Genomic DNA, 139,684 nt, shown 5'->3' with positions numbered 1-139,684 from the left:
TACAAATTTTACCATATAAAAGCACACTTTACTTAATTAATGTCTTAATAAATATCAATGATTTTTACTTAAATATTTTATTTTTATTTATTTTTAACACAAACCAATAATAAATAAAGTTTAATAAATACAACTAGATAATATTTAATAGATGCTCTAATAACAATTCAAAATGCAACTCAACAAATGGCATATTTGATATTATGGTAGCGAAGGTAATTCAAAATGCTTTTTACTTAGAAATACATCAAATAAAGTTTTTTTATTTTTAAAAAATTATTTTTGAAATCAACACATCAAAACAATTTGAAAACATATATAAAAAAATTATTTCAAGCAAAACAAATTAAATGTTCTTGGGAACGTGGTTTGTAAAACAAAACAACAAATGTTTTGAATTTTGTACACTTATTCAATTGTCAAAACTGATTTATATACAAAAACAGAGTCACTAAGTATGGAAAGTTTGTAAAGAAGAATAAATACAAAAACCGATCCTTGATTCTAGCTTGCAGTAATTTGCATATTAGTTGTTATGAAACCTTCTATTACATGAGTTGGCTTGCAGTCATCTTGGCATATCCGTTACGTGAGTTGGCTTGTAGTAATCTTGGCATATCAACTGGCATAAGTTGAAATCTTCCATTACCATGAAATGGCAGTTTATTCTTCCTCGATACATCCCTACAAGAATAGGCTACTATCAGTGAGACCGATCTTGTTTTTTAGAGAGTCTATGCGATGCCTAGAAAGAGGTTTGGTGAGAAAATCTACAAGTTGGTCGTTTGTATGGACATGTCGAACATTGAGCGCATTTTTTTGAACCAGGTCCTGAACAAAATGCAAGTCAATTTGTATGTGCTTCATTCTTGAATGCTGGATAGGATTGAAATTGAAATTGGTTGCACCAAGATTGTCACATGAGAGCATTGGAGGCTTATGAAGACATAACTTCATTTCAGTAAAGAGTGATAGTATCCATATAGATTCTGAAGCAACTGTTGCAAACACATAGTATTCAGCTTTTGTAGATGATCGTGCAATGGCACGTTACTTTTTGGAACTCCATGAGATGAGATTCAAACCAAGTATAATTAGATAAGCTGAGGTAGAGCTTCGGTTATCCAGATTTTCAGCCCAATCCACATCTGAATAGCATGTAAAAGGAGGGCTAATATTTTTCTGGATTTAGATGCCATTAAAAATTATGCTCTTCAGGTAACGCAACAACCGTTTTGTGGTAATCTAGTGATTTGTAAAGAGCAGTGCATGAATTGTGATAGCTTGTTGATTGCGAAGCAAATGTCAGGCCAAGTGAGTGAAAGATATTCAGTGGGATCAACAGCTGATGATCCATCATTTAACTTCAAAGAGATAAAAGTTGACAGTGGATTGGTGTCATCCTTGGCTCCATCCATGAAAGTTTTGGCCAAAAGATCTCTAATGTATTTATGTTAGGCGAGGAATAACCCATTTATTATAGGAATCACCTCAATTCTAAGAAAGAAATGTAAGGGTCCCAAGTCTTTGAGAGAGAATTTCTTCCCAATTTTTGTATGATGCTTGCAACAAAATGAGAGAGATTGTAGTGATAATTAAGTCATCAACATATGCAAGAAAATAAGCAGTAGTTGATGCAACAACATACATAAATAATGAAGAATCATACTTAGTGTTTAAAAAATCAAATTTCAGTAGATCTTGTTTGATGGCAGAGTATCAAGCACGTGGTGCTTATTTAAAGCTATAAATTGCTTTTCTAAGGCAACAAACATAATTCGGTATTGATTGATCTAAAAAACGGGGGGTTATGTCATGTGTACTTTTGTAAGATGACCATGAAGAAAAGCATTATTAACGTCTAATTGTTGGAAAGGCCAACCATGCATCACAACAACAGATAAAATTGTTCAAATGGTCACCAATTTGACTACAGGACTAAAAGTATGAGTGTAGTTTAATCCAGGTTGTTGATTAAAACCTTTTGCCACTAATCTAGCTTTAAATTTGTCAATTGATCCATCAGTAAGTCATTTTACCCAAAACACCCACTTGCAACCAATAATATTACGACCCTTGGAAGGTGGTACCAGATGCCATGTATCATGGTGCATAAGGGCTCTAAGCTTAAATGACATTGCATCGTGCCGCTTGGGATCAGTTAGAGTTTGAGTCACCGAAGTAGGTTCAAAAGATGGAAGGTAGGGGGTGTTGGTGACCATGAACAAACTTTCAGGCTTTTAAATGTTGTTCATAAATCTAATGACCATTTAGTGTGGGCGAGATTTAGTAATGGTGGGTACCACAGATGCATGACTAATATTTAAATTTTAAGAGGAAGTTTCAGGTAGATTTAAAGAAAGTGAAAAATGACATATCTGTAAGGGGACCAGCATTGGAAGTGAATCTACCAAAGGTAATGAAGGAGCAGCAATACCCATTACAGAATCGGTTAGCACTGGCATTTATGCAGGATGTAGTATTGGCAAAGATATGGCAATATGTTGGGAATCACCTAGAGCACTTGTGGCAATTTAGGGCTTTTTGGAAGGATGAGAGTGAGTTTGAGCCATGGGAAAGATATTCTCATCAAAGAGCATGTGTTTGAAGTGATAGATTTTTTTGTTGAGAGGCTCAAAACACAAATAAGCATTTTGGGTTAAAGAGTAACCCACAAAGACACAAGACACGACTTTAGGCTAAAGTTTATGTGTATTGTAAGGTTTGGACAAAGGATAGTAAAGACACCCGAACTATTTAAGCTTCATGTAGTTGGGGGTCTGATTAAAAACCATCTCAAAAAGTGTTTTTTTATTTAGAGTTGAGGTGGACATTTGGTTGATCAAGTATATTGCAGTTTGAAACATATATGGCTAATAAGAAAGAGGCATATGTGCATCAGTAAGAAGAGTGAGACCTGTTTCAACAAGATGACAATGTCGTCTTCAAAATATGCCATTTTATTGTGGGGTGTGGGGAGCAATAGTGTAGTGACTAATGGCATGAATAGATAAATAATTTTTTAGAGCGATGTATTCACCTCCATTGTCAAAATATAGAATTTTGATTTTAATGTTGAATCTATTTTCCACAAGATTTCAGAATGGAGGAAATATAGTTTGAACACTTGATTTATGGGACATAAGGTAAAGCCATATATATTTGGTATAGTGGTCAATAAAAAAAAGTAATATTTTGAACCATCAATACCAGTTTCATGAAAAGGACCCCAAACATCGATATAAATATATTCGAGGGGGGCTATACTATTGAAGCCATGAGATTGAAACATTTGCCAGTGGGCTTTATTGTGGGAACATGAGACACAAAGGGATGAACTTTCTTTCCTTTTTATTTGAATAGGCAAAGAAAAAATACGGATAAATGCTGAGCAATTTTGGAAGAAGGATGACCATGATGTTTGTGCCATCCATCTATTGTCATACATTCATGAACATAAGCAATTGCGGGTTTGGAAGTTATAGCCAATGTCTCTGGCAAAGGGTACACGCCATCCTCATATGCACCTTTAAGTAGTGTCGCCCCTATGATCCGATTCTTCATAAAAAAAATAAGATGGATGAAATTTAAGATAGATATTATTATTATTTTTGGTAAAGTGATGAACATAAATTAATTTTTTTTTTTATGGTAGGAACACATATTGTATCTCGCAAATGAAAAATACGATTGGGAGAGGTAAACGATAAGGACCCAATATGAGATACTTGCAAACCTAATCCATCACCAATCACCACTTCATATGTACCATCATATTCAAAATGAATAGAGAGATTCAAAAGATTAGTTGTCATGTTATGGGAGCTTGCCGAGTCCACTAACCATTTCTGATCCTTGCTTTTAGAAGATGCAACACAGTTTGTAGAGAAATCAGTTGGAGCATGCTTCAGACAAGTTTTAGCTGTGTGGCCTAACTAATCACACAACTGACACTTGAGTTTAAATTTGCAAAAACCTAAGCTATTAGTGTTCTGTTTGTTATTGTTGCGAATTTTGGAATAAAAACGATGGTCATTCATTTCAGAGGAGATATGTTTGCGCTAAATAAAGTTTGTTGTTGTGACCAACAGTTGCATAGCTTGTTGTTCCAAGCAGTGGTGATAACTTTTGTGGCTAATTAACAAATCATGGAGCTCCTCAAACCGTATAGGATGTTCTCGAGCTTGTATAGGTGCATAATTTCCCAAAACTCTAGACCCAATCCGTTTAGAATGTAAAGGGTCATATCGTCATCTGAGACAGGATGATCAATCTTGGCAAGTTCATTGGCTATAAGTTTGATCACTTGGAGAAAATCAGTGACAGTCTGATTGCCATGATTATTGAGGGTGAGATCTTCCTTTAACTGCATTGCACAAGTGCATGATTTTCCTACATACAAACAGGTTAATTTGTTCCAAGCTTCATGAGAGGTTTTACATGAAGCAAACAAAGGTGTTATGGTGGTGGACATTAAGGCTAGCAATACATGGAGGGTCAATTTGTCTTGCCGAATCCAGTGAGAATTCGCAGCTTTGAAAGTGGCAGAATTTTCAGCATTAATGGCAGGACATTGAAGGTCACTAGTAACAAAATTTATGAGATCATAGCCAATAAGCAAGGCATTGTGCTCTTCATTGTGGAAAAGTAGAAGCCGTAAGCTTTTCATTGATGGCAGTAACGGAATTAATGGTGATGATTTGATTAGAGGATGCAAAAGAAGATATGATGAAGGATTAAGAAAGGTATTTGTTAGAGATTGGCTTAGCTTTGATATCATAAAACAGAACAACAAATGTTTTGAATATTTTACACTTATTCAATTTTCAAAACTGATTTATATACAAAAATAGAGTCACTAAGTATGGAAAGTTTGTAAAGAAGAATAAATACATAAACCAATCCTTGATTCTAGCTTGTAGTAATTTGCATATCAGTTGTTCTGAAACCTTCTGTTACATGTATTGGTTTGTAGTAATCTTGGCATATCCGTTACGTGAGTTAGCTTGCAGTAATCTTAGCATATCAGTTATCATAAGTTGAAATCTTCATTTACCATGAGATGACAATTTATTATTTTTTGATAGTTTGTACCAAGGTTGTCAATTCCGTTCCATTCCGCCCAGAATGGCTGAAACATTCCATGCCAATTCACAAAACGGAACAAATTTCATTTCATTTTAAATCTCGGTTCGTTCCAGATTTTTTGGCTAAATTCCACTCGAAACATTCCGGTTTCATTCCATATGTTCCGTTCCGCTCTTGAGAAGCCATTGAATCAAATTGAATCGTGCTCAATTTCATTAATTAAACCACCCGATTATAAAAAAAACTCTTTTTCATTACTATTTTCAATAGCAATGATATTAATAATAATATTAAAAATTATTATTACTATTTTCATTAACAATGATATTAATTTTTTAAAATTAGATTTATCACTAATATATATGGTTTATATTCATGTTTTTTTTTTTTCATATTTATACTTTGTAGGAATTTGAGCAAAACAAGGGATGTTTTAAATTCCATTAACTACTTGATAACATTGACCTAACTTTATATTTTAAAATATTTTTGTTAAAACATTTTACTTTCATAATATTTTGTTTAAGTTGAATTACTTTAAGTTAAAGATCTATTTAATCTTGACTATTTAGAAATATTTTAAATTTTAAATTATATTTGTTTGGCATTGTGTTTGTATTGCATAATTTATAATTAATTTATCTTGAATTTGAATTATGTTTGTTGAATATATATATATATATATGAACAGTACAATCTTGAAACGGCACGCCGAAACACTCCGAAACTGAAATATTCCATTCTAATTGAAAAAACGAAACACCTATTAAAACGGAATTGACAACCTTGGTTTGTACAACGTTCCCAAACACTCCTAAAATCTTCTAAACCTCTCTCCATAAGGGTCATATGCTACTTGAAAAAACACCAAACTCTACCACTCATTGTATTACGAATCTAAATTAAATATGAAAACTCATTATATATAGAAAAACTTAAAAAGTTTCCACTAATTGAAATTTGATACACAATATTCAACATTCTCTATTTGAACCATATTTCACCATGCAACATAACATCCTCAATTTTGGATTTCTTTAATATTCAAAGTCTTTTGATTTAATTTTTTTAGATAATATCTAGTTTTAGAAAGATTTATTGATGGACAATTAATTATGTGTAATTACTGTTTTAGAGAGATTGTAATTATGGTCCAAGAGTAATTATAGGATGTGAATATATTAATGCTTTGACTATTCAAAGAGAAGAGGATAAGAGCCTTCATTGAGAGACATGGAGACCATTTTAACATGATATCTAAGTTAAAATTCTAAATTTTATGCTTAACTCTTTGGGTTAGTATTTTTTTTTCTAGATTAAGTTGTGGGATATTTTTCTTAGGGTTCTCTCTTGAGATTTTTTTTTTCTTGGTTTGTGGTTATAGGTAATTTCTAGATGTAAAAAGATTCTTTTGACACCAAGCTTTATTTTTTCACTAGTTCAATTCTTCTTCTTTTTTTAATTTATCATGAAAGAAAAAAAAAAAATTGTTTTAATAGAAAGAATTACCCAGTTTCAAGTTTCAATTCAAGATGTTTATGAAGGGAAAAGAATTATAGGTCACTTAGATGAGTCATCTAAAGCTCTATCCCTAGCCTATTGATTCTTAGAAGAATAAGGATGTTCATATTTTCTCCTGGTTATTGGGTTCTATTGAACAACATATAGTGAATCATCTTTGATCATTGATTACTGTTATGGAAACGTGGGCTTATCTTTAAGGAATTTATTCTCAAAATAATGTTGCCTGAAAGTATCAATTGGAGTTAGAAATTGAAAAATATCACTAAGGTAATATTTCTATTAAACAACTTTATTCTAGTTTCTAATTCAGAATGAAACATCATTCTAATATAATATTAGGCATTTAGTTTAGAAGTCGTGATGTCTAAAATAGTTAATGTGGCATGTGTTGCTTAAGGAAAATGAAGATTCAAGTCACATACTCAGTAAATCAAATGTAGGGAGTTTGGATATATTGCAAAACACTATATAGCAAGAAATTTTTACAAAAAAAAGAAAGGCACATCATTAAATATTATCAAGTGTGACTTCAAAATTGACAAACTCTAAACCCTTATAATATTGTCCAGTCCAGTTTCACGATTGCTTGTTTGATTCCTTCTTTAGATCGGTAATCTATTTGCAGTTATTCTTTTACTCTTACACCCAAAATGGTTAACAATTTTTTTTTTTTTTGCCTTCTTTTTCTTTGGCACACAAGGTAAGAGGATTTTTCTTACTTTTTCTTGGATGGTTGACTCTACAATATCCAATCATATGACTATTAATACAAATACTTTACATAGTATTTATATTCTGATAACGAATGACAACTCTCTTTATATTATTGAGATTGGAGATTTGGGATATTTCTTCAATTATATTTTTTATGCCTCCAAATTTATCTACCAAATTAAAATTTATTAGCTAATTGTTATATAATAATTATAAAATTCAATTTAATTATGATGGTTGTCGTGTGCAACATTAAGTGTCGTGGAAAATTATAGTAAATGGTCTAAAGTTAGATATTTATTTCCTCTTCATTTTTTTTACTCTTGGGTCCATTCCTTCTAGTTGTAGTGCAATTGTTAATAATAATAGTGTATAGCATGAGAAATTAGGACATGTCAATTCTATTATTTTAACTTATCTTATGAAACATGGTTATTTAAGCAATACAAATTTGCTTTCAAATTCTATTGTGTCTTTTGATTTTAGTTTATGTAACCTTGGTAAAAACAACTCCTAAACCTTTCCTTCACATAATAATTAGGCTTCTACTATCAATGTATAGGGTGTCAGGCCTATTTTCTCACATGTTTAATACAAGTATTTTATGACATTTATTTATGTTTATATTTGTTTAGTTTAGACATATTTTTTATCTTTCTAAAGCTTATGTGTTTTCTGTCTTTCAAAATTTTATTGTCTTTGTTGAAAATCATTTTTTTTTACTTGTATTGAAACTTTAAGATCTGATTCAATGAGGAATATATGTTTAATTTCTTTCAACCAGTTTTCTCCTCCAACATTCCTGGCTATATGCTCTTTAACAAAATAAGGTTGTCAAGCATAAGAATTATCACTTTTTATATGTTATTTATACCTTGTTAATTAAGTCTTCTATTCCATCAAGATTTTAGGTAGAAGCATTGTCCATGAATGTTTATTTGATTAACCATCTACCATTATAATTTCTCAATTTTAATTCTCCATGTTCTCTTTCATTTTTTTTATCCTAAATATAACTTTTTTCATATATTTTGTTGTGTTTGTTCTATTCACTTACCATCCACTGAACAACACAAGATTGCTACTCAATTTGTTTTGTGTGCTTTTATAGGATATAGTAATGTCTATAAAGGGTTTGTGTGTTATGCTTTTGGCTGCTAATGAACTTTGTGCTTCTTGAAATACAATCTTATTTGAAAATCAATATTCATTTCAGTCTTTTACTTCTAATGATTCCTCTTCAATTTTACTTTTAAATTTTGATGATGTGTTAAATTATGAACATTTTAATTTAGGAATTACATTTTAATAACGTCATCTACCAATCTTATAGCATGAACTAGTCCCAACATCAAATCCTATCAAAGCTTAACCTCGTCGGTCATCCTGGATTTCACATTCTTCAAATAGGTATGAGTTCTTTCATACAACTCTTCAAGCTACTCTTAATATTACTATTCTACCTAAATCGTACTCTAAACTTCTACTCAAGCATGTTGAAAACAAGCAATACAAGAAAAACTTAAGGCGCTTTGGGATAATTACATGTAGGATATTATTCCTTATCATGATTGCATCAAAATGTTTGGCTATAAATAGGTTTATACCATAAAGTTATAGGTTGATGGTTCTATTACAAGGTATAAAGCCCCGTTTAATGGCTCATAAGAATCGACAAGAGTATGAACTTGATTATGAGAATATGTTTGTATCTATTACTACAAAGCCATTGTTAGCATTTTTTATGGTTATTATTGCCTTAAAAAGATGATCAATTTGACATATAATGTGAAGAATGCATTTCTATATGAAGACCTCAAAGGAGAAATATATATGACTCATTCACCTAGTAATTTCACTCACTCCTCTATTGAGGTTTATCATTTAAAACAACCTTTATATGCATAGAAAAAGGTATCATTTGCCTAGTTTGAGAAGTTTTGTTCTACAACTCTTGATTTTAATTTTATTCAGAATTAGTTTAATTCATCTCTCTTTCTCTAAACGATTATTACTAAAATAAACATATTTAATCCTTTAAAAATATCTAACATGTTATTTTCCATCGACCAACTTTGTTAGTTTATTTTTCAATCTCAACATGGTTATGTTCATTTATGGCTTATCTATATTTTTTTTTCTCAATCTCAACAAGTTTATTCCCATTTATAGCCCATCAATATAATTTTATAATCTCAACATTTTATGCCCATTTATGGTCTATCAATATGATTTTTCAATCTCAACATTTATATGCCCATTTATGGCCTATCAATATTATTTTTCAATCTCAATATTTTTATGTCCATTTATGGTTCATTTATATACTTTTTATTTTCAATCTCAACATGTTTATGTCCATTTATGACCCATCAATATTATTTTTTAATCTCAATATTTTTATTCTCATTTACTCCATTCATTTATTTAATACAAGCACATTTTTGGCTCCATGATACTATTAACCATCACATCAAAATAAGTGTTTGTTTAATTTTTTCAAGATCCATAGGCCCACTTATGTGATTGACTAACTACTTTTCTAATTCATAGCCCCATCTCATGCTTTTAGCTCATTTCATTTTAAATTTATGTCCAAACAACTAGCTTCATTTAATTTTTATAGTTCTTGTCTAAATGACCGATTTATTTAGATTTTATATCCCTTTTTTCCAAACAATTGGCTTTCTTTCATATTATATATTATAAGATCCGTTGTTATAGCCACTTTAACTTCACATGCTAATTTTCTCTATTGCAATAAATTACAATTTACATTCATTTTTTTCATCGTTATGGTCAATTATAGTTCACATATGGATTTTTCTCCATTGCAGCCAATTACAATTTGTATATGGATTTTTTGTTGTTATGGTCAATTACAATTCATATACTAAATTTTTTGTTGTTGTGACTGATTACAATTCATATACTAATTTTTTTTCATTGCAATTGATTACAATTCACATACTAATTTACCATCATTACAGTTGATTACAATTAACATACAAATTTTCTGCCTTATAGGCATAATTTTCATGAGGAAAAATATATACACAATACATACTACTTTTATTGAATTCTAACATTACAAAAGCAATTTAAATAATTAAAAGACAAGAGAATCGACCCTTACTTTGAACTCCTGTTGTACAAGCTTTTGAGAAGTTAGGTCTTATTCTAGACACTTCTCCTACAACTCCCAAACTATAAAAATTGACGTCCAAACTACTAATTAACATTTAACCATAGAAATCCTTATACATCCCAATATTCCAATTAATATTCATATATGTTTCAAACCTCAGTTAATCTTACAATCCATAAGTCAATATCCATACCTTTACATTAAATTCTCACTTAGAACTTTTACATTTTCAAATTCCATGAGAATTATATATTATTGTGTTGTGGTGAATGTTAAATTGACTGTGAAATGTTGATTAAGTTGTTGATGAATATTAAACCGATTATGAAATATTGATTGAGTTGTTGATGAATGTTAAATCGATTATGAAATGTTGAGTTGTTGATGATTGAGTTGTTGATGAATATTAGATTGAGTATGAGATGGTGATTAAGTTGTTGACGAATGTTAAATCGACTATAAAATGTTGATTGAGTTGTTGACAAATATTAAACCGATTATAAAATGTTGATTGAGTTATTAATTAGTTTAACTAATGGCATTTGATATGGATGACCTAGTTGTGATTGATCATTAGCTTCGGCTAATGACATTCGAGATGGATAATCGGGTTGTGATTGATGATTAGTTTTGACTAATGACATCCAAGATCTATGATGATTGGTGATTAGCTTCGGCTAATGGCATCCAAGATAGATGACCGGGTTATGATTAATGATTAGCTTTGGCTAATGGCATCCGAGATGGATGACCAAGATGAATGATCGGGTTGTGATTGATAATTAGCTTCGACTAATGGCATCCGAGATGGATGACTGAGTTGATATTGATAATTAGCTTTGGATGACCGGGTTATGATTGATGATTAGCTTTGACTAATGACATCCAAAATGGATAACAGGGTTATGATTAATAATTAGCTTCGGCTAATGGCATCCGAGATGGATGGCTAATCTAATTATGACGATTGGCTTCAGTTAATGGTATCCGTAAAATGACGGGTTTTATTTCATGATTAATTTTGGTAAATGGCATATGAGATGGATGATCAAATTTAAATGCTACAATTAGCTACAACTAAAAGTATCCAAGGTAGATGATCGGGTTAAGGTGAAGTAATTAACCCTATCATTGTTAAACTTCGGCCTAACAACTCTTATAAAGAGCTTGAGGTGTGTAAGTGAGAAAAGTTTACTTAACAATGCATATAAAAAATAAAAGAAGGAATATACCCATTCTAAGTTAATAACGAAAAGCAACGATAACATACTTCTAGTTGTTTATTGTTATGTTAGATTATTTACAATTCTTGTATCTATGTTGTTTTTGTAATAGGGACATCACATAATCAAGGTGCGTAGGAAAGCTTGTTCCACAATTCATATATTTTGAAAGGTGTTATGCAATAGTATATCTTAGGTGTTATGTTGAATTTTATCATTCGACACTTTTATAAGGACATGTAATGAAAATTGTAATGGAACATGGATGTGAATGTGCAAACATGTAGATATGATGTTATGAATATATTTATGTGGTATTCTCTTTTATGAGGATGTTGTGTTGTGAAATCACATGAGGATCATATGAAAAGAAAGTACTAGTTGTGTAAAATTGTCGTTCGGCACTTGTGTTGATAACGAGACTAGAACAAAAATACAAACTCATGAGAATGCCAATATGATGTTATGTAAATGTATGAAAATAAAGATATAATATTATAAGCATGTGTATTGAATATCTGTCTTATGGGAACGTTGTTTTATGAAAATTATATCCGTACGATGTCGTGATAAGGAAGGGAACCTAATTATGAATTCATAAAATGTAATTGTGAAAAGTATCAAGAATAAAAAAAAAAATTCATCGATTTTGGCTTTGAAAAAGCCGAGTTGGTACACCTATATTCTCCTAACACATATATATAACATGCATTTTATATATTTAAACCAAAACCTATCCCAAACATAATTTTTCATACTTCTAGATTTAATACACATACAAATTCACCCAATTTACTAATTTATGCCATTTTCCAAAATCACCCAATTTGCAACAAACTATTTTTTTTTCCCAAACTTGAATCAAGAACCCTAGAATTAAGATATTGAGATTTTCTCATCTCTAACACCAAAACCACTAAAACAAGGAAATAAGGTATGAAAAACATCTTACCAGTTGAATTTACACCCTAGTTATTGATTTCTTTGCAAGCTTTTCCTCTTAATCTTCTTTCTCTTTCTCAAATGTTCGTTTCACTCTCTACAAATTAACTTTCTCTCTTGTTTTTTCTAACCTAATTCTATTTTTTTATATAAGTTTCTCCTTAAAAATCCTTATTTCCTACCTTTATAAACCACTTCTCTATTTATAGTCAAAAACAAAAACAAGCAGAAAGAAGAAAATGTTGGTTTCTCTCTCCTTTTCTTCTCTTCAACTGTTCCATCAATTGTTATAAAGAAAAAGAGAAGGAATTTTTTTTTAACGGATTACAAAAATACCACTCTTAGTCTTTTAACAATAATAGTTTCAGTCAAATTTCCAATCACGGAATTTCTTGTACACAATATTATTCTCATTTTATTTGTAACTATTTATACTCTTGTAAACTAAATTTTTCCCATTGATTATTATCAAACTTCTCCCAAAATAATTTTCACCATTTTTGGTTAAAGATTATACGACTAAATGTAAGATTTATACTAATGGTCAATATTATTCGTGCATAGATTTATGCATTTATTTATTTAGAGTTCCATTATGTTTTTTCTAAGGATTCTCTCTCAATTCATGAATTTTTTTTAATAATATTTTATTTGGTTGGAATTTATTCAACCTATGATGACATCCACTATACTATTTTACTAGTTTCAGATCAAGGTTTACATGTTACTTCTTATAATTTTACTTGGCCACCGTACTTTTGCCAACTTCTATATTATTTAATTTCATTGACATTTTTAAACTAACTCATTGGGGGACCCTTCTCTAATCATAGCATATTTATTATTATTTCTCTATAAAAAATTCTATTGTTTAATACAAAATTTTACTAATTTCAGATTGAGGGTTTACATGTTTCTGCCAAGCTTCATCGATGAGGGAGAAGGGGTGACTGGATGACTGGCTTGACTATGGGCCTACTAGTTGTGGCTATCGTAATGTGGTGTGGTTTGGTGAAGGGAGGTTATCATTTCTTTCCCTTCGATTTAGGTAGAAAAAAATTTTACATCATAAACTCTCTTATTTCTGTTTTTTTAATGTTTTTTTTTTTTTGCTTTTTTTCTATTTATTTTTTTTTTTGTTTGCTTAGGTTTTTTTCTCAAAATTTTGTGTGTGATTTTTTAGAGTTACTCATTTATTTAAAACATACCACCTGACAAAGTGAGGGGGGATGGGTGGCTAAGGCTTCTTTTTGTTTTGGCCGAGAGGGATTTTTTGTTCTACTAGCTCATTAAAAACCAAGAAAAAAAAAAGAAGTCAAGGCTAACTTAAGAAATACACTTCTGATGTATATTCAGAAAATGTTGCATGAAAAACAAATTTGCAAGGAAATGAAAATAACAAATTAAAGATAGACTACCTCATGACAAATCACAAATTAATGACTCTTTGTGCAAGGAAATACAGGCTCATATGAAATAATAGAAAAGAAAGACACATAAATTAGTAAAATTATAGGACAATAACAAGTCTTTTCTGTTAGAATAAAACTCTTAGTCTATAGGGTTGTCCTAGTTTCTAGGAATGTTGTTACCTGATCTTGTGAGATTCCTCACAATGCTGCACTTTATTTGTTTTCCGTTATCATTGTAAGGCTATTTAATGAGCCACACTTATGTTTCAATAATTAAGCAACCTTGACAATTTTGTGCAGACTTTAAGCAAGCTGCTGTTCTTGTTCATTAAGTGTAACAAAGTGGTATCAGAGCCTGGTTGAGAGAATTTTGAGTGTGAGAGTTTAGGAACAACAGTATCCTAAATAGCTAAGAGAGAAAAACCATGGGTAAGAGAAACACCGTGAGAAACACTGTGAGGAAATTGCAAGAAAAACACTAAGAGACACAGAGTGACTAAGAGATGGCTGCTGAAGGGCAAAATTTGTTGAGCATTCCTAGGTTCGATGGAGACTATGATCACTGGAGCCTGTTGATGGAGAATCTTCTGAGATCAAAAGAATACTGGAGCTGCATTGAAACTGGTTTTACAGAACCTGATAAAGGAGAGACACTAACTGCTGCACAAAAGAGACACCTTGAGGATTGTAAACTCAAAGATCTAAAGGTTAAAAACTACCTTTTCCAGTCAATCGACAAGTCAATCTTGAAGACTATCCTTCAGAAAGACACTTCCAAGTAACTGTGGGAATCGATGAAAACAAAATATCAAAGGAATACGAGAGTCAAGCGTGCTCAACTCCAGGCACTACGTAGAGATTTTGAGGTGCTAGAAATGAAGATTGGTGAATCAGTCACAGATTATTTCTCCAGAGTCATGGTAGTGGCCAATGATATGCGAAATTATGGAGAAGATATGCAGGATGTGAAGATCATAGAAAAGATTTTACGCACTCTCACAGACAAATTCAATTACATTGTTTGTTCCATAGAAGAATCCAAAGACATTTCTCCATGTTTTACTTCATTCATCTCCACTAAAGACATTAACAACAATTCTTCATCTGCTTCAACATAATTAGCCTCCCAAGTTGGACATTTATATTTGTAGTGTCCAAGCTTGTGACATCTATAACACTCTATTATAGCTTTGTTGATAAATCCACGCCCTCTCCCGTATCCTCTTCCTCTATAGGTATTCCTGCCACGTCCTCCTCTGCCTTATCCCTCATTAATTGTAACTTTCAAGGCTTGATCTTCACTGTTAGTTCTTCAAAATTTCTGTTCATGCACAATCAATGAGCTTTGTAGCTCATCCACAGAAAGGAGATCAATGTTATGAAGAAGAAAATGAGATTAACATAGCTTTAATGCAAGGTGCAGATCCTATAAACTATGAAGAAGCAGTAACAAGCTCAAGGTGGAGAAAAGCAATGGATTCAAAAATCAATTCAATTGAGAAAAACTAGACCTGGACACTTACAGATCTACCAGCTAGTTGCAAGAAAATTAGGGTTAAATGGCTTTACAAAACTAAGTTGAATGAGCTAGAGAGGTAGATAAATATAAAGCATGATTGGTCACCAAGGGGTACTCTTAACAATATGGAGTGGATTACACTGAAGTGTTTGCCCCAGTAGCAAGGATGGACACTGTATGAATGATTGTGGCCCTAGCAGCTCAAAGAAACTGGACAATCTATCAATTGGATGTAAGTCTGTATTTTTACATGGTAAACTCAGTGAGGACGTGTTTGTTGAACAACCAAAGGGGTACGAGAAGAAGGGCAGTGAAGGAAAGGTTTATCAACTACACAAAGCTCTATATGGACTTAAACAAGCCTCACGAGCATGGTTTAGTCGCATCGCAACATATTTCAAAAATGAAGGCTTTGAAACATGCCCAAGTGAGCGTACGTTGTTTATTAAAAGGGGTGCAGAAGGCAAGGTGATAATTGTGAGTATTTACGTTGATGATTTGATATATACAGGAAATGATGAAGACATGATGAATGGTTTTAAAACCTCAATGATGAGTGTTTTTAATATGACGGATCTGGGAAAGATGACATTCTTTCTTGGAATAGAAGTCATACAAAGAATAGATGGCAATTTTATTTGTCAAAAGAAGTATGCTATAGATGTGCTGAAGCGTTTTGGTTTGGTAGAAAGTAATCCAGTTAACAGCTTGATTGTACCAGGTGTCAAACTGAACAAGTATGATCAAGGAGTACAAGTTGATGAATCTTATTATAGGTAAATTGTAGGAAGCTTAATGTATCTCACAACAACTCGACCAGATATGATGTTCAATGTAAGTTTGATCAATCGATTTATTTCTAGGCCCACCGAGTTGCACCTATAAGCTGCCAAAAGAATACTAAGGTATTTGCAAGGCATAACCAACTTTGGTATTCTATACAAAAGGGAAGGGATGGATGAGTTGCGTGCATTTACAGATAGTGACTATGCAGGTGATTTAGAGGATCGAAAAAGCACCTCTAGATATGTTTTTTTAATGAGTTCGGGAGCAGTCTCTTGGTTATCGAAAAAATAGCCTATAGTTACACTATCTACTACAGAGGCAGAATTTGTGGTTGTTGTAGGCTGTGCAAGTCAGGTTGTTTGGATGAGAAGGGTCTTGGAAAATTTAGGGCTTGTTCAAAAAGAATGCACCACCATTTGGTGTGACAACAGTTCTACAATCAAATTATCCAAGAATTCAGTAATGCATGGGAGAAGCAAACATATTGATGTCAAGTTTCATTTCCTAAGAGATCTAGTAAATGATGGTATTATTCAGTTGATGCATTGTAGAACTCAAGAGCAGATAGCAGATTTGATGACGAAGGCTTTGAAGGTGGAGACATTTCAGAAACTTAGAGAAGAACTGGGAGTGTGTGAAATTGAATGAATAAACTAATTGCTATTGCATTTAGTTTAAGAGAGGGATTGATGAAGATGGTTGCTTAAATTAGGATGTTTACCAAGTCTTTTCTGTTAGAATAAAACTCCTAGTCTATAGTGTTGTCCTAGTTTCTAGGAATGTTGTTACCTTATCTTATGAGATTCCTCACAATGCTGCACTTTATTTGTTTTTCGTTATCATTGTAAGGCTATTTAATTAGCCACACTTATGTTTCAATAATTAAGCAACCTTGACCATTTTGTGCAAACTTTAAGCAAGCTGATGTTCTTGTTCATTAAGTGTAACACAGAAACCCTATTAGAGAAGAAAATTTACCTAGTTTTGTTCCAACAAGAACTATTGGGATACCAGGTGCATAATGCTTCAACTCTGGAATCCATTGGAAATGAAGCCAAGTATGAAATCATCAGCATGTTTTTTTTTTTAATCACTAGGAATAGTTTATCTATGATCGGGGAAAAAAAAAAAACAGCATCTTGTGCCATCTAATTTCCAACCTTCTTAGAAACATTTTCGTAATTGACCTTGCTAATGAGAGAGAATGCCAGTATGAAAACATTTTGTGTCTTTTTTTTTTTTTTTGTCTCTTTTAGGGTGTTTGTGTCTGTCTCTTTTTCCTAGGCATTAATTTGTATTGCTCCAGTGCCATCAAAACTATAAAAATCAAAATTAATATATATATATATATATATAATATATATAATATATATATATATATATATATATATTATGTTCTTTTCTTCTTTAATTGAAATATCTAATTGAAAAAGTTTGTGGTTAAAGATTAATTATTTTTTTTTTCTTGTTCCATTTTTATTATAAGAAACTACATGAAATAAACAAAAGTGCCTAAAACTCATAAAGAACATAAATTGGCTAAAGTGCATTGAAAAGATATGTTTCTTGAAAATTATTCTAATTTTGAAAATACATTGAAGAAAAAGAGTGAAAAATAGGTTATGACAGAGTTTTCATTCATTATCTATATAATACATACAAAATAAAATCTAACTGGTATGTTTTTTAGGGTCGTTTATCTCCAAAGTTATAAAATTTTTCTTTATTTTCAAATATTCCATAATGGTATTGTGTTTTTTTAGGGTCGTTTATCTCCGAATAAAATATTTTTTCTTCAACTTTTCTTTTATTTGACATACAATATATGTAGTTTCATAATTTTTAAGAAATACACATGTTTAAAAATTTTTATTTTAGATTCTAAATCATAGTTGTTAAACATGTCTAACAAGTTAGTTTGGCAACCCATCGAACTGAAGTGTGCCTCAAGTCGGGTTTCATTTCAAATTGGTTTGAAAATTGACTCAATTAAATATATTCAAGCTTGAGTGAGATCTAATCAATATATTCAAGTCAACTCTAAGATTTTTTTAAAAAAAATATTTCTCCAAAATGATGTCATTTTAGTTTTTTTTACTAGTTAGATGACCCCGCTACACTACGGGCTCATTTTTTATTTTAATAAAAAATATATCATAAAACTCTAAAACCCGAAAGTATTGGGTTTGGTTGCAAAGTTGGACCCAAAAACATTGAGTCTGACTGCAACATCAAACTCAACAATAATATTTATAATATTAATCATAATATTTAACTTATCTACCACTTTTTTTATATTTTTTAATCTTTCAAAAAATATTATGGTTTTTCTTGGATAGTAATACTAATTTTTTTAAAATATAATAATAATAATAATAATTTTACACTCCAAATCAAATTTATGGTTGTTTTTCAATATTGATAATAATGTTTAAATTGTTTTAATTATTTTAATAATAATAATATTTATAACATAAATAATAATATTTTTTTATTTTAATACTTTTAATTATAATAAAAATACTATATTTATAATATAAATAATTATATATAGAAACCTAAGACCCAAGAACCTTGAATCCTAATGCAGGACCTATTAGCCCTAGGTCCTGACGCCGAACCCAAGAGAATTGGGTCCTGACATAGGATCCATTAGTCTTGGGTCCTAACACAACTCAAGGGAATTGGGTGCTAACACATACCCAAGAACATTGGATCCTGGAACAGGATCAATTAGCCTTAGGCCTTAATGCAAGACCTAATAGATTAGGTCTTGACGAAGGACCAATAGTCCTGGGTTAGGCGTGATGCAAGACCCAAGAGATTTGGGTTTGCGCTCTAACTATACCCAAGCTCCTTGGATGAAGTGCCCATTTCCAATCCCAAGTTTCTTGGGTCTGGAAATACCTGACCCAAGTTAATAACAATAACAATAACAATTGATTTTACCCTTCAAATCAATTTTATGTTTTCTTTATAGTAATAATATTTTTAACAAATTTAATAATATTAATGAATATAATAATATTTAAATTTTAATAATAATATTAAACTCGTCTAACCTAAATTCTTGTAATATTTATAACATAAATAATACTATTTTTAATATTAATATTGTTAATTATTATTAAAATAATAATATTTATAACACAAATAATACTATTTTTAATATTAATACTAATAAAATTTAAAATATTTATAATACAAATAATAATATCTTTAGATCTGACTGCACAGCCAGATTTAATGATATCACAGCTAGACCCAAGGATATTGGGTCCAGTTGCCTAGCCAGACCCAAGATCAGTTTGTTTGGTTGGGCAATCAAACCCAACCCTATTTTGAAGTATTTTGGGTCTGGATGAGCCAGACACAACATTATTGGGTTCTGCTGAGCAATAGGATCCAATTCTGCTGGCTCATTTGGGAAGTGTTTTGGGCTTGACTTAGTAGCCAAATCCAATAGCTTTTGACAGAGGATGCAATGCTTCCAATCACAATTCTTGACAAAAAAACACAGCAGAGGAATGGCCTCCAGGGCTCTACAGTATTTATAACACAAATAATACTACTTTTAATATTAATACTATTAATTATAGTAAAAATAATATTTTTTATAACACAAATAATAATATTTTTATATTAATAATTTTAATTATAGTAAAAATAATAATATTTATAACAAAAATAACACTATTTTTATATTAATAATTTTAATTATAATTAAAAAAATATTATTTATAATACAAATAATAATATTTTCAATATTAATAATAATAAATTTAAAATATTTATAATAAAAATAATAATATCTTTAGGTATGGCTACACAGCTCCAGACCCAAGATTGGTGGATCTGGTTGGGAAGCCAAACCCAACCTCTTTTTGAAGTGTTTTATGTCTGCTCAGCAGAGCCAGATAATTAGTACTTAAAATTACATTTTTATCAAAGGTTTATATTATCATTTTGCATTTGAAGTATCAATAACTCCTTAACTAAAGCATATTTTATAATGACATATCTAATAATATAAGATACCTTTAATTTATGGTAAATTTTCATCTTAAATGCATATCTATCACATAAATGAAAGGATTGATTGATGAGTTAAGTACTGAAATTGAAAGGACAAAGAGAAGGCCAAACTTAGAAAAGAGATGCCGGTTTAGTCCAAACTGGAACACTGTTCGGTAATTGGGTCATATCAGCTGTAGATTTTGAATTTAGGTCTGCTTTATATGGATGGAAAGATAAGACATAGGCCTAAAACTTTCATGTGGAGTCCAAGATTTAAAAAGACTGTTTTTAAGTCCAAATTATAACAACAATAGAGAAATCTGAATCTGTCTTGTAGCCTAAATATTATTCAGTGTTCAGCCTTTCATATCTCGAGTTTTAGAAGTTCAAATACACCTCAATTATTTTTTTTCTAAAAAATGAGACCTTGCAATTTCCTAGAACTTTCATGAGTACAGTTTGGTTTAAAAGCATTGTGTTACTAAAATAAGATAATTAATATGATCATGTTAAAAATTTATAATGAACTAATAAGGATAAATCATCCAACTGGAACCTCTTTTGTGTGTGGTTTCCAGTTGATTAATAAAAAGAATTCATACTATACTTATTTCTAATACTATTAGTGGATCCTCTAACCTGATAATTTCTTTTATCTTTGATTAATCCTCACATTAATCTTACATCTCAAAGTCCTCTTTAACTTATTATTAATATTATTATTTGTAATTTATATAGTTAACCTCCATATGGTTCAACCCCGGTCTTGTCGAGTTATTTATTACTTTGACACTCTTGCACTTGGGATAAGATATCAATCTTTTGGTCGTGTCACCAAACCCAATATTATTGGGTTCTGCTGCGTAGTAGGACCCAACACTGTTAGCTCTTTTTAGAAATGTTTTGGGTTTGACTTGGCACCCAAACCCAGACCCAATAACGTTAGGTTCAGCTGCCAAGTTAGACCCAATAGCTTTTGGTAAAAAAAAAAAAAAAAAAAAAACAACGCCCCTAACCGTAATTCTTGATAAAAAAAAAAAAAACATAGCAGAGGATCGCCCCCCCATGGTTCTACAATGCTGTCCACAGTGAAAACAATATATGAATATAATGTTGTCTACAGTGCAAAGTATCTGTGTCCACTCCCATGTGTTTTGAAAGAACCCAGCAAAAGGTAAACCCAAACAGTGCAATCTACAGTAAAAGCACTTATGGTCCACAATGATTCAAAACATTGCAATCCATAGTAAAAATACTCACAATCCACAGTAACTCACTCTACAGTAAAATATTGATGCCTTTTAGTTATTGTTAATACTTTTGTTTAAAATAATGATGTTTTATATAAAAATATAAAATGACATCGTTTTATATTGACTTGACAAATCTACAATGTGAGTTAGTATGACAACTACGTTGTAAACACTAGATAAGCTTCCAAAACAACATGAAACTTCATTGAAGACCTTGATTCACAATTTCATATCTCAACAAAATACATAAGAATCAAGGTCTTCAAAGATTGGTTTATATTAGTTTGCATGCTCACGTTACGCTACAAGGATACCTAATTTTTTTAAAATATAAAAGAAATTGTTAGGTCTTAAAAAATTCTATGGCATTGTCCTTAAACATGAAAAATCGTTTTGAATTGTCTCTTAGGATTATTTTTTCTATTTGTGTATCTTTTCTTCTTATCTTTTTTTTTTTTTTTTTTGTAAACACAATGTTTTTAACTGAAATTATTGTTTTTGTTTTTCTAAAAAAATATTTTTGATTGTTAAGAACCGAGGTCTTCAAATGCATAAGAATCGAGGTCTTCAAAGATTGGTTTATATTAGTTTGCATTACGCTAAAAGGATACCTAATTTTTTTTAAAATGTAAAACAAAAGGTCATTCTATGGCATTGTCCTTAAACCTGAAAATACAATCGTTTTGAATTGTTTTCTACTTAGAATTATTTTTTCTATTAATATATCTTTTCTTCTTTTTTTCAGTCAACATAATGTTTTTAACTGAAATCATTGTTTTTGTTTTTTTAAAATATTTTATGATTGTTAAAATAAGTTAATAAAAAAATATCAAAAATAATATATCATGTTTGATTGGAAAGCTAGAAAAATTATAAATGTAATAAAATCATGTTTAAAATTTAATAATAAAAAACTGATTTAAATTGAATTTTTATGAACAATTTATTATTAGTATTATTATTTTTAAATCAGATAAATAATAATTAAAAATTTATTAAAATTCGAATAAAAATTTATAATAATATTGAGAATTATATCAGAATTGAGTATGAAATGAATTTAATAAAAAAAAAATTAGAAAAAAAGAAAAAGACAGCACCCGGTCCCCTAATAAACTTGCAAAACATGTCATGAAACTATTTTTAAGACACCAAAATCACATTACCATATTTGACCTTTTCGTGCCCACTAGGAAGCTTGAAACTCGCAAGCAAGCCTCCAGACAAAACGAACCAACAATATTCCATGTAAAAATAAGGTAATGTCCAGGGTGGTAAAGGAAAATTTGGCAAGAAGGCTGTAAGAAACTGCGAGAAGATAGGTGATTTGTATTTTACCAAGGGCGATGATAATAGCTCCACTAAAATCTGACTTGTCTTTTGGGGACATGAAGTAGAGATCACAGCAGCATGGCAACATTAAGGAATTTTATACTGGTAGATATGAATATGGAGAGGGCATTTTGATTTCATATGCAATTAAAAGTCAGAATCTGGTGTCTTGCTTGGTATGTTAAGCACATGAATCATCAAGACAATGAAAAGCAATTAGCTAAGAGCCAAACCGGTCAATCCCCAATATTTATTAGTAGCAGCCATGCATTATGATAACATCTCCCAATATATCTTCGCCTGTACCTACAGCAAAAGCATTTAAAGAATGCTGATCTTACCACTTTCAACTTGAGCTTTATAAAATGCTCCACCTCTCCACCATATCTGAGGAGTTCATGCTCTCATCATCTCTGATAAGATCAAATCCATCACTCTACCGTAATTCTAAGCAATTGGGGTCATAGAAAACAAACATACCTTCACACGAACGAAGAGTGCATATGGCTTTCAACCCAAATACATCACCACAATAGAAGTAAATGTCAGTAATATAACCTTCCTTCTTCAAAAAAGTCTTACGAGATAAGCAATATAAGTAATATATTGATTTTCTTCTCCGTCAAGGAGCTCCGAGCTCCATGTCGTAGCATTGTCCACCGTAACGATCAAGACTACTATGGAAGTCCAAAAAGCAATACTCATAAACTACATTTAACTTTAGACATTTAACCTTCTGCATTCCAGAACACAGTCAAGAGCTCTTCAGCATTCAGCTAGGTAAATAATGACCGCCAACATGAATTGTTATACCCACTCAAATTGTCCAGCTATGAATGATACAAGACAAGGTGACACAAATTCAATATGCAAAATCTGGGATAGGTGCCAGTGAGAAATTTTCAACTAAATTTGAGATTTAGTTGCATGAAAGCAAAGTTAAATCAACTTAAATACAATCATCGTATACCAAATGGGTTGGATCTGCAAACTGTATGGGGGGAGGCTATGACCAGCACCTATATATGATATATGATAAAAGTTCATAATGTCATTGCCTCTCATCAAATCCACAAGTTGCCAATTTCATTGTCTTTACCGGCACCAAACTCTATACCTGTGAAAACACAAAGAAAAAGAACACAAAATTAACATAAAGAGCATGGTGTTTTGTTGAAGATGAAATGGATAATCATGTGTCTAAATTTACCTTGATGTAATTCCTGCTCTTGGAGGTGAAAATTATAATATAACACAAACGCATTTGCTTTGCCTTGGTTGGTTTGCCGCTTTCTTCTCTGCTCCGCCAAAAAGGGATACAAATTTTAATAAGACACTAGCAGCAGAATTGATTATTCAAATAAACTACAAGCAACAGGACAAGGCCAAAGTGATTAGGTAATCAGCTGTATAGTTGGCAAAGGTATACTTTCCATTAATATGGTATTGAAATGGCCAATAATTGAGTTGAATAGACATAAACTATTGCGTTATAATTTAGAAGGTGCCTGGAACCTCAATTAATAGACATGTCTGCTGTCCCTGGCCGGTGAGTAATAAGGTATTCACAAGAATAGCCATTATCTAACATGGTAGACCAGAAAAGGGGAAAGAATGGGACCGGGTATCATTCTCAAAACCACCAACAAGGCTTTTTCACCGAAAAAAAGAAGCATATGGGAATCTAGAAAATTTCTACAAAAGAACAAAACATGCCAAGTTGCGAAGTGCTCAAACAAAACAAAAAAAATTATTTCCAAGAGGCTCCAAGAAACAGCCGGTGGGAAAAAAAAAAGAAGGTATTTAGAAGTTATGGCCGTCATTGTCAGATGATCGAAGAATAGTCGTACCTTTCTCTACAGAAGATGGATGAACAACAACATGCATGGTTGTAACCCCGCCAGGGATATCACACAGTGGGCCTTGGCATTCCCCTACAGTTCTGTTGTTTTCCAGTATTTTTCCTGCACTAATTAACTTGACATCCTTCAATGTCCTTGGACCATTCTCCTTTTCTGGTCAAATATTAACAGGTTTAAACACCTCGAATTATATTTCTTGGAAAGTACTTAAAACCATAGAAAGCATCCAAGTTCAGAAGGGAGAACTCGTGTTTATACTGGAGAATAAACAGCAAAAAAAAAAACTTAAAGATGTTGTTGATCTAGCATGATGACATGACAAATCTGATGCTATGCTATCAAGTTTGACAGTGGTTCTTAATAACTAGCATCTGAAAATTAAAATGCAATTGCTTTACAGAGCCGTATTCCTACTGGATTGCCAATGAACAAAAACAACCATGCTCACAACCCAAACTAGAGTCTCAGTAAATTTCTAAATTACTTGACTGAAGAAAGAAGAAGAGTATTAAAATCCAAATTACCAACAACGATGAAGAAACGACTGAACATGAAAATTAAATAATTTGTTACTTCAGTTTTGATTTGAGGCAAACAGTGTTGATATCAGTTCAGATTTCAGAATTTTTGTTACAAATTTTCATGAATATTCATAAGAACAAAAACGCATGCAGTTTATGTATCTGATAATTGTAACTGAAGAAATCAAGGATTTCTTCAAATAATGGATTGGGTATGCATATTGATTCAAAGCAGAAGGAAACAAGCATGGTTCTACTTCATCTTGTCAAAGTTGTTGCTTCTGAATAAATTGCACAGAATTTTAAATAGAAGCCCAAAATCAATACATGCCTGTTCTAGAACACAATTTGTGCCAGATTTCATAATGAAACAGTCAAGAGAAAAGATCATAATTTGAGATTTGAGGGGGAAAAAAAACCTTTGAAAGTTTATCTAACCTTTAGGCCAGTGGGCAAGAATATTTTCCTTCAAGGTTGCAACACTTGTAGCAGCAGGAAAGGTTTTGGGACCAATATCCGATCCATCCGTCAATCGAAACTTGATCTCTAACTGATCTTGCACCCCAGCCATCTTCAAAGATTCAGTCTTTCAAAATCAAGTCACCCACCTCTACTTGAACCTCTTATCTCGATTGATTTCTATCTCAAATCAAGCCCACTAAATTTCTTGATTTGGATCCTCACAGAGACAAATATTTCACCAAGATCGTGAATTGGATACTCTGCCAAATAAAAACGAAATCAAAATAAGAAGAAAGGAAAAAGAAACAGAGAGCACATGAATATGTTATGCAGAACAGGTGAGTAATGCAAAAAAGAAACACTGTTAAGGAAATAGTTTTGAACTGGGATTTCCAGCAATCAAATATAGCCATTAGCCAGGTGAATCTATCCAAAATTATAAGCAAAGCTAACCACGCTATCTTGCAACAAAATGATGCAGGAGGCCACAAACAAATCTTCTACAAATCACAACCACCTAAAAAACTTCAAGTATTTCTTCCTCAAACAAATCCTCAGAATCAAAGGAAACACTCAAAGAATATGGATAACTTGCATGGACACAACAACATAAATAAAATAATAAAAAAAAAACCCACCAAGAGGATGCTCCCCCCCATAAACACTAAAGTCAACCCAAATCCTCAACTGGGTCATCGAAAAAGCAAAACAAACATTCAACCAAAGGGAAAATCCTTGATGGGTTGGCTTACTTTTCTCTAAGGCTGATCTGGGCCAGTCTCTTTTTAGCTAAAGAAAATCCAAACACGAATAAAAAAAGAGAAAAAGAAGAAGAAGAAAAAAACTGATGAGAGTGTATCAATAGTGAATATGGATCAAATAAATCCCCTGAAAGGAGGCTGTTTCGAAGTTTTCAAAGTCTTCTAAGTCTATGGTCAGTGCTTCCATCCTTGCCTTCTCCTATGACTAAGGGAATTGGACAGGTTTCTCTCTTTTTTATACTTGAGAAGACTTTTAGCCCTTCTGTTTCCCAGGTTTACAAGGTCACACGATGTGCTTTTTTTTTCTTTTTTTCTTTTTTAAAGAAGAAAGGAATAGAAATAAAAAAACCATATATTCCTCTATTATGATTGTGTGTCACACTTATACACAGATTTATGTTTGTCTACGCACCATCATCATAGCCATTCAATCATGATCAAGATTCACTAATCACTCTGCATATTTTTCAAACTAAAAAATAAAAAACTAAAAGGTAACAATATTTTTTACCTTTGTATTTATTTTGACCTCTTCTGTCAGTCAGTATGAAAGAAATAAACAAAAAGGAGGCGTGACTGGTAAATTAACAGCACCAGACTTCATTCATTCTTCTTTGCACGTGCACAATTTTTTAAAGAAAAATGAAAAAAAACTGCAGCTTCTGGAGGACGTTGTCAAATTTGATACAGAGCACTCAAACTAAAATAATTATTGTCTGCTAAAGCTTGCATGGGCAGGCAGGCAGGTTAGTGGCAGACTTATGACTTGTCTTAAGGAGATGTGGAGATAGATGTATCTGTTTATAAATGTTATGCACCGCCTAAGGCATGTAGCCAGAAAATTGGGGGGGATGTCGATGCCAAGCAGATACATTCACGGTATTATTACAATGGTCAAAAATGAAGGCAGCCAATGCGTGGAAGGGTCTGCGAGGACCCTGTCAAGGAGGCAGGCAGCCATGGAAACATCAAATACAATTCCATTTCTTCTTTCGATGATGACAGCTGATGAGACCCATTTTATATTTGTGTGAATTCATCTTCTTTTTCTATTGATAGGCATCTGTGATGTCAACGAACCTTTCAGATTCTTCCCTTTAAAACTTGGGAAGAATCAACTAATAGCTTAATGATTCAAACAAATGATCGAAAAGCAAAATCCCAAGAGTCGTTCAAGATAATTGGGACGCGTTAGGCATAAGGAAGGTCAGAACTACCAAATTCGGTATTCGGATGCTTAAAGAAAGTTCATCGTACAAGTAAATGGATTCCTTGTCATCATGGAACCCCACGAACAAGAAGAACCTGGCAAAGATATTGTATATAAAATTTCTGTCTCTATGTGACCATATCTTTCTCAAGGGTATTGTCACTGCCATAACTACTTTCTTCTCGACGAGGAAAGGAGACAGAAACTGCATGCAAAACATGGACTGCCTCATAAATTATTCATTCTGCACAAGAATATAATCCACAATTGATCATGGACCTGTCCACATGATTTGGCAGGTTGGATGGTACTCTAGTTCCTTTTTTTGTAAATTGTTAGTTAAGAGTATGATGACAACTGGGATTAGGTTTTGTGGAACCAAACCTCAGCACCTTGGTTTGTCCCAACAAAACAAAAAACATATTAGCATAATGGTTAACATAATACGTCACAAACAGTGAAAGGATGCTAAGAGCAAGACTTTGAAACTGGACATGGTCACCAAAGCACACAGAATTCTAGAGAGAGAGAGAAAAAAAGAAAAAAGAAAAAAAAAAGAATTTTCTGCGCATTTTTAATGTTTCTCATGAATCGTACATAACAAATACTGATATATAACCTAAAAGGTTCCCCAATTCAATAGGTCCTGTAACAAAGCAATCTCCATTACCTACTACTAAGTTTCACCTTGATGATATCGAATTAACGAGTAAAAAAAAGGGGGCGGTGCTAGCAAAAATAACAAGCGGAGGAGGGAAAAAACGAAGGGAAGAAACATTTCTAGACCAATACTGGAGCCCTCACTAGAGGCCTGTCCTAGCCTTCCTCATCCCTGTACCAAGCAGTATGATGCATTGGCATATGCACTTTCTAACATGTGTATCTTGCTTTATTCTAATATATGTGCCGGGAAATCAGGCTAGATAGACTCTCTGCAGGAAGCCCACTGATAGTATCCATTTTTCAACCAAGAAAAAAAATGATGGGTTGCTATGTTAAAGATTGAAAGAAAGAATCCCATGCCCGTGCTGGTGATGCAGCCATTTTCTGCAAAGGTACGAGGCATGACAGTGAATTCAGACCTGAAACTCTGCTCCCTTCTGTATGATTTTCTACTTGCCTTCTCAAGTAGACCTTGAGAAAATTCTCAATCATGAAAAAACTTACATGGCACCTGGAATCACTTGTTTTTTCCATTCCAATAATAGCTCTAGCCCCTATGGTTAATCAAACTGAATCCAGGATGTGGCAGTTCCTTATAAAATCATTAGAGTAATTCACATACTTGGTCCAAAATGGTCGTAGATGCTCAAAGCCAATTTCCAGCCAAGGTTTAGACTGACCATTGTAGTGAATAACTGCAGCCTTCTTTACACTCTCGATATTTGTATTCTTCTGATATCCCAGTCCAAGCATATGCCAGAATGGATCAATTGGATGAACATGACCTTTAAATGCAATCAATGCTGGTGGTAGGGTTCCGAGTTTCCACATCGTCAGGTTTGACTTTAGGTTCTGCACAAAATAACCCAGAATCTGAGAAAAATGGTGGCAAGGTATCTCTTTTTTGCCAACACAAGTCATTATAAGCAAAAGCAACCTCACCAACATCTGGTGCATACAAGAATAACCTAAACAAAATATCAGTATTTGCTGTGTTCGATACTGATCAAAATTTAGATCCATGGTGAAGTTGAATGTTTGATTAATATTCTGGCAACCAACAAATATGAAACTATCAACTAGAACATACAGGAAAAGTTTGAGGGAGAAACAACCAAAAGTGATGTGCTTGCAAATATTTAAGAGTGTATAGAACCAACAATATCACTTCTTGTGTACCCAATCCTTGAAAGCACACCCAAACAGAAGCCCGCGACCAAGCAAAAATGGTACTTCATAGATGGAAAAAGATGATGATGAAGGATGTTTACTAACACAGTGCTACTCGTGTAGGATTTTTTTTATTATTTTTCAAAGAGTAATGCTGGAGCTAGCAATGCTTGTTTACTAGTGCATTGATTCTTTGGATAGGAATTTTTTTTCTTTTTTCTTTTTTTTTGAGAATCAAGGTTATGTTTTAGCATGTTCAAAGAGTCACTTACCACATAAGACAGCAAATACAGCAATATGAACGTGTTAGTGAAAATTTTAGAGGCATTGTCACTATCCTGTTATTTTATTAGACCAAGAAAAGGTGGAGGCCAGAAGAAGGAACAACAAAATTATTAGGATAAGCAAGAAACTAAATAGTGTAGGGCTACCTCTTTCATCCAGGAATGGTAGGTTTCTCTTATATTCGTGTTCCTCCATGCATGGAGATCAAATATATTCATTCCATAAGCCCATGCACATTCATCAGGGTCCAAATTCTTTGCTACGAGGGGATGTGAAAAATTGAAGTAGTTCTTGAGATGCTTGGACATTACCCACTCATCTTCACCTTTACAAGTTTCTACAGCTCCATTGACCTTTCCCTGAAGGTCAATTTCCCAAAGTGGAGACAAATCATGTTGAATTACAACATCATCATCTAAAAACACCACCTTGTCGAGGTTTGGAAAGAGCTGTTCAACATAACAAATCAGCAAGAAGATTTTGGGCCAACAGATGAAGAAAACAAAAATGCAAAAACTTTGGCCAACCTCAAAGGTTGGACCAAGGATACACTAGTTCTTAGGAGGGAAAAATTAATGCTAAAGTTAGCAACAAAAGTGATGAAGAAATTTTTGTTACCATTCTACATGCATTGGACCATCAAACTGCTATTTCTTTTTTCTGAAAAAATTGTCTAACTTCCTGTAATACATCATTTGTTATTCATATCCATCTTGCTTGTTCAATTTGTAAGTATCATACTTAATTCATATTTCAATACATTAAAAATTTTGGAAACTTCAGTAATTCACAGGGCTCTCCCAATACAAATCAATGAATGTTGTCAACAATCCCAGAAACTTGTAAATCTACCAAAGTTAGATTCTGACTTTGTTTGGCTGGTGAAGAACTATAATTTCCAGTGAGATCAGGTGAGTTTCTACCTCTGAGAAGATGAATTAATCCATCAACAACAATGCCTCGTGAATTAGAGTTGTTTTCACTTGCTTTTTTTTTATCCTTTAACATCTTCAGTTCCCTAGTTCTTTTATAATAAACCATACACATCATAATTCATTAGTCTCCTAGTAAGACAACAGAAAATATAAACTTCATATGAGATTACCTCGGGTATGTATATCCGAAGATGGTTAAGTAATGATATATACTTCGGACTTCTAGCCTGCAATTTAGAAGCAAATCTCCGTGGTGTTGTATCACTAAGATTTGTCCCTGCAATATGATTCCCATGGTAATAATCCCTGATACCATTATGATTCTCCACAGCTTCAAGCACTGGAACATTCTCTCTTGTTAACCAGTCAAATTGGTGAACACCCTTCACTTCAACAGTAGCTGGGGAGGCTGGGTTTAGCGCAAACCATGAATGCATACCCGCATAAGTTTTCTTGTCAGTGATGATGTGAAAAACTATCCTGTCAGGCTTTAGAGATGACTGGACAGTAGAAGTGACAACAACTGAGGCAGCCAAAATGTTATCAGTTGAGAGGACAAAGTGGTGGTACGAGTTGTCAGAGAGCAAAGGAAGGAACTCTGGAGAAGGCAACTGTGTACGTGCATGAGCATTAGAAGAATATTCATCAGTCAGACGTAGAGAGAGACAGTGGATGCTTTTGGGGATGGAACTTGCAGCAAAGTGTTTGTTCATCAGCTCTGCAAATTTAGATTCCCTAATTTCTCTTTCCAATTTTTCCATCTGTGAAAGATAATAAAAGAATGACATCAGTTAAAAATGTTTTCTTAACATCCCATCAGATTTTTGTTTCTTATTTTCTCTTGGAGGAGCATGGGTAACTGCACTCTCTGACATGAATTTATGCATATATGTGGACATATGATAATAAGAAAAGAGAATAAATGCAAATGAAGTTGATGGATCGATCATGACATAACAAAAGAAAGTAAATACAAATTTTACATCCACTTCAATGAGACAAAGTATCATGAACACGTTGCAGTTAAAAGATATAACCTTAAACATACAACAGTAGTAGTCCCATGACTGCAGCATTCCAGCTCTATCATAGTTGAATACAATAATTCAATTTATTTTTGAATAATGAAAGAGTCATATCAATAGCATGTTTTCCCAAGAAATAACTTAATTTAATACACACACACATACAAGAATAGCAGAGAAAGAACATGAGGTAAGGAGTTTCCTCCAGGAAAGGGGCCATGGCCATAAAAGGAGGCTGCAAACTAATTATTAGAGCACATCATTAAGAAACAATTGATGGCATCTCCACAGTCAGCAAATTGTACGACACCACGATTCATGACATTAGCCAATTTACTACCAAACTATGTGAAAACTGCCCTGTCTTTTGTCTCTGAAAGACCAAAACTAATTATAGCATCCCAACCATTCTAGAATTATTTCAATAGTACGACCTAGAGAATACAAATGTAAAGAGGTCCTGCGGACACATCCTGTGACAACCTGACCAGGATGTCAGGCAAGCAATAAATCAAAACTCAATAAGATGCTCACCAAAGAGAAAGTCAGTTATAAAATAAGCAACAAGTATAGTTGATATAAAAGAAGTGTCAGACATGGCATGAAAGGTCTCCAAATTATGGCCACCTCATTTATCACAATGTCAAAGAAAATAGTCAATTAGATAAGCAAATAGGTTCAGTTTGAAGCTCGAATTAGTGATCTATATAAATGAAGAGATCATATGGTACAGCATAAACATATAACAACTTGAAGTCCATCATCCAATGTAATTTTTTAGGTTTAGAATAGTCTTCAATGATTGGGAGATTGGGTCAGATAATTTATTTGAGCATAGATTGAATTGGCATTTTAGTTCTCACAAAGTATTGATGAATGAAAATGACAAATCATTTTCTAGCACACAATAATTGAATAGCAATAGTTCTAATTCTCTTAAATCTTCTCTTTAGTTGTCTAGAAAATTTTAGCATGCAATAATTTAATAGCAATAGTTAATAGATCCATGCAGAGAACACTTCTGGCAAATCATTACTTGATAGAGGACACAAGGACAAAATTGCAAGTATCATCTATTACCCATCCCCCTCGCTTTAGAATCCCTTTTCTTTCTTTCTTTTCTTTCTTTCTTTCTTTCGCTGGTGAACCAAAAATAGAAATAATTACTATTAGAGGCATCACCCAAATATCATATATTTCTCCACTTCAAAAATTTCCAAATGTTTAGATGACCATTTAACAGAGAACAAGAACCAAGAAAGTTAAAATCTAATTCCTGTCTAACAGCCCTCATTCAGGGATATAACTAGTTTAGAACAAGTTTAAAGGAGCAGAAACAAGTCCAGAACCATGAAACTAAAAGATATTTGTTAACCCTGCTCTCCTCCAAGAAGTTAAAAATAAGGAAATGAACCAAATCCGAAAGTAATTATGTCTATGTTTGAATAACTTGACACATACCATAGCCCTCAACATGAATGCAAATGTCCTTGCATCATACTGATTGTTCTTCATTTCAGAAACAAGGTGATTAAAAGAAGCCGGGAGCTTTACACCATCTGGGATTTCCTCATTTTTTACTTGATTGAGTATCTTGTAAAAGTCTTTAACAAGCCTCTGTTGCATCATCACCACCAGCATAAGTATTCAATTTGTAATAACCAATAACAAAATTATCCAAAAGTAGGAGAGCAGGTAATATACTTAATCTTAAACTGTGAAGGATGAAGGAAAAAGCTTACTTACCCCTGAATCATCTACTCTTCCAAGAAGCCTTGGTCCTAACCGCCTACCTAAACAATCTGTTGAACAAAAGCAAAGTAAGAACAAGAATCAAGTATCCACCACAAACACAGAAACATCATGATGGAAGGAAATCCTAGATCCAGATCCCAGGACATAATAGAGTGTGGACACGCTACAAGCAAATCCAAACTGCTCTGTAACATTTAAATAATTTGAATTAGAAACACTGGTGAACAAAATTCACAGTATAAGGGGGATTAAAAAGAAAATGAAATAGCCAGAAGAACAAAATAAATAAATAAATAAATTGTGATTTTTTGTTTTTTGAACCACCACAAATTGTGATTAAGAAGTCTTTATCTGTTTAAAGTATCAGCGAAATGCCGTTAATCCAGGTTCGCATCTACCATGTAATCAAATTCTATTTTATATGATATTGGCATGCATGGACTAAAATTCATTCTTCATCCAGATTGTAATCTGCAATAATAATCAAAATTCACATGTGCAAAAAGTCCATCAAATCTTCATTTACCTCATATTTATCATAAATAGTAATCAAAATATAATCTCCCAGAATTCATAAATTAATGAATTTGAAACCCATCCCCTATCAATTTACAAGTGCAAAGCCTAAGTGGTTAAAACAAATGTGCAAACATGGGTGAAAAATGAATGAAAATGGAAGAATCCAGGAATTAACCATGCTTGATCAAGAAGTCCAAAGCTAGGTTAATCGAATGATATAAATTCAGCTTAAGAAGTTACTATGGCAACAAATATAACATGCTACTGAATCAGAACAAGATCCATCATCCTCAATCTCAATCAAAAATGCAAAAATCATAATCAAATGAATACAATTATACATATGAATGTGCCTTATGTATGGTATGAACATTTGATGATTGATAATTTCAATTTCTTTACATCTTTTTCCGGCAATACCATTTACTTTCTGCTCATGTAAATGATTAAACAAATTGAAAGTACGCGGTATTAGGATTGTAGAAAAAAGATGTAAACAAATTGAAATTATCAATCATCAAAATGCTCATACCAGACATGAGGCACATTCATGTATATATACGCACCGGATGACACAAATGCATTACATGTGAAAAACAACCTTACCCCAGATCAAATCAGGATCCAAACACACCATAACAACCACAACCAAATGCATACATACAGAAAATGAGAAAATCATGAAATTAGAAAGCAATCCCAACCCAAATCGAATAATGATCCATCCACCTCGTCAAGCAACAATCACAATCAAAATAACCACAAAACTAAATATTTAAACACGTCAGAAAATCTTGAAAAGGAATTAAAAATAAATAAAATAAATAACCAACCAAACTCACCAAATGAGGAGCACTTATTGACTCCTTCAAGCGTAACCACAGCAGTAAGAATGAATACAAAAGGTAACAAGAAAGCAAGAATGAGTATAGTATGAAAAAGGGTTCGATAAGAGATATGGCGAGCTGCGACTTTGATCTTCATTGAGTCAATAAATCCATTGTTGCCGCTCGAAGATATAGTGATGCTTCTCATGCTAGGAGAGATGTGAAGCTGCATATTCCTTTCCTATGCAGCCCCACCACTACAAACCTAGCTGCGGCAACCACAAAAGCAACGAATTCTACCTCCTTCCCTCCCAGTAATACCCCACCCACCATCAGATCCACAGCTATCTTTAATAATTTCCTCTTCACCGATAAGATTTCCTTTCTGGGTTTTCCTGTTATGATATTTGCCTCTTTGTCCTTCCCTTGTTTGTGGTCTTCTCGAAGACCGCATTGGAGATTTAACAACAACGCTAATGATAAAATGGGCTTCTATATCTAAACATACAAGCAAGAAAGATTCAAGAATTCAATAGTTAATCGATATATCTTTAATGGTTTTCTTTTTATTATTATTAATTTCTCCCTCTGGCATGGATCAAGAAAGAGACGGAGAAATGAAACAAAAAGAAAGAGAAAGGAGAGAGAAAAATGGGGTTGTTCTGTGCCTGTGTTTTTGTCCTTTTTTCCTTTTTCTCTTTTGTTGATTGGCTGGAAGGTGAGATTTATTTATTTATTTATTTATTTATTGTGAAAAATAATAAATAAGTTTAAGAAAGTAATTAAGGTTATTTAAGAGTCAAAACCGTGTGTTTATTGTGATGGGTTTAGAGAGAGAGTTTGACCTTCGAGAGCTAAATTTAGATGTCTGTCTCCCTATGTTTATGGCCACCACTTGGATTTGATTGATTTCCTTGCATGGGTTTTCAAATTTTAGTTCATATCTCATCAGCCAAAATAATAATAATAATAATACTCAATTTCCCATATCACTTTATTTATTAATAAAAAAAAATTGTTGCCCACCTACGGTCCTTCTCTTTTAATATATTAATATAAAAAATAAAATATTATTTTAATATATTTTTAAATAAAAAATACTTTAAAAATATATTTTACATATAAATCTCGAGTAGAAGTTAGAAAAGAAATTGAAGAAAACCATAAAGTTAATTTAAAAATTAATAAAAATAATGTTGAATGATAAAATAAAAAAAAATACAAGAAAAGGAACATCAACCAGAATTAATTTTTCTAACCCATGACATTGAAAGCATTATACATGAAAAAACCGCAAAACACAATCTTTAACAAATTAAATGTTAAAAAATGAAATTGAAAAGAAAAATTTATATAAAAGGACCCAAAAGAAAAACATCAATTAAAATAATTAGAATAAAAATTGAAATAAAAAATAAATTAAAGGCGTAAAAAGATTTTGATTGAAGGGTGAAATCAAAAAAGAAAAAAACTTTAACAAAAAAGCAAAAAAAATCAAAAGAATTATGTTCATATTAACAAAAAAAAATACATCATAAAAATGGATTGAATGATGAGATTGAAAATCAATAAAAGTTGCACAAAAGGGTTAAGACAAATTAGAAATCAAAAGAATGAGGATCAAAGAGTAAAAAACAACATATGACAAATTGGGATTGAAAGATAAAATTCAAAAAACTATATCAAAACTTTACAAAAAGGTCACAAGCAAAAATTAGAAACTAAAAGAGCAAGGACCAAATCCGAAGGCAAAACAAATTGAGGGGTAGCTCTGAAAATATAAGGGGTTGTGCACAAAAACCGAGAAGGAGAGAAAGAAAAAAAAAAATGAAAGGGCTCACTGTGCTAAACTGAAGGTTTATTCAAGACACACGTTGGCCAAACACAGAGGAGCCATTAAGAGGATTTGAACGCCGCCTTGGAAGCCAATGCTTGGCCTCTAGGAGACGCCACATGTTCTGCCCGAAAACTATGACAATCTTTCACATGCTAACGCGTGCAGTGCACTCGTCAATCATTTTTAAAAATATTTATTAAACATTAAAGTACAAACTTGCCCCTAACCCCACTTAACAATAACAAAAGGGTTAAAATGACAAAAATGACCCTTGATGCTTCTTTATACCTCAAAGGCATTCCAGTAACTTATTGTGCTTTTGAAGTTAAAAAATACAAAAATGCCCCTATATGTAAAGGTTATTTCTTTATTCTAAGGGTATTTTTGCATTTTTATTGTTTAAAGAAAAATAAAAAGACCAAAATGCCCTCCACCAACAATGCCAAATTTTTATATCAAAGGGCAAAATTATAATTTCACAATCCACAATGCATCTGAGTCTAGTGCTACACCAAATAACATTGTTCTTACTCCTTTTCCTTTTAGTTTATACTAGATAGGTGGCTCGCGTTATACTGTGGGCCTATCTATTTTTATCATCCAACTTGAGCAAACATCAAACCAAAGTAAACTGAATAAAATCATAAAGCAAAATTCTCCAACCAATTTAATATTGAAGCGAGAAATTAAAAAATAATTAAAAAGTAACGAAAATAAAAGGCTAAAGTCAAAGCTGGTGAACCTATTGAATCCATAACCCGAGAATCTGAGACATGATATCAAGATAACTCTATAGAGAGAAAATGTAAAATTTCCAATGAATCTAATGATGATGGAAATTTAAAACAAAAATTATCAAAGCCAATTTGGTTCAAAACATGGGGCACAAATCATAAGGCTGGATCATGAGATAAATGGCAAGCCTAAAAAATAACAGTGTAAAATTCCAAACCAACCAAAATAATTAGGGATAAACTTGAAAAAACACATTAAAAAAAAAGAAAAAATATATAGATTTGAAAAGAATGAGAACCAAATTGGACATGAAAAGAAAATAAAAATAAATTATAAGCGATGAAATTGAAAAACAATTTCAATTAATAAAAGGATAAGAAAAACTAAAAATAATAATCAAAAGAATGAGAACTAAATTTGATATAAAAATAAAATGTTAATAAATAAAATTGAAAAAAAAATTTCAATAAAAGATTCAAGACTAAATACATTGTAATTAAAAGAATAAAGACCAAATCTGATATAAATATTAAATGTCAAATGATAAAATTGAAAAACAAATAACTCAATATATGATTCAAGATTAAATACATTGTAATTAAAAGAATAAAGACCTAATTTGACTCAACAAACAAATAAATAGACTTTGTTTTTTTTTGTAATGGCCAGCATGTGTTTTCTAAGAGATGAAAGGATAAAAAGGGAGGATCAAATCAACCATTGGTATTTTGACACCATAGGCCTCACCGCTATAATGGAGGCGATGAGGCACATCGAACGTCATCTCGAACAAGGGTGTTCGAAGTTGTTTTGACGCCATATGCGCCACCCGAACGACGTGAGCAGCACCAACTTTTTAATTTAAATAATATTGTATATATATTAAAAGACTCAATTACCTTTGACCCTATATGAGAATAACAAGAAAACCATAACAAAATAACTAAAGTGCCCTTGCATCCAAAGCTAATAAATATTATTTTTAGGAGCATTTAAGTAATTTTACTTTAAAAAAACTGAAAAACCTGAAAAGCCATTGACCTAAGAAAAAAATTTTTTTTCTTTTAAGGGTAATTTAGTAATTACACTATGTATAAAAATGTAAAAATACCAACTAACCCTCTCTTTTTCTATAATGACTAATGGATCCGATGAAAAAAATCTTTCTAGCCCTAAGTCCAAGCTAAGTAAGTTTGCCTCCAAGTGTAAAATAATAATTTCATTGTGCAAATCCATAATGAATGTGAGTGTGTGCATAGTGAGTCCTTGAGCTTGTTTAGATTTTCATATTATATTATGCAGTAAAATAATGGTTGGCCAATATTTTATACAAAGTTGGGGACCACATGTTAGACCGATCAAAGTTTTAGCAAATGATTGTATAAGTCCTATATTATAACACCATGTTGTGTTTCCCTTTTATCTATCCCTATTTTCATTGGGACAAAAGGTTAAAGATGTCTATAGGCATAGATATACATGTAACAAGAAATGTTCATAAGCTCTTGCTAAATTAGATTTCTAGTTTTGTTATTCTCCTTGTGGAGGTTTATGGTACTTTAGGGATATTAATTACTAACAATACTCTAAGAGATTGCTAAATTATTGTGAAGGATTGCACTGTGGAGCCTCTCACATTTCACCATGGATTCACTTTTAAAATTTTTCTATTTTTTCATTTTGATTCTCAAATATTTTATTTAGGCGATTGCATTCTTTATGAGCCAAATTAAAGGAAAATTGATTCAAATTTGTTGACCAAGTATAATATTGCAAGAAGGAGGAACATCGTGAAAAAAACGGTGAAAATAAGGGGCTATTTTGAAATTTGGTTAAAAGGTTCACTTTGGTCCTTATACTTTTTAAATTATAAGCTTTCAATCCCTTTTTTTAATTCTATTTTGGTTCAAAACTTTATTTTCCTTAGTTTTTAGTCCTTAGTTTGAGAGAGGAGAGAGAAAGTGGTTGAATTTCAGGGGTAAACAGAGAAAGTCTCGGTTGATACCGATTTTGACCATGAAAATGATTATTTTGGTGTCAATGAGTTTTATTTGATGAAGTGGGCATATCTTATATGTTTTTTGCCCTTACCTTTGATTGAGATAGCGATCTGAGCTTGAAAAGTTTTAAGTTTTGACTTGTTTAAGGCCATATACGAGTTTATCAAGGAGTTTTGGATGTTTATTGTCAAAAATAGGTTTAAAATGAATTTTAGATCAAAAAACAATTAGCTCTGATTTTCTAGCCACTATGATGATTGAAATCTAGGGAGAAGCTGATGATGGGACGCTTGCTTGTTTTTTTTTTTTTAAAAAAATAGGGGTTGGCGACAGGTCAAGCGGTTTTCTTCATCTTTAATAAACAAAAATAAACTTAGCCAAGTGCTCGAGCTTGAGCTTAAAGGCCCAGGCAAGTTGTTCCAACTAGGTTATGGCTACACGTTTGGGCCATTGCTTTTTTCCTTTTTGTTTTTAGCCTTTTATTTATTTATTTTTGAAATTTTAACTTTTAATGATTGTTTTAACAAATTTTTATGATGTTTTTTAATAGAATATGATTTATTTTTTATTTATTTTATAGGTAATATTTTATCACTTTTTTTTTATGTTAGGAGGCATTCTTTTTTTGTAGCCCTACTTAAATTTCTTTCCCTTTAATTTTATTCAATTGCTTTTTTATATGTTTTTTCTATTATCATTTTATTAAATAAAATATTTGTTCCAAGAAACAATTTTATTAAATACAATCAATTCTATTACTCATATTTCGAGATCATATGTATACAACCACATCTATCTCTCACATTTTCAATTTAATCTTTAGTTAAAATTACAATTTTTTTTTCAAATATGTGCAATATTGCATAATGTTTTTTATTTATTTTATTTAATCATTTTCTTGTGTGTGTTTGTTTCTACTATTGTTTGATTAAATAAAAGAACTTATTCTAAGAAATAAGTTATTAAACATAACTGAGTACATAACCACGAGTAGCTAGCCGACCACCTCATATAAGGAGCGGCCACTGCAAAGTTCTCTATTTCCTCTATAAGTTTCTTCTTTTTCTCCCCCAACAACTGACGTCAGCCACCATCCTCTTCACCAACACCACCATTACCCTCCGCATGTCAGACCAGTGATGCTAGTTGCACTGCCCCCTACGCCAGGTAAATTTCTTCTTCTCCCCCTTACAAATTCGTTCACTATGCATGCAAAACAAGAATTCATTTTGTATGTAGGGAATGAATTATAATTAACGTGGTCGCTGGGCTAGGCCAGCAACTATATGGGTTGGACCCGTTTCAGCCTAGCCCATCCTAGATGGTTGGGTCGGGTCCAGCCCACAACAAAGAAGAAGAAAAAGGGTTTGTTAGGCCGCTTTTGGCCCCACCCAATTGGGTCGGGCTAGACCCGTTTTGGCGTAGCCTAATTTATATTTATTAATATAATATTATATAAAAAATTTCTAAAAAATTATGATTTTCTCACATGTTTTTTCAATAATTTTGCATAATATTGGGCTGTATATTTACACTATAAGATATAAATCCAAGATTAAAATACCTAGTTTTCTCTTAAACGTTTCTAAACATTTTCAAAAATTAAAAAACAAATCTCAAAATTTTTTAAATTAATTGCCTTTTTATATATATAAATAATTGTTTTAGACAATCTATATAAAAGTAATGAACCCCAGGGTCGGCTTGGTCTCTTAAAATTCTCAGGACAGTTTAGATAGTCTTGGTTGTCCTAAGCATTTCCGGAGACCAAAGATTTTGAAAGAACATTTGAGATATCGAAGAAGAAAAAGAATAAAAAAGAATAAAAAATGGAGGTCAGGGAAGCCATATGACTTGTGGACCAATGGCTTGGCTACCATCTTTCTAGGAATTTAATCAGTTTGTGTATTAGGGTTGCAGACAACACAGGTGTTGTCTCCAAGTGAAGATGATGGTCAGGGAAGCATTAGGGAAATCTCCAAGTGACCCATCAAGAGAAAAACAAAGGTGGTAAGATAACAAGTCTTCTTCAATTATAAAAAGAAATTGTTTGGTTTCTATTTACGATTTCACATCATCTGCAAAGCTAGAGAGATCTTCAAAAGCTTCTAATTAACCTATGTTATTTTTTTAAAAAAAGAAAGAAATCATTCCTGTAATTTGAAGCCACCGAACAAAGGCTATAAACAAATTAAATTAATGCATGAAAAAATAGTTCAAAATTAGGTTGGAGATGTTAACAACACAAGTGTACCAAAAGCTAGTTAAATATTATTGCAACTTCCACATGGGGGGTGGGGGTGGGTGAATGCCATTGCAAATTATTATTGTTATTATTATTATTACATAAAACATTAAGAAATGTGAGTCTCTTTTATTGTAAAAGTACACTGTTTACACATTCACAAAATATTATAGACATGAGTTCATTTTTTAATAATTTATTTTTACTCAAAGTTTTATTTATATATATTGAACTCCCATTGATTTATGAGAATATGAGTATTATGTATATGAATTAGTTGAAATAGATAACAATATAAATCAAATGAATGGATGTGCATGCAAGTTTTAAAGTTTAATTAGTTTAGGGATTGACTTTGAAAATATATCATGCTGACTTAGGCACCGTTTGGCAGTGAGGTTGTACCTGCGTTTTGCTCAAATTTGAAATTTTTTTTTTTGCTAAAATTGAATTCGGTTTGTACTTTTTGGATCGTTTTGATGTGCTGATATCAAAAATAATTTTTAAAAAATAAAAAAAATCATTGGCATGTATTTTGGCACGAAAAGCTATTTGAAAAGCAACCGCTACCACACTACCAAACACGCTCTTAATAGTATTGTACAAATGTAAGTTTTTGAGCTTTCAGCATTATATTCATTAATTATGCATCATTTCAATGATATGTATCTCTAGAACTTGATTCATATCTTGTTGAGATTACATTGACATTACATGTGTGCATGAAGATGATAAAGGCACTATAAATTTTAACCACTTTAGCCAAAAAGCCAACGCAAAGCATATTATTGTTAGTGAGCCTTTTTAAGCTTGTTTATCTTTTATTTGCTTTACCTATGTTATAAGCCTTAACTTTTTATATGTGAAATCCTTTTCTCCTGGCCAATGATTAGTAAAGCATATACTTGTTGATATTTCAAGAGATTATGGTTAGAAATTATATGAAAAAAGTGATACTTGATGGAAAGAATAGGCAAAGTTGCTAATGGTAGACCATTCATTCTAAAAAATGAAAAGTTGTTCCATTATGTTCTCAAATTTTTATGTTAATGGAACTTGAAATCAAAAGAAGTTAAGTATTGGTGCTTAAAAATGATAAATTTGTGTGCTTGATGATATATCTTGTTTTGAAATTTATTTTTATATAATACTCTACTTTCTTTGGTTTTAACCTTTTCTTTTCCTTTCTTTTACCTTACCTTAAACTTAGATCCATTACAACTAAAATGTAAGACATTTTTAATTCATGTATTGCTTGTAATATTTTAGTTATGGAGATGAGATTGAAAACCAAGCTTATGGTAAAACATGCTCATTGATTGAATTTGAGAGATTTAAACACATTCACCTTAAACATGAGTGTTGGGAGTGTATATCAATGAGAGGAACTATCACTTTGGCATGACATAGATTTCATTTAAATCTCAATGAGTAATTGATTTTTGAAGTTCACATGTAAATAAATTTATGAAAATTTATATTTTTATCCTTTTTAATTATATTCTTGTTTATAATGCATGCACTATTGGACATTGATGGAAGATTAAGAGATTGGTCATAGTTATTTATTTATTTATTTTTTTACTTTGGACTTTCTTAAGTTTGATTTTATCTCCCCTTTCTCGAAGATGAGCAAGAGCTAAGTGTATGGATATTTGATGCAACCATATTATTAGTTAGTTAGTTTTATCCATATTTACCTAGTATTTTTTCTATGTTTTATTTATAAAATACCTTGATATTCTTTGTTTTATGTTTTGAAGGTACTTTTAGATGTAAGATTCGAAAAGGAGTAATTTGAAGATAAAATTCAGATCATGTTCCAACTTGTGTCGAATATTTACTAATTTGACCTTCGATCAATGTTTTACGCAAAACTTGAGCTGTAGAGATCGAAATAAAGTGATTCCAGTGGAATTAGAAAGCTAACATCCATATATTTCTATACATATATGACAAGAAGAAAGAAAGAGCATGTAAATCACAACCTTCAAAGACATGTCTCACATTCTGCTAATTTTTACCTTCAGTCATTCCAAATTGAATATCTTAAGTTATAAAAGTCTATTTGATGCAAACTCAATTTTGTTGGATTCTTGACTTAAGTACCTCTCGACCAACCAAATTTCAATAGAAAAAAAAGCTCATATAAGAGAGATATGATTTTTCTAATAAAACAACCTATAAATTCTGTTAGCTGATAGGTTTTATGAAGAAATAAGTTCAACTTGCTTCCCAAGCATCTAAATTGACATGATAATTATTTCTTTGTAGGGAAAGATCTTTTTTTTTTTTTTTGGAAAATTAACCTCACTAAGTCCAAATTCAAAGCTTGAAGATTTTATACAAGATTTGTTTTTCCTTTTTTTTTTTATATGAAAGTAGTTATTGTACTACTTAAATATAGATTGTCTACCTTAGAAAGGACTTCTATTTTTTTTTTTTTTAAGGATACAAATGGATTAGTAGGAGTGTGGTGAAGATGGATTTTTTATTAGATAAAAAGAAAAGAGAAAAAATGGACGGCATCCAGAAAGAAGAAAAAAAACTCTCACCTTTTTCATACACCCGAGATTATGTTTTCATCTTTTCTCTTTAGTTTTTCAATGATCATGCAAGACTAAGTTATTTTTCTTGGTTGAAAGGATACATAAACCTTCGGATTTTAAAAACTATAAGATCTATTTTATCTTTTATTTTTCAGTTTATATAATGAGTATGAATATTTTTTCTATGTTTAATTTCTATGATTGTTTAGTTTGATTGTTAGAGCAGACTCTAAATTATTAGTTTAACCAATCTATTGCTAAGTTTATTATCAAAATCAGAGTTGTGATATTTAACTTGTGAAATGACTAAGTTTAATAATTATGGTGAATTTATATTGTTAATCTTAGGAAAAATATTCAATTAAATCAAACATAGACTGCAGACAATTATGTTATTTAGATTTATCAACCTATCTAGTTCTTAAGGTTGCCATTGAATTAAATTATTAGTATAGACATTGTGGTTGTTTAATGGTTAGGGTTAGTTATATTACGGATCGGTCAACTAAGTAATATTAAGGAAAGATAAATATTCAAAAATATAAATTGACATATCGTTTTGATTATCAATTTTGATTTTTTTTTTCTGGATGTTTACTTAAGACCAATGTTTTTCTCTTAATATGTTTCAGTTAATTTAATTTAATTTAATTATTTTATTTCATTTATCATAGTGCTTAGATAACTTCAAAACCCCCAACTTTGAATCATTTAGTATAAAGACCTGAACTAAATTTTCTGGTGTGATTAACTCTTTATTTGCTCTATATTATAATTTTTTTTTTGTCTAGTGATATATAAAAAATTAAAAATATATATATAAAAATTAAACTGATACAATACTATCCTGATAATTTTATTTATTTTAAATGTAAATATAAAGATATATTTTATGATGATTTTAATTAAAAATATATTTTTAAAATTTTTTAAAAACCACGAAAACAGCAAATATTACAATTTCAAACTTGTTTTCTAAAACTAAAACCTTATATGAAGGTCAAAAGGTGGTTCTATTTTTTCAAGGTCCAAAAGTATTTCACTCCCAAACGGGAAAAAAAGTTAAGGCGCAACTTCAAACAGCAGTTTTGCCCCTTTCAGGATTTCACTGTACCATCGAAAATGCGACGGCTTCCTTCCCTAATACATACTTTTCTTCCAATAAGTTAAATTCTAAGAGATCATTTTTCCTCAAATACTGTATTACACAGAAACTCACCCAATGAGAGAGATATCTGCATGTCACCTTCTTAAATTTGTTAGGAGGTCTTTGAGATATCCTTCTCCTTATTTGCCTTCCAATATCAGAGACCAATCCACTTGCAAGAAATTAATAGTTCTAATTACTGTATATATACATACTCACTCACTCACCTCCACTTATTATTTTACTGTCTATTAAATCTATTTTTTTGTGTCCCAAAAACCTTAAATTCCCTTTCTCCCTTCACGAGACTTTAAAAAGATGAAAAGATATAGCTAGAAGAGATAAATCCTACATGCTTTTGATGGGCTAGGAATTTTATATTCTTTTATATATATATATATATATATATATATATATATATATATATATCTGTCTTCTTCTTTAAAATACATCTAACTAATAAAATACCACTAATTATATATTTTCTAAATACTATAAAGTAAGACTATAAAAAAATCAGGTCAGGTCAGGTTAAAGAGCTAGTACTTGTCAAATGCACCGTGTTTCTGACTCTTTCATTTTATTTTGTTGTATATGCAATCAATTCATTGATGGAAATGTTGAAAACAAGATGAAACAATCAACCCTCATAAATGAAAGAGAATACCAAGCCATACATATTTTTCTTGCAGGAAGTTCACAACCAGCAAAACCATTCCCTTAGAAAGCAGCCATCATCACCGTGATTAGTCTACATCCATCTTAAATGAATAATAATATCACATCAACATCTGCTGCAATTCCATGAAGTTAAATCCATACCAACTCAACTTGGAAGATTATTTGATAAGGTGCATTGATAACTCAATGCAAAATCATCGATTGGGTGGTAGGATGAGAGTACACGAACAAAATCCATCAACATTGCCATTGTCACACCAATCATCTTGTCATGGGGTCAGGGATGCCATGAACCACATCAAGAAAGCTATCTCCATAGCTCGTGCCAATAAAATGTACTATGGTACAATTGATGGGTCATCCTACTTAATTTTCATGTAATTCTACTAGCCCTACAAGGCTAGTCCCAAAGACTAAACACTCAAGGACACTGATCTCTCTTCCACTTGAGCTCGCCACATTCTTCAAAATCAGGGTGGCAATCGATTCTTCCATGAAACGAAGCTGCACCAATTGGTTCGACATACAATTTCCCCTTATCTGCTAAAATTTAAGGTCAATAGATGCACTGAACTGGAAAATCATTGGTTTAATCACGTCTCTTTAATATATGGTTTCTAAGCAATCAGCACATTCAATTATACTCTTCAATTCTTGTGCTGACTGTAGCTTTGGATGAAAATTTGTCTCTGCAGATTAGCATTAGCAAGCTAACTAGTTTATCCATTTGATATAGATAGCATGTTACCAATTCACAGTTCCAACCCCAATCATACTGCGGGCGGGTGCTTTTCGTAATCCGATGTCATCCATCCTTTGTCTCACATTTTCCGCATCTTCCCACCTTCCCAGTGCAGCATAAAGTTTGGCCAGCAGAACATAATTTCCTGTGTTATCTGGCTCGAGCTCAAAAAGCCATTTTGCTGCAACCTCTCCCAATTCAACATTTTCATGCATCACACAAGCACCAAGCAATGCACCCCATACAGCATGGCCTGGCATAAATGGCATTGTCTTTATCAGATCATAAGCTTCATCCATTCGACCAGCACGACCAAGCAAATCAACCATGCATGTGTAATGATCATCATTGGGGATTGTTTGGTGATCCTTGAGCATGAATTTGAACAAATCCAAGCCATCATCCACCAAGCCAGCATGGCTGCAAGATTGCAATATTGAAGTAAAAGTAACGTCATTTGGCTTCACCCCAGACTGAACCATTTGTTTGAAAAGTAAAACAGCAGTCTCACCATGTCCATGCATTCCATAACCAGCTATAATTATACTCCACACACAAATGTCCTGGACATCTACAGGGATAGTATTAAAAATCTTGTGAGCAGATTCTAAACTTCCACACTTGGAATATATATCAACCAGAGATGTGGCAACTTGAATATTTGAAACAAACCCAGACCTCATTAGATAACTGTTTATATTGTTTACAGGCTGCAGATCAGCAAGAATGCCATATGCAGGAAGGAGACTATTGCATGTTGCAGCATTTATTTCCACTCCTTCCATTAGCATTTTCTTGAAAAGTCCTATTGCTTCGGTTGCAAGTTTATTATGAGCAAAACCAGAGAGCATTGCATTCCATGGAACTGTTTTCTTTCTTGAAGTTCTAGTAAAGACTGAGAAACTTAGGCCAAGACAATTGCATTTTGCATACATGTCAATCAATGAAGTCTCTACAGCAACTTCTGAATAAAGCCTTTGCTTCATCACCCAACCATGCAAGCAACGACCATCCTTCAAATTATTCAAACTAGCACAAGCCAAAAGAATCAAGGCTATAGTCACTGAATTGGGTCGTAACCCTTCAATCTGCATAATCTTAAAAAGTGATAATGCACTTTTCGCATCACCATTCAAAATGTACCCATTAATCATTGAAGTCCAACTCACTACATCCCTTTCAACCATGTTATCAAAAACCAACCTCGCCTCATCCATACTACCACACTTAGCATACATATCCACCAATGCATTGCTCACTATCTTTTTACCTAAAACCTTCTCTTCCACTAATCCATGAACCCTTCTCCCCACTTCCAATTCCTTCAAATACCCACAAGCCGGCAACACAGAAACCACACTAGCACCATCAATCTCAACCCCAGAATCCACCATTTGGTTAAAAACCACCAAAGCAGTATTTGCAAACCCATTCTTGAAATACCCATTTATCATAGTATTCCAAGAAACCACACTCTTCTCTTTCATTGCATCAAAAACCTTTCTTGCCTCCTCCACTTCCCCACAATTCATATACATTGCCAATAAAGAATTCAGCACAAACAAGTGTGAACCAAACTTTGACACTAGCGTCAGCCCATGAAGCACTCTACCATATTCAACCAATAACAATTCACTACAGGCTTTAATAACAAACGGGTATGTATAATTATCCGGGCAGCAATCTTTTGATCCAAGCATTTCAAGAAACACCTTCATCGCTTCAAAATAATCCCCCTTAGCTATATACATTTTAATCATGAAATTATATAAGAGCGTGCCTCGTTGAGGCAATACATCGAACAGTTTGCGTGCATTATGTACGTACCCACAATGCGCATAGGTAGCGACAAGGACTGACCGGATATCGATGGAAAGAAGGCCAGAGGTAATGAGGTGGGCATGGAGTTGTATTGTTCTGGTGAGGGATTGAGAGGCTCCATAGTGTTTTAAGAGAGACTGGTATCGGGTCGTTTTAGGGGCGAGCAAGAGCTTGGTTGTTTTGGATATAGTACTCTTTGTTGGGCCATTCATGAATTTCTATGGCTACTTTAGCAAGAGCGTGGTTGTTTTGACAGGATATTAAGCAAACGTAGCAGGTAACCTGCCGATTATGGGTTGAGGTTAGGATGGCAATGGATCGGGTTCGGGTGATTTTTTCATGCATCTGTATTTAATTTGCTAAATATATAACAGGGGTGTCAAAAAAACTAATTTATTTGTAATATTTATATTATTTGATCCAATTTAATCTATCAAATAAAGATAATATAAATATTATAAATAATGATGAGTAAAAAACCATAAAATATAAATATCACGAGTTCGGTAATGGGTAAGGAAATAATCTAGACCAACTAGGAGAGGGCCATGCCCCCTGAAAAAATTCAAAAGTTCACGATAGTCCTTTAAAGTTAGTTGTGTTTCATATAGACCCTTGTAATTTCTTAATCTTCCCTTTCCTTGAAGTCATATTATTTCTACATTGCCCCCTAACTTTTTTTGTCACCCTCCGTCAGTAATGGCGGGTCTAGATTAATTTGTATACCCAATAACAACAAATTGTTCTATTCTTTTAATACAACTGATTCTTTTAGAAAATATTCATTGATTTAGTTGATAATTACGCTTAAATTGTTTTGGGCTAATTTATAAGCTCAAATCTCAGTTTCAATGAAATTCAACTCATGAAAATTAATAATATAAGCCCAACTAATGAATATTTATAATATTCATAAAATAAGCCCAGCACAACAATGTTTACAAATACCCTAGCATATAACTTTTACACATTGGATAGAAGGTATTTTTTATTCTTTGAGTACCCAATCTGACTTAGATTTCTTACATTAAAAAAAAATAATGATTTTTATAGCACCTTCTAAAATTACATTTTTAATAACTTAATGCGAAGAATCTTATATACTTAATAATTTTATTTTTTAAATTCATTTAAGATATTGATACTTAGATTTGGTTTTAAAAAATACATAATTATATCTTAAACATCACTAGTGATATGTATTAATCGGTAAGTTTTTAGTAATTAGCACAGTTATACATACATAAATCATTTAAGATTTCTCTTTCTCTTAGAAGTAATATATACTATTTTTTCTGCATGCATGATAATGTAGGACAATTTTAAAATAAGTTTTTATTTAGTTTAATTTTTTAATAATCAATGAATCAATGTAAAAAGATGAAAAATACGCACTTGAGGTCTTGGTCTAGTGGTGGAAGGGGTTTGTTCCCTTCTTCTGCACCAGGGTTCAAACCTCACTGTGCACGCCTGTCACCCCCGCGGTGTCTTACATGTTCATTGGGTTTACAGGATGTTCAGTGGGTCGTGGGATTAGTCGTGGTGCGCGCAAACTAGCCCGAACACCCACGTAAATAAAAAAAAAAAAAAGGATGAAAAATACTCCTATTTTATAACCTTCTAACTTTCCTACCAAGAAAACTAAATATATTGCTACAATGAATTTGCCACCCCATTATACTTTCATTTTAATATATATTTTTCTATATCTTTCATTCTCTGTGTTATAAATTATTCATATCCTATAATTTACTAACTTAAATCTCTTCTAACAGGAGACTTGTTTTATAGAAGTTCATGAACTACCCCAACCTAACTTGATAAAACTTTCTCCAAAGCCTATTGTAGTAGTCGTGGAGAGGTCCTAATTAAAAATTTTCAATTTTTTTTTTTAACTATTCTTGAAATTTTATTTTCTTGAACTAATGTTCAAGGGTGTTTTAATCATTTCATTATAGCTTTTTTGTAATTATCAAATAGACTCAGGAGAAATTTGATATTTTAATATACATAAAATTATTTTAATGGAAAACATGGATGACAAGTGGGTGGTAAGAGCTTATGCCTTTTACTGGGAGGGGAGCATGTTGGTGGTGTGACTATAGTGAATTTTTTTTTTCTTTTTTTTTTCTCTCTCTTCTCCTTAGTAAAATACAAAAGTTTCATTTCATTTGTTTTTTTGTATACAATGTGATTTTTATTCTTTTAATTGCTACTTATTTTATTTTATCTTTTGTAGATTTTTTTTTTTCAAATCTATCCTAATCATTTGATATCATTTAATTTTATATTAAATTTGGTCTTCATTCTTTTAATTGTATTTTTTTTATCCTTTTTCTAATTGAATTTTATTTTCAATTTCATCCATTTCTTTTTTATCCTTTTCCTAATTGAATTTTGTTTTCAAATTCATCCATTGATATTTGATTTTAATTAATTTTTATGTCAAATTTGGTTCCCGTTCTTTTTATTATTATTTGTTTTGTTTTTATCATTTTTTCATTGTCTTTTTCCCCTCAATTTCATCCCTTATTATTTTATGAATAAGAATTTTACTTTATTATTTTTTAGAATTTGCCTTCTATGAGGTTAATCATGCGCTCATGATAAGGGTCTCGAGTTTTGAATAGTAATTGAATTTTGTTTTCAAATTCATCCTTTAAGATTTGATTTTGATTTATTTTTATGTCAAATTTGGTTCCCTTTCTTTTTATTACTATTTGTTTTGTTTTTATCATTCTCTTATTGTCTTTTCCCCCAATTTCATCCCTAATTATTTTGGGATTAAGAATTGTACTTTATTATTTTTTATGGTTTGTATCCTATGGGGTTATTCCTGAATTCATGGCCAGGGTCTCAAGTTTTGAATATTAACACAAGTGATTTTGATCTTGTTTTTTAGGTTCTTTATTCAATTTTTTTTTCAATTTTATCCTTTAATGTTTGATTTGTTGGGAATTAATCTTCATGTTTTTTTGGTTTCTTATTTTCCCTTCTATGGAGGAGTTATCTTAATCTTATATCCATATCAAGGTTAACCAGGCAATCCATATTAAGTTGGATTTATTTTTTTCCGTTACAAATGATTTTTTTTTTAATTTCACTCTTTAATATTGAATTATTTGATAAGTAAGCTTCATTGGTTTATTTAATTTGATTTCGATAGAATTACCCCAATATCACAACTAAATTGTAGATTTGACATATTAACCCTAATGGAATCAAATTAGTTTTTTTTAATCTTTTTTTTTTGTTAGTTTTTTTTTAACAAATTTTTTATTGTCTTTATATTATTAAAATTATATAAATTTATTAAAGTCAATTAGATCACTGACTTGAATCTCAAGTTTTTTTACTTTTTTTAGAAATGCTTTCATCACCTTATCATCTTTTTTATAATGAAAAAAAAAATAGAACCATGCTGTGTAACCTAAATAACGAAACTACTAAAACTTGATGATGGAGAAGCCATACATGGTTGTTAAAAAAAAAAAAAAAAAAAACATTAAGGCATTAAAAACGTCAAACAAATGTTTTTCCCAGAACGAGAATGAGGCACGGTCGTGTCTTTTACAATGCTTTGTAATCAAAAGAGGAATATCTTGATCATAGAAGAGGAATAGAGGTGACCATGGCATTAGCAACAGAGTCTCATTCTCTTTTCTGGCGTCCTTAGTATTGCATTATTCGATATGTCACACTAAAATGTGCAGAGAGTGCTTCTGCGCGCGTGGCTGGAACATCTCCTGCTGAAGAAACTTCTAGCATGAAGAGAGGTATTTTGACAGAGTAATTCAGATGAAGGGTTAAAATGCACAGGAACACATTTTCTACCAGCAGCAAATGCACTTTTGAAGAAATGAGTGGTGAATCGGTAAAATATATAGAGTTAAAACAATCTCAGTTGTGGGATTTATTATTCACTCAACATCTAAAATTTCTGGGAGAAAGTAGCAGATTACACACAAATCCCACCACAAACTATGTGACAATTTTCACAGCCTTTCTCTTCTTCATCAAATCAGCTCTCGATTCCATCTTTACAGGCACTGGAGCAGAGAAAACTAAACTCCCATTTTGATTCCAGGCAATACCCATACTACTTCTAGGATTCTCAATCAAATTTCCATAACCACCATAATCATTCTTGGCATTCAAGATCCTAGCGTTGTTACTCTTCCCTAAGACCCTCACATTCCTAGCAGAATTACATGAACGTTCATGCCTTTTAACTGCAAACCCATCAATGAACTCCAAAAACCTTACCAAATCTTTAGTAACTGACCTTCTTCCATCTCTGATCATAGGATCACCACCCAACAACAACCCCCACAAATTTGACAAAGACCCATTAATGATATACCTGAATGGAGTCAAGTTTGAGCAGCAAGTCCATGGCTTTACGAGAAACAACCTCAAAATCAAAAAGGGATTTAGAAGAAATAGAATACTTCAGCGAGTTAAAACTGGATTTGATAAAAGCAAGCTCCTTGAGCTGGCTTAGGGTTGATCGGTGAACAAGAAAGGCACGAAAATGGGTTCGAATAACACGTGCAGCTGTGTCTCTGAGAGTACGTGAAGGATAGTAATGACTAATATTATTCCTAGAAGTAGAAATATGGTGAAGGGAGGACTCGAGAGTGTTGATTCGTTGAAGAAGAGGAGAGAGAAAAAAATGGGTTTGATGGGGGTCATCTTCTTCTTGAAAATATAGCTTTTGAGGGAGAAAGTTTGTTCTTTGGTGATTTTTTTTTTGGGGGTTGTTTCTCTTGTCAAGACAAGGAGAGAAGAGACGGGGTTGGTGGTGTTGCTGCTGCTGTTGGAGGAGAGAAACAGGGATTGAAGATGCGGATCAATTGATACTTGTGGTGCTGGTGATGGTGGTGGGTGGAGAGGTTGGGTGGAGAGGTTGCTCTAACAGCAGTGAGTGGCGGCGGCGGGGATGGATACTTGGTTTTGGCAGTGGTGAACGCGGTAGGGAGAGGCCATTTTGTGTTGCGAGGGGGGGATTTATAAGAGAAGGGCACAGGAGAAATCAACTGTTGACATAGCTGTTAAATTCAAATAATGAGTATAAATAAAACAAACCATGATGCCGTGCGTTTTATTTCCATGTTTTTTTAATTTGTCTTTAGTGCCACGTATGATTTAGGAAGAATGTGGTGGAAGTAAAAAACTCACTGTTATATTGTTTTCTATTGTAAAAATTGAGTAATTAGTACAACTCCAGATATTTTAAAAACTCACTGTAATTACTAATTAAAGCATCTCCAACCGGAGAGGTAAATAAAAAGGCAAAGTTAAAACGTGTCTTTTTAACTTTTGTTTCTTTAATTTATCATTCCAATGTAGCTGGCAACAGAAAAGCTAAAATAATGTTTAATTTGAGAAGAGCTATTTCTACAGGTTTTTGTAGAAATAATAATAAAAAAATTAATGTTGCCAATAGCTATTTTTATAGCCGTTGATCAATAATATTTTTTTTTCTTTAAAAACAAGGAAAGAAACTTGTTTTTGTTTTAAATCTTGTATTATACCTCACTCTTCTCTCATATTTAGAAAAATAAGAATTAATTATTCTCTGGTTAATTAATAACATCGGTTGTGTTAATTAGCTGAAATTAAAAGATATGTTTATTTAAAAAACTTTATATTTTTTCTCTTCAATATCTCTTGATTTTGTAGATCTTTTGTTGTTAATTTGATATTTATGATGATTTTTATTTCTTTGTAATTTTATGTTTTTGATATGGATTAAGGAAAACAATTTTTTATTTATGTTGTTATCTTTGACAAAATTAAGAGGAAGTAATAATGGTAGCTGATATTGATAAAAACATAGAGTGATATATTTAAAATTTATTTTTGATTGTCTGTTTTAATTTGAGGTTAATTATATTTTGTCTTGTTGAAAATGCAATTAAACCAGTATATCAATCCTTTCTTAGTTCCAAAAAATAGTCAAATTATAATATTAGAACAAGTAGAATGCAATGCTTGTTATTAATTCACATGTATGTAAACTATAAAATTGCTAGACATTGAATGTGCGCTTCTTTTACACTCTCCTATAAGGTTTTAACTTGAGGTTTTTTTTTTTTTTTTTTTAATGTAGATGGATTTAAATTTTTCAAGCTCTTTCACCAACTTTCTTATGAGTGAGTCAGAAGATATTCTTTCTCAACCAATTGATTCTAATCAATTAATTGATGACTTAACATACTCGAATTTAAATGTCCATACAACAAAAAAATCACAAGGAAGTAAAAACTTCTCACCAGAGAAAGATTGTTTACTTGTCTCTGTATGGCTAAATACAAGCAAAGATTCAATTACAAGAGTTGAACAACAAACAAAACAGTTTTGGGCTCAAGTGCATGCTTACTTTGTAGAGAAGGGAGGAAACTTGAATAATCATTCTCAAATAAGCATCTCAAATATATGACAAGAAATAAATAAAGAAGTCGGTAAATTTGTTGGATTTGTTACTCAAATTGAAAATCATCAGCAAAGTGGAATGACCAAAGAATCAAGGGTAATTTTAATATTCATTTTCATGTTAAATTGTTTAACATATATTTTAACATTATTTAATTTCTCTAATTTTTTACTTACCAGATTAATGATGCTCAACAAATGTATGCTTCTTGCATTGGCAAACGATTTTAACTAGAACATTGTTGGGTTATCCTAAGAAAAGAATCCAAATGACAATTTGAGCGTGCAAGTCAACATCAAAGGTCAAACAAGAAACAAAAAAGTCATGTCAATGCAAGTTCGACTTCATCAGCTCCATCTACCCCTGATTCTGTTAGTTTAGGAGAAGACAGTGAACCGTTGATTTATCAAAATAGACCAATTGGTAAGAAGGTTGTAAAGGAACGACTTAAACGTAAACAAGGAAAAGATAAAGTTGGGGAGACAACTATAACAAATCTCTTATAACAATTTAGGGATACTTTAGTTGAAATTGAGGATCAAAAAGAAACAAGACAGAAAAAATTATGTTTAGAGCAACAAAGCTATGATGATTCAACAAAGTCAAGAGAAACAAGAATTGGACAGGATTGAGAAAGAAGAACAAATTATGAAAATAAATATTTCTAGTTTGGATCCAATTTCTGCAGCGTATTTTCAAAATAGAAAGTTAGAAATTATACAAAGGAGGGGTTTTAATTATTAATTAACTAGATTTATTTATTATTTAATGTAATGTATTTTAATTAACTAGATTTATTTATTGTTTAATGTAATGTATTTTTAATTAAATATTTAGAAATTTATTGGTTATTTTAAATATATTGTTATAAAAGTGGTATCAATTCATAATACTTTTTTGAAGTTCTTCTAACACTTAACAACAATAAGTAGGATTAATTAATTTAAAAGATAACAACCATAATGAAAAAAAAAAAACATAAAAAACTTGAAAATTATGATGACATAAGAAGTTCAAAGCTAATGATTTTACTCGTTACCATATTTTTCCCATAAATGTTCAACCAAATCTTCTTGTAGTTGAGAGCTAGTTGCTCTATTCCTGATTCGATTTATGAGTTTGAAGAAAATCATGTAATTCTGGTATTTCACCATGTGACACTGATATGAAGGAATTGACTTCACGTTCATGGTCAAATCCAAGGTTCATTACTCCTTCATCCTCAATAATCATATTATGCATTATTATGCAAGCTTTCATAATATTTGCAAGTGTTTCTTCATCCCAATATCGAACAGGTCCATATACAATTGCAAAACGAGATTGGAGCACTCCAAATGCCTGCTATACATCCTTTCTTGCAAACTCTTGTTTACTTGAAAAATATTTTCTCTTTGCTCCTAATAGCCTTGGGATTGTCTTAACAAAAGTTGACCGATTAGAATAAATCTCATCTGCTAAATAGTATCCCATTGTATATTCATGCCCATTAATTGTGTAACGGCTCGACCCAACTTGCCATATATTGTCCGCTTTGGGCCTTATCGCCCTCACGGTTTTGTTCCTAGTGACGCAAGCTCATTTCTGAGCCTGACGCCCTAAAACGCGTATAATAAGTTGGCAACCAGCACCACTTATAAGACCAGCAACACACCCCTCACCCGTCGATGTGGGATCTTACAATCCACCCTCCTTAAGGAGCCCGACGACCCCGTCGGCACAACCGGACAACCAGTGAGGTCGGCTCTGATACCAAATGTAACGGCCCGGCCCAACTTGCCATATATTGTCCGCTTTGGGCCTTACCGCCCTCATGGTTTTGTTCCTGGTGACGCGAGCCCATTTCTGAGCCTGACCAGCACCACTTATAAGGCCAGCAACACACCCCTCACCCACCGATGTGGGATCTTATAAATTGTATAATTGACAGGAGCAGTGTAACAACCCGGCTTTACAAGCCCAAAACACAGTAATTTTTTTTTTTTTTTTTTATATATGCATTCAATCCACATGGTGCCGGCAATCAATGGATCTAAATCCTCACATCATTAAAATACAATCCATACAATCAACATTTCGTTTCAAAGTGAAACTTACACAAACACGTAATATTAAGGTTGCTTGATTTGAAGTTCATATTAAAAATATATACATAGACATGAGTTTGCAGTCTTAACCTACTAATAGTCATCACAATTTTAAACAAAAAGGATCTAATAAAAGTTATACATTCAGTACATTGATCCCTACAAAATACATTGTGATTTAAAATACATCTACATAATTCCTTGCAAAAGTAGGTTCCCGTGTATCAGGTTTCCTAGGCATCTCGTTGGTGTGAAGTCCCTGCAGCAGTACAAACATTTAAGAGAATGCAAACACTTAATAATAATAAGAATGGTAACTAACGGTTTGGCAATTATGTAAAGCATTAACAATTATAATTTCTTCATGTATTTGCTATAACAACAAGTAGTACATATAGATACACAAGTTTTCGGATGCCATTCGCCAAAACTAGTCATTCATTTATGTCGGCCATCCATCCAGATTCCATGATGAAAGTTGCGTCGCTGCCGATCCTAAAATCGGCAGCAGAAACTGCATTGCTGCCGATCAAGGAATCGGCAGCGAAAACTGTGTCGCTGCCGATCCAGAATCGGCAGCGGAATCTGCGTCGCTGCCGATTTCTGTATCGGCAGCGGAATCTGCGTCGCTGCCGATCCAGAATCGGCAGAGCAATCTGCGTTGCTGCCGATCCACAATCGGCAGCGCAATCTGCGTCGCTGCCGATTTCTGTATCGGCAGCGAAAATTAGGTCGCTGCCGATTTCTGTATCGGCAGTGAATACAGTGTCGCTGCCGATCCAGAATCGGCAGCAGAAACTGCGTCGCTGCCGATTTCTGCATCGGCAGCGGAGTCCCTCTTTTATCCCGGCCATCCATCCGTTTGGATGCCATTAGCCGAAGCTAATCAGTCCTTCATCCCGGCCATCCATTCGGACGCCATTAGCCAAAGCTAATCATTCTTTGTCCCGGCCATCCGTTTGGATGCCATTAGCCGAAGCTAATCAATCCTTCATCCCGGCCATCCATTAGGATGCCATTAGCGCAAGCTAATCATTCTTTGTCCCGGCCATCCGTTCGGATGCCATTAGCCGAAGCTAATCAATCCTTCATCCCGGCCATCCATTCGGACGCCATTAGCCAAAGCTAATCATTCTTTGTCCCGGCCATCCGTTTGGATGCCATTAGCCGAAGCTAATCACTCTTTTGTCCCGGCCATCTATTCGGATGCCATTAGCCGAAGCTAATCAATCTTTAATCAACATTTAAGCGTTCAACAATCTAATATCGGTTCTAACAATATGATAGTGCTCAAGTTAAAATATTTCAAGATTCAACGTAAGAAAAAGGAAGGTGCAAGTCACCTACCTGCTCCACCTGTGGGTCGTTCCTGTCTTGATGATGGTCCAATCCCGACCGCACCACCTAAGACATCAATGGTCACAAATCAGCACAGTTGTATTTATTTTATTTTTTAATCATATTCATCATCACACTTATTTCAAGAGTTCATATTCAAGTGTTCCATATTTTACACCATCATATCATGAAATTGTTACTAGCATTTAAATCATTCGTGCCTAGGAGGCTTATCGTAGGAATCGGCAGCGAGAACTGGTTCGCTGCGGGCTGCCTAATTCGGCAGCGAGAACTGGTTCGCTGCAGGCTGCTCGTTCGGCAGCGACAACTGTTTCGCTGCTGGCAGCCCGTTCGGCAGCGAAAACTGCATCGCTGTTGGTGCCACAGTTTCGCTGCACAACGCACAACTCGGCAGCGAATATCGATTCGCTGCAGGAAGTTCAGTTTCGGCAGCGAAACAGAATTTCGCTGCACAACACACAATTCGGCAGCGAATATCAATTCGCTGCAGGAGGTTCAGTCGCGGCAGCGAAATAGAATTTTGCTGCACAATACACAAATCGGCAGCGAATATCGATTCGCTGCAGGAGGTTCGGTTTCGGCAGCGAAACAGAATTTCGCTGCGCAACACACTATTCGGCAGCGAATATCAATTCGCTGCAGGAGGTTCAGTTGCGGCAGCGAAACAGAATTTCGCTACACAATACACAAATCGGCAGTGAATATCAATTCGCTGCAGGAGGTTCGGTTTCGGCAGCGAAACAGAATTTTGCTGCAGGAGGTTCAGTTGCTGCAGCGAAACAGAATTTTGCTGCGCAATACACAAATCGGCAGCGAATATCGATTCGCTGCAGGAGGTTCAGTCGCGGCAGCGAAACATAATTTCGCTGCACAATACACAAATCGGCAGCGAATATCAATTCGCTGCAGGAGTTTGGTTTCGGCAGCGAAACAGAATTTCGTTGCAGGAGGTTCAGTTGCGGCAGCGAAACAGAGTTTCGCTACACAATACACAAATCGGCAGCGAATATCGATTCGCTGCAGGAGGTTCGGTTTCGGCAGCGAAACAGAATTTCGCTGCAGGAGGTTCAGTTTCGGCAGCGAAACAGAATTTCGCTGCGCAATACACAAATTGGCAGCGAATATCGATTCACTGCAGGAGGTTCGGTTGCGGCAGCGAAACAGAATTTCGCTGCGCAACACACAAATCGGAACCATCAATTTCAGCACATAGTTCTTCAACAGAAATTCCAGCAACAACATCACAGCAGAACACATTAAATTTCAGCAACAACATCACAGCAAAACACATTAATTTCAGCAACAATTATCACAGCAAAACCCATTAATTTCAGCAACAATCATCACAGCAGAACATATTAATTCCAGCAGCAACATCACAACAAAAACATTTAATTTCAGCAACAACATCACAACAGAACACATTGATTTCAGCAACAATCATCACAGAAAAACACATTAATTCCAGCAGCAACATCACAGCAGAAAGCATTAAATTTCAGCAGAACACACACACACATGCATGCTGGCCTACCCCATAGTTAAAGCCAGCCTTCTACCATAATTGTTAGATGTTCTGAAATTGACTTTATTTCACTTCTGTTTGCTAGTTCTGCTAGTTAATTTCAGTTTCCCTCATAGGTAGCTTAGGTCTTAGATCAATTTTTCTTAGGGTTTTTCTTCTTCATTTTTGTTTTTGATCTTAAGGGGGAGAGGAAAGGGAGTTTCATGACCCATACCTCCTGAATTTAACTAAGTTTGAGGAAGGTTTGACACTATTCTTTTATCTTCAGCTGCTGGTTCTCCTCCTTCTTCTTCCTCTCACGTTTTCCAGCTCTCTTTTTCCTCTCCTCTATGCAGCTGCCCACTCCTCTCTCAAGATCTCATCTTTCCCTCACAAGCTCACAAGGTAATCTCTACTAGTTTGATTCACGTTTCTGTTGTGAAAGGGGAAGGGAAGAATGCATGCAGCTGCTGGTTTGGGAAGAAGATGGGTCATTCTCTCTCCCCTCTTTGTATTTATACTACCCATCAAATGAAATGGGTTGTTTGGGGGTTGGTTTAGGTGTATCCTTATCCTTGTTTGGTTTATCTAAAACCAGTTTTACCCCTCCCTCCCAGCTCTGCATCACTGCTGATTGAGAAATCGGCAGCGAAAACTGCATCGCTGCCGAATTCTGCATCGGCAGCGAAAACTACGTCGCTGCCGATTTCTGCATCGGTAGCGAAATCCGTGTCGCTGCCAAATCCAGAATCGGCAGCGAAATCCGCGTCGCTGCCAAATCCAGAATCGACAGCGGAAACTGTGTCGCTGCCGATTTCTGCATCGGCAGCGAAAACTGCGCTGCTGCCAAATCCAGAATCGGCAGCGAAAACTGCGTCGCTACCGATTTCTGCATCGGCAGCGAAAACTGTATTCATCATCATCTCTCTCTCTCTCTCTCTAAATATATATATTTTCATTTGGGTGTTTACATTCTCCCCTCCTAAATATGAATTTCGTCCTCGAAATTTAAGAAGTTTCACACACTCCCATACCTGGTAGTTCAAATAAATTGGGGTACTTTTTTCCTCATCTCCGCCTCCCTCTCCCAAGTTTCCTCTTCTACTTGAGCATTTCGCCATAAGATTCTGACGATGGGGATCTTTTTGCTCCGTAACTCCTTCACTTCTTGATCTAGTATCCTTATGGGTCTCAATTCCAGTGTTAAGTCTTCCTTAATTTCTACTGGGACCTGGGGTAGAACTCGGGCGGGGTCCACGTCAGCCTTCCTTAACAAGGAGACATGGAACACATCATGGACCTTGGCTAGCTGTGGGGGAAAATCTACCTTGTAGGCTACTGGTCCCTACTCGTTGTAAGATTTTGAAGGGTCCGATGAAGCGGGGAGTTAACTTCCCTTTTAATCCAAAACCGTAACATGTTCTTCCATGGGGCTACTTTCCAGAAACACCTGGTCCCCCGTACTGAACTCGAGAGGTCTTCTCCTCACATCAGCATACTTCTTCTGTCTATCCTGTGCGGCTTTGATGCGATCCCTGATAGTTCTCACTTTTCTCCGTTGTGACTTGGACCAACTCTGCACCATATAACTTCCGGTCCCCAATTTCCTCCCAACACAAAGGAGTTTTCCTGCACCTCCTACCATACAAGGCTTCATATGGGGCCATCCCTATTGTGGCTTGGTTGACTATTGTTATACGTGAACTCCACCAATGCCATGTGTTCCTCCCAGTTTCCTCCAAATTCTAGCACACAAGCCCGTAATAGGTCTTTCCAAGACTTGGATGGACTCTTTCTGATTGGCCATCCGTTTTTGAGGGTGAAACGCAGTGCTCATGTCCAATCTTTTCCCAAGGCATGTTTGTATGCTCGGCCAAAGTCGAGAGGTGAACCTGGGATCTCGATCCGATACAATGGACACCGGAATCCCATGAAGTCGTACCACCTCATTTATGTAGATTTTGGCAAGCTTGTCCACCGAGTCGGTCATCTTTATAGGCAAGAATAATGCGGATTTCGTCAACCGATCTACAATGACCCATATCGCATCATTTCCTTTCCTCCCTTTGGGAAATCCCGACACGAAATCCATGGTGATCATTTCCCACTTCCATTCTGGAATTTGTAATGGTTGTAATGGTCCCGCAGGCCTTTGGTGTTCAACCTTGACTTGTTGACATATCCCACACTTTGACACATACTCAGCTATTTCCCTTTTCATATTAGGCCACCAATAGAGGTGTTTCAGGTCTCGATACATCTTAGTGCTGCCAGGATGTATGGAGAACTTGGACTCATGTGCTTCTTGTAGAACCATTCGTTTGACTGTTTCGTCATTAGGCACGTACAACCGTTGTCCCATCATTAGGGACCCATCATCCGCTACTCGGAATTTCATTTCTACCCCGGCCTCCACATTCTTTCTAATCTTGGACCCCACCTTGTCATGGAATTGGGCATGTAGTATCTGTTCTCGATACGTTGGTCGCACCACTAATTGGGCTACTAACCCACCTCTTGCATCGATTCCCAAATCTGCACCCAACTCTTTTAATTCTGCCAATTGCCGCCCCTTTCCCACTGCTAAGCTTCCCAAGGAGGCTTTATTTTTGCGACTGAGGGCATCTGCCACCACGTTTGCTTTCCCCGAGTGGTATTCTATGGTGCAATCATAATCCTTAATGAGTTCTATCCATCTTCTTTGCCGCATGTTCAACTCCTTTTGCGACATCAGATACTTCAGGCTCTTATGATCAGTAAAAATTTGGGTTCGAGACCCATACAAATAGTGTCTCCATATCCTCAAGGCAAATACTACAGCTGCCAACTCTAGGTCGTGCACCGGGTAGTTCACCTCATGAGTCTTTAATTGCCTTGATGCATAGGCGATCACCTTCCCATGTTGCATCAAAACACAACCCAATCCCTTTCCCGAGGCATCACTATATACCACAAAACCCTCGGTCCCTGAGGGGAGAGTTAACACTGGAGCAGTGGTGAGCCTCCTCTTCAATTCTTGGAAGCTTGCCTCACATTCTTCCGACCACAACCATTTCTTATCCTTCCTAGTTAGCTGGGTCAAAGGGGTTGCAATCAGGGAAAAACCTTCGATAAATCTCCGATAGTATCCTGCAAGTCCCAGGAAACTACGTATTTCAGTGACTGAAGTCGGTCTTTCCCATTTCAAGACTGCTTCGACTTTTTTGGGGTCGACAAAAACACCTTCAGCTGAAATGACATGTCCCAGAAACGTCACTCTTTTAAGCCAAAATTCATATTTACTCAATTTTGCATATAGTTGGTGATCCCTCAAGGTTTGTAAGGTTTGTCTCAAGTGTTCCTCGTGCTCCTCGAAAGAGTTCGAGTACACCAATATATCATCAATGAATACCACCACAAACTTATCCAGATATGGTTGAAAAAACCCGATTCATCAATCCATTGAAGAGGGCTGGGGCGTTCGTCAACCCGAACGGTAACACCAAAAATTCATAGTGTCCGTAACGAGTTCTAAATGCGGTCTTTGCTACGTCCGCTTCTTTAATCTTCATCTGATAGTACCCTGATCTCAGATCTATCTTCGAAAATGCCCTCGCTCCTTTTAATTGGTCGAACAAATCATCTATCCGAGGTAACAGATACTTGTTTTTCATTGTTATTTTGTTCAACTGTCTATAGTCAATACAAAGTCTATGAGTTCCATCTTTCTTTCTTACAAATAGGACCGGTGCTCCCCAAGGAGAATTACTAGGCCGTATGAACCCTTTGTCTAATAATTCCTGTAATTGAGTCTTTAACTCGTTCAGTTCTGCTGGAGCCATCCGATACGGTTGTTGGGCTATGGGTGGGACTCCAGGGAAAGTGTTTATAGACACCTCTACCTCTCGCTCCGGGGGTAGTCCTGGTAGTTCTTCAGGAAACACATCTAGGAAATCCTTCACCACAGGAATATCCTTCAATAGTGGACCTTCATCATCAGAGTTTAAGATGTATGCGAGGTATCCCGTACATCCCTTTCTTAAAAGTTTTTGAGCTGTTACCACCGATATTAAAGCATTCAGTTTGAGAACTCTCTCTCCATTAAAAGTCATTTTCTCGCCCTTAGGTGTTTGGAAAGTAACAGTTTTAGCATAACAATCTATTAGAGCCTTGTATTTACTCAACCAATCCATGCCTAATATTATGTCAAAATCATGCAGCTCTAAGGGAATCAAGTCTACTTCTGTTTCATACCCGGATAAACTAACCCCCACATCCACATATACAATATTTGTTTCAACCATGTTTCCCATTGGAGTTCCAATTACAAATCCCTTCTCTACTATTTCTACTTCCTTTCTCAATTTAGCAACAATTCTCTTAGCAATGAATGAGTGGGTGGCACCCGGATCAAACAACACATGCACATTAAAATCATTCAATAGTAGTGTACCTGCCACCACATCCGATGCAGCCCTGGCCTCCTCCTGTGTTAGGTGGAAGACCCTCCTCGGGGTCCGATCATTTTGTGCCCTCGGCTTCCCTCGACTGGAGTTTGCCTCTGATTGAGAAGATCTCACTGGCCTATTAACATTGACTGACTGTTGGTGGCTCTGACTGGGCTGTCTATAACTCTGCACTTGTCCGGTGTTCCGTTTGGGGCAGTCCCTCTTGTAATGACCTCTACCACCACAGAAATGACACCCTTGACTAAGATACTGGCAGTTCCTCCACCTATGACCCTCTCCTCTGCACACAAAACATCGCCTAGGGGAAACTGAGCAGTCCCCAGGGTGTTTTTGTCCACACTTTACACAAAAAGGATAGTCCACACCCTTGCGGTCACCGGCCCCAGTAGAAGAGTTTGCCCTCGAGTGCGATTGTCCAACCATCACTCTCCCACTTGACTGCTGGTGAGGCGGTAATATCAAATTCCCCCTTTTTCCGTGCTGCTCAAACAAATCAACTTTTTCCTTTCTTCGGGTGCCGGTGGTCTGCCGCTGGAAATAATCCCATCTCTCTTTTGCTTATACCCTGATACCCACCTTGGCTTTCTCCAATACACGCCTCCAGAGCTTGTGCAGCCTCAATCAACTCCCTCACCGATTTAAATCGCAAAGCTATCAATCCTTGTCTCAAATCTTGTCGTAAACCATCTCTCAACTTTTCAATCATATGTTCCTCTGTCGGCACATAATGTGGGGCGAACAAAGAGAGGTCATGGAATCTCCTTTCGTACTCCAATACTGACATATCACCCTGACTTAATGCCAAGAACTCTTGTTCCTTCACCTTGCGATGATACTTGGAATAAAACTGATTCTCAAACTCTATCTTGAAGTCACTCCAAGTTAGCGTCTCAGTCGCACGCCTCAGCTGAACCGTTTCCCACCATGTCATGGCCCTATCAGACAGTAACTGGGTTGCACAATTTACCCTCAAACCCTCGGGTATGCTTATTTGAATCATTGTCTTCTCTACCTTCCTGATCCATCTTCCAGCTATCTCTGCATCTTGCTCCCCCATATACGGTTCACAACCCATTTCCCTCATACTCTTGACTAGTCGCACCAGTGGCACCATGTTATCCATGGTCATGCTAGTCATAGGGGCTGCTGGTGGAATCTGCGTGGTGGGAGTTGTTTGTGCCGCTGAACTAGCCATGCCCTCCATCACTGCTTTAACTATTTGTACAAGGAATCCCGCATCTACATATTGTGGGGGCACACCAGTTGGAACAGCAGATGGTTGTGCTTCTGTTCCTTCTCGTTGTTCTGTTGCAACGGGGGGTGTTCCCTCTGTTTGATTAGGCCTCGAGCCTTCCCCCGCCACCGTATCATCCCCCTGCAAGGTTTCGGGTGGTATTATCGGAGCATGAGATGCCGTATCATCCAAGGGATCTTCGTCTTGCCAACCTTGGGCACCTCGGTTCACGCCCCACCTTTCTAAGGAGGGCGGCTCAGTTCGTGTCCCTTGTCGGGTGCGTACCATCCTGAAATTCATCACAACAACACATTTATTAATGATCCTCAGGATCCATACCAAGTGCTCTGATACCAACTGTAACAACCCGGCTTTACAAGCCCAAAACACAGTAATTTTTTTATATATATATATGCATTCAATCCACATGGTGCCGACAATCAATGGATCTAAATCCTCACATCATTAAAATACAATCCATACAATCAACATTTCATTTCAAAGTGAAACTTACACAAACACGTAATATTAAGGTTGCTTGATTTGAAGTTCATATTAAAAATATATACATAGACATGAGTTTGCAGTCTTAACCTACTAATAATCATCACAATTTTAAACAAAAAGGATCTAATAAAAGTTATACATTCAGTACATTGATCCCTACAAAATACATTGTGATTTAAAATACATCTACATAATTCCTTGCAAAAGTAGGTTCCCGTGTATCGGGTTTCCTAGGCATCTCGTTGGTGTGAAGTCCCTGCAGCAGTACAAACATTTAAGAGAATGCAAACACTTAATAATAATAAGAATGGTAACTAACGGTTTGGCAATTATGTAAAGCATTAATAATTATAATTTCTTCATGTATTTGCTATAACAACAAGTAGTACATATAGATACACAAGTTTTCGGATGCCATTCGCCAAAACTAGTCATTCATTTGTGTCGGTCATCCATCCGGATTCCATGACGAAAGTTGCGTCGCTGCCGATCTTAAAATCGGCAGCAGAAACTGCATTGCTGCCGATCAAGGAATCGGCAGCGAAAACTGTGTCGCTGCCGATCCAGAATCGGCAGCGGAATCTGCGTCGCTGCCGATTTTTGTATCGGCAGCGGAATCTGCGTCGCTGCTGATCCAGAATCGGCAGCACAATCTGCGTCACTGCCGATTTCTGTATCGGCAGTGAATACAGTGTCGTTGCCGATCCAGAATCGGCAGCAGAAACTGCGTCGCTGCCGATTTTTGCATCGGCAGCGGAGTCCCTCTTTTATCCCGGCCATCCATCCGTTTGGATGCCATTAGCCGAAGCTAATCAGTCCTTCATCCCGGCCATCCATTCGGACGCCATTAGCCAAAGCTAATCATTCTTTGTCCCGGCCATCCGTTTGGATGCCATTAGCCGAAGCTAATCAATCCTTCATCCCGGCCATCCATTAGGATGCCATTAGCGCAAGCTAATCATTCTTTGTCCCGGCCATCCGTTCGGATGCCATTAGCCGAAGGTAATCAATCCTTCATCCCGGCCATCCATTCGGACGTCATTAGCCAAAGCTAATCATTCTTTATCCCGGCCATCCGTTTGGATGCCATTAGCCGAAGCTAATCACTCTTTTGTCCCGGCCATCTATTCGGATGCCATTAGCCGAAGCTAATCAATCTTTAATCAACATTTAAGCGTTCAACAATCTAATATCGGTTCTAACAATATGATAGTGCTCAAGTTAAAATATTTCAAGATTCAACGTAAGAAAAAGGAAGGTGCAAGTCACCTACCTGCTCCACCTGTGGGTCGTTCCTGTCTTGATGATGGTCCAATCCCGACCGCACCACCTAAGACATCAATGGTCACAAATCAGCACAGTTGTATTTATTTTATTTTTTAATCATATTCATCATCACACTTATTTCAAGAGTTCATATTCAAGTGTTCCATATTTTACACCATCATATCATGAAATTGTTACTAGCATTTAAATCATTCCTGCCTAGGAGGCTTATCGTAGGAATCGACAGCGAGAACTGGTTCGCTGCGGGCTGCCCATTTCGGCAGCGAGAACTGGTTCGCTACAGGCTGCCAGTTCGGCAGCGACAACTGTTTCGCTGCTGGCAGCCCGTTCGGCAGCGAAAACTGCATCGTTGTTGGTGCCACAGTTTCGCTGCACAACGCACAAATCGGCAGCGAATATCAATTCGCTGCAGGAAGTTTAGTTTCGGCAGCGAAACAGAATTTCGCTGCACAACACACAATTCGGCAGCGAATATCAATTCGCTGCAGGAGGTTCAGTCGCGGCAGCGAAACAGAATTTTGCTGCACAATACACAAATCGACAACGAATATCGATTCGCTGCAGGAGGTTCGGTTTCGGCAGCGAAACAGAATTTCGCTGCGCAACACACTATTCGGCAGCGAATATCAATTCGCTGCAGGAGGTTCAGTTGCGGCAGCGAATATCAATTCGCTGCAGGAGGTTCGGTTGCGGCAGCGAAACAGAATTTCGCTGCGCAACACACAATTCGGCAGCGAATATCAATTCGCTGCAGGAGGTTCAGTCGCGGCAGCGAAACAGAATTTCGCTGCACAATACACAAATCGGCAGCGAATATCAATTCGCTGCAGGAGGTTCGGTTTTGGCAGCGAAACAGAATTTTGCTGCAGGAGGTTCAGTTGCGGCAACGAAACAAAATTTTGCTGCGCAATACACAAATCGGCAGCGAATATCGATTCGCTGCAAGAGGTTCAGTCGCGGCAGCGAAACAGAATTTCGCTGCACAATACACAAATCGGCAGCGAATTGATATTCGCTGCAGGAGGTTCGGTTTCGGCAGCGAAACAGAATTTCGCTGCAGGAGGTTCAGTTGCGGCAGCGAAACAGAATTTCGCTGCGCAATACACAAATCGGCAGCGAATATCGATTCGCTGCAGGAGGTTCGGTTGCGGCAGCGAAAAATACACAAATCGGCAGCGAATATCGATTCGCTGCAGGAGGTTCGGTTGCGGCAGCGAAACAGAATTTCGCTGCGCAACACACAATTCGACAGCGAATATCAATTCGCTGTAGGAGGTTCAGTCGCGGTAGCGAAACAAAATTTCGCTGCACAATACACAAATCGGCAGCGAATATCAATTCGCTGCAGGAGGTTCGGTTTCGGCAGCGAAACAGAATTTCGCTGCAGGAGGTTCAGTTGCGGCAGCGAAACAGAATTTCGCTGCGCAATACACAAATCGGCAGCGAATATCGATTCCAGCAACAACATCACAGCAGAACACATTAAATTTCAGCAACAATATGACAGCAAAACACATTAATTTCAGCAACAATTATCACAACAAAAGCCATTAATTTCAGCAACAATCATCACAGCAGAACATATTAATTCCAGCAGCAACATCACAGCAGAAAACATTTAATTTCAGCAACAACATCACAGCAGAACACATTGATTTCAGCAACAATCATCACAGAAAAACACATTAATTCCAGCAGCAACATCACAGCAGAAAGCATTAAATTTCAGCAGAACACACACACACATGCATGCTGGCCTACCCCATAGTTAAAGCCAGCCTTCTACCATAATTGTTAGATGTTCTGAAATTGACTTTATTTCACTTCTGTTTGCTAGTTCTGCTAGTTAATTTCAGTTTCCCTCATAGCTAGCTTAGGTCTTAGATCAATTTTTCTTAGGGTTTTTCTTCTTCATTTTCGTTTTTGATCTTAAGGGGGAGAGGAAAGGGAGTTTCATGACCCATACCTCCTGAATTTAACTAAGTTTGAGGAAGGTTTGACACTATTCTTTTATCTTCAGCTGCTGGTTCTCCTCCTTCTTCTTCCTCTCACGTTTTCCAGCTCTCTTTTTCCTCTCCTCTATGCAGCTGCCCACTCCTCTCTCAAGATCTCATCTTTCCCTCACAAGGTAATCTCTACTAGTTTGATTCACGTTTCTGTTGTGAAAGGGGAAGGGAAGAATGCATGCAGCTGCTGGTTTGGGAAGAAGATGGGTCATTCTCTCTCCCCTCTTTGTATTTATACTACCCATCAAATGAAATGGGTTGTTTGGGGGTTGGTTTAGGTGTATCCTTATCCTTGTTTGGTTTATCTAAAACCAGTTTTACCCCTCCCTCCCAGCTCTGCATCACTGCTGATTGAGAAATCGGCAGCGAAAACTGCATCGCTGCCGAATTCTGCATCGGCAGCGAAAACTGCGTCGCTGCCGATTTCTGCATCGGCAGCGAAATCCGCGTCGCTGCCCAATCCAGAATCGGCAGCGGAAACTGCGTCGCTGCCGATTTCTGCATCGCTGCCGATTTCTGCATCGGCAGCGAAAACTGCATCGCTGCCGATTTCTGTATCGCCAGCGAAACTGCGCTGCTGCCAAATCCAGAATCGGCAGCGAAAACTGCGTCGCTACCGATTTCTGCATCGACAGCGAAAACTGTATTCATCATCATCTCTCTCTCTCTCTCTCTAAATATATATATTTTCATTTGGGTGTTTACAAGCAGTATGACCTTCAGCAAGTGCAGCGAAGATAGGTGACCGATCAAGAACATTAATATCATTTAATGATTCATGTATTCCAAAAAAGGCATGCCATATCCAAAGATCTTGTGAAGCCACCGCCTCTAGAATTATAGTTGGTTCACGACAATGACCAGTAGACATCCCATGTCATGCAATTGGGTATTTCTCCCATTTCCATTGCATACAATCAATGCTCCCTAACATCCCTGGAAATCCACGCTGCTGTCCAATTGATAATAATCGACAAACATCGGCCTCATTTGGTGCCCTTAGATACCAATCACCAAAAACTTCTACGATTGCTTTGACGAAAGCTCTAAGACTTTCTATCGTAGTGCTTTCTCCAATTTAAAGATATTCATCAGTAAGATCTGCAGGAATACCATATGCAAGTATTCTATGAGCTGCAATTACCTTTTGAAGATAAGATAAACCAAGAGCACCGAGAGCATCTGTCCTTTGTTTGAAATATGGATTATGAGCTTCCACTGCATTTGCGATCCGAAGAAAAAGACGACGACTCATCCTAAATCTTCTTCAAAATTGAGTTTCAGTGAATTTAGGATTTTCAGCAAAATAATCATTATATGACCTTAACTCACATTCCTTTCTATTACGATTGACAATATTGTGGCCAAGAATAGAGCCACGATACCTTGTTCTCTGCCCTTGATTATTTGATTCTTCTTCAGTAACCACATCAGCGACACCTTGAAAAGCGAACACAGGAGTGTCATCATCAAAATCAAAAGCATCATAAAAATTAAAATTAGAATGATTCATGATGAATTTTAATGAAATATATTTTTGATTGGAGAGAAAACAATGGAATGATGAGAAAAAATGTTAAGGTATATGAGAATATTTATAGATGGATTATTTTTTCAAATTTTGAAATCTTAGAATGTTGGCGGTCATTTTTTCAAAATTTGAAATTTTAAAATTTAAAATGGTGGCAGTCATTTTTTTCAAAGCATGAATTTTTTTAAAAAAAAATTGAAAATAAAAATTTAAAATATTGATGGTTTTTTCAAAGTTTGAATTTGAATTTACTTTTAAAAAATTAAATTTTTAACAATAACATATAAAACTGAAAATTAAAAATATTCATATAAATAAATTTTAAGTTTAATTTTAAATTATATCTTTTAACTTTCATATTATTTCATTAAATTTTTATATTATTTTTATAAATTACTCATATTAATTATATAATTAATAACATCATAATTATATTATATATAAAATATCTAAATTAGTTACATAATTATATAAAAATGAATTTAACATGAAATATATTAAAATATAAATAGTTTTTTCTAAATAGCTTTTTACCATTGGAATGTACATAATCAAAAAAGCTATATTTATACTATTCAAAAAAGCTATTTTATCAATTTAGCTTCTCAATTTAGCCTTTTTGTATTGGAGATGCCGCTCCCCCCCCCCTCTCTTTCTTTGTGTTACCTGCACCAAACCTGCCTTCTTTCTTCTTCACACCATTCTTCTTGCATGAATTGTAATTCTAGGAATTTCACTCCTCCATTTTGTTTGTCAATACAGAAGGTGGAGAATAGAGATTTTGGAGGGTTTTAACACATAAAAAGGGGCCTTTTTTTAGTAATAATAATTGATAGTCTATTTTCTTTGGGAATTTTTTTTTTCAAGAGTAGATCGGTACTCCATGAGACACCAAATTAATTTCTTTTTTAATGTAAAAAAAATGTTTAGACGAGGATAACAATTTTTTTTAATAAAATAAAAATTCAAGAGTCAAGTTATTAATTTTATTGAATTTATTAACCTAAGTTAATTAATAATATGATAAAAACAACAACATTAGATAGATAAATAAAAATTAGCCTGAATTAAGCTGGGTTAACCTGTAAAACTTGTGATCTGGCACATGAAATAAGAATAACCTCATAAAATGATGGAAATGAAAAATTCAATTGTAAAAAAAAAACCCTAAGCCAATCTGAATTAATCCTTTAAACCAATGACCCAAATCTTGAGGTCGGAATCTTCCTATAGCAGGCAAACTCAAAAAAATATGAAATTAAATTCTTGGTAAATGAAATCCTGATTAATAAAATGTTGCTCGAAGGATGAAATTAAAAAAGAAAGTTTCAATAAAAAATGATTAAAAAACAAGACAAATATAAATTTAAAGAATAAGGATCAAATCTGATATAAAACTAAAATGAAATAAAATATTGAAGGATGTAAAGGAACAAATAACTCAATTAAGAGGATGGTTAAAACAAAAAAAAAATCAAAATCAAAAGAATGGATATCAAATCTGACATATAAAAAATCAAATGGGGATGAAATTGAAAGAAAGAAAAATTCAATTTCATAAATTATTTAGAATTAAACAAATAGAAATAAAAAGAAAATAAACCAAGTTTGAAAGAAAAACAAATTGAAGGGCTACTTTAAAAATATCTAGAGTCAAGCTTGGAAATCAGGGGGAGAGAGGAAAGAAAGAAAGAAGAAAGAAACGATCACAGGTGTTGTAACCCATTTTTGGGTCCCCACAAAAATAAAAATAAAATAAATAGTCAAAAGAGGTCAGAAAATAACAGGAGGCAGAAGCACTCAGAAAATGGTCAGAAAATTGGTCAAGGAGGTTAAAAATACAAAGATGGATTTATTTTTTTGGATGATGAGAGCCCTGGTGGATAAGAAAATTTTATTTTTAAGGAGAAAAGTCCAAATTTAGAGGTTTATGGACTTAATTGGATTTTTAATTGAATTTATTGAGGATTTGAGTGCAAGAAAAATTGATTTTTAAGTCAATTTGGGCTTTAATTAGAAGAAATTTAAGTGCTGGGGCCAAAATATATTTTTTAGGAATTTATTAGGTGAAATCAAGGGCTTAATTGCATAAATATTGAAGTTTAAGGGCCAATTAGGGACTTAATTGTGAAAATTCGAAACCAGGGACCAATTTGGAAAAGGTGCAAAGATAGAGGGGGCTGTTTGGAATTGATTCAGGGGCCTAATTGAAGAAATTGGAAGTTTATTGATCAATTGAGGGCTAAATTGCATAAATCAGAGGCCAAGGACCAAAGTGGAAAACGCGGCCAACTATGGGGACGGGGACCGAAATGGGCAGGGACGCAATTGAAAGGAACAAAAATAATTGGGGGACTAATGTGAGCGTTGGCGCGTTTCTGGCGCCACATTTGAATGAAACGACGCGTTTCCTCCAAAACGACGCCGTCTCATGCATTTTTTTTTTAAAAAAAAAACCAAACGGTGCCGTTTTGAACGACACTGTTTCTCTTCTTCTTCCCCTGCAGGCGTAGCAGAGAAGAGGAAAACCGGGGTTTTTGTCCCCGCCTCTCTCCTCACGTGCCATGACCCGACGCTCCACGCCTTAGGACCCCCGAAACCGAAGCCAATGGCAGACCACCCGCCGCGCCACCGAAACCGAGAGAAACACTTTGGCAGCGGCGCTTGCCGACCGACCGACCAGCACGCCTCACTCTCCATGCGGCCATGCCCCGATATCCCTATAAAGAGAGAAGAAACCGGAGAAGGAACGGAGGGTGGAAATAGGAGGAAAAAGAAAGAAAAGACCAAGACAAAAGGAGAGAGAGAGAGAGACCGAAGGAGAGAGAAACCACCAAACTTAAGAAACAGCCGCCGAAAACCCAAAAGTTGAGAAGCTTGGGATAGTTGAAACCGAGAGGGAACTCAAGAAGCTGAAACAGAAGGAACGAACCGGGTGAATGACGACGAACCGTTGGATAACAGCCGTAGCGCCGCCTGGAGCCGCCGTCCGTGAGCCACGACACCGCAGCACCGTCAGCAAGCCATCGTCTCCGCCGCACCAGGTACGTCTCCTCCCCCTGCACATTTTCTTGTTAATCCGGGCGCAAGTTTTGGCCTCCTGCATGCAGAATCGTTTCTACATGCAGGAGGTGGGGGGGGAAATAATTCCCCCCCGTTCATTCTTTTTTTTTTTGTTGGGCCAGACAGGGTCTGGCCCAATGATATGGGTCTGGGATTGCTGTCGTGCTTGGGATTGGTATATGTAAACTGGATTTGTGGGGCAGTCACACACTCTATCTTTATAAAGTACTTTACGCTCTAGAAGCTCAACGAAATCTAGTGTTTGTTCTTGTTTTACTATAATTAGGCTTTTATATTGTATTTGTTGGTTGCTGTGTGAAAGTATATCTGAATAATATTTTTTTATAATTCTAGTTTTATATTAAATGGTTTTATGGTGTTGGACACTGTTAATGTATTTATTAAGGATGATGCTTCTATTTATATTGTTTGAAGTTCTAGCATTACTAGTAATAGTGATCTTGTAAATTGGCATGCTATATTAGAACACATTGGGCAAAATCGATTACATAGATTGACAAAAGCTAGTCTTATTGGATCACTTATTGAAGTATAATTGCCTGTTTGTGAGTATTGCCTTGCTAGAAAAGCAACTAGATTATCATTTGGCAAAGCTAAAAAAGCTAGCAGTCCATTACAGCTTATCAATTCAAACATTTGTGGCCCAATGAATGTTAGGACAAGATATGGTGCGAATTATTTCATCACATTTATAGATGATTTCACATGTTTTGGTCATGTTTATTTGATATCAGATAAGTCTGAAGCATTGTATTAGTTTATTTGATACACCAAGTTGGTGGAGAATAAACTAAGCACAAAGATCAAAGCTTTAAGAACCAATTGAGGATATAAATATCTATCTGAACAATTTTTTCAACAAGATATGGTGTGAATTATGGTTTGTTTATGGAAGGATTAAATAAGAGATTAGGGTTTATAAAGATTTGAAGTTTATGTTGTTAAGATTGATTTATGATTATTACGAGTTTAAGGTTAAATGATTGATTTTGGGTATGTTGTTAGAAATAAGAATTTGTGAATTAATTTGTTATGGGTTAAGGAATACGTTTCAACTTTTTTAAAAAATCTAAACAAAATGGTCTTGAAGTTGAAGATGATAAAATTTTATTTTGCTATGTGATTTATGAAAATTATAGTTTAGTCCTTAAACTTTGAAAAATTATAATTTGACCTCTAAATATATTATTATGGTCTTGAAGCTTTATTATTACCCTATTTTAATTAAGTTTGGATTTTGACAATGTAATGAGCATTATGGATTATTGTTTTTGTTTTAATTATTGATAAAAAGTTTTGAACTATCATTTGGTTTTATTAATTTTGCATAATATAATATTTCTGAAAATTATAAAATGATGCTTATTTTTGAATAACTTGTTCTTTTGATATGTTTATTCTAAAGCTTAACATAGGTGGGGTGTCCTTTCGATACCGCTTCTATGTTGCCAGTCATAGACCTGAGATTTGGGTTGTGACAATTTAAAATACTTGTAATTGTAAAGATATACTGAGCATAAAATTTTTTAGGGATTAAATTATATTCAGTTATGTGTAACTAAAAATGTTTGGGATTATAGAAGTTCACTTTAAAGAGTAACTGATTTTGAGGTTGATATGTCTTATATGACAAATATTAAGTTTCTATATTGAAGCTTTTTTTATTGTGTGCTTTAGGTTGCACAATCCGTTCGCCTATATGAAATTTTTATGCAAATTTGAATTATAACATATTAGATAAATTTAGTTTTTCATGAGTGAGTGTAAGATATTAGTTTTTGGGTTAGATTTGGTTTGCCCGTAAAGGACGAGCTTGATTCAAGAATGTAGAGGAATTGTGAAGCAATTATAACTGCTTCACACAGCTATTAAAAGAAATAACTGTTTCATTTAGATTTATTAATAGGGTCATAACCCATGTTAAAAAAAGATGATGCAAATAATATAATTGTTCTATCTTTCTTTTTCTAGATCTGACTTTATGAATTAACTTGATAAAATTTTTTAAGGTATTTGTGCTGTGAAATATTTTTTTAATTTTAGTAATACTGAAGCAATTGATCTTGGTACGGGAAAAAAATTATCCTATCAGCAGTAAATTTTCTTTATACTTCAGTTTGGATAAAATTCAACCATGTAGTTTAGCTCTGATTAAAATTTGAGAAGAAGATTGCGGACTTTCAATTTACCGGCCTTCTAAAATAGCTCGTAGCTTCATTTCCACGCCTGTTATAAAAGTGACATGGACGAGTGCATGACATGCAGCATAAGAATATACAACACTTTGAAGAATTATGATGTATAGCATTTTATTTTGTTAAAACTTTGTTTTAATCTGCAAAATTTGTTGGATTTTTTTCATTTCTCTCAGGAAACAAGACTTATAATTGATACAAAACTCGGATGATAGTAGAAAGCGTGTGCTTGAACAATGAAAAGGTTGCTGATATCCAACCATTTTCTCATATACAATTTCATAATTGTACAGGTTTGTTTTCCTCGCTGTTAATCACAATTGAATGCAGTTAATATATAATTTACAGATTGATTATTAGAATAGCCTTGATAACTTTTTCTAGTTTGTAAATTAACATGTTCTTGATATACATGTCCAAGAAAATTGAACAAACTGGACGGGACAGACATCTATGATTCATCTTCAACACTTGGTCCTTTCCTGAACTGGGACATGGGTTGAACAGTCACTGCTTCTGCAGCTTTCTTGTGTAAATTCCCATTGGATTCTTACAATGCTAACAAGGAGTAGTAGGCCAATGCTATCGGCATGGAGATGAGCATGCCAAATATTACCCTGCAACCAAAACAAACATATAATACTTTCAGGAAAAGAAGGAGGAGGAGATGAGGGAAGGATGCTGGATGATGTAGGAATGCAGCGATGCATTAGTTACCCTGTGCTCAATGTATCCGGATGAACGTTGTACTCTTTTGCGAAGACGAATGGAACGATCCCTTGAGGAAGAGCTGCCTGGATTACAAAACACATTGTTTAACATTCTATCATAATAATTGATAAAATGAAACAAATCTATGCACCTGCACAATTGCCACTTTGAGCACTGTTCCCTTTAGTCCAACAGCAATGGAAGCGACTGCCATTAGAGCAGGCCCCACGATGAACTTCATTGCCATGGCTACCATCGCCATTCGGATTCCACATGCTATTATGCTTGGCCGCGATGCCATAAACAGTCCTGTTGAGCATTTGGATGGAATGAGTAGAAATCCCCTCTTATGCGTTCTAGTAACAAGAAGTTATTGATAATTTATAGTCATACCTAAGCTGAACATTGCCATACCAAGCCCTCCTGTTGACAAAATCCTCACGGATTTATCAACAATGTCCGGCAAGTTCACTCGCCACCTAAAACAGAGAAAAGCCTTGTAACGTCAGAAGTAATAAGAGCAAGCTGTCTCAAGTTTAGTCTCATTGTAATATTATCAAGAACTGATTTTGCAGGTGTACCGAGAGTGTATGCTTGCCCAGATAAGAGCCACCAGGGTAGCGTAAAAGTTTGGATTGCTCATTAGCTTCCTCACCACCGTCAAAAGAATGACCATGGCTTTGGCTTTCCTTGTTCTTCTTTGCACTCCCTCATCTTCTTTGTGTTGTGCTTCTTGAAGAGCCTCTAGATCCCCTTAACATAGAAATGAAAACCAGATGTGCTGGAGGACATTAAAATATATCTAGAAACAAAAAAACAGAGTCACATCATGCATGTATGAATTTGAATCAGACAGCTTGTTAATTACTGCTATACTTAATAGTCAACAAACATGCAATGCCTTAGCCAACCATATATCAGTTTTTCCTGGAGAATGTCCATGAATGGATCTTGCAAAGAGCATACACAAAAGAAATGGACAGAGAGCAGAAATGTTTTCAGGGTTATCTTCTACTCCAATATATTAATTAAGGCTGGCTGAACAGGGTTGGAATTGAATTACGTACTATTCATTATATTAGAGTTCAAGTAAGAGTCTAGTAGCCGGTGATCTATGCATCTGGTACTGTTCATACTGTGGGTTTATTATTATTTATCATCGATGAAGGGAGCACAGATACCTGTGGATTCTGAAGATGGTGCCACAGTGGCTTCCTTGGTGGCATTGAGCTCAAACAGAAACAACAACAAATTGTACCAGATTAGGCTTTGCAGGCCAACTATCTGTGAAAGAAGTGGCTCTGCCTCAGCCCCATACATAGCCCTCAGAAGTGGAATCCCCAGAATCAAAGTGTTGGGCAATGTTGAGAGGGAGAGACCAGTGATGATCCAATTCAACCGTCCGCGAGAGCTGATTTTGGCGAGTGCTGTGAGCACTAGAAGGGCAAGTAGTTTTTGAAGAAAGTCGGCAAATATAAGTTTGAGGTTCATTTTGTATGGATTGATACCAGAGATAACTTGGAATGATAATAACGGGATTGAGAATTTGGCGACAAACTTGTTGATGCCTGCACACTGATCTGGTGTAAAGAGCTTCCACCATTTCACAGAGATGTACGCCAATATCATGGCAAAATATAACGGAACTGTGGCTGTCACCACATGATACACATCAGCTGCAGAAATCATGGCAACCAGGGGTTCAAGGATTGTGAATAAGTGCTGCCTTAGTTTCTTTTTTCCTTTTTTTTCTTTTCCAGTGAGAATCCTTTGTAACAAATCTCTTTTTATATGCTCTTGCCAGATTATGAACAGTAGGGCTAGCATCAACTGTTTTGATAGAAGCCTCATTAAAAAGTCTTTCCTAATTACCAGAATGACCTTCGCTTCTGCCTCCTTTATGTCGGGAAGCCAACATGATTTATGCTTTTTTTTCCCCTTGAATTTCTGATTATTCTAGCCTTTTGCATGTTGCCAGTTTTGCTTATACCTTTACAATTATAATAGATGTATACTTGGATTTGCCTGTTGTCTTGGTTTAGTATCATCAGACGTGGAAATAATTAACTAAAAAACCAAATCCCATGAGGAAGTTCTTGTGTATCGAGTAATAAATTATTATTCATTATAATTATAATACTTGTGATTACAAATTTGTTACTGGAAATAAAAAGTCATGTACTAATCTTTGGGGATATGATTGTTTTTAAAGCAAGACAAAATTATTTTTTTTAAATTGCTCGAGGTTAGATTGATAATTTCATTTTATTTTATATAGTAAAATTATTAATTTAATTTTAAACTAAAAAAAATTTAAGACTTACTACTTAGGGATTTTTTTGTATTTTCAAGTTTTTTTAAATTTAACTCTCATTCAATGACTTTTTTTTTTTGGTTATTCGGGCAGCGTTCGCACAAGTGACCATTTCTTTTCCTCTCATTTTTTTCTCTCCCCAGCCTAGATTTTCATGCTTGCCTTTTGAAAATTTACGAACAACCCTTTAATTTATTTTATTGGTTCTTTAAATTTGATCTCTTTTCTTTTTGTTATGATTTTTTTTTATCTTGAATAATTTATTAAATTTGGTCTTTATTTTTTTTATTGTTATTTTTTTTTTGGAATCATTTTTTTTTCTTATCAAATTTAATTCATATTCTTTTGATTGCAAATTGTTTTTTTGCTTTGATAATTTCTTAAATTTATATTTTAAATTGGCTCATAATAAACTTCTTAATTATAAATGTATAAATAATCATTTTTTATAGGAATTAAATTTATATTTGACAAGTTCTTCACGTCCTTTCTTTTCATTTCACCCCATATCATTTTTTAATCTACAAATATATGTAACAAATCATAATTATTATTTTTTTTCAATTTTCTCCTTTATAATTTTTTAATCTTTCAAATTTTGGTTTTTATTCTTTTAATTGTTTTTGTTTGGGGTCATTTTTAATTTTTTTAATTTCATCATCCTCGGTCTTTTTCTGTCAAATTTTATCCCAATTTTTTTTGTTGCTATTTTTTTTCTCTTTTGCAAGTTTTTTATAAATATTTTTACACGAGAGTTAAGTTTCTTGATTGAACTCAGATATAAGATTTTACAAGTTATAAACTTTAAAGATTAGATCACGTTTAAAAGGTTTGCCTGATTTTGCTTCGTTCTTTCTTTTTTTGAGCTTATTTTTCTTATTTGTAATCCTTTTTTTTTAGATTTTGTTTTTTCAATTTTTGAGCTTGATTCTATTAGATTAACCCTCTATATTTGTTTTTTAATTTCATCTTTTATCATTTTTTTTAATCTATTATTACAAATTTCCTCTTTTTTTTTTTTGGTCAGAAAACGCGGTATTCTAAACAAGTTTCATAATAAGTGGCAGTCATCATGTATTATGGGAATCTTTCTTGTAAATGAAGGGACATGGTATTTTTTGTCATAAAGGTCGATAGATTCCTTCTTCCCTCTTGTTACGACTTTAAGCTAGGAAGGGATGTAGCTAGGCTGACACTTGTATATATAAATCTAAATCTTGTTCAACAGGCTTTAATTTTCAAAAACTTAATCTAAAAGAACAGAATTATTTGTTTTTGTTTACCCCATTTTGACCATGCACACCTCCATTCTTTGATTGTGGCCACATAATCTAAATGTAAAGTAGAAGGTATGTGCCTAGCTAAATTTAGTCTTAGGGGGAGGAGGAATAAAGAAGCAAATTGCAAGGGAAGTTATAGAAGTACTGTGTTTATGACAGTGGCAAGGAAGAATTTGGCTAAGTATGGTCAAAAGTGTGAGAATAAGTGTTGTGGGGAATTCACTTTAAAAAATGTGAAATTTTGCCCAAAAAGACCTGTTGTCTCTTTCTTCAACTTGTCTTTGTTACCAGAAAATGCAATTCTTGAGGCCCATTTTTTCGCCATCCATGCCTGTCTTGCACATAATAGGTGAATATATGTGCTGGAGAATTCCACACGTTATACCTTGGCTTTAATTATTGACAAGATGGATTCTTACATTCGTAGCTTTTGCTTAATACCAAAAATTTGAAGTCCTAAAGTCTTTGTTTAGATTTTTTTTATCTGACTTTTAATTCTTTTTATATTACTATATCCAGTGCACATTTATGTTGAAATTTTTCTGCATATTTATATATTTAGCTGAACCTTTCTGAAATCAAGTAGGGTTTTTTTATAAGTAATTTCTTAAATTTTATAGCCTAAACACCAGGACCCAAATTAATATAGCTTCACATCCATATTAATCATGCTTAAAATTCATTTGTCCAAGAATATAGAAAATAGTAGAATAAGAGCAAGATGTTACTTATGTAAGCTTTGGCTAGAACACCTCCTTAATACCCTATGTAAAGTCTACGTACGTTAAGATTATGCTGTTTGCCTTTTTTCGTTCTTGTCTCCTTGCTAGTTGACGACTCTAATTCTAGTTCATCTACAATCAACCTGAAAAATTAATAAATATCATTGAAAACACCAATAAAAAATTTTTCTTAGATATGTCATGATAACTTTTATTGATAGAATTTTTCATCACTGAATTGATAAACACCAATAAAAAAATTTCTCTCGGTATTTACTAAGGAAATGACAAAAAATATTATAGTGGGATTAAGAAAAACAAATCATATAAAGACATGATATTTTTACTCATAGAATGACCGACGGAGTTATTCATGGAATAATTGCATCGGTATTTAATTTATGATCTGCCCCCAATCCCATCTCTCCTTCCTTATGCATTTTTTCCGCAACAAACAGCCACCCCTTCCCCTCTTAATCTCAACACAATTCAACCTTTAACAACAAATCCAGCCACCACAACACATAATTTGTCAACATTCATGTTTTATTGAGGATTCTCCACTTTAAGTAAGTAAATCTATCCTTTTTTATTATTATTATTTGAAATCAATTTTAAAATGTTGATTTTTTTGCATATTTTTTGTAGTTTATATATTTTGTTTGGGTGTTGTTTTATAGTTTTTTTCTCATACAAATTTGTTGTATGGATTTATGATTTTTGCATGTTAGGGTTTGTTTTAGATTTTGTAAAATTGTATTTGTTTATAAATTGATGCAACTTATGTTGAATTTTTGACTTAGGTGTTTTGTGATGAAATAAATAATGGCTTATTTAACAGCCCCATATTATATTTTCTCAATTTTGTTGCCAAGTTGAAATTTTCGGTAAATATGTAGATAGTCGATAATGAATTAAGAGTATAATTCAGATAGATTGAATAAGTTTGAGCTAAACCAATATTTTTACAAATTATTTAGTTAAATGTAGTTAATTAATACGTGTTGTTATCATTATTTAATATAAGTTTGATATAAGTAATGGATGCTCATTCATGAATGTATAGAGATTCACCCTAAGGGTTGCGGAGGATGAATTATTAAAATGAAGTTCATAGTTTTATTAATTATGCACTATCTAATTCAAGAAATATTAGTGGAGGGGGTATTAGATGTCCATGTAGGTTTGATATAAGTAATGAATGATCATTCATGGATGTATAGAGATACACCCCAAAGGTTGTGGAGGATGGATTATTGTAATGAGGTTCATAATTTTATAATTATGCACTATCTAATTCAATAAATATTAGTGGAGGGGGTATTAAATGTCCATGTAGAAGGTGTAAAAATAAAAAGTTTTTTGATCCAGATGTTGTAACGATACATCTTCTACAAAAAAAGTTCATAGAGAAATACATGTATTGGTATACATATGGAGAACTATATGTTCCTTACGATACCATGGTAGAAATGATAGTTAGGTCAATTTCTAGTTCTAGCAATGAGTATTGAGTTATAGATAATCATAGTAATCTTTATAAGAATATGGTTATGGATGCGATGAGAATGAATCAAGGTCATATCGATCAATATCCAATCGTAAACAAAGAACCTAATGCAAACGCGACCAGATTTTTTTATCTTTTAAAAGATTCTAACAAACTACTATATGATGGTTTCACAAATCATAGTAAACAATTGGTCATTACATATGTTTTCTACATCAAGTCAGATCATGGGTTGAGTGAGACCGGTTATGATAAAATTATCTAATAGACCAGAAACATTTTACCTAAAAGGAATAGGCTGAAAGAGAAGTTCTATGCTGCTAAGTATATGATGAAACCTCTCGGTTTAAGATACTAGAAAATTAACATGTGTCTAAACATCTACATGTTATATTACCTTGAAAATACAGAGTTGACCGAGTGCAGAACATATGTACATTTTCATTATAAACCCATGACTGGCAGGGTAAGGACTCTTGTCACACATAGAAAACTTATATACTTCCCAATCACATCTATAATATAAAGGTTATTCATGTCACCAAAGACTATTGAGCACATAAATGACACCAATCACATGATGTGGTTGATGGAGTGATGGTATACCCTTTTGATGGTGGAGCCTAGAAACACTTTAATATTGTTCATCCTTAAAAGATAGGGAACATGCATCTTGTGTTATGTATAGACAAATTAAATATATTCGGATCATTTGCTGCTCCTTATTCTTATTGGCTGGTGATACTCATGGTTTACAACTTGCCATCAAGAATGTGTATGAAACCGGAGTTCATGTTTTTATCTATGGTTTACCTGATCCTAATAGTCCAGGTCAAAATATAGATGTTTGTTTTCTATCATTGATTGATGAGTTGAAGCAATTGTGGTCATCCGAAGCTTTGACTTGTAATGTATTGAGGAAATAAAATGTTATGATGAATAGGGCTTTGATGTGGATTATCAATTATTTTCTAGCTTATAGAATGGTTTATGGTTGGAGCATGCATGAAAAACTAGCATGTCCATATTGTATGATATATAATAAGGCATTCATGCTAACAAACATCAGTAAAGCGTCTTTCTATGATTGCCACTAGCGGTTTTTATCAACAAATCATAAGTTCAGAAAGGACTTTTTTGTTGGCAGAGTTAAAAAAGGATGTCACACCATTGCTTCTTTTAAGTGAAGAATTGTATAACGTGTTATCAGAGTATGGTGACATTGTGTTTTCGTTTGACCTATAATTGGGTAAACTGAAGTATTTTCTAGGAGCTTTCTTATTGGAAGATTAATCTCCTCTGACATAATCTTGATGTCATGCATATAGAAAATGATGTATTTGGAAACATTTTCAATACAATTATGGACGTGAAGGGGAAGACAAATGACAACATCAAGGCTAAAATAAATATAGCTTTCTTTTTTCATCGTAAAAATATGAAGTTGGTTTATGTTGGGTCATGAGTCGTAAAGACCAAAGCCAACATCACCTTAGATAATAATGCATAGTTACTGATACAACCATATTATTCAACAGTTTTACCCATATTTACCTAGTATTTTGTTCATGTTTTATATATAAATGCCTTGATAATCTTTGTTTTATGTTTTGAAAGCACTTTTGGATGTAATATTTGAAAAGGAGTAAATTGGAGATAAAATTTAGACCATCTTCCAACCTGTGTAGAATATTGGTAGATTTGACTTCTAGTCGATGTTTTATGCAAAACTTGAGATGTATAGGTTGAAATGAGGTGGTTCTAGTGGCATTAGAAAGCTAATATCCATACCTTCTATACATATATGGAAAGAAAAAAAAAAAACAAAGGGCATGGAAATCGCAGCCTTCAAAGACAAGTCTTGCATTCTGCCAGTTTTGCCTTTGACCGTTCCGACTAGAATATCTTGAGTTAGAGAAGTCCATTTGATGCAAACTTAATTTTATTGGATTCCTAACTCAACCTATCAAACTACCAAATTGCAGCAGAAAAAAAAGCTCATATGAGAGAGATATGATTTTTCAAGACAACCTATGAATTCCATCAACAAACAGGTTTTGTGAAGAAACAAGTTCAACTTACTTCCAAAGCATCCAAACTGACATGGGAATTATTTCTTTGTATGGAAAAGATCTTAATATGGAAATTTAACTTTTTTAAGTTTAATGTCAAACCTTGAAGATTTTGTTCAATACTAGTTTTTTTTCTTTTTAGAAAAATAGTTATTGTACTACTTCAATGTAGATTGTCTACTTTGGAAATAACTATTTTTATTTTTTGAATGATACAAACAGATTGGAGGGACGTGGGGATTAGGAATTCCTATAAAATAAAATAAAAAAAGAGAAAAAAGAGATTAGGGCAACCAGAAAGAAGAAGAAAACTCTCACCATTTTCTCTTATACCTGAAATTATGTTTTCATCTTTTTTTTTCTCTTCCTTAGTTTTTTGATAGACATGCAAGGCTAAATTATTTTTCTTGATTGAAAGGATACAAAAACCTTCAGATTTTAAAAACTGTGAGATCTATTCTATCTTTTCTTTTCAGTTTATATGATGAGTATGAAAGTTTTCCTATGTTTATTTTTTATGATTGTTTAGTTTGATTCTTAAAACAGACTCTAAGTTATTATTCTAAATCAATCTATTACTAGGTTTGCTATCAAAACTAGAGTTATGATATTAAACTTGTGAAGCGACTAGGTTTAATAATTACGGTGGATCTATATTGTTAATCTCAGGGAAAACATTTAATTAAATCAAACATAAATTATAGACAGTTATGTTGTCTAGATTTATCAACCTATCTAGTTCTTAAGGTTGCCATTGAATTAAATTATTAGTGCAGACATTATGGTTGTTTAATGATTAGGGTTAGTTACATTGTGGATTAGTAAACTGATTAATGTTAAGGAAATAAAGATATTTAGAATATAAATTGATGTATCATTTCAATGATCAATTTTGATTTTTATAGGTGGGCGTTTACTTGAGATGAAGGTTTTTCTCTTAACAGGTTTCTGTTTATTTAATTTAGTTTGATTTTTTTTTTTTACCACAGCATAGCCTAAATAGCCTTAAACCCCCCCCCCCCAACATTAAAACATCTAGCATAAAGACCTGAACTACATCTTTTTCGTGGGATCAACCCCTTTCTTGCTATATGCTATCTTATTTGTTTAAGATAGGGTAATTAATTTATGTAACCACAATATTGCAATAGTTACTTGTCTACCAATAGCTTAAAAGTTTGTATTTTCCTGATGGATATACCTCAAATATATCAAGGTTGATGAATTTAAAGAATTACAGATTATATGGAATAAAGAGCCATGACTTTCACATGTTTATGCAAACACTCATTTCATTAGCTTACCAGGATTTTTTTTTTTTTTTTTTTTTTGCAAAAAGAGATATGAGATGCATTCATGAAGATTAGTAATTTCTTTAGAGATATACACTTCAACAAGTTGCTGACACAACACATGAAGAGGCTTGAAACTAATATCATTCAAACAATATGAAAACTTGAGATAATATTCCCTCTATCATTTTTTGATTTGATGGAGCATCTATCCATATAATTACCATTTGAGGTAAAAGTTGAAGGTCTAATCCAATATATATGGATGTATCCATTCAAAAGGTTAGGGTTTACACATGCATCATACTTAAAATTTTATTATCTTTCTTTGTATATTTTAAAACATTCATTTAATACCATATAAGTATTTGTTCAACCTTAAGAGAGAAGTAAAAAACAAGGCATATATTGAGGCTTCGATTTGCAAAGTCTATATTATTGAAGAGATCTTAACATTTATCTTATACTATTTCAAGTTTCAATTGAGAATAAGAATCAACCGCATTCCAAGGTATGATGATGATGGGGAAGTACCTTTGAGTGAGAACTTGTCAATATTCCCTCATCCTTGACAATCCGTACCAAAAAATGCTATAAAGGAAAGATATTGTCAGAAATAGAATTCAGACAAACACATAATTATATGTTATTTAACTACAATGAACTGAGACCTTTTATTCAATAAATATAATACTTAACATGTTGCTATTTTTGAATAATTTATCTCTTATAATATCATAAACTGATACATTGTTGAATTCCTTGCAGGCAACATCATCAATATTTTATATCGCAAAACTCATACTATTTAATTATTCTTATCTCTTGAGATACTTAATTTCATTACACATTTCTCATTAATTGTTCATAATTGTACTTTATATACCAATTTTATCAATCAAGAAGAAATGCTAGTGTTACTTTGTCTTTATTAAGTCTGGCTCTTGAAAGAAAGATAAAGTGCTACAACGGGTATTTTATCAATGGACATGTGTTTCATATTGAAAAATATGGACATAGTAAGAAGACATATAACAGTGGGTGTTTGTGTTAAGGGATCAAGTACTAATGAGTTTGAAGTTGACTACTATAGGAAGTTGGAAGAGTTCATTGAATTGTAATATCATAGCAAGTAGAATAAATTATTTTTATTCAAATGTTGTTGGTGTGACACCACTGAAAGAGAAATTATAGTAGATCCCCATCATGGTTTGATTGAAATTAATTCAAAGGCTAAACTTTGCAACGGTGACGATGTCTTTGTTTTCATCAAGCAATGTCAGCAAGTTTATTACACATACAATCCTTCCTTTAGAAAGGATTGTTCAAGAGCTGATTGGTTATCCGTTGTAAAAACCAAACCCAAGGGTCGTGTCAAGATTGTTCAGAATGACAATGATGAATTAACTGTGAGAGATGATATCTTTCAATTTGGTGAGTTAGTTGATCCATATCAAGTTGCTCCGTCTAATGACTTAAAAGAAAATTCAAAATTTCAAATCGTGGAGAATATTCTTATTGATGTTAATGTTGAAGAGTTGAATGATAGTTTGAGCTCTAGTGGACATACCTATGTCGATGAAGATGATAATGATGAAATCAACGTACAAGATTACGATGGAGATAAGGACGAGTCAATTAATGAAAAAGAAGAGAATTCTGATTAATTTTCACAACACTAATATGTAATGCTAGAAACTATAATATAATATGTATGGATAAAATTCACTTCAATTTAATGACAATGATGTTAATTTATTATTGAATGACAACGAAATATTTATTTTATTATTGTTATGTGAACGGGTGTTATTGTGATGTGTGTGCGAGTGTGAAATTAAGTATTTGTAGAATGGATAGATAGGGAATACATATACAATTTGGCATCAAACATTGTTTTACACCAATAGAAATACCAACAGATTATACATTACATACAAGTATACTAATAGAATGTATTCATTGATATATTCTAGAGAACATGAGAATTGTTCCCCTTCACACCAGCATTATTCACAGTGTTCATTACATATGGGTACAAAAAAAAAATATATTGTCGGTATAATCTAGAGACCATGAGAACTATGCATCTTCACCCTAGCACTGTTTAAGATGTTCCTTACATACGGGTTTACCAGCAAAATGTGTTTATTGGTATATTTTAGAAACTATAAGAATTGTTTCCCTTCATCTTAGCATTGTTCATGTTGTTCATTATATATGGGTGTACCGATAGAATGTGTCCAATGATATATTCCAAAGACCACAGTAACCGTTCACTTCTCCATGGCACTATTCACTGTATTCATTACATAATGGTTTACTGACGAAATGTGTCCTAATCAGCTCAATATTGAAGGATAAAATTAAAAGAATAAATCAATTAAAAAAACATAAAAAAAAAAACTTGAGTCAAACTACCAAACTCATGATCTGAATCATCAAACTGAGATAACTTTATAGAAAAAAATAAAAAAATGATTTGATTTAACTTGGGTTAATTTGTCAAATCCGCGAATTTAGTCTTGAGACTGAGATAACCCCGTAAAAAAAATTATAAAGCTCAATTCTCAATCATCCCTGTCGCCTAATGTTGAACGATGAAAATTGTAAAACTTTTAATTAAAAAAATGACATAAAAAATAAACCAAGTTAACCGTTAAGCACTATTACCAAGTCATGAGAACATAATAACCTAATAAAAAACAAATCAAAACAAATTATAAAGTCTAATTCCCAATTAAACACAATATTAATTGATGAGATTGGAAAGAAAAAAAAAAGTTAATTAAAAAAAGAGAGAAAAAATGAGTCAATTAGGTTAACCCATAATCTAGGTCATAAGATAGGAACAACCCCATAAAAAGCAAGTTCAATGTTAAAGGACTTGTGATCCAGGTAATGAGACCAATTTAACCTCTTAAAAAGAAAATAATAATAAAAAAAAACAATCTGATTTAACTAGAGTTAAAATGCCAAAACTAGTGACCTTGATCTTAAGATCAAGACATTTTCATTAAAAAAAAACTGATCAAAATAGATTATGAAGCTCAATTCCCAACCGACCAAAGTTTGAATGATAATTTTTTAAAAAAATAAATTAAATAAAAGACATAGAAAATAACCCGAGTTAACTCGGGTTAATCTATTCAGTATTATTCTCATGTCATGAGATTAAGATAATATAATTAAAAGTAAACAAAAAAAAATTCATGAAGTTTAATTCTCAATCAAATCAATATTAAAGGATGAAATTGAAATAAAAAAAAATCTGAATCAACTGGGTTAACCCGTCAAACTAGGTTAACCCATTAAACTTGAGATCTGTATCATGAGAGTATTATAACTAAATAGAAAAAAAATCTTGATATTAAAAAATAAAATTAAACCAAAAATAAGATTAATAAAATAGCAAAATAATAAAACAAATAAAGCATTATTTCAATAATAAATAATACTTCGTGGGGAATAGGTACAGTAAAATCAAGACACCCAAAAGACGAGCTGCCTTTTTAAACATGAAAGTACCCAATGATCGATGTTCAATATTATAATTCACAATTAGATTTGGTAATAAAAATTGATGACTATATATCTAGCAGTTCATAACCTATAGCAAGCTGATTGTACTTAATATATTCTTAATTAAATCTTTCTTAGCTAGCTTGTTAGTTCTTATGGTCTTAATTTACAGCAAATTCGACAGCTATATATCTAGCTAATCCTCAGTCAGTCAATCTTTGTTGCTGTGCATGTACTGTCAACCATTAGTACAGGATGGTATTCCTTTCTCTACGCTTCTAATTTTAGATCTCCCAAGTTATTGGATGGTTTTTAAGCATGCCCACGACGTCAAACCTATGTGTTCAATTCATAAACCAAACACAAGCAATAATGCAGATAGCTCAAAAATTCACCTAGCCAGGTTCAATTTTTTCTGGTCTGTATCGGTCTGAACCCAGAAGAAGATTTACGAACCCACCGCGCCCAGTGGTTCAGCTGTAGACCTTGATCTATAACGGACCTAGGACGTCCAGGACTACTTTTGGTCATAACCTGTTAGCATTCATACAAAGAAGATGGCAGTGGGTAAGGCCATGCTGATCTTTGTTTTTACTCTTGCAACGTTGATTCCAAGCCTGTTGGCAGACATTAGCATTTTCGACGATGTGTGGCGAAAACGGGCGGAGGAAGCTAAGAAGATGACATTGGAAGCCTACGTACCCGACCCGGAAGAGGCAACCGATGCTTTCAACGTTGAAGTTAACAAGTGAATATTTCCCAGCATCATTTTCTCCATTTCATTATTGATTATCAGTACACAACGTATATATCACCATTTATTTATTTATTTTATAAAGTCTTAATCTCTCTTTGAACTAGGAAGCTAGATCGGATAAGATATATAGGAACTTGCTATGCTAACGTATACGCTCGACCATATTTTTTGTTACAGCATGTAGAATTAATTTACATGGCACATTTATGAAATATTATAAGGATTTTAACAATCTTTTTTCCTTTTGCTTTTATTTAATTGGGGGAAGATACTCTCTTGTAAAGAATAGCAGCAGCCTTTATGGTGCTTCTGGGAGCACAAACATCACTAATTTGGACCTTGATGATGATGACGATAACGATAACGATAACGATGCCGATTTCGAACAGTTCGCTAACGGCACTAGAAGGAACCTGAGGCAAGGGAGGAGAAAACACGCAGGTCCATGCCAGGTGACCAACCCAATTGACAGGTGCTGGAGGTGCCAAAGGAACTGGGCAAAAAACCGTAAGCAGTTGGCAAAATGTGCGCTTGGTTTTGGGCGTAGGACTACTGGAGGAATGGCCGGAAGGATATATGTTGTGACAGATAGCTCGGACAACAATGTTATGAAGCCAAAACCAGGGACTTTGCGTCATGCTGTGATCCAAAAGGAGCCATTGTGGATCATATTTTCAAAGAACATGAACATTAAGTTGTCGAAAGAGTTGATAATGTCTAGCCATAAGACGATTGATGGGCGTGGGCACCATGTACACATCTCTTACGGAGCTGGCATTACAATACAATTCATCCGTAACGTAATCATTCATGGAATTCGCATTCATCACATTATCGCTACTAGCGGTGGGAATATTAGGGACTCCGTGGACCATTATGGAATCAGGACAAACAGTGATGGAGATGGAATTTCCATCTTCGGCTCCACCGATGTCTGGATCGATCACGTTTCCATGTCTCGCTGCACCGATGGCCTCATAGATGCAATTATGGGATCCACTGCAATTACCATTTCCAATTGCCATTTCACCCACCACAATGATGTAGGCTACAATATCATTTCTTATTTGAAACTTTAATATAATTTTTCTTCGCATTTGTTGCAGAGAGATGACGATTTGATATATATTGAGAATTGCAGGCCATCTTGCTGGGAGCAAGTGATAGCTACTCAGGCGATCATCTTATGCAAGTCACAGTTGCATTCAACCATTTTGGCCAGGGGCTTGTACAGAGAATGCCAAGATGCAGATGGGGTTTCTTCCATGTTGTTAACAATGACTACACTCATTGGCGCCTGTATGCTATTGGTGGCAGCAAACATCCTACCATTATCAGCCAGGGTAACCGCTTCATCGCACCACCTGAGAGTCATCTAAAACAGGTGAACAAAATTAACAAGATCATGCATTACATTAATTAAATCCCATAAATGACACGATAAATACATGTTCTGATGATACCTGCAAATTAAATGCAGGTGACCAAGAGGGACTATGCAACGAAGGGGGAATGGAGTAAATGGACATGGAGATCAGAGAACGATCTAATGATGAATGGAGCCTTCTTTGTTCAATCTGGCAAGCCGAGAACCAAGAAACCGAACAGGAAGTTCATGATCAAAGCCAAACCCGGTGCAGTTGCTACAAGGATGACTCGCTTTGCTGGGGCACTTGATTGCAAACCAGGTAGAAAATGCTAGAAAGATCAAGTCCCATGGTAATCTGTGGAACCTTAAACCTCACGAACAACGACATGTTGAGAGCAATTTTAACGTTGTTGCTGTTATCAATTTGCGTGTTTGTTGGGAGGATCAGAAATTGGAATCGGAGGGCAAAATACGAAACCAATAAATGTAAGCATTACAATTAATTATTAATGTACTGCGTTGTGTTGTCTGTACAACTTTCTTCCCTTTCTTATTCACTCAATGAGATCAGAAACCAAAATATTAATACAATTAATCAGTCTAATTGGATTGAAATGACTAAGTTTTATGAAGAAAAAAGTAAAATCTTGATCAAATCTTTTTTCATTGAAGCTTATTTGCCAAATTGATGCAAATTCATGGACATTTTGGGAGGTTATTCCAAGTTCATGTGATAAAACCACTAAAACAGGCAAATTCTAGACTACATACATTAAAATTAGTGAATATTAGCTAGCATCAAGTCCCAACTGCTCTTCCCTCCCCTTAATGCTAGGTTTTAAGTGTTGTTGATTTTGTTTTTTTGGACCCTTTAAAGATATGACAAAGAATTCGTCAGTTTTTTCTATTGTTTCACTTTAGCTTTTCACACTATATATATATATATATATATATATATAAAACACTAATATCCAATAACATTAAGTCTATATGCAAAACTAAATCTAGTAGCCTTGATTTAGTTGCAACACCTTATTTAAGAATAATATTTATAATATTAATTATAATACCACTAGTAATATTTATAATACAAATAATAATATTGTTAATATTAATAATAATATTAAACTTGTCTGACATAAGTTCTTACCGTTTTTTATCCATTGAAATCAAATTTATGGTTTTTCTTTGATAGTAATAATATTTTTTAAAAACATTATTAATGATAATGATAACAATAAGAATAATAAAAATAATACTAATGATTATAAACTTGGATCTAGCACCCCAGGCACACCCAAGTTTCTAGGGTTTGGTTCCTCTAATAAAAATAAAAATAAAAATAATAATATTAAACTTGTCTTATCTAAGTTTTTATAGTTTTGAATACCTTCAAATCAAATTTATGGTTTTTCTTCAACAATAATAATATTTTTTTTCAAATTTAATAATAATAACAATATTAAGAATAACACTAATAATCATAATTAGAATAAGAATAATAACAACGATGACAACGACAATAACAATAACAACAATAATAATAATTTTAAATTTTACCCTTTCAATCAAATATATGGTTTTTTTTTCAATTGTAATAATATTTTTTTCAAATTTATTTATAATTATATAAAACAATAATGACAATAATAATATTTATAATATTAAATATATCTAACTTAAGTTTTTATAATTTTTAATTTACCATTTAAATCAAATCTATGGTTGTTTTTCGATATTAATAATATTTTTTTAAAATTTATTAATTACTATAATAGCAATATTCATTATAGTAAAAAATAATATTTTTAATATTAATAATAATATTAAACTTGCATGACTCAAGTTTAAGTGGATCTGGCTACAGCATCAAACTTAAGAACCTTAGATTTGGCTGCAACACCAGACCTGAGAGCCTTGGATGTGAGTCTGACTGTATGATCGTGTCATGAAAGTGTGATAACTAAATAAAAAAAATTAATATTAAAAAATAAAATAAAAAAATAATTGAAAAGGAAAAAATAAGAAAAAAATCAAAGCATTATTTCAATAATAATGCTTTGTGATGAGGGGTACTGTAAAATCTTCTAATGAGATTACAATAATATAATGAAAAGTAAACAAAACAAATTATAAAGTTTAATTCTCAGTCAAATCAATATTTAAAGAAAAAATTAGAAAAAAAAAAATAATTAAAAAAAATATGAATCAACTAGGTTAACTCGTTAAATTTAAAATCTGTGTCATGAGAGTATGATAACTAAATAGAAAAAAAAATTAATATTAACAAACTAAATCAAAAAAAAAATTAATGAAATAAAAAAATTTATTTTGGATTATATAATTCATAGTAAAGAACTGATCTATTTTAGTTATAATTAATGTTTTATTTCTTGTGTATCTGAATTACCTCCTTTGAGATTTATGACGTGTCCCATATTTTATGTCTCAATTGACCCTCTAAGTTTAAGAGAAAAATCTCAATCAAGCATCCATTTCTCAATTATATTAAAAATTCAAGTAAAACAATTATGGCATACGCTGAAAAGACCTCAAGGAAAAAAAAAAGCAATAAACTTAATATATTATATTTTAACACACAGTTCACGGCCAATTCAACACAATTCACATTTACAATGAAATGGGGGTTCGTATATATAAAAAAAAAACAATTCCCCTAGTTTCTTGCATGTGAATTTCATAGGTCTTGAGTTTAGAAATTAGACTGAGTTTAGAAAAATTACTTGAGTTTTCGAAGGTTTTTTTAAAAAAAAAAATTATTTTTTTTTTAAATTTTGCTTTATTATTTCTTATAATTTGCCTCATTTAGGAATTAATCTCAGGTTAATAATTAGAGTTATTAGTGTCAAAACTTAAAATAATTTATTTTAGTTTTATCCTTTAATATTTTATTTATTAGAAATTGATTGTTGTATTGTTTTGTTTTTCCTTTCCTTTTTATTAAGTTATCCTAATTATATACATATGGTCGTGAAGTTAATAGTTTAACTCGGGTTAATTAATATTTTTTTTCCATTGCTTTTTCAATTTTTTTGTTTTTGTTTTCTTCCATCAATATTGAATTATTTTTTGTTTTTTGCCATCAACATTGAATTAATTATCCTTATATCACAACTGAAGAATCCTGAACTTGAGTTTTTTCAATATTTTTTTAATTATATATTTTTTTATTTTCATTTTGCAACATTCTAATAGACATTAAACTTCAACTTAAAAAATTTTCTTTTTTATAGTCTCATTTAATTTTTAAAAATTAATCACTTTTTTTTTTTTCAATTTTTTCTTTCTTAGATACAAGTATAGATCAAATTCTTCTTACCTTTTTTTATGTTTTTTTTTGTCAATTTATCTATCATTGTTATATATATTTTTTGTTAATATTATTTAAATAATCAATTGGACCTGTGACTCAAGAGTATAGAACTTAATTTTTTTCCTTGACAATTTTTCATGTTGAAATTTTCACGGCGGAACATATCTAGTTATGATGCTAAGCCATGAAGGATTCCTTTGGTAAGATGGTTATTATAAAACCATTTAATTGTCTTTAACCCGAGGAAAAGGCACCCAATTCCTGGCTGAAAGTAGCCACAAAAGTACCTACGCTAATGCTTCATGACACCACCCTTTCTTTTTCATAACAAGTTTCTTTTGCGACGTTGCATGATTCAAGGAAAAAGGCACCATGGAAACATAGAATTCTCAAACCAATGGCATGAAGACAGGAAAATCAAACATAAGAGAAGTCTTAGAGCATAGGGCTTCAATCTATTCAACTGTCAGACTCGTATCCAGAGTCTACCATCATTGGCTGCGGGTTCTTGTTCTTGTAATCATTTACTTGCGATTTATACCGTTGTTTATCATCTCGAGCCATTTCTTCGTACGGTTCTTTCTCCTCCGCTGCATTTGAACAGGTAAGAACAAACGGTGAAATATTTTTAATATTGGCGAGATATCTGGGGAATAACCTAAAAAAGCAAAAGCAAACCTGACATAGCATTCCACTTGTCCGCAAGTGCTTTTGTAATCTCCCCAAACACAATTCCTGGGTTACTTTTCTTCACATTCTTTTGCCAAACACAATAATATAATTAGCATACCCAAAACAAGCAAAGAGCAAATCATGACCAGAGATTTCAATGGAATAGCAATGAACCCACCTCCCTTTCCATTTGCGAGAAGATCACGTAGGCAGATTTTGATCTCTTCGGTGCATTGGGATCCTTCTTCTTTTTTGGTTTTCTCTTCTTTTGGCTTTCCTCTCCGTCTCTGCTTTTCCTCTTTGTAACAGCCTTGGAAGATGAAACCTCCCTTTTAAAATCCTTTTTTCCAGGGTTCTGCAATTGGCCATTATTTGGAAATATAATCAATCGAATTACCATATAACAAATCCTCTTCAATAGGGCATGAAGATAAAGGAAAATAAATGCATTGCCTCTTTCTCATCTCCACTTTCACTGGCATCAGATTCTTCCTCTCCAGAATCATCAGTAGGAGAACCTCCATCATCCTTCCCGAGGACGAAATCTTCATCCTGCAACATCACCATGCTTAGATTCAATTGCATAAACGCAAAACTGTTAGATCTCAATAGAGGCATAGGAAAACTGTAGAAAATGGAGTGCAAACAAGAGTGGTGCACATAATGCTATGTATTTACATGAAGGGAACCCTACAATTAAAAGATACTGTAGCTACAAGCTTGCAGACACAAAATTCAAAAATAGAGAAAAGAACTTGCCTCTTCATCGCTCTCATCATCACCAGCTTCATTTCTAATGCGTGCAAGATGTGGATCAACAGCATCATCATCATCATTCTGAAGAACAGCAGCCACTCCTTTTGTGGTCTGCATATCTCCCAGGTTCATAATTTTCATGCCCTTCCCACTGTATGATTAAATGAAAGGTAAAGCCATTGAAAACAGTGTAAAATCAAACTGTCAGGTGAGAAATAAACCAAACCTTATGAAGTCAAAAAGATTATGATATTCATTCCTCTGGATGTTACGGAAAAGATGTTCTTGTTCCGTTTTAAGTCTTATAAGAAGATCAAAGTAATGCATATTTGAGCCACCAGCAGCATGCCTCTCAAATTCAACATAGTCAATCTTGTATGACGAAAGACAAAAAATTAAAACAAGCATGTACAAAACCAATTGAAATATATCATATGCATATCAAAGAACTAATCAGGAACAAAATTTGCAGAGCTATACCTCCTCATGAAGAATGAGGGTTGGAGGTTTGGGTAAGAAGAAGAAGCTCTTCTCAAGTGGGTACAGGACACCATCTTCAGCTTTCAGTGATGACTTCACAGCATAACCATCTTGACAGCTACGGAATTTTCCTGGTCTAGTAACTTTGGCACTAGACAATCCACGCAATATAGTGGTGAACACTTCATGAATAAGTCCCTATTTATCCACAACACAAATAAACTTTATATGCAAACTTGCAAGCCAATCTCTCCTAGATTAAAATATCCACATCACAAGAGATGATTACCTTCTTGAAAGAAGAAGAAGAAGAAGAACACATGAAGCATGATCGAATCAGAATGTAACTAGGTTATTACCTTGTAAGATGGCTCCAACTTGTCCTTGTACTTTGTGTACAAAAGATCTTCACTCATTGACAAGTTGCTTTGAACTACAAAGTCAGTGTCGAACTGTACAAAATAGAATAATGAATGCCAAACACATCCAAAAACACAAATTGATGTTCAAATGTAATACAATCAATAATACCTGCAACACGATATGCGGGTATAGAGTTTGCCCTTTACGGATAGGTGGATCAAGAGTCACGACAACAAAGGTGTGTGGCTGGTTAAACTGTAAGAAATCGAGCAAGCTCACATTAGATTCCATTAGCAATCATTTGATAGCATTTGGTTATTGTCTCAAGATAAAAGAGACAGACAATAGGGACAAAAATGTGTTTGGTTGGAAAGATAGGGACAAAAACATAAAATAAGTCCATCTTTCAGACAGTTTTGGAGTGAATTTCTATACAAAAAATACAAAGAGACATTGCACCCTTTGTCCCACTATCTCCGTCTCTCTTATCCTGAAACAGTAACTAAACGCTACCTTTCATGAACATGATTGATTGAAATCATACCAAGGCTCTAAGGAAATCATCATTTGAAACATACATATGCTTATTATATAAGTGGACAGGTAATTAAAGCAAACCTTTGGAAGCAAAAAGAGGCGGACAACACTGCTATACTGGATTTTGAAATCATTAGCCTGTCCTTGAAGCCGCAGGAAAGACAAATGAAGTTCAACACTGTACCGACCCCTAAATTGAAAAATGGTTTTACAAGTCACATATGTATCTAAAAGAGTAGCATTAAAGAACCAGCAGATGACATGGATTGAGTTAAGCTTTTGCATGGAAGTACATGGGTGAGCATGCAAGTATGCATGGGAGGGTGGGTGGGGGATCAGGGTCTGCGATTTCTACCTTGGTGTGAGGATTGCAATGCCCTCAAATGTAACAACAGCTTCTTCACCTCCAGCACCAACATCTGCCTTTTGCACAATTAGGTCACGGAAAACCTAAAAAAAAACAATTGACAAGAAATCAGTAGATACATAGGACATAAAAAAGATGATTGTCATAACAAGGAAGAAACTCACCTGTGCAGGAGGATGATTTTCATCACCAATATATTGGGTATTGTTATTAGGTATGTGAAAACTTAGCTCCATCAACGAATCTTTCTGTAAACATAACAAAACATAATTACTAAATGATAGCATCAATCCTAAACAAGAAAATATAAATGCAGAACCATTATTTTCTACTAGGTACTTAATGCAATTCTGCAATGAAGAAAACAAGAATGTGATAGAGGTGACCCCTGCATATAATTCTGGATTGTGGACCCATATGCATGAAATGCAGCCATATGGCTTGCACTGTTCAGAAAGGACAAATAGCACTATAAACAGACCTCATTTGCTCCAGTAGTATCATCCACATGGAACTCCAAGATGACATCATTTTTCCCTTGCATCTGAGTTTGTGAAACATCTGCTAAAGATACCTCAAATGCTTGCTTCGAACCAACCAGAAATGTGAGCATATTTCCTACAAATGATTGGAAGATACAAGGCAACAGCACAATAAAGACAGAATAAAAGAATGCCATACCACTAAAGAAGCTAACTACTGTCAAACAACAAAGGCTATAAAGAAAACTAAAGGGTGCAAGACAATCCAGCAACTAGGCAAGTCCAAAAAAGTTACCCACCATTTAAGTCAACTTCTCCCCAGTTACGACCACTGACAGATAGCTGCTTCTCTTCTGGTGTTATTCCATGGCTTTGGAAAAAATTGGTCAAGGTAGATAAGTCCTACATGGCCAACAAAAGATGAGCAAGGTAAGAAATCACAAACTATAAACATCAAACTTACAAGGAAAAAGGAAATTGAAAACTTCAGTAGAAGTTGTAACTAATAAACGGTCACTGACATGCACCAGGGCTATTGTGATCATTTAGCAGACCCACAAACTACATACACAGAAACTTAAATGTGATGAGAAGTTCATGAAGCCATGCAGGTAGAGATAGGCAAGGTTACAAGGCGGATCAATATGTTCAAAGTTTGAGAGGAAAGGCCATAAATTACCTTGATTTCCACTCAAATTGAATACACACTCTCTGAACATCAAGACAAATGCACAAATAACTTCTGACTATAAAAATTAGATAACAAGGACGTTGGAGAAAAACCTGATCACGAAATCCAGTAAACTTGTACCAAGGTCCACCTTTAATTAGAACACTGAGTTGATTTGTCCTTGGGACCTTCATCCATGTCACTCCAAGAATGTCAGCTCTATCAACTTCAACTGCCTTACCACCCCCTTGTTTCTTCCATAGAATCCCCCCTGGAGATATCTTAAGGTGTCCAGGGTTCTGAATTTGACAATATGAACATATATGAGATTCCAATTTTCAATTCTATTTCTTGTTCTCCATTCGAAAAAATAGACTCCAAATGTTACAAGGCATTTCAACAAATTAGGGTAACAATACCATGAACTCACTAAGAAATCACATATAAATAAAGCCTCAAATCTAAAAAATTAGTGTATCGATACCAAAGGTATCATATTGACTATAGTAGGGTTTAAACTTAAGAAATGGTTATTATAAAACCAATATTTCATGCATCCATACTAACTTTTCTCAGCAACCCGTCAAACCTAAACCTTAAATCGCTTTTTTTTAATAATCTTTCACGATTGTTTGCCAATTATTCACAATTTGTTCAATAATCCAAATACGAATTAGCCAACTGATTAGGGTTTCATGAACAACAATCTAAGCACATGAGTTTCCAACCCAAAACACAGACAAAGTAGGAATTAGAATAAAATTAGGGTCTCAAAAGGCAGAATTGAAATACAAAAAACGAAAAGAAAAGGAATTAGGGTTCAAACAAGGTATGGTTTCAAAATCGAAGAGTAAAAGTAATAAATTTAAGAGAGAAAGAAGGTAATTACAGTGCCTCCACGGCCTCCGAGAAAGATATTATTGAAGAGGTGACCGTCAGTCATTGCTCCTGCAAAACTTTTATTCAGAGAACAGAGAGAGAAAGTGTGTGTGAGCGCGGACGAGTTTCTGCCTCTTGGGAGGGATTTTCTTGCTTTCTACTATGTGTCCGGAGTGTTGTTGGAATTGTTTTTAAAAGTTTTTTTTATTTAAAAAGATATATTACTAATATTTTTTTATTTTTAAAAAAATTATTTTTAAGATTAATATATTAAAATAATTTAAAAAATACTAATTTCAAATAAAAAAAATAAAACTTTTTAAAAATATTTCTAAAATACAATGCCAAACACGTCTCAGGCATGAACAGAGCAACTCCCGTACCCTTGGATTTGAGCGCCAAATTGGTGAACGCTGTTTCCTTTCTTTGTGTGCCGCGTGGGTAGGAAGATGGAAACAAAAGCATATGGTGGCAAATTACATGTATTTTTTTTATTTGAAGATTTCAATTTCATTAATTGTACTTGCAAAATTTCTTAGATTATATAAGTTTTATTACCCCAATATTGATGTGGTAATTATATTTTTTTTTTTTCAGAGATAATGATATGATGAAATTCTTATATTTTATGATTTTTTTTATTTTTCTTACCAAGATGTGTATAGATATTCTTGTTAGATATATCTAATACATGCAATGAAAAAAATGGGTGGTTATTCTTCCATCTTTTATACGAACTTTGTGATCATGTAGTCACGTAACCCACGCATGAAAAAAAAACAAATCCTAGAAAGTTAATGAATCAGATTTAATAGGAGTATGACATAAAGATTACTTATTGGTATGAACTCCCAATCAATGATTAATGAATCATGAACGAGAAGTATAATTAAGAATGTCACGAAGTCAGTTATACTCTGGTAGGTTCGATTATTCTTTGTTTAAACAAAGAGAAAAATATGTTGTTCTAAGCAAAACACCAATTTTATTCAATAATCTATGGCTGCTAAATTTTGCAACAAAGAAAGCAATATATAGTCCTCCTACATAACCCTAATTAAAAAATACGATGCTAAAATTTGAATTTTAAAACGGTTAGGATTTAATCCAGTAAAGTAGAAACTTTTTCATAAAGAGAGATTTACCTTGAACCTTAGAAAAGACCAATGAATAGAAACCCGACTTAACAATCAAACAACAATACAGCTTACCTTAGGTAAGATGCATTGGATGTCATGCATCTTCTCCTTGCACAACTAATCCCTTACCCAGACTCTCGTAGACCATAGGTTCTTAATGACCATAATACTAGGTGGCGACTCCTAAACATTAAACATAATTTTATGATTGAATCCAAAAACCCTTCCCAACACACCACACCTCATCAAGAGGCACGGCAAAGGTCTTTGTCATCGACGGCAACGTTACAGCGCGACCCACGATAATAAGCACCATATCCTCGTGATCTCCATTTCTTTGTGGTACTCATCACCACTCTTTGTTTCTTGGCTCAAACACTGTAACTTTTAATATAATTCTCTATAATAATGACTAAGGATAAAACATTTCCTTATAATAGCCTTTATTTCCTCCCAAGTCTCAATAAGCCTCTTACGATTCCTTCTATGACTTAACACAAACTGATTCCACAATATAATGGCATAGTCTATAAACCTAATTATGATAAGCTTAATCTTTTTATCTTCTAAATAGTTATGACAATCAAATATAAGCTTTATCTTCTTCTCTCACTCTAAATATATCTCAAGATCATTTTTCCATTGAAACAAAGTAATTTTCATCATAATGTTATCCAAACTCTTATCTACCCCATCACACGGTACCTAAAATCACCCATAACTCCTATCATCTCCTTGGTTAAACTATCAATTTTTCATGACCCCCCCATACCTATGGTTTCTAAGATACCCAAACTGATCTCTATGACCTAAAGTTACACTATCATAATTCTCATCACCCATCTCATCAAAATCATTGTCAACATTGAGATTAACACGCCTTTCACTCCTCCTAACATTGTATCCACACTGATCAACCCTATTTCACAAACCATCAATTTCAGCATCAAAACTTTCCCTATCCTCCAAATTATCTATTACTCTATTCAACCTTTCCATCTGTTGTGCTACCATTTGAATTTGAAAAGTCTAACTCCTAATTGGTGGTGTTGTAATGTTGTTTTATGAAATCTTTAAATCTACAAATATTTTAGTGATAAAGAAAAAAATATTTCCTCAATCACTCCCTCACATGTTTACTCTTTCCTGGTGTTTCACTCTATTTGGCTTTTCGCTTATAAATTCAACACAACTAATAGAACAACTTAGTAATGCAATCTAAATATGTATAATGAATTATAAGTAAGAAATATATGAAAACAAACAAAAAAAAACGATAATTACAATTTCACAAGTAAAAAGAAAATTCATACAAGATATGGATGTTTTTTTTTAAGACATAAAAAAAAAATCAGAAGCAAATATTATAAAAACGACTTGATTAACATCCAAATACCTTGAATAAAACTTTAGTATACTACCTAAATCAATTAGCAAAGCAAGTTTCAATAGTTGACACAAATCTAACTTGTCTTTTTACAAACTAAACTAAATTTGCAACCTAAACCAATCAATGTCCAAAATGACCTAAAATTTAATATAGAGTGTGATTAGACTCCAACGTATCAGAATAAAAATATTATCTTATATTATAAATATTATTATTTATATAATAATTAATATTATTAATAAAATAATTACTAAATTAGAAAAAATTATTCTTAATATTAAAAAACAATCATATATTTGATTTGAAAGGTAAAATTAAAAATTACTACTACTACTATTATTATTATCATCATTAATAAATTTTAAAAAACTATTATTACCATCAAAGAAAAACCACATGGGTACATATGACACTTGGGCTGCTGCTATATGCTTGGCAAACCCCAGCACATACATGGCGCTTGGGTTGTTGCCTCTGTGTTGGGCATAACCCAACGCACATGTGACGCTTGGGCTCTTGACTTAGTGTTGGGCACATCCCTGTGCATACATGGCGCTTGGGTTGCGCTATAAGTGAGCCATGCCTACGCCCCACTTGAAGACACTTGACGCTTAGGTCATGGTGCTGGACCAAAGGGGAATGGGTCCAGCATTAGGACTCACAATCAATAGGTCTTGTGTAAGAACTCAATTTTATTGGATCGTTCATCAAGGCCCAAGATTACTGAGTTCTAGGATTCTAAATATTATTATTTATTTGAGAAATATTATTATTTTTATTATAATTAATATTATTAATAAAATAATTAATAAATTTGAAAGAAAATATTATTATTAATATTGAAAACATATTATTATTTATATTATAAATTTTTATGATAGGTTTTATAAAAATAAAAAGTAAGCCCGTGGCACAATAGTATTAAAAATATTCAACAATTCTAAGTATTAATATAAAAAAATATTATAATTTACATTGTAAATATATTTTTTTTTATAATACAAAGTATTCATATAAAAAAATATTATTATTTTTCTTATAGTTTAAATTATTCATATCAAAATATATTTTTTTATATAATTCAACGTATTCATATCAAAGATATTATTATTTGTGTTATAATATTATTATTTTTATAATAATTCAAATTTTTAATATAAAAATATACTATTATTTGTGTTCTAAATATTATTATTTTTACTATAAACAAAAGTATTAATATTAAAAATATTATCTTTTGTGTTATAAATATTATTATTTTTATAATAATTAATATTATTAATAAAATAATTACTAAATTAGAAAAAAAATTATTCTTAATATTAAAAAACAACCATAAATTTGATTTGCAAGGTAAAATTAAATAATAATAATAATAATTATTATTATCATTAATAAATTTTAAAAAAATGTTATTATTATCGAAGAAAAACCACGTGAAGACATGTGATGCTCGGGCTAATGTTTTTGTGCTGGTTGACCAAGTGCACACGTGGAGTTGGGACTCCTACCTCAATGCTAGGCACACCTCTTTGCATACGTGATGTTTCGGATGCCTGCCAGTAGGTTGAGCATGCCTCATCACATGTGACGCTTGGGCTATACCAAGACCCAAGATAAACTTGAATCCTGAAATAATCTTGAATCATTAGGTGTACATGACTCAAGATTCAAGCCTGTATACAACCCAAATAACTTGAGTTCTGCCAGCATCAAAATCCAATTTTTTTATAGTCACCTAACTAGTTTCTAGCTATAACAGTAGCTCACCATTGCTGAAAGGTTGTCCTCCTACGTGGAAGTAAGACAAGGCATGATGATTATCCAGGGTTTACTTCAACAAAGCCCTACCCTCCTTCGCAGGATTCGAACAAAACCCCTGAAAGGGTAATTGCATCACGTAGCAGGCCACCCAAGCTTTCTCATTCACTTTTAAAGGTCAGATAGAATTCTAATGATCAACTCATAAATAAAGACTAATTATACTTGGAACACAATTGCTTCCTAAGACAACAAACACTAGGGGAGCTGAATAAATTTGGAAACCTAGCACCCAAACCGCAGTTCCAAATTCCTGAAACACTTTAATTAATTCTGTAGACCCCTGTTGAACAGCATAAATAACATGCATCTTAGTAACAGTTATTTTTTACAATATTTTTTACTTAAAAATATATTAAAATATTTTTTTATTTTTTAAAAATTACTTTTACATCAAAAAATCTAAAAATACTAAAAAAATATTAATTTGAAACAAAAGAAAAATATAAATAAATTTTTTTAAAAACAAAAACACTTTCAAAACACAACAACATACAGGACATGCATAAAGCTCCTACACTTACGCTCCACTCCATATAACTGGCATTAATAACACCCATCATTCTGCAAACAACAATGTCAACTTTGAAATAACTCAATTGCCTTCTCCAAATAGTCTGAACACAAGATTCTTGCATCAAATCATTGCAAATGAATGTGCATCATGTTCTCTATTCAACATTGAATAATTTCCTAATTGCATTTCACGAAAGTTGGGTCTAAACCACAAAACTTGATTTTCTCAAATGCAACTGCATTTCACTAAGATGTATACTATTAATGCCTACTCTTTAACTCCCTTTCTGTCCATACTGCATTTACCGGACTACGAAGCACATAAATAGAGTAACCAAGAAATTTAACAGGAAAAGTAGCACAATCCAAGTAAAGCACAAATTTGAGGCCGATGATAATGAGAAACTCAGTAGTTGACACCTGGTTAGAAGGACCTCAAAAACTAAAGCAGATGCAGTCACAAATACTAAATAATCCATTACAACAAACTCAAAATCTCCATGAAATGGCCCCGGTGAACCATAAAGTCAATTCAGCTTCTAAGAGCTCATTAACCTTTAACATGGCAAGTACTATTTGAACTTTTCTTAGAAAATATTGAAATTAATAGGACCTTTATGAAAGCATGGCTTTAATTTTTAAATAATTTAAAAAATAAGTAGCCCAGAACATTTGTCCCTAACTTGTATAAGCTTAGCAGCATGACTGGATCTACAAGTTGTGCCTTAATCCCTAACTGTTATAAGCATCCGAAGGTTAATTCCAAAACCAGTTCAATCACAAGGCATGATCGAAATACATATAGCTTTCAGAACTGCTACAGCTCCCCTAACTTTCAAGTGCATAGATGGTTCCATTTTCCTTGACAGTCAAATGTACCAAAAAATAAAAACGATGGGATCAAGGAAGCAGCAAAATGTGAAAAACAAGCATTTAGCTAGAAAAGTAGAGAAATTACAGAATTACAGCAAACAATGGAAGCTGGACAACATGGCAATATATCAGCTTCTACTGAAGTAAGCATGTCAAGAAAACTGCACATTAATTTCTAACCTTCAGATGTACCCCTCACAGAAGGAGGTTTGTTGTATTGTGTTCACATGATACAGAATTCTATTCCTCTAAATAGCTTCAAAACTGCTTTCTTTTATTTCTAAAAAGTCTCTCTCTTTTAGAATAAACATAAAAGAGAGCAAAGACCCCTACAGCGGACATAGACGCTGAACCCCATGGAAATGGTGGGTCCTTAAAACAAACAAGTGATGCCTCCAATTCCTGGGATGCATGATAGACCAGAGAGTGAATGGCATACATATCATGGTCAGAGGACTGCAGATAATATAAAGCCATGTCAAAGTCCAGATGTGATATTGCAGAAATTGCTTTGTCCAGCTTGTACTTGAACAGGTTCCATCTCTGAACAAACTCATTATGCCGATTCTGTTTAAGGAGATTTCTGTCCCCACCATGTGCCGCAATTGATTCAAGAACATCAATAACACTAGTTATACTGTAATTTAACAACGTCAACAGCACATTTCTACGAGCTGAATCTTTCTGCACAAACGACAAAGATGAAATCTCTGAGAAAGGCCCAAATGGAGTTTGTCCAACACTCCATGTATAATCCACCAAAGTATTATTATGCCTTGGACTCCATGACAAATGGGTTGGTGACACTCCCCACATGCTTTGTAGAATAGAACCAACAAGCGGTCTCTCAAGCATCCTAGTATGTGTAAACACATGACGACCATTGCAGCTATAATCACTCACAGTCTGTGTAGTCTTTGTCCTCACTGCAATAATCATATCCCTAAACGCAACAGATTGATGATACCGATCAAGCATCAACATCATATTGTAATCCAAATCAAACACATAAACAGGCAGCACTCTACTGAAATCCTCCTCAGGGATGCCTGCAATCCTCCTAAACTCCTCAGCGGAATCAGACAATATCTGATGCAATCTCTTCGAGTCCAAATACTCACTCACAATTAAAGTATAATTTTCAAACAAGAACCTCGAAGTATAGGAATTAATTGACCTGGAAATCGCAAACGAACAAATGGGACACTGATCATAATTCACTTCATAATTCCTAAACGCCAAATTCTGATTCCTCAACAACAACCCGCCTTCATTAGCCTCATCCATAAACGTCCTCTCAATCTTCTTCCAATCAAACCCACTCAAATCCTTAGCACTTTCAGACCCATAAATATGTATAAACTCAACTATCAAAGAATTCTCAAAATGCACAGGAATTCTCAAAGAGGGCACAAGTAATACCTGATAAGCACTCCAAATCAACGACGCCAAGTCCGCTAACAACGCCTTTTGCGACTTTGGTCGCCCGTGCATTGCCGCAAGAGGGTGAAATTCACCTCTAGGCAAAACCCCATCTCCAGATAAAGCCGGGCCATAATCAACAGGGCCAGCAGATAGATCAATCCAAAGATACCTCTCTTTACCAGTCCAAATAGTTCCTAAACATTTAGTGAGGCCAGGAGAGGAGTCTCCAGCCGAATAACTATAGGCATAGTTCTTGTGTTGCGAACCCAAATTAATCAAATAAACATAAACCCCATGCACAGGTTTTTCTCTATCAAAATCTTGCTTGATTATCCGGTCAACTGTGTCGTAAGGGATGGAAAGGAGAGGGGTTCGGAGGGAAGATGTTGCCTCGGAAACTGCAGATTTAAGGGCCTCGGAAAGGCGAGATGAGAGGGCGGAGCTCGCGTGGGAAATGTCAAGGTGGGGGGAGTGCTTGATGGAAAGATGGTGGGAGTTTTGGGAAGGGATGGGGTCGGTGGTGATGACGTGGAAGCGGTCGGCGATGTGGGCGGTCGAGAGGAAGGAATAGAGGAGGGAGGAGGAGGAGGAGGGGAAGGAGGGGCCGACGAGACGGATGTTGAGCGAAAGTTCGACGGTGAGGGAGAGGAGGGAGGAGATTAAGGAAGGGATGTGGAGGGGAGGGGAAGAGAGCGAGAGGGATTTTTTGAGGGAGAGAGGGAGGGAGGGGAAGGAATCGTTGGTGGAAAGAGGATCTAGAGATGATTGGTGAGAGAGGAAAGAGTCTAGGCCTGGGATTGGGGAGGGAGTTGTGGTGGTGAGGAGGAGGAGGAGGAGGAGGAGGAGGGTGGTGGTGGTGGTGGGCATTTTGGTGAAGCAGAGGAGCAAAAGGTTGGTGGTTGAGGATTTGGGGATCTTAGCAGATCATTTCAGATTCAGTGAGGAGGTTTCGAGTCAGTGACGAGCAGAGGGGAGCAGTGTGGGAGACTCGGTAGTATAAACATCGCTCCAGTCAAGGCTTTGAAATAGGTTGATTACAATTTCTTTCTTTCTTTCTTTCTTTCTCTACGTGATTTTATGAAAAGAAACCAGAGAAAGAATTTGGTCACGTCTGCATTTGATCACATCTGCATAAGGTTTTTCATTTATAATTAGACATTGATTGACTCTAATTCATTTTTATTATATTCATAACCATATTTCTTTAAGGATTATTAATGTCATTTACAATTTTATGCACATTGATAAAACTAGAAATTAACCTAACCATCTTTTCTATAATGATATCATGAGGAATAGATAGTTCTTTGTGTGCATACCAATACAAATATTTCTTCATAGACCCTTTTTATACTTCTTGTATGGACATCTAATACTCTCTCTACTAATATTTCTTGGATTAGATAATGTATAATTAATAAAACCTTGAATCCTCTTACAATAATTCATCCTCTGTAACTCTTAGGGTGAATCTCTATACATCCATGAATGATCATTCATTGCTTATATCAAACCTATATAAAATAATGATGACAATATGTATTAATTACCTACGTTAAGTAAATCAATTTGCAAAAATATTGATTTAGCTCAAACTTATTCAATCTATTTTAATATTCTCTTCATATTTGGCTACTGGTAAAACTTTTTAAATCTTGGTACATCTTTGTACTCCCAGGGTGTGTTATGAGTCTCAACTCACAAGCTTTCCATAGTACTTTATTTCTCAATGCCTTGTCTTCTACATTGTACAGTTGCCTTCCAAATACTATCATTTCATCCTTCAAGATTTGAAATAAAATTTCAATTCTTAACATTACTTTGTCTCTTATCTTACCAACTTTGATATCTTTTTGTTAAGCTTCTAGCACTCTATCCCTGAGTACAAACTTCACTCTTAACTGAGCTAATAAAGAGTTCTTAGGTTTAATTTCTATCCTGGCATCAATCTTTCTAAACTCTTGTAATTCTCTTCCATCTCAATCATCACTCTACGTATCCAATGCCTTGTTTTTAAACTCTTGTTTTTACAACTAAAAGCATTTGCAATAGCATTTGCCCTCCTCGGATGATACTCTATTACACAATCATAATTATTGATAAATTCCATGCAACATCTTTGTCTTATATTTTATTCCTTTTGTTTCATTAGATACCTTCGAATTTTTATGATCCATAAAAATCCAAACTTGAAACCCATTTAAATAGTATCTCCATACCCTTAAAGAGAACACTACAATAGCTAATTCTAAATCATGTACTGGATAATTAACCTCATGAGTTTTTAATTGTCATAAGGCATAAACAATCACATTACAATGTTGCATCAATACATAACCCAAACCTTTTTTGATGCATTACTTTAGACCAACAATCCTACAATTCTTGAAGGAAGTGTCAACACCAGTGCTGTTGTAAGCCTTTTTTTAACTCCTAAAAGCTCTCTTCACACTCTTTCTTCCATTCCCATTTCATCTCATTCTGAGTTAATCAGGTCATTATAATAGCTATAGTGGAGAATTCCTTAATAAACCTTCTATAATATTCCACTAACCCAAGGAAACTATAAATTTCAATCACATTCGTAAAATATTTGATTGTGCCAAAATGAGCATAAGAAATATTTAAGATGGAAAAAATATTTGAATGTTCTAAAAATGAACATAAAGAATATTTGAGATTGAAAAATAGATGAATAAGCTATATATAGGCATAAAGCATTTTGTAAATGAAAAATACATGGATGAGCCATAAATAGATGTAAAATGTATTGAGATTGAGAAATATATGGATAAGCAACATAAGAAATATTTAAGATGGAAAAAAATATTTGAATGTATTAAAAATGAACATAAAGAATATTTGAGATAGAAAAATAGAAGAATGAGCCATAAATAGACATAAAGCATTTTGTAAATGAAAAATATATGGATGAGCCATAAATAGGTGTGAAATATATTGAGATTGAGAAATATATGGATGAGCCATAATTGGTATAATAGATATTGAGATTAAAAATTGATATTGATTAATCCATAATTAAGCTAAAGTATGATCAATGGGTATGGTAATGGGTAATGAACCCTAAATTGGTTTAGACTACGAACAAGGAGTACTTATGATGATTTTATAAAGATGGTTATATTAGAACACAAATAAAGATGATTGCGACGTTACCATGAATTCAATAATTCAAAACATAAATGATGAATGTTACAAGATGGGTGAAGAACTAGATCTTTTTATCAAGGAGCTAGTGTATGTATGATGATGATTATTCAATGAGTATAACAAAGAAAATGAGAGTTTATCAATTGTTGAAGAGAATATTGCAAATCGAAAAATTAACATAAAATTAATTTGTTTATAAATGTGTTAAAGATGTCGTGTTTGCTCATATGGTTTGGTAAATAATAATAACCATGATGGTACATATGTTTTTTTTTTCTTCTAATTTTCATGATTTTATATGTAATACAATTACTTTCCCTTGAAGATCTCAATCTCATTATAGAAAGTGTTGTTGTGATATTTATCCTTACACATTAGGTAAGTCCCTATCATGTCTGTTAAAAGTTTTGTAAATAAATTTATATGTATGTAATTCAATGAAGTGTTGTAACCTTACTATTTTGCATGTATAATCATGTAGCATCGCGTTTATTGATGAATTTGATGGACGGTGAGTATAAGACTATTGTTATGATGTTGTGTATAAAAGAAAATTTCTTATTTTTCACGTACCTGACAATTGGAAAGATGAAAATTACATCTAAAAGTTCGGGTTGTTACACTTTTTTTCTTAATAAGCTTAATATTATGTGAGAACTCACTTTTAACATAAGATCTTTCCCCCCCTCCACACAAAAAACCCTTTCCCCATCTATAGAAAAGAGGGTGTGGTCGTCGCGATGTTAGGTGCAACAGTCTACAACATAGTTTTATTACCTCTAGTGACTTGAGAATCAAGGTTCGAGTTTTTGGATTGCAAAAAACTATTTTTCAACTTGTTTACACCTAAAATCACTTTTAAAAAAACATTGTATAAGCTTTTAAAACCTCATTTGCAACTACAAAACAACTTTTAATATCTCTAAAAAATAAAAAAAAAAATTAAAGCCTCCGATCTACTTTTTCTAACATTGCGAGAGAGAAAAACCATCTCCATCAAACTTTCTAAAAAATTTCCACTCATTGACACCATGACCGTCCTTTTTGGTGGTTGTGTTGTCAGGAACCAACAACTTTATCTCTTCTTAGTATTTTTCAATAACTATCTCACTTTTCTCTCAATTTTCAAGGATTGAAATGTAAACAAAAAATGAGATTTTAGATTGAAATGTGAAATGGTAAAATTCTAGGGACCAAAAAAAGGATAACTGAAAAGTATAGGGATTAAAATGAAATTTCTACACAATTATCAATGTGAGGTATTTTTTGATAGATTTTGGTCTTTTTTTTTTTAATTTCTATTTTTAACTACTAATAAACTTTTTATTTTGTAAAATTGATATTTAAGTAATAATAACAAAAATCCCTAAACACTTTGGATGAAAAATTAGAAATACAAAAACATATCATCCTATGATCATATAATTTGAGACGATGAAATTACAATTAAAAAATATCGATGAAAGGCACCCAACTCACAAAAGAGTTAATTTCAATTAACTCTCTTTACTTTAGTTTTGAGTAAATTCATTTTCTACTTTTAGAGTTTCAATTGTATTAATATCTTTTTATAAAGTTTTAATCACTTATCAATGTTTCATTTTAGGTTGCCCAAATTAATGTAAATTTTTTAAAGTACTAAACTCTTGAAAGTTGATTAAATAAAATTATTTATTAATTTGATAATCTATTTCAATTAAAAAATTCAAATGATACAATATACATAATTTAAATTAAAAAGTTCAAATGACACAACATATTTATCTTTAAAAATGTAAGATTAAAAATTAAAATTTATCCTTTTTATATTTATATGCATAAAAAAAAAAATAAAATGACAAATATACTAATTTATTACATTTCATCTTAAGTCTTTATTAATGATGACATAAAGTGGTTACAATTGTCAATTAAAAAAAAGTTGCAGGTACAATTACACAATGATGAATTTTTTATGTCTACAATTGATCTATTTTTTACTCTTTTTTTTTATTATTGATTTTTTAGCGTAATTACCCCTAGTTTGCTTCGGTTTTCTTTATTAAAAAACTTTAATAATTTATTAAGTTTTTCTATCTTAAAATCTTAACTCTCTTCACCTTAGTTATATATTTATTTTAAATACAGTAGTTATCTTCTATTAATTTAAACTTCAGTATTGCTTTTAACTGCTCTAAAAAATATAATTAAAAAAAGTTGGATATGATGTTTTGAGTATTAATTTGATATTGTTTTTAAGAGAAAATTGCTTTTTTAAATATTACCTAATACAAGTAAAAGATGTGGAAAATATTATGAAATTTTATTATTTATATGAATAGTGAAGCTTCTTTTTTATTTTTACTTTTATTTTTATTTTTAATTCAACCCACTTTTTTTTCTCATTTCCTTTTTTTTTTAATTTTTTCTTTATTAATTTTTTTTTAATAATCATTCAAGTTATTTTTAGATCGACTAAATCAATTCGTTTATGTTAGAATAGTTTTTATATAATTTAATTTTAAATTTAGGATAGAATTGAGAGGTTTTTTACATGTTAATTTCATCTTTTTTAAAATAAGAATTCATTTTCAAACTTTTGTTATCAGTTGGGGTGGGTTGCCTTTAAACTGACAAATTCAATTGTGTCATATATATATATATATATATATATATATAAAGAAAAAAGAAAAAAAAATCGTGAGAGATGAATTGATTTCATGACCTAAGCATTTGATCGGATTGTCTATGATTGGGTTTAACAACTCGGCCAGGATGTCTTAATTAATTATAAGTTCATTCCCTTCAAAAGCCTCTTATCTGGAGGCCAGCATTCTTGTCCCCTCACAATTGAACCAAAAGCTTGAGCCATACTCAGTTGTCAGCACAAACTTCAACAAAATAATATTAGAGTGTTTGGTATTACGGTAATTGTTGTAGTTGTGATTTAAAAAAAAATTATTTTATAAAAACTGATTTTAGTTAAGGTTGGTTTGAAAAAATAAGTGTTTGGTTAAAACTGTGGTTGAAATTGAGATTAAAGAAAAAGTAGTTTAATGTGTTTGGTTAAAAATGCTTTTAAAATTGAAGTTATAAAATAATTTTAAAAAAATATATATTAATATTGATGATTTTTAATTTAAATATTGTGGATTTAACTATTACTATTACATCATGAAATAAATCATACTTACTTAATATAAAATATTTTTTATTATTCCATGAAAGTATCTACAATTTCATTATGTATGAAATACATCCGATAAGAATTACAATTTTCATAATTATTTTAGCGTATAATAAAATTAGATTAAATATTACCAGGTATAAAATTTACTCCAATTTAAAAAAAAAATGTTAAAAAAATTAACACACTAATATATATATATATATAAGGTTAAGTTCACGCAGTGCAGTGAACAGTGTATCATATACACTGTTCATGTTAATTGCACTGTTTATTGAACAGTGCAATTAACATGAACAATCCAAGAAAACTTGCTTGCCCAAAACTGTAGGTAAAACATCAATTTTTATGGGTCTCATGATCAAAACATAGCTGCTGAAGATAACCAAACACCGTATTACTGCGTTTGAAAAAAAAAGCAAAGCTAAAGCAGCGAAACACTATCTAAATCCAATAAACAAATTGGGATGCTCCCTTTCATGGCTCATGGCCATCTCATACCTTTTCTTGCACTCGCAAGACAAATCCATCAAGCAACTGGTTTCACAATAACCTCCTCCTTGGAGCCAAACACCCAATAGCTTATTCCCACCTTCAACTCATCATCCGATGAGCCAACAACGATCACCAAAATGAATTTTTATTATTTTTTATTTTTGAAAACAATTGAACGCATTTATAATATTTCCATATTTGTCAGCACTCAGCAGAGAACAAGAAACATGCTCAAGTATTAATAATCTTGCCCTTAAAGCAGGTGATTTGCTTCATACTTCAAAGTGAAACCAGACGAGACCTTTTATATATTTATCTTTACATTATATTACCTTGTGTTTCCCTCTTCAAGATCCACTTGAATTTCAATTTTCCATCAACTCTGTGATAAAGAAACCTATCTGTGAAAAGAGAAGCAATTAAAGATGGGAAGAGAGTGCAGCATCCTATATATTAAATGACGAGTCAGAATTAAATAGCTACATAAATTTGCCTCACACTTCCCTTCTCATCAATGTACAATCAAGCTTACTAAAATCTCTTCTTACCCCTCACCTCCATCGACATCTCAACTTGACTTCAATATCTTTCCAGTCTCCAATATATGACTTCTTAAGAGTCGACACATTTGACAGGTAAGAAACAGGGAGTAAAGCAGAATGAACCTCCCCAGATTCGATGCTTACCAACCACACAATGCAGGAGGCTCGTTCCATCAATTTACTGATAGAACATGGTGGATGAACTAAAGACCACCCCATGGCTGCTCCGACAAATGATGGAACAACCCTCGGTGCTATTTCAAACTGCTGAAGCTACTGCCAAAAAGCTGAAACCAGATACATTATAAATGCCATTATAGTGTAGTGCTATGAACTTTTCCCTTTAGGTCTTGGTGACTGCTGAGGCTGGTTATATGGAGAAGCACGCACATCACTTAAGCTCCTCAATGGCTGTCCATTCCTTGTTACAAATCCAGCCTGTGTTCTAGTGCCATTTTTAGCATTCATGTTTGACTTGTTACGATCTGCTTGCATACTTTGAAAGTAATACGAAGAGCTAGCCATATCCTTTAAGTTTGGTAAAGGCTTTAGTGCTTCAACAACTTCACTCATCTGGGGTCTGGCTTTGGGATCACGGCTTAGACACTGGGCAGCCAACTGAATGGCTTTCTGAGCTCCTTTGATTGAGAAATGGCCTTCAAGACGGGGGTCTAATAAGCGGTAGAACCTTCTCTTGTCCCCAAAATGTGGCCTTGCCCATTCCACGAGGTTGTGCTCCCCATTTGGTCGGTTTTTGTCCATGGATCTTCGGCCAGTGAGCATTTCAAGTAAAACTACTCCAAAGCTGTAGACATCACTCTTTGATGTCAAATGTCCTAAACCAATGTGGAAGACATAAGAATTAAATAAACACAACAGACAAGGATACGTACTGATCAACAAGCAATACTCCAGCAAAAAGACAGCAAGGTGTCTGTTATGAAAATTAGTTCAGTGATAGCATCCATTATGCAGAAGAAAAGGTTTTGTATGATTGATTCTAGAAATATGGAGTGTCTAATCTTATAATTTGATACCAGGGTGTCTAATCTTATAATTTCAAGAAATACAGAAACACAGGAGTTCGAACTCAATTGGAAACTTAATCCAAATTCCATCTCACATTCCACCTTTCTTGACAAGCTTGAGTCCATATGCCTAAAGGCCAGAAGATGGCTGTTTAAATCATACATTGGAACATGTTCTTCCTTTCACTCATATATTACAACATGGTGGTGGTGTGATAATTATGGCAATAGAATGAAGCCATTATATAAGGTCATCTTTGATTCCAATTGCCAGAAGCTGAAAAAGAATTCCCTAATTATCAGACTAACAAGATTGAGTGGTAACAGACATAGTGAGGACCATGACACTCACTCTCTAGAGTCAACGACATTGGAGGGAGTTCTCTTCTACAGAAATACAACCCCCCCAAACCTCTCTCAGTGATATAGGATTTGTGGCCTCTTCAAACCCACATGCATCATACATAGGAACATGTTCTTCCTTTCACTCATATATTATGATGTGGTGGTGTTGTGATAATTATAGCAATAGAATGAAGCCATTATATTTGGTCATCTTTGATTCCAATTGCCAGAAGCTGAGAAAGAATTCCCTAATTATCATTATTGCTGAGAAAAAGAGGAATAGGAAGGTTTTTTATTTATTTTCATTTTGTCAATTTCCCAACAAAACCCTAACATAAGGGCTGCATTCAAAAAATCATATTGTTTAGTATGGAAAATCAGGGAATTTTTAGCTCAGGTGGTATTTTACTATTTAGCCTACAATTATTCATTCAAAGGCATGCATACATCTATACATAAACACATATCAAGGAAAAAGAAATAGAGCCACTCACCTGTCATCACATATTCCGGGGCAGCATAGCCATAAGTTCCCATAACTCTGGTTGATACATGAGTTTTACCTTCATCAGGAGCATCCTTTGCAAGTCCAAAATCAGAAAGTTTGGCATTGTAGTCCTAAAATAGTAATGTCATGTATCAGAATCAGAAAGGGACTGGAAAGAGGAAATGATTAGTGAAGTAATTTTCCAATAGATGCACATGTTAAGACGTACCGCGTCTAATAATATATTAGATGTTTTAAAATCACGATATATTACTGGTCTGTCAGCCTCCTCGTGAAGGAAAGCAAGACCTTGTGCAGCACCAAGAGCAATTTTCATCCTGATAGACCAAGGAAGGGGCAAGGACCCTTCTGCACAGAACATGGTTGTTACCAGAGAACATTAAACATCAATTGCTGATGAATATCTTAAGCAAGAAGAGCACAAGAGAAAGGAGAATATGTGTAGATTTAGGGAGCTCTAAAATCATTTGCTGAAAGAAAGATACCATCCGAAGTAGGTTTTTAATAGGCAGACTTTCGAAGTAGTTAGATCAGAGATGAGCAATAATTCCTGGCTACCTTTTACTTATTGAAAAAAAAAAACAGGTTACAAAACATGTTAATAAATGGAAAAAACCAATGAAGCCACTATATAAATCCCTTGAACATTCAAAATCTTCTGAAACCTATTTCTACATGATACGTCAATAGATCCTTCTTCCAAAGTGGTAGTGATGCGCTCCATCTAGAGGAGGTTTATAGGTTTTGTGAGGAATATGTTGCCACTAGCTGATAAGTTTCACATAAATGAAGTACGCCCAATGGCAGACTCCTACAATTCAAGACTATGTAAAGTCAATACTAATTCCTAAACTTAAATCAACTTTTATCAAACACAACATCTATCTACCTGACTAGAATGCAATAAACAATATTACAGTGATGTTGGTTCTTAGGCAGAGCAATAGACACTGCTTCAGACAGTTGGACCTATTGCTCATTTGGCCATGAAAAAAACCACTAAACTGGGAAATTAATATACAGATACCAGTGCAAGTGATGGCCTAATAGTTATTTACCTTCAAGTGGACTGATGCACATCTAAAGGATGCTAATCTCCAATGTTCTACAACATTGTGTCAATAAAATTTGAAGGCTCTAAGACTTATGGAATAAGTATTGGAAAAGTACATCACGTACATAGCAAGAGCCTTGACACTTTCTAAAAGACTTCAATTCTATAAGCTAATTTATGTGCATCGGAGATCTTGCTCTTTTCTGTGGTAAAATAAGCATATCATGAATGTATCATCTTTGAAACATTTAGGTATGTCAACATAAGAAAGGTATTGGTTTTATGTGCATAGAAAATCATGGTAACATACACTAATTTTGGCACAAAGAAAAAAAATTGATAAGCAATTACATCTGGGATAAATAAGGAAAATTCTAGGCTACAGCTTTGCAGTTACATACTTCTGAAGAGGTGATTCTCCAAACTTCCTCTAGGCATGAACTCATACACCAGCAACCTTTGATCATCTTCAATGCAGTAACCAACTAATTTCACCAAGTTTTTATGCAGAAGGTTCCCGAGAAAACTAACTTCAGCCTGAAATATTGTGAAAAAACATGACTTATAATATGAAGTAAGAGAATCATCTTTTATTTTTCCGAGAACAAAAATCATCTAGCATTTGAAAGACCAAGATAGAAGTGACAAATAGAGAGAGATCATACAAGCCACTCTTTATGACCCTGAAGTCCATCATGGTTGAGGGTTTTGACTGCAACGGTAAGCCCAGTGCCAGGTTTCACAGGAGCAGTTCCATTCTCCTCAATCCAACCTTTGAAGACACACCCAAACCCACCCTCCCCAAGAAGACTCTCAGGCCTAAAGTTTCTAGTTGCTAATTTAAGGTCATTAAATGTAAATTTTCGGAGCTGAGAAGCAAGCTTCAATTCCTCACTGAATGTTGGAAGTGAGGATGCACTCTCTGCATTGCTAGTCGTGGTAGTAGAAGACATAGCTGGAACAACAGGTTGGTCTTTGTTCTTCTCGTTTTTAGATTTACTTGGCACTGAAAATCAAAGTAATGGGCAATTACTTGCTATTATTAAAATCCAGAAGTACATTTATCTCTTAATATTTATACATAACAACTTATTAACAACGTTTCTCAAAAGAACTAATTGGAAAGGTGATAAATTTCTGAATTTTAATCTAGTACATTGAAGAACTAGTTGCAGTCATGTTATTCGATGCATGGATAATATGGTAACTGATCACGATAGACCTGTTAATCAAGGAACAACATGCCACACTAAAATCATCATGAGATGACAATCTTCAAAAAGGGTCCATCAATTTGAACACGCCCTTTAATTAACGGTACTAACTAAAAGGATAAAAATTCGGGAACACTTTTAACTCGCTTTTTCTTAATTTGCCTTGAACCAAATTAAGAAAAATATCAGTTGATCAAAACATTACAGGAAAAAAAAACAAAAAACAAAAAACAGAGAGATTTTTACCATAGTGAGTTGAGATGCCACTTAAAGAGCTATCAACTTTTGATCTTGAAGGCATGCAGCTTCCCGTCGACCTGAATTTAAACCAACATCCAATATCCTCCTCGTCCTTTTCATTTCCTTGATTTTTCTTATTTTTCTTGCTCTTTGATTTCTCCTTAAAATTCTTTACCTTTACAGAATCTGGACTCAAACCCATCTTCATCTTCATAAATATAAACACTCAATCAAAAGTTATCAAATTAATCATAACAAAGAAAACCAATTTCAAAGATCCAAACTTTAAATCATCAAAACCATCAAAAATAGAAAAACAAGTGATTATCAGAGGAAATCAGTGATGCCCAGTTGTGAAGTTTAGTCAAAAATAGTTTTGAGAGAGAGAATCAGACAGACAGACGCGCTTGAGAAAGAGGGAAAGTGTTCAACATAGGGCAGTTTGGGCAGTTTGAAACAGCAAGCAAGGCAGCTTGGGCAAGAGAGAGGAAAGGAGTGGTCATAACAGTAACCTTGGCATTTTCCAATTTCCAGGCAACAAATAGAGGTATTAGTAACTTAATCCCTTTAGTTTAACATAACTAATAAATGAATCCTCATAGTTTTAGAAGTTATATGTTTAATTCTTAGATTTTTAATCCGTTTATAGCTTAGTCCCAATATAGTACCTTCCTTATGCGTTTTCAATTTATTTTTTTATTTTCCTCGAAAGAAAAGGAGAAACGCAATTTCAAACAACATTTTAATATTGTGATAGTTTTCATGGTTAATATTTTTTTTAAAATTAAGTTTAAGACAAACACTTTTAATTGCAATTAAAAAAATATAAATTTAAAAAATATATATTTGATTAAAATTAAATAAAAAAATAAGTTATTTTAGCTTCTATAAAATCATAGTTTGAAGTGCAATTATATCTTAGATTCACTAGGAAAAACATAAGCTATTTAACTAATCAAATAGCTTTTTTGTTATGGTTGAGTGAAAAATAGAAGTTATCACAACTCTAAAGTAGTATATGGTATTCTGATAATGGTTGTTTTTTAAAATATTTTTCTCTTTGAAAAATATTAAAATAATATTTTTTATTTATTTTTAAAAATATATTTATTACATCAGCATGCAAAAATAATTTAAAATCATAAAATCTATTTTTTTTTAAAATCACGTTGCAACCACTAAAACAAACATTGTTGTCTGATTCTCCATAAGAACTGTTAGTGATAATCATTTATAGAAACTAATTAATTAATCTCTATAAACTACAAATACTAGGATACCCCTACATAAATGAAGCAACAATGACTTGTATATATATATATATATATATATATATATATATATATTATTTTAATAGAGTGAGATTTTGGTTGTGATAAGTTATAATTAATTATTTTTTATTTTAAGGAAATTAGTAATTTAGTCCCTATAGTTAATAAACTGCAAATTAATCCATTAATATTAATATTTATTTATATCCACTTCTGGGTGGTGGATGTATGAAGAGAAAGAGAAAGAGAAAGAGAAATGAGGAGGGGCTAGGAAGGAAGTTTATTGCAGGAACCCGGTAGTGATTGATGAGATGGCATTAATTTCTTATTAGTTTTTGAAAGGCTGAACAATCAAGTTATTATTTGCCAAACTATATGAACGAAATCATTGGGGAATAAAGTATAATTAACTCTCTTTTTTGGTTGAACTTTTATAAATATATCAAGGTTTACATAAAAATATACTACATAAACATGTTAATATCTTTTTGTTTAAGTTAAATATTTGTATAAGCTTGACAGAATAGAGTCCTAATACTAGTGATCTCCTTGGATATTTAATAAACCTATTACATAAATAAACATACCATTATGTTGATAATATATATACACACACACACACACTCGTGTAATATATATGAATGAATTATTAATTTTCATATTAGATCTATAAAAATTCTAACAGACAACTTATATTTTGTTTGTAATCTTTTAAACCCAATTAACACTCATTTGCATATTTTTAATTTGAATACTCTTATTTACTTGTATGAATCGGGTGACCATGCAAAGTCTAATTTTGTGATCCATCTCTCAGCATTTCTATCACGGATGCTATTAGCCGAAGCTAATCTTATAATTCATTTCCCGGTAGTCCTATCATGGATTGCATTAACTGAAGCTAATCTTGTAAATACGCTAGACTTTATTTACATCAAACACGTTATTTATTGTAATAGCATTCACCAGAAGAATTTTAAATTGTATAAGTGCAAATAGAAGGGAAAATCACGCACCTGCTCTGCCTGTCTTGTGACCTTCCCTAACAGAAGATCCAATCTTGATTGCTCCTCTTAAGTCACAAGGAAGTTTTTGGTTATGATTCCTTAGAGCCAATATTATAGATAATCCATATTCATTCCTTACTCATATGTTATTTTCTATGCATGTTCATTTCCTCATAATAACAAACATACATATATCAGGTATATTTTCAAAGTTAGTATTTCAATGTGCAAGTGTTTGTATGACTCAATTCTTTTATATTCTTACATATAATATTCACGTGAAAGTCTACTGTTATTGTCTAACTTTGAACTATTACTGTCCAACTGTTACTTCTAGATATTGAACTGTCACTGTCCAACCTTTGCTGTTTGAACTGTTACTGTCCAACGGTTGTTGTCTAGTCATTGTTGTTTGAACTGTTACTATCCAATTGTTGATGTCCAACCATTGTTGTTTGAATTGTTATTGTTTGAACACTTATCAAAGTTTTAACTACATCTAGAGTTCTAGAACTCCATTTTAAGTGAGATTGATCTTGTTGGAAAGCTAAGACACGAGGTTATAAGTTCTCTGAAGGAAGGAGAACCTAGTTTTGCCTCCAAGAAGGTCAAAATTGCTCATTAACCCATCAGTCCTACTGCTCTAAAGAATCAGTCAAGACTCAATCTCGGTTGGTAACCCATAACTGGAGTTCTACATCTCCAAATTGAGCAAGACCAGTTTCCTTGGTTAACCAATATCCAAATGTATAATTTCTATGAAGGAACCCGATCCTAATTCCCTTATCCTCCTACCCGAAATCTCACCGCAAGTAAGGAGACAAGTCTGTCCAGATTCATCTCCCTTGTCATGGGGGCGTGCCGACGCCACGTCGTCTGGAGACGGTGGAGGCGCTTTATCGTGCCTCTGGTGTGAGGTGTGGTGTGTTGGGAAGATTTTTGGATTTAATCATAAAATTATGATTAATTTTTAGGAGTCGCCACCTAGTATTATGGTTACTAGGAACCTATGGTCTGCAGGAGTCTGGGTAAGGGATTGGTTATGCAAGGGGAAGACACATCACCCCCAGTGCACCCTACCTAAGGTAAGCTGCATTGTTGTTTGATTGTTTTTTTCTAAGTCGAGCTGGTCTTTTCTAAGGTTCAAGGCAGATCTCTCTTCATGAGAGAGTCTCTACCCTATTCGGTTAAATCCTAACCATTCTAAAGTCTACATTTTTACACTTTGTATTTGAGGGTGTACTTTATTATGTAATTTTACACTCCACAAATATTAAAGTCTACATTTGGGTCCTAGAAAAAAGATTGAATTTTTTTTTTGACATGTTGATCCTAATGGATAATCATAAACCGGTTATAATATACATTTTTTTTTTTATGAAAAATATGTTTGGAAAAATTTTAGGATTTGGCCGTATGAAATATATATATATATATATATATATATATTTCGGAGAAAACCGAGTATTTTAATACCGGATTTGTATCTTACATTGTAAGTATATAATCCAATATTGAAAAAATTGGTAGAAAAATATTTGACAACATTAAAAAAAATTTGAAAGGATTTTTGAAATTTTTTTCGGAAAAATTTTCATTTATTTATTTATTTATTTTTAATTACATATTAAGTAAAAATCCTGCATCCCATTATTTTTGAATCTCAACCTTTACCTTGAGCAACATGTCCGGGCGCATTCGCCTGGTTTTTTGCTTAACTGGTTTGCTTCCTTCTATTAAGGGAATTTTATGTACGACTATCAGTATCTAAACCAGGCATATCTGCATAAGTCCAAGCAAAAACATCTGCATATTCATGTAAAAGAGAGGCTAGTCTATTTCTTTCTCCAGTTGTGACAAGGGTGCCAATCTTTAATTCCTTCTTTTCTTGCTCATTTCCCAAGTTGATGACTTCTAATTTCTCACTAGCAGGTTCCCAGGACTTCTCGTAGTGTTTTACCAACCTAGTAAACTCTTTTACATCTTCTTACTCCCATTCTTCATCGTCCATTGCAACCATATTATCAAAGTTTGGCCAATTATTCTTAGTGCTGTGGTTTTGTGAATTGATGGAACTTTCAGGATTCCTGAAAGTGCAAGGTGTGCTCGTGTAAGTGTGATTCGTGAAAGGATAAAAAAGATGAAGGGACACAATGGACACAAGAAAATGCATGATTTCATTAAAACAAAAGTGCTCAGCTAACATAGAAAATCTTGCGGTATCATGAGCTAGATTACCGATAAGATCATCACAAGTCAAGACAAAGCAAAACCAATCCGAACATGATTAAATAGGAGCAATTACTTTTTAAACACAATATGAGTAGGCTCCATCTTCCAATTCTAGTACACCTCTCCTTCAGTCAATTCTCGCACGAAAGATCTAGTAGGAGGTTCATCAATGGTGTGAATGGAAAGTTGTGGCAGGACTTCATCCTTCACTGCTAGACCCGCTTCTTCTATCTGCTTTTCTCCTTGGCCCTCCAAGGTATTGATGTGGAGATCCATTATGCCGGATCTAATCACTTCTGTAGCCCTTGGGAAAGATACTTGGAGCGGTGGGATGGTAAATTCTTCTTCTTCTGGCTCTCTTCCTTCAATCCTTGCCATTCTTGCCTCCTTTCTGATTTGGGCAACCCGTTTGTAATCGTCTTTCTTGGGCTTATATCCAAGCCCAAATATTTGATCCACACTCTTTAGCTTAATCGGTCTAGTCTTAGGATTATATTGGAAAGGAGCCTCATTCTTCAAAAAGCATCTAGCAGCCATTTTTGATGCTTTAGGGATTCTAGGCTTTCTCAACACTGCACCCTCAGAAACCCATTTCGTATTCACAATTTCAAATGCATGAATATTCCCATCTTTGCAATCTTCCGCCTGAATGAAGGGTATGGATACATTTCTTATCATGGAAACTGTTTCTTCAGCCTTGACAATTATCAGCATTCCATTCATGATATACTTTAAACACTGGTGTAGTGAAGAAGTCACTGCTCTAGCTGCATGAATCCATGGCCTCCCTAATAATATGCTGTAAGATGGGTGAATGTCCATTACTTGTAATGTTATTAGAAACAGCTGCGGCCCTACATATAACTCCACTTCTAGGGTCCCAATTATTTGTCTTGGCGAACCATCATATGCTTTCGCCATCAATATGTTAGGTTTCATATGCGACTCATCGATAGGCATTTCTTTCAACATATATCTTGGTAGGACATTCAGTGCAGAACCGTTATCGACGAGTACCTTTCCAATTAGAATGTCTTTACACCACACTGTAATGTATAGTGGCTTGTTATGCCCTGTACCATCGGGACCCAATTCATCTTCTGTGAAGTATACGTAATTTGAGGCTTGGATTCTTCCCACCAAATGTTCCATGGCTTCTTGATTGATATCTTGGGGAATGTATGCCTCATTCAACACTTTCTGTAAAGCCTTCCTATGTGGCTCGGAGCTTAGAATCAATGACAACAATGATATTCTTGCAGGAGTTTTCTTGAGCTGTTCAACAACACTATATTCACTGTGTTTCATCAGCTTCAAGAATTCATTGGTTTCCTCCTCAGTGACAGGTTTGTTTATTTTCTCGATCACGTCAACCCCCTCTTTACCCTTAACTTTTCTTTGTTTTTCCACTTCTTCTGGAGTGAAACATCTGCTGCTACGGGTTAATCCTCCAATTTATGCTTGAAAAATAGGTGGCTGCTGAGTGCTTTTGAAGGAACACCCATAATCATGAGGTAAGGCATTGTAATTCCTTTCATGTGCCACTATTGGTTTGAATAAGACCAGTTTGGGCAGCTTTCCTGCAACGAATTGTACTCGACATACCTCTTTGTTTGGTGCTTCTATCATAGACACCTCCTCACCTGTTGCTTTCTCGATTCGTATCAATCCACGACTCATCATTTGCATTACTTTTTTATGAAAGCCCTCACACTGGATAATCATATGGCCTTCTATGTTATGGTGTTCACGGCACTTCTCGCTACCCTCTTTGTATCTTGCATCTACCATCATTTGGTAGATCCTATCCATTGGCACCCTTAATATTTTTGAGTGTTTTATTTCTAACATGTTTACAGACCCACTACCTGAAGCATGATTTGGTAGAGGGTTTGTATTCACATTAGGGGCATCTTCAAGTGTTATCCAACCTGCTTTGATCAATTGTAGAAGCTTTCTCTTGAAGGCGTTGCAGGTGTGGATGTTATGCCTAGCTACACCGACATGGTATTCACAGGTAAGATCTGGCTTATACTAGCTAGGGTAAGGCAGTTGTAAGGGTGCCAAAGGTACAGGGGCTACTTGTTAGATACTTAGTAGCTTTTTGTACATTTCATTCAAGGGTAACGGCAATGGAGGCAATTGTTCTTGAGTTCTTTGGTAGTTCTTTTTGGGGAAACTTTCAGCTTGGTTTTTTACTTGGTAGTTTTGGGGTTCAGGTTTTTTGGTTGGGATCGTGAAGTTGAAATTGGTGTTGGCAATTTAGGATGAAAAGGATGGAGTGCTAATATCTTTGGTATTGGCTTTTCTTGCTATTATAGTTACTTTCGACATGATCAATCTCCCTTTTTTTTACTCCAAAACCCTTTTTTTCCACGGGTGCAGAGATTCTCCCACTTTTTACTCACTTTATTCATTCTGCTACTGCGACGACATCAGTGAATTGTTGAGCCGAACTACCCATCACGTGTTCGTAGTATGGAGCTTTTAGAGTGTTAGCAAACAGAGCAACCATTTCCTTTTCTAGGAGAGGGGGTTGTACTTGTGCTGCCAAATCTCTCCATCTCTGGGCATACTCCCTTATACTTTCCTTATCCCCTCTTTCCAAATTAGATAGACTGGTTCTATCTGGAGTAATATCCATGTTGTATTTGTATTGCTTGATGAAAGCATCTACGAGATCCTTCCATGTATGAATCCTGGTATTATATAACCTCATATACCAGCTTAATGCTGCTCCACTCAAACTATCTTGGAAAAAAAATGCATTAGTAGCTTCTTATCGTGCACTACTTCTGCCATTTTATTGCAATAGGATTTGAGATGGGTAACAGGGCATTGAGTTCCGGTATATTTGATAAATTCAGGAACTCGAAATTTCTTTGGTACCACCACATTAGGGACTAGACACATTTCTGCAGCTCGCACTGGGTCATATAAATCTACTCCCTCAATGGCCCTAATCCTGGCCTCTAGTGCTGCCATCTTGTCTTGATCAATGTCATCAAATGGCTTGGCTTTGTGAGACTCATTAGCGAATGCATCTGCGACCGCAGGTGTCGGTGCTGGTGTTGTTGATTGCACAAATGCTGGATTGTGCCGAGGCTCCTGTGTCTGTTCTCCCATTGTTTCTTCAGGTTGATTTGCTGGGAAAATGGCAGGTCTAGTGGAAGGGCCTTCACTAGAGGTATTCCTTAGTGCTTGCTCGAGTAAGCTGGTGAGGCGAGCCATACTAACCTTTAGAGAATCCAATTCTTCTTGGAAGTGAGCTTCACGATAAGCACGCTCTTCATCTTTCATGTTTCTTGCTTAGAGTCGAGTGTTGTAGACTCTTTGGGGACCTATATTTTAACCTGGCGTATGCATGTGTGTTATAATGAATGAATGTATGAATATGGATGCAAATGAAAAAGATGCATGTATAAGGATTAAAGAGCTAATCCAAGGCTTTCTTTGTCAAATACAGGTAGAATATGAAGTCTGATATACTCAAAGAGGTTTTACCTAAGTCTTTTGATTGATTGAATTCTATACACATTGCAAAGCTTAAATTCCATACACATCGTAAAAGTTCAAAAGTAGGCCTAATACAGATGGTCTAGTAAAAGTTCAAAAGTAGGCCTAACATAGATGGTTCATATAAAGTGCCTTTATGCAAATGATATTCCTCTATTGGCTACATTCCTAATGAAAGAGGAAACTTCATTCAAATACTCCTCATATCTATGACGGCTGTTGGCAATCCTGGCCGCCTTCATTCGTAGCTCATTTGCCTTTCGAGCCACCATGTCGATTAGCTTGTCAGTCTGTTCGATCTTGTAATGGAACAATGTGTTATCTTGAAGTAGTGTTCCATTATTGGCAGCTAATGATTCATTATTTGTCTCCAAAATTTGAACCATCTTTTCCAACTGCTGATTCTGCTTTCTGGCCTTTTGCAATTCCTCATTCTCTATATCAAGCTCGGCCACCTTAGTGTTTAGTTGTACATCGAGGCTGCTGATATGATCTTGCCATTCCTCAAACTGTTCTTACATCTTCTTTGCTTCTTCCTCTCGGGACTCAAGCTCAGCTTGTATCATAGAAACTCGGTTTCTCATAGCATTTATTTTGTCTAAGTAATCCTTCATGTCTGATTCAGCTAGCCTTCTTGCTTCTCTCTCATCATCAGCCTGGACCTAATACCGAGTTCTTAAACTTCTTTCTTCTTTAATGGTGAGATCAGCTAATCTGTTCTTTCTTTTTTTCAGCTTCCCATTTTAATTTATACTAGTCCCTTTCTTTCTTCAGAGAAGCTATTGTTTCTTTTTCAGCAGACTTTCTATTTTCTAAGGCCCTTTTTAGAGTCGCAAATTCGTGCTCCATCATTACATGTTTGTTCACCAACTCATCATACTTGACCTTCCCTTCTTCCAATTGCTTATTTACTTCGTGCTGGTTCTTTCTTAACTCAACAATTTGCTCATCTTTTTCTTTCAATTGCTGATCTAGAGAGGCCCTCATCTCATCTTCTTTCAAGAGTTGGTTTTCCAGGAATTTCTGGTGATTTTTGCTTTTATCAAGCTCGATCCTCAGCTTATCCAGTTCTTCTTAGAGATCTTCCTTGTTGTTGACCCTTTTTCTTTTAAGCTCTGATGTCATGGATGACTTATCTCGGATTTCCCCTTGCTCTTTTATCAATGAATTGCCGCTCCTCCATATTGAATAATTAGGGCTAACCGAGAACTCCTTTTGATGCTCCTCTTTATAGACCAAAACAGGCTACTTCTAGTCATTTCTGATGGCGTCTAACTTATCCAAAGAACTGACTTATTTAAACGGACTGGTATATTCAGCTAACCCCCAAGTTCTTGGCACATATTGTATTCCTCTAAATTGTCTGGCCACCAATGAGGGTAAGTAGTTGATATAACCAGTTAAGCCAATTAATGGGACCCATGCTTTGTCGCCACAACTCATGAGATAAGATGAACCATTTACCCAAGGAGCTTTCCATCTGAAATTACTTTGGGGAAGTTCTTGGTATTTCTTTACCCATGCCTTTTCATCCAAATCATTCCACTCTTTAGTCAGCACCAGCTCAAGTGGCCTCATGTTAAACCACCAGAAATTATTGAAGACTTCTTTTAACGTTTCTAAATGGCTAACTATCCATATGAATAAGACTTCTTTCCCATGCAATCTGCAATGATTTAGAGACATAAAGGTTTCGGCTAGGATAGCTGAAGTAGGATTATTCTTTATTTCTTCAAATTCAAGGAATGCATTAGCAGCTTCTATGCTAATAATTCCTGCAGCTTCTGAAGGAAACAGAACCAACCCAAAGATGGCAAAAGCAATTATCTGATATCTTTCTTCACCCAACTTCCCCTTTTCCTTATCTGTCTTTAATTTATTCTCGATCACTTTCCACTTGAACCCTCCATTAGATGTCCTGTACCGACCAACTTGGTCTAGATGTAGAAGTTTTGCAACTGCTGTAGCTGTACTCTCTATTCTTTGCCTAAAGTACACTTTGTAAGGGTCGTTCGGAAAAGACAAGATCTGAGCATACTCTTCAAGGGTAGGGGTCATATCAATACCCCCAAAAGTGAAACATCTATAGCTTGGATCCTAGAAATGCATCAAGGCTTTGACTGCTGAAATCTGAACAGGAATTCTTATTAGATGAGCAATTCTTCCATACTTCTTCTCAAACAGATTCTCATCTATATATCCCAGAATTGGGGCTAACTTCTTTATGCTGTCTACGGAGCACTGCACTTTGGTTATGTGCGGTAATTCTTCAACCTTGGTTCTAGAGCAATCCCCTTCAACTAATTGCATCATCTCAGATCTTTCCCCATATTCCGAAAAGATAAGGGAAGCCATGGTCTTAGCTCAAAAATCCTGTGGAGTTCAAACAAACTCTAGGTTATTATATGAGGGATATGTTTTCTAACTGGTCTCAAAAGGTCTATGAACTGCCCAGTGACTACCTTTCGTGAAGGCAGTATGGGGGTTTACAAGGAATAGTTAGGGCATAGTGTGACCGCCATTACCAAGTAAACACTCAGTTCATAGTTGGATGTTTCACGAATCTGAACCCTGACTGAAAGTCATGAGGCAGACCGCTACTCCCCACCTATCCTAGAATTGGGTCTTTTTGGCAAAAAATGCATGAATGCATTAATATTTATGCATGAACAAGAAATAAAAGTGTTGAAGCAGTAAAGTTGAACATACCAAAACAGATAATCAAACAATCAAACAAACAAAGCTTAGTCCAACCAAACAAGGCGTTCCCCAGTGGAGTCGCCATCCTGTAGCGGGGGCGTGCCGACGCGATGTCGTCTGGCCTCCGATGTGAGGTGTGGTGTGTGGGAAGATTTTTGGATTTAATCATAAAGTTATGATTAATTTTTAGGAGTTGCCACCTAGTATTATGGTTACTAGGAACCTATGGTCTGCAGGAGTTTGGGTAAGGTACTGGTTGTGCAAGGGGAAGACACATCACTCCAGTGCACCCTACCTAAGGTAAGCTGCATTGTTGTTTGATTGTTTTTTTCTAAGTCGAGCTGGTCTTTTCTAAGGTTCAAGACAGATCTCTCTTCATGAGAGAGTCTCTACCCTATTCGGTTAAATCCTAACCATTCAAAAGTCTACATTTTTACACTTTGCATCTGAAGGTGTACTTTATCGTGTAATTTTACACTCCACAAATATTAAAGTCTACATTTGGGTCTTAGAAAAAAGATTGAAATTTTTTTTTTGACATGTTGGCCAAATCCTAATGGATAATCATAAACCGGTTCAATATCCATTTTTTTTTTATGAAAAATATGTTTGGAAAAATTTTAGGATATGGCCGTATGAAATAAAATATATAATATATATATATATATTTAAAAAAAAACTGGGTATTTTTAATACCGGATTTGTATCTTACATTGTAAGTTATACAATCCAATATTGAAAAAATTGGTAGAAAAATATTTGACAAAATTAAAAAAAATTTGAAAGGATTTTTGAAATTTTTTTCGGAAAAATTTTCATTTTTTTTTATTTTTTATTTTTTATTTTTATTTTTAATTACATATTAAGTAATTAAATATATTAAAGCATGTGGGTTGGGCCCAAGACAAGCCCAGAAACAAATGTGAACTATAGGCTCAAAATTATTGGGCCGGACTAGGCCCAATATATTTTTCTTCCTGCATTTTAGGGATGGGCTGGACCCGGCCCAGCCAACTGGGCTGAGCTAAGGCAGGTCCAGCCCATAGCAGCTTAGTCACTGGGCAGCCCAGTGACTAAGCTGCAGGAACAGTGCAACGTGAATTATAATTCACGTTGCACTGTTCATGTGCAGCAATGGTGACGAAGAGAAGAGGAAGAAGAAAAAGAGAGGAGAGACTCACCTGGCGCTGGAGGAGTTGACGGTCTGGATGGTGGCGCCCGGTGCAACTGGAAGTGGAGAGGCCGGCGGCTAGCTATGGTTGCAGTTGGAAAAAGAAGAAGAAGACGATGCCTGCAAAGGAGAAGGGAAGCTCACGGTTGCAACTGTTGGAGCGACTGATGAGAGAGTTGCTGTCCTGGCGGTCTTTGGGAAAGGCAGAAGCTTCTGATCAAGGTGTTGATCGCGGCTACTGCTCGGCTGTTGCTCCTGCTCTGCTGGCTGGCTTTAGTGACAGGGGAGAAAAATTTTTGCAAAAGGAGAGAGAGAGATGGTGCAACCACCGTGTGTGACGTTTTGATGGCTGTTTGAGGTTGAGATGACGGTGAGAAGACGAGTGATGAGGGTGGTGGTGGCTGAGAGCCACGGCGGAGAGAGACAAAAGAGAAAGGGTTGGTTGCAGGAAAACTGGGCAGGGAAGGCTCGTTTTCGGCCAACTTTGAGTTCAATTTTCTTCTCCCTCAGATCATCAACGGAGCCTCTATTTATAGGTGGTGAAAGAGGGTAATCTCGTCTGCACCGGGGTAAAATTTCAGCCCTTGATTTGGTTGGGAAGGATCCCAACCATCGGTTCAAAGTAGCCTACCTGAGTTGTCAAATCTGCAGGTAAAGGCTGCCTGAGTTGACCTTTTCACGTCGTCGCCGGCGTCGCCAGTGCTGTCATTTCATCTTGAACTGTTCACAATGGGGTTGTAGAGGAACTGCAGGGGATCCGTTTCGTTCAAGTTTGGTTCGATTTGATGGAGAAATCAGGCATTAAATGCACCTGCAAAGTAGGCTCCCACGCTATTTCTTTCGGGTAAAACGAGGAAGACAATGAACAATGACCAGACGACGCGTCGTCTCGTCCTTTATATATATATATTATATATATATATATATATTATATATAATATATATATACTATATATATATATTCAAACAGCACCGTTTTGGTTTTAATTAGGATTTGAAACTAAATTTCAAATTTAGTCCTCCATCTTTTTAATTGATTTTAATTAGACCCTCGATTGACTCTAAACTTTTGATTTAATGCAATTAAGCCCCTGATGAACTTCAATTGGAACCCCGAAGTTAAGCGGCCTTTTACAAAATGGTCCTTGGTCCCTGCCGGATTTGTCAATTTAACCCCTAATTGACTATTAAACTTTTAATTTTTTCAATTTCACCCCCGGTTTTTGTCAATTGAACCCCCATAGTTTGCCGCCTGTTGCAGATTGGTCTTTGTCTCAGATTTCTTCAATTTTTATATGAAGAAATAATGTCATGGTCAGTTTCGATGCTTGAAAAGTAGTAGATTTGTTTCTTCACAAAAAGCTGTATGCTGGCAGAATTTATGGGTTGTCTTAGAAAAAGTTTAAGTACACAAGTCTTGAAAATTTACATGTTCAATTAAATTGATTTTGTTATGTAAGTTGGAAAATTGATTTTCATTGATATGTATTAATATAAGAAAATATAATTTGATTTGTTTGAGCATAATTGGATAGATGAAATATGAAAAATAATAAGGAATGTGTATGTTTGAAATTTGAATTGGAATGTAAAAGTGGAAAATTGTATATTAAATATTAATTATGGTTTATGATTATTGGACATATTATAAGTTTGATGGTGTTGAATTCTTGAGTGAGGAATTTAATTTGATGACATAAATATTGGGCATTAATTTATTAAACACAATGGCAATGAAAATAGTCTATGTATATATTGTAATCAACTGCAATAATGGAAATTACTATTTAATTATGTACATCCACAATAGTAGGGTGTTTATATATAATTACGAACAACCATAATGGTGGATATCCACCTATAAATTATAAATGATCATAACATTATAAAGAAATGTATGAATCTTAAATAGATCAAAATAGTGAAAATATTAAAGATACTTAGTCTGATGTGTAACATGATTAAAGTTATGGTATTGATAGTCAGTCTTGAAACGGGACTAAGATTATGGTAAAGATACTTAGTCGGTCATGTAACGGGACTAAGGTTATGATTAAGATACTTTAGTCAGTTGTGTAACGGGACTAAAGTTATGATAAAGATACTTAGTCGGCCATATAATGGAATTAAGGTAGTATTGATTACTTTGTCGGCCATATAATGTAATATTATGCAAAGTAAATGGACCACAACAATGATGTGTAGTGTATATAAATAAAAAAAGAATTTACTGCAATGGTGGAATTAATACATGAAAATTGAAATAAAGCCTAGCAAAGAGAGTTTGATTAAATTGACCATAATGATGGAGTTTAGTATGTAAATTTTCATTCAGTCAGAATGATAGCCCCAAACAGAAGAAATGTCAAAAGAATATTTGATAGTGTCTAAATAGGCTAATGGAATAATTGTGAATAAACTATGGATGGACTACAAATGGGCCAAATGAATATGGTGTATGAAGAATATATAAATGTGCTATAAATGAGAAAAATAAATATTAAATATGAAAATGAATAGATGAATCATAAGATGGCATAATGAGTAATCAAGGATGAAAATTAAACGAATGAGCCATGAATAAGCATGACAAATGAGCCATAAATGAGCATGAGTAATAAGGATAACGAGGATAGCGAAGAAGAATATAGTGTGAAGTTGATTAAGATATTATATATGGAGATTGCACTGACGTTTCAAAAGCGTTTTTGAAAAATTTGAATTTTTTTTTGCTTTGAATTAATATGTTTTTTATGTTTTCCAAATCATTTTGATATGCGATCTCAAGTAAAATAATTTTTTTAAAAAAATAAAAAAATATTATTAGCATATATTTCTAGGAGTGAAAAATACTTTTAAAAAAAGCAACCGCAACCACATTCCTAAACACGAACTGAAAAGACAAGGAATGCCAAAATAATCAAATAAAAGTAAATGCGTTAGAAATAACACTATGTAATTAAATTAATGTAAATGACTTATATACATTGAAAATAATTGAAACAAGTATGAATTGAGATAATGACCCCCAAATATTAAGGGTGTTATATTATTGACTTATGAGGTTTATTGTTGAAGTCAAAATATGATCACGAGTAAATAAAAAAGAGAATTGAAATTCTAAAATTATTTTGGACCATGACTAAAAGTATTGGTAATAATATCATAGAAATAATCGAACTACAATGTAAACGATGATTGTAATGGAAATCATGGGATCAACATGAAAATTGATGAAAGAATACTTGTGTTATATTATTTTTAGGGTTGATAAGTGGTCAATTAAAAAAAATATTTATATATTAAAAATTTTATTTTTATTTCTACTGTTCTAAAGTGTTCTAAAGTGTATTTTTATATAGATTTTTGAAGATTAATTTATTTTTGGGAAAAAAAAATGTAATATCAGTTAAAATTATAAAATAAATTATTGTATTTCTAAGCCAACAATAATGTATAAATTGGAAAAAAAAAATGTAAAGATGAATACATGTTATGGAAATTATGTACCAATAGGTGTTGGACATATGCTCGACACCCCTAAAAAATTAGGTGTCGGCACGCCCAATTAATTAGGCCCACCATGGAATATGAACCCAATTAATTTAAGCAATATTTTGGGCCTGCTTTACTTGAGAAAGGTTTTTTAGTCTGGTTTTTAGATGGTTTTTTGAACTTATTAAATTTGGATTATATTCCTTAAACATTTATAAAAATTGCTTTAATTTGGTTTTAAATTTATTTTTATTAAATAATCCTCTTTAATTTTCAAATGAATAAACATATTCTTTGTGTTTTCTATTTATTTATTTTCAGGTTAATGAATAATCTTTAACATAGTTTCATAAGAAAATTGAGAAGAAAGAATTATTATTAATATAATTAAAAACATGTTTTACAAAATGAAAAAGAAAGAAAAGAAAAGAAACATGTAACTAAAATGAAAAGACGAAATAAATAAATAAATAAAAGAAAGAAATATGGAAGTATATTCGGTTTATAACCGGGATGGCAACCATTTTCAAGACGATACGTCGTTTCATACTCCTCTATCTCTATCAGGTCTCCTCCTTCCCTTCTCCAACAGCAACAAGGCAGTAGCTAGCAATCTCTTATAGTTTGGTCTCAAATGGCGAAACCAATCTCTAGCGCTACCACATCACTCTTCCAGACCCTAAAACGATACCTCAAAAAGCCATGGGAAATAACCGGGCCATGTGCCAGCCCGGAATACAAATCCGCTTTACCCATGGCCACTGAGTACCGTCCCGAATGTCCTGCCACCACTAAAGTCAAGCCTGTGGTGCCCACTTCAAACCCAGAAACTGTCTACGACATCAAGTACTTTGTCCGTGATCAGCGCCGCGACAGGCCTCCCATTCAACGCACCGTCTTGAAGAAATCTGATGTGGTCACCTTGATGAAGGAGAAACAGAGCTTTGATGTCACTGAATTTCCTATCCCTTACTTGACTGCTAAAGTTGAAGAGGATGATAATGCGTATGGTGGAGGCTATGAAACAGGATTCAAGTAATATGGGTGGTGAGTTTTTTTTTTTTTTTTAAGGAAATTTGGATCATTTTTTTGGGTGTGTTTGTTTGTTAGTTTTGACAAGAATTGGAATGTGGGTTTTGTGTGTTTTGAGGATTTGAATGGTGGGTTTAGGGTGTTCATTTGTAAGTTTTGTTTTTGTGCTGATTGTAGTTGTTTGGTAGTGATTTTGGAAGTGATGGGTTTATTGTAGATTTTAGACAATGAATGAATGGTGGTGTTTTTGGTTCTATTTGATCAGGGATGGGATTTGTGGATTTTGGTTGGATGTCGATATTGGAGGTTGATGACATGACGATGGGTTTTACTAACATTTGCAATCTCCTTTCAAGCTACAAGTTGAGGAAATTCTGGAATTAAATCAGATAGCACATCCTGCTTCGTAGTATCAGAATAATCTGTTTCTACATCTACATGATAGTGCATTTATATCATGATAGCTGAATTTTGTACAAGAACTAGGTATTTACACAATCAACTTTCCTGCCTAACGAAGTAGTATAAGAGGTGGTTTGTTTCATTAGGTGATGCGTGTAGAGACATTGTATGAGAGGAAGCGAGACTCGTAATTTCGGAGAATTGTGTGAGAGGATAGTTAAGTTGTAATATCTTGTAGATTAGGTAGAGATACAAAGATTTCCAAGCCCACTATCCCATCACATTCATGGTGGACTGTTTTGGATCAAAAGTGATTCCAGAGTAATTTTTTGTAGCATTGGAAAGGTATTTTATGTCTTTTTATCAAGTATGTTTTTGGATTAGTGAGTGATGGGAGGCTATAGGGTATAAAATCAAAATATGCAGTAGCCAGAACGTTTCTGAGTTTAAGAATCTGATTATTGGTCTGATTTCAAACTTAAACTGTATTGGTTTGTGTATCCAAAAAGGTACAACTTTTATGCTACTGGAAAGATTATTAAGTTTAGTTGTTGATGCCACAAGTGATACACTAAATTGGATTTCTTTACAATAAGATACAAATGAAATTATGAAAAGTGCATGTGCTGCCAGGCAGCATTGTACAGGATCAGTTTTGGAGTTCTAATGATTTACATGGAGTTAATCACACAGGTTGAGCCATGTATGGATAGGAAGATGGTTACATCTATCTGAGATTATAAAGAATTGTTATGATTCATTAATCAACTAATGCACAAAAAGTTAATTTGAGGTGTCTAAGAATACTATATGATTATGGATAAGTTTCTATGCTTTGGAATTTGACGACATGGGATATTTAGAAGGAAGGCAGTTAGTTGAATGTGGCATGCTGTTGTTTCAGAAGTATCCTTTTATACTTGAGACTTTGATGACAGCATGATAATATTTTCCTGTTAAATATGGTCAAGCACATGTTATGGTGATTGAATAAAGTTTTGCTTATATGAAACATTTCATGATGGTCATGATTTGCAATCCATGGAATGTTTTTATGAATGCAAAGCACATGATTGCATTTTATGAAAATGTGTGTTGCTGTCTACTCAAAATAAGAGATTATGAGGGAAAGAGTCGCCAATGTTATATGGAAAAAGACTAATGTTTCAAAGATGAGTTTTCGATTTCTCAGATGGCTGGGAATGGATGTCAGTAACCTCTGGGTAAGTACTTGAAGTACTTTTTGTGAGAAGGGCCAGTGGGCATGATAGTTGGTCTTAGGCACAAACTGGTGGTTCGATGTGCCATTAGCAGTTATTAGAAGTAAGAGTGCCAATGTTTCACTTTATGGCTTAAGGAAGTTTCCTAACTCATCTCTGGTCAACTGTTTTCCGATTCTTGAGCAAATTGATAATTATCATTAACACATGAAATTTTCTACGTGGTCCAGTTGAGTGTGTGAGTTTATACTTGCTAAGCTGTGATAGCTTACCCTTCTCTTTACCTATCCTCACAGATTTGCTGGAGGGAACTTAAAGCAAAATGGCTTTCAGGATGTAAAGTCGTCAATTGGAGATGTTTCGAGTCTTGAAAGGATTTCTGCTGAACAATAATAAATTTCATTGATCCATGTATGGATTTAAAAGCTGTACTTTGATGAACATGTGATTTTTTTGTTTGGAACTATGCCTGTAATAAGATAATGAAGGTGTTTGTTTGCTCTAGGAGGATGATGATCAGATAATGTGGTCTCAGACATCATAGTGTGATGGCAAGTGAGCAAAACTGATCCTCCGCACAAGCATAATGTGATTTTCATCCTGTTCAATCTTCGGAAACTCATGATTTCAATCCAAATATCTTCCATTACAAGTACCTCAACTGTTCCTCAAAATGCTATGCTGCAATTCCTCAAACTCAATAGTCAATGCTATAAGCATTTGTATTCTCTATCAATCTTGCTTCATCAGCCGAAACCAACGAAGTGCATGGCAAACATGTGCTTTACAAAAAGGTCATTTTCCGGCCCATCTATATATATAATAGTACTAGAAATGCAAGTCGTTGAATATTGCAAGATAGAATGAATAATTTCTTAATTGAAACAATTCATTTGTTTTTCCTTGAAGTCTTCGAAGGGAACAACAACATGCCTCAGTATTGTTTCCTAGACTCTAGCAACTAGCAAGAACCCCTACCCTGCAGTAATGTTTAATTGGTAACTCTAGAGGATTAATGTGCTAATGTTTGTTGATTCTCACCATCCTTTGTGTTAGCAGGATGGCTTGCATCACCTCCTCTTTTCTTAAAAAGATTCAACATTGAATTATCACTTACATCAAACAAAGAGAGATCAGAAACATTGAAAGTAGCGGTGATACCATACTTACCTAGTAGATCTACTTTGTAGATATTATCATTGATCTTCTCAAATTATTTTGGAAAGGCATATCTTTTTAACTGCTACAATTTTGATTTTCTATGGGCTAGAAACCTCTTCCTATGCTTATGCACCCAAACTCAATCACTTGGTTGGAAAACAATACGTTTATACCCCTTATTTTTCTTAGGCTGCCTTACACTCTCATAGAGTGCCTTCACCATGTGAGACTTTTTATTACCATCAAGACTAACCCTTTTATCAGCACGTAAATAAATCAAATCTAATAGAGTTAATGGGTTAAAGCCATAAATAATTTCTAATGGTGAAAAATCAATAGTAAAATATACACTACAATTATAAGCAAACTCAATGAATGGTAAGAAATCTTCTCAATTCTTAAGGTTCTTTTGAATGACAATACATGAAAGGGTAGTTAAAGTCATATTGACTACTTTCATTTGACCATCAGTTTGTGAATGACAAGTAGTCGAAAATAATAACTTAGTTCCCAACTTTTCCCACAAGACCTTTTAAAAATAGCTAAGAAACTTTACATCACGATCTGAAACTATGCTATTAGGAACCTTATGAAGTCATCAATATTGGTTGCATCATTAGTTTTATGACATGCTATGAAATGCATCATTTTAGAAAACCTATTAACAATAACAAAGTTAGAGTCCATTTCTCTTTTCAACCTAGATAAACCTAAAACAAAGTCCATGAAAATATATATCCAAGGTTTTTTTAGGTACATGTAAAGGAGTATACAAACCACTTTGGGTTAATGGGCTGGTTTGTGTCAATTATTTTATCAAAATGATGATGAAATTTTTAGGTTAGTGAGAATATAGATTTGTGAATAAATAATTGAATTAAATACATAGTTAATTTTACTTGTGATTACATGGTATAAATGATGAAGAATCTAGTTTAAACCATGAAGATTTAAGAAAATATTTCAAGAGAAAATGGAAGTTTTGGGTTGGCCATAAGTTGAGTTACAGAAATTTAAAAAGTAAAGATAAAGTGAAATGAATCATGATTAATTTAAATGTTAATAGAGTT

At 33.9% G+C, this 139,684-nt stretch overlaps 9 protein-coding genes and 2 pseudogenes across 13 annotated transcripts; 2 read left to right on the top strand and 9 right to left on the bottom strand.

The window, feature by feature from the left end:
• Positions 1–2,873: 2,873 nt before the first annotated feature.
• Positions 2,874–4,669, bottom strand: LOC140955535 (uncharacterized). Its single transcript, XM_073408903.1, has 5 exons — positions 4,490–4,669; positions 4,165–4,366; positions 3,729–3,931; positions 3,447–3,558; positions 2,874–2,917 (listed from the first exon to the last, which is right to left on the bottom strand). The coding sequence occupies exons 1-5, from the start codon at positions 4,667–4,669 to the stop codon at positions 2,874–2,876; spliced, it is 741 nt and encodes a 246-aa protein (XP_073265004.1).
• Positions 4,670–23,735: 19,066 nt separating this feature from the next.
• LOC118055109 (membrane-anchored ubiquitin-fold protein 2) lies at positions 23,736–26,895 on the bottom strand. Of its 3 annotated transcripts, none has more exons than XM_035066909.2 (5): positions 26,442–26,895; positions 25,780–26,063; positions 24,809–24,973; positions 24,169–24,256; positions 23,736–24,075 (listed from the first exon to the last, which is right to left on the bottom strand). In XM_035066909.2, the coding sequence occupies exons 2-4, from the start codon at positions 25,910–25,912 to the stop codon at positions 24,201–24,203; spliced, it is 354 nt and encodes a 117-aa protein (XP_034922800.1). In that variant the 5' UTR covers positions 25,913–26,063; positions 26,442–26,895; the 3' UTR covers positions 23,736–24,075; positions 24,169–24,200. The 3 variants fall into 3 exon arrangements, with proteins under 3 accessions (XP_034922800.1, XP_034922799.1, XP_034922801.1); XM_035066908.2 differs by having other exon boundaries at positions 26,556–26,895; XM_035066910.2 differs by lacking the exon at positions 26,442–26,895 and adding an exon at positions 26,257–26,396.
• A 1,426-nt stretch (positions 26,896–28,321) lies between these two features.
• LOC118055108 (probable galacturonosyltransferase 14) lies at positions 28,322–35,726 on the bottom strand. 2 transcript variants are annotated; one of them, XM_035066906.2, is made up of 6 exons: positions 34,969–35,666; positions 33,599–33,654; positions 33,314–33,469; positions 30,998–31,588; positions 30,039–30,341; positions 28,322–29,289 (listed from the first exon to the last, which is right to left on the bottom strand). In XM_035066906.2, the coding sequence occupies exons 1-6, from the start codon at positions 35,183–35,185 to the stop codon at positions 29,002–29,004; spliced, it is 1,611 nt and encodes a 536-aa protein (XP_034922797.1). In that variant the 5' UTR covers positions 35,186–35,666; the 3' UTR covers positions 28,322–29,001. The 2 variants fall into 2 exon arrangements, with proteins under 2 accessions (XP_034922797.1, XP_034922798.1); XM_035066907.2 differs by lacking the exon at positions 30,039–30,341 and having other exon boundaries at positions 34,969–35,726.
• Positions 35,727–46,086: 10,360 nt separating this feature from the next.
• On the bottom strand, positions 46,087–49,140 carry LOC118055107 (pentatricopeptide repeat-containing protein At5g39350). The gene has a single exon (XM_035066905.2). The coding sequence runs from the start codon at positions 48,920–48,922 to the stop codon at positions 46,892–46,894; it is 2,031 nt and encodes a 676-aa protein (XP_034922796.1). The 5' UTR covers positions 48,923–49,140; the 3' UTR covers positions 46,087–46,891.
• Positions 49,141–52,236: 3,096 nt separating this feature from the next.
• LOC118055106 (uncharacterized) lies at positions 52,237–53,699 on the bottom strand (annotated as a pseudogene).
• A 22,970-nt stretch (positions 53,700–76,669) lies between these two features.
• LOC118055105 (probable auxin efflux carrier component 8) lies at positions 76,670–78,963 on the bottom strand. The gene is made up of 6 exons (XM_035066903.2): positions 78,284–78,963; positions 77,684–77,855; positions 77,496–77,581; positions 77,254–77,411; positions 77,109–77,185; positions 76,670–77,008 (listed from the first exon to the last, which is right to left on the bottom strand). The coding sequence occupies exons 1-6, from the start codon at positions 78,951–78,953 to the stop codon at positions 76,942–76,944; spliced, it is 1,230 nt and encodes a 409-aa protein (XP_034922794.2). The 5' UTR covers positions 78,954–78,963; the 3' UTR covers positions 76,670–76,941.
• An 11,408-nt stretch (positions 78,964–90,371) lies between these two features.
• On the top strand, positions 90,372–92,314 carry LOC118055104 (pectate lyase-like; annotated as a pseudogene).
• Positions 92,315–95,588: 3,274 nt separating this feature from the next.
• On the bottom strand, positions 95,589–100,671 carry LOC118055103 (FACT complex subunit SSRP1). The gene is made up of 16 exons (XM_035066902.2): positions 100,491–100,671; positions 99,715–99,900; positions 99,231–99,333; positions 98,931–99,067; positions 98,614–98,697; positions 98,438–98,532; positions 98,164–98,272; positions 97,714–97,800; positions 97,542–97,634; positions 97,183–97,380; positions 96,929–97,074; positions 96,706–96,853; positions 96,400–96,498; positions 96,125–96,301; positions 95,953–96,031; positions 95,589–95,864 (listed from the first exon to the last, which is right to left on the bottom strand). The coding sequence occupies exons 1-16, from the start codon at positions 100,542–100,544 to the stop codon at positions 95,734–95,736; spliced, it is 1,926 nt and encodes a 641-aa protein (XP_034922793.1). The 5' UTR covers positions 100,545–100,671; the 3' UTR covers positions 95,589–95,733.
• A 5,592-nt stretch (positions 100,672–106,263) lies between these two features.
• On the bottom strand, positions 106,264–108,752 carry LOC118055102 (uncharacterized). The gene has a single exon (XM_035066901.2). It carries the CDS (start codon positions 108,509–108,511, stop codon positions 106,478–106,480), a length of 2,034 nt encoding a protein of 677 aa, XP_034922792.1. The 5' UTR covers positions 108,512–108,752; the 3' UTR covers positions 106,264–106,477.
• A 6,143-nt stretch (positions 108,753–114,895) lies between these two features.
• LOC118055100 (serine/threonine-protein kinase PBL34) lies at positions 114,896–119,919 on the bottom strand. 2 transcript variants are annotated; one of them, XM_035066899.2, is made up of 6 exons: positions 119,414–119,919; positions 118,619–118,959; positions 118,355–118,490; positions 117,108–117,247; positions 116,886–117,009; positions 114,896–115,854 (listed from the first exon to the last, which is right to left on the bottom strand). In XM_035066899.2, exons 1-6 carry the CDS (start codon positions 119,619–119,621, stop codon positions 115,346–115,348), a joined length of 1,458 nt encoding a protein of 485 aa, XP_034922790.1. In that variant the 5' UTR covers positions 119,622–119,919; the 3' UTR covers positions 114,896–115,345. The 2 variants fall into 2 exon arrangements, with proteins under 2 accessions (XP_034922790.1, XP_034922791.1); XM_035066900.2 differs by having other exon boundaries at positions 117,108–117,244.
• A 15,402-nt stretch (positions 119,920–135,321) lies between these two features.
• Positions 135,322–138,108, top strand: LOC118055099 (uncharacterized). The gene is made up of 2 exons (XM_035066898.2): positions 135,322–135,846; positions 137,750–138,108. Exon 1 carries the CDS (start codon positions 135,434–135,436, stop codon positions 135,836–135,838), a length of 405 nt encoding a protein of 134 aa, XP_034922789.1. The 5' UTR covers positions 135,322–135,433; the 3' UTR covers positions 135,839–135,846; positions 137,750–138,108.
• Positions 138,109–139,684: the final 1,576 nt, after the last annotated feature.

The sequence above is a fragment of the Populus alba genome, chromosome 4 (genome assembly GCF_005239225.2).
Source record: "Populus alba chromosome 4, ASM523922v2, whole genome shotgun sequence".
NCBI lineage: Eukaryota > Viridiplantae > Streptophyta > Magnoliopsida > Malpighiales > Salicaceae > Populus > Populus alba.
This window is presented reverse-complemented; position numbering and strand designations above follow the sequence as displayed.

Excerpts from the sequence above, each read along its gene's own strand:
- LOC140955535 (XM_073408903.1), bottom strand. The coding sequence starts at position 4,669 with ATGAAAAGCTTACGGCTTCTACTTTTCCACAATGAAGAGCACAATGCC. Across the intron at positions 3,932-4,164 it reads GCTCGAGAACATCCTATACG|GCCACACAGCTAAAACTTGT; the intron begins GTTTGAGGAGCT and ends GTGATTAGTTAG. Across the intron at positions 2,918-3,446 it reads AATTGCTTATGTTCATGAAT|GTCTCACTCTTCTTACTGAT; the intron begins GTATGACAATAG and ends TTGTTGAAACAG.
- LOC118055109 (XM_035066909.2), bottom strand. The coding sequence starts at position 25,912 with ATGGCTGGGGTGCAAGATCAGTTAGAGATCAAGTTTCGATTGACGGAT. Across the intron at positions 24,974-25,779 it reads TCTTGCCCACTGGCCTAAAG|AAAAGGAGAATGGTCCAAGG; the intron begins GTTAGATAAACT and ends ATATTTGACCAG. Across the intron at positions 24,257-24,808 it reads TCCATCTTCTGTAGAGAAAG|AGAAGAAAGCGGCAAACCAA; the intron begins GTACGACTATTC and ends TTGGCGGAGCAG.
- LOC118055108 (XM_035066906.2), bottom strand. The coding sequence starts at position 35,185 with ATGCAGCTTCACATCTCTCCTAGCATGAGAAGCATCACTATATCTTCG. Across the intron at positions 33,655-34,968 it reads CAATAAGTGCTCCTCATTTG|ATTGTTTAGGTAGGCGGTTA; the intron begins GTGAGTTTGGTT and ends TTTGTTCAACAG. Across the intron at positions 31,589-33,313 it reads CATTCATGTTGAGGGCTATG|ATGGAAAAATTGGAAAGAGA; the intron begins GTATGTGTCAAG and ends TATCTTTCACAG.
- LOC118055107 (XM_035066905.2), bottom strand. The coding sequence starts at position 48,922 with ATGAATGGCCCAACAAAGAGTACTATATCCAAAACAACCAAGCTCTTG.
- LOC118055105 (XM_035066903.2), bottom strand. The coding sequence starts at position 78,953 with ATGAGGCTTCTATCAAAACAGTTGATGCTAGCCCTACTGTTCATAATC. Across the intron at positions 77,856-78,283 it reads ACCATCTTCAGAATCCACAG|GGGATCTAGAGGCTCTTCAA; the intron begins GTATCTGTGCTC and ends TTCTATGTTAAG. Across the intron at positions 77,009-77,108 it reads CCGGATACATTGAGCACAGG|GGTAATATTTGGCATGCTCA; the intron begins GTAACTAATGCA and ends TTTTGGTTGCAG.
- LOC118055103 (XM_035066902.2), bottom strand. The coding sequence starts at position 100,544 with ATGACTGACGGTCACCTCTTCAATAATATCTTTCTCGGAGGCCGTGGA. Across the intron at positions 99,901-100,490 it reads TCGGAGGCCGTGGAGGCACT|AACCCTGGACACCTTAAGAT; the intron begins GTAATTACCTTC and ends TGTCAAATTCAG. Across the intron at positions 99,068-99,230 it reads GGGAGAAGTTGACTTAAATG|GAAATATGCTCACATTTCTG; the intron begins GTGGGTAACTTT and ends AATCATTTGTAG.
- LOC118055102 (XM_035066901.2), bottom strand. The coding sequence starts at position 108,511 with ATGCCCACCACCACCACCACCCTCCTCCTCCTCCTCCTCCTCCTCCTC.
- LOC118055100 (XM_035066899.2), bottom strand. The coding sequence starts at position 119,621 with ATGAAGATGAAGATGGGTTTGAGTCCAGATTCTGTAAAGGTAAAGAAT. Across the intron at positions 118,491-118,618 it reads AGGGTCATAAAGAGTGGCTT|GCTGAAGTTAGTTTTCTCGG; the intron begins GTATGATCTCTC and ends ACAATATTTCAG. Across the intron at positions 117,010-117,107 it reads CTAATATATTATTAGACGCG|GACTACAATGCCAAACTTTC; the intron begins GTACGTCTTAAC and ends TTACTATTTTAG.
- LOC118055099 (XM_035066898.2), top strand. The coding sequence starts at position 135,434 with ATGGCGAAACCAATCTCTAGCGCTACCACATCACTCTTCCAGACCCTA.